The sequence below is a fragment of the Bactrocera oleae genome, chromosome 6 (assembly GCF_042242935.1).
Source record: "Bactrocera oleae isolate idBacOlea1 chromosome 6, idBacOlea1, whole genome shotgun sequence".
Lineage (NCBI taxonomy): Eukaryota > Metazoa > Arthropoda > Insecta > Diptera > Tephritidae > Bactrocera > Bactrocera oleae.
In genome coordinates this window covers 31,760,621-31,904,799 of record NC_091540.1, presented here as the reverse complement: position 1 = coordinate 31,904,799, position 144,179 = coordinate 31,760,621, and the positions used below count along the sequence as shown (strand labels likewise).

The following is a 144,179-nucleotide window of genomic DNA, read 5'->3' as shown; positions in this document are numbered from 1 at the left end:
CGTGTGATGGCTTGGTCAATGGGGCAGCTGGACAGCTAATGCATATGGATTTCCAATGTTCCTCTCCAACAATTCTGTGGATTAAATTTTTGGAACCTTCTGTAGGTTTGATAGCACGATCAAAAAAGCCTCATCCTCTAGAAAGTTCTTGGACACCAAATGAAAAAGTTCTAAAATATTTTCAATATAAAAGAAATGAACAAATTTCAATTGAAAGAAATCAGTTTCCAGTTGTTCCGGCTGAGGGAATAACTATTCGTAAAAGTCAGGGTGCCACATATAATAAAGTTGTAGTTCATACTCGACCCAGAATGCCTAGAGCTTCAATATATTCGCTTGTAGTCGAGCTACTTCTGCAGAAGGTCTATTCATCATAGGAAATTTTATTCCTCCTAACAAATTTTCTGAATCGGATCCCGTATTTAGGGAACTAAGGGAATTGCACACAAATAAAGCTTTGACAACAAGTTTCACTTTTATGATTTCCCGAACATCAGGACATCAAATTTTATTCCATAATGTTCAGAATCTTCACGCTCACATTAATGATATAAAAGGCGACTGTTTGATGCTATCTTCAGATATTTTATGTTTTGTAGAAACTTGGAGTTATCCTTGCGAAAGTTTTGATATACCAGGATTTACTCCAATTAACGAGCTGAGGATAGATAGCACGGAAACAACCAACAGAAATATACGGGGCATTATAATATATGCAAAGCATAGTATTGCTTGCTCTATAGAATCAAAGGCTGTAAAGAAATTTTATTCAGGCCGCAAAGTTTTAGAAGCGGTTTTGTTTAAATGTTTCAATATTAATATTCTAGTTCTATATAGAAATTCAGCTTTATCTGTGAGACAATTAATTGTAGAACTTCAGGAAGTCCTTACTTCTGAGTTATGCAATCAAAATGTGCTAATTGTTGGAGATTTTAACATTTGTTTAATGTCTACAGGGACTGCAATAAAGAATCTGCTCCAAGAAAAAAACTTTAGTTCCCTGCATGGTGCAGAATATTCAACTACACCTGCCGGTACACAAATTGATAAAAATATAATCGAATTAGAATGGGTTTTAAGACAATTTTAAGAAAAATATGTAAATAATCTAATTAAGAAAATTTATATTATTGTATATGTATAATTTGTTATTATATAAGACATTATTGTATAAATATATGATAGATATTATATTAAATAGTATTAGGAGAAAAAAATATAAATTTGATATATGTGGAAGTATCTCGAAAAATTTATGTTTAATATTGTAAGTATAAACAAATTAATATAGTAATATAATTTTAAAAGTTGTTAATATTTATTATTTTTTTAGCTAAACATATATAATAATATCGATAAAATAAATAAAAAATGTTATTCATTGTCAAAAAGCGATTTATTTTCATACTCCTCAATAGAGTTGTAATTCATTCTATATAAAATCAATTATAAACGTATACAACAAAACACACGTACGATTTACAAATTGTTCTGATTAATTTCACTGTGAATGTAAATAACTGAGGCAACAGTTCCTACTTCTAATTATTAAAATATATAAAGAAATCTCAAATGAGTATGCCATTTGACTATGTGGAACATAAAATATTCGGTTACAACCGAACTTGGCCCTTCCTCACTTGTTTAATTATATCAGGGAGTAAAATATGCTATTAAAAAAATTGAATTATGATATGCTTAGATTCCAATTAATAAAATAAAAAATTAAATAAAATTTCAGTTTCATGAGTTTTAGGATTCGAACGTATCGGTTCGTATTCGGATTGTGCTTAACCCCTTCCCGCTTACGACCTCAGCCACCCGCTATTGTGGCCACGCGGCCACTTAGCCACAGTTTTATTGTTAACCTTTTCGCATATAGTGTGGTGTATTTTTCTTTTTCGATGTTCCCTCAGGTGGAATTACAAATTAGTACTCAAAAAGATTTCATTTAACGTTTGCTCCTTCTCTATTCATTTACGTTCTCTGGTAACACCAGAGAATGTTGATGAGTAGAGAAGGAGCAAATGTTAGCAGTACTAAAATGTTAATTGCTAAGAAGGAACATCGAAAACGCGCAAGTTCGAAAATAAAATGTCACCACAGCTGTCAATTTACGCAACGAACTACACCACTCTATAAGCAAAATGTATATACATACATATGCACAGATGTTCTTTGATATGCGCATAAACAAAAATTTAAATAATAAAAACGAAAGAAATTGACTTCTGACAGGAAAATTTAATAATCAGGGAAATAATATTAAAATAGCATTCAAATATAAATTCATAAAAAAGGGTTATAAAAATAAAAAAGGACTATATAATATATGATTGGATTTGAACTTAGGCAAAATATTTCACGTTGCAATAAAGAAGTCTGCTATACAAGCAGCACCACAGACAATAATCAAACTCTTATGTCTAATCTGTGAACTCAAACGGCTATTGTTGTTTACTTGCTTCAATGTTCATATGTCTATATGTGAATATTCTTGAAATTGCCTTCCTTCATTCACATGTCCAAATATATTTGCATATATGTACATATGTATGTTCCTCAATATGTCTTTCGCAAAAAATCAAACATTCGCGCAAGTGACAAAAAAACGTAGACGCACCATCATCGGCCAATAATATTCAAGCGAACTCGCGGCTTATTTTCTAAGTATTTCATATTACAACGACAACAAATTCATTCATAAGGAACGTGCGTCTGCTTCAAAGCAAAGTGCGCTCGTTCATAACTCTGCGCCGCGCTATTTTTTCTGTGCGCCTGGTAAGCCACATTTGGTTTTCATATAGAATTCCTACGCAAATGCGCGATAATAAAAATGAATGAAATTAAATTTGAATGTCTTCAGTAAATTTGAAGAATCAAAAAAAAAACAGGAAGCAAAATTTCAATTTTACAATTTGTATCACTGAAAATCCTACCATCCCCCTCGCATTTGCCCACAAGCTGCTTCCTCACAACATTTGCTAAAAATCAGAAATTGAAGAATTTGTCTGATGTTCCCTTCAGAAAGGAGAATTGACAACATGACCTATTAGCGAGTTTAAATAATATTTATATTTTTGCATATTATGCACAATATATGGCATTAAATTAAAAAATTTATATAAACTTGCCATTCATAAGGATCTTTAACTACTTCTATATATTCTATGCACAATTATATGTTTACTTATTATCATTGTTTCATAGTTTTTCGATTTAGCCCATTTTATCTAAATACGACGCTATGAAAATGCAGCCCAATTGGTAATCGCAATATTTCAAAAGAGCATAAGTTAACTTTCAATAGCAAACCACTGCAAAAAGGACAAACGAGACAACATAGCCGACCGACATTGTCGCAAAATTGTCGATTCAAACAAATTTTGTCAACTCCGCGACGATTCACACAATTTGGTGTCAATATGTATGCGAGCTCATATATGTATGTATGTATGTATGTATATACATATGTATGTTTGTGGACAAAGTCGTCATTTGGTTTTTTTCAACAACACAATGTCCGCGCGAACTCGCCGTTATTTCGTTGGCTTGCCACCATGCACATAGGCGTGTCAAGTGAGGGCTCATAATATATTGATATGTTGCTTAATTTGTATTGAAAAATACTGATGCATTTATGAATTATTTCCAATAAATTCATACCTATAATCGTTTTCAAACTGAATTCGATAAATAAAATATATATCTGAAATAACTATGTGGCGGTGCGACCCAATCCCTCCTTGCCTGCGATCGTTCAACTCGCAAAAAGCAAAAAGCGTAGACAAAAGTCATTGCTTGTGCGGGGCAAGAAGAAGCAAGCATCAGCGTACGTGTATTTAAGAATGTATGTGTGATTATCACATTTGTGTAAATACGCATAATAAGGAAATATTCAATAAACCTAAACATATGAACATATTATATTTTCCTGATATATTTTAATTATCTGAGGAAGTAAAATATGCTATTAAAGAAATTGAATTATGATATGCTTAGACTCCAATTAATAAAATAAAAAAATTAAATAAAATTCGTTTTAGGATTCGAACGTATAGGCTCGTATTCGGATTGTGCTTAACCCCTTCCCGCTTACGACCTCAGCCACCACAAAAGTGGAAATGTGGCCGCTTAGCCACCGTTTTATTATTATCATTTGTTTAATAAGTATATTGCTTACGCAACGCACATACATAAGTTGGAAAAATAGCCTATTAAATGTTTATTTTATTATGAATTCTGGGGTTTTCACCGGTAATACAGATTTTTAATTCAGAAGGCTTTTCATAATTATAAATTTGTCATATCATAGAAATTGAAAACATTAATCTAAATAGGTATGCGCAACGATTTTTCATATAGGAATATTCGTTGTTCATATAGGAATATTTATAGCATTTCGCATATTGTGTGGTGTATTTTTCTTTTTCGAAGTTATACTTTTCGATGTTCCCTTTTGTGGAATTACAAATTAGTACTCAAAAAGTTTTCATTTAACATTTGCTCCTTCTCTACTCATCAACATTCTCTGGTAACACTAAGAAGGAAACATCGCAGACCATGTAAAATATCAATATATTTATAACTATAAATTATCAGTTCTAGTGTAACCGAACATTTCATACTCTTTCAATTTGCAAGGATCCAAACCTGAGAAACTAAACTAAACTAGGGAAGTATCGCCGTGTTTTCATCCATTTAAGGCAAAAGGATACAGTGTTATTAGGAAGAATTCTTTCTGAATTTCTGTAAGATTTCTTACATATTGACCGATAGATGTTTATACCGAATGAACCGGAAGTTCGAAAATATTTATTGTATGTTAGGTATATGGGGGCTAAGGCAAGTGCTGACCCGATTTTATCCATTTTTGGCACAATTTTTGCCATCCGATTTCGCCCATTTTCACAGTGTATGATAGAAATGTTTGTACAACCTTACACATCTAGTTTGGTTGAAATTACTGGAGCAGTTCCTGATTTGATGTCTTCTCGCAACTCTGGTGGTCGACCAAGGATATAGAATGACAATGATGCCCGTCATATGGAACGGTTGATTTGTAAAAAACTCTAATCCACCTAACCTAAACCACTAAGGAGGCTACTCAAGTCGTTAACAAGCCAATTAGTAAGAGGATAGTCTGAAAAAATTGTTGTGCTGCCATACAAACTAATCGATCATAATTAAGTTCTTGTAATGAATCTTTATACCCTGAACAGGGTATATTAATTTTGCCACGAAGTTTGTAACACCCAGAAGGAAACGTCGGAGACCATATAAAGTATATAATAAATGATCACCGTGACGAGCTGAGTTGATTTAGCCATGTCCGTTTGTCTGTCCGTCCGTCCGTCTGTCCGTCTGTATATACGCGAACTAGTCCCTCAGTTTTTGAGATATCGATCTGAAATTTTAAACACTTCTTTTTCTCCCCAAGAAGCTGCTCATTTGTCGGAACGGCCGATGTCGGACCACTATAGCATATAGCTGCCATACAAACTGAACAATCGGAATCAAGTGTTTGTATGGGAAACTCTTTCATTTGACGAGGTATTATCACGAAATTTGGCACGGATTATTAGTTAAGGCAACAATGTAATCTCCGAAGAAATTATTCAGATCGGATGACTATAGCATATAGCTGCCATACAAACTGAACAATCGGAATAAAGTGCTTGTATGGAAAACTCTTTCATTTGACGAGGTATCTTCACGAAATTGGCATGTATTATTATTTAAAGCATTAATCTAATCTCCAAAGAAATTGTATGGATCGGATGACTATAGCATATAGCTGCCATATAAACTGAACGATCGGAGTAAAGTGCTTGCATGGAATATTTTTTTATTTGACGAGGTATCTTCACGAAATTAGGCACGAGTTATTGCTTAAGGCAACAAATTATTCTCCACAGAAATTGGTCAGATCAGATCACTATATCATATAGTTGCCATACAAATTGAACGTTCGGAATCAAGTTCTTGTAAGGGGCCTTTGTTTTTGTGAAGGGTATTATAGCTTCGGCGCAACCAAAGTTAACGTTTTTTCTTGTTTGTATTTGCAAACGGTATTATAGTTTCGCTGCAACCGAAGTTAAAGTTTTTCTTGTTGTTTTTCTTAATTTTTCATATATTATACTATATATGGCATTAAATTATAAACCTTATATAAAATTGCAATTTATATGAAATCCTTTTTTACTTCTATGAGTTCTAAGCGCACTCCATATAGTGTTTTTCTACTCTGTTTACTTTATATCATAATTTCATAGATTTTCGCTTTATCTATATTCATTATAAAGAAAAAGCAGCCCTATCGAAAATCACAGTACTTCAATAGAGCAGAAGTAAATTTTAGGCAACAAAGCACTGCAAAAAGGACAAAAGTGACGACATAGCCGACTTTGTCGTAATATTGTCGATTCAAACAAATTTTGTCAACTCCGCGACGATGTGCACAATTCGGCATCAATATGTATAGGAACTTGTATGTATTTATATCGACAAAGTTGTCATGTTTTCAACGTTTTGTCAGAACTCAAGTTCTTCATAGAAATTGAAGACACATATCTAAAAAGGTATTTTAGTAGGTTTGCGCATTGATAATTTATATAAGAACATTCGTTGTGTCTATTTATAGCCTTTTCCCCGTTTCCCTCATTGTGTGGCGTATTTTCCTTTTCGAAGTTATATTTTTCGATGTTCCCTCATGTGAAAACTACAAATTAAACACATTGGTCAAAAAATGAACTCAAATAAAAGATCGAGGAAAACTGAAATAACGAAAATATTAAAAAAAAAGAAAACAATGATAATTTGAGCAAAACATATTTATGAAAAGAGCTTTGCATTTTGATAGAAGAAATCTTTCCTGTGAGAATGAATTTATAGTTAAGTATGTATGTATATATGTACATATGTAGTCCTTTTTTACATATTGTTTGTTGCCTTTTATAATTTCTATTTAAATGATGTTCTTAAAACTGATTTAAAAAATTTTAAGCATTTACCCTTAGTAAAGTAGTATTATACATACATCCACATATGGGTCGATAACTTCGAAAAAGAAAAATACACCACACAATATGCGAAATGCTATAAATAGACACAACGAATATTCCTAAATGAAAAATCGTTGCGCATACCTATTTAGATTTATGTTTTCAATTTCTATGATATGACAAATTTATAATTATGAAAAGCCTTCTGAATTAAAAATCTGTATTACCGGTAAAAACCCCAGAATTTATAATAAAATAAACATTTAATAGGCAATTTTTCCAACTTATGTATGTGCGTTGCGTGAGTAATTGCTTATATATAATTATAATATCTAGAACAATTGACTTATTATAGCAAAGGATAACAATAAAACGGTGGCTAAGTGGCCGCGTTTCCACTTTTGTGGTGGCTTAGGTCGTAAGCGTGAAGGAGTTAAGCTCATTCCGAATACGAGCATATAATTATAATTATATATAATTTTTTTATTTTATTAATTGGAGTCTAAGCATATCATAATTCAATTACTTTAATAGCATATTTTACTTCCTGATATAATTAAAATATATCAGGAAAATATGATCATATGTTTAGGTTTATTGAATATTTCCTTATTATGCGTATTTACACAAATGTCATAATCACACATACATTCTTAAATACACGTACGCTGATGCTTGCTTCTTCTTGACCGCACAAGCAATGACTTTTGTCCACACTTTTTGCTTTTTGCGAGAAGCAAGTTGAACGATCGCAAGTAAGAAGGGGTCAGGGGCGCACTGCCACATAATTATTTCAGATAGTTTTTATTAATCGAATTTATTTTAAAAACGATTATAGGTATGAATTTATTTGTATTTATATTTTTACGTATCTATTAATTATATTACGTCAATAAGTCATTAATGCATTAGTATTTTTCAATACAAATTAAGCAACATATTAATATATTATATTATGAGCCCTCACTTGACACGCCTCTGTGCATGGTGGCAAGACAAGGAAATAACGGCGAGTTCGCGCGGCCATTAGGTTGTTGAAGAATACCAAATGACGACTTTGTGGACAAATATATGTACATATTTACATACATACAAACGAGTTCGCATAGCAGTGGTTTGCTATTGAAAGTTGACTTATGCTCTTTTGAAATATTGCGATTACCGATTGGGCTGCATTTTCATAGCGTCATGTTTAGATAAAATGGGCTAAATTTAGAAACTATGAAACAATGATAATAAGTAAACATATAAAAGAACTATATGCAGTGTGCTTAGAATATATAGAAGTAGTTAATGATTTCATATAAATGTCAATTTTATATAAATTTTATAATTTAATGCCATATATAGTGCATCATATGAAAAAAGTAAAATATTATTTTAACTTTAATGTAGAGTTAAGAAATTAATTATATTTAGTCTTAAAATAACATCAAAATAATAAAGACCGCTAACGCGAGTCCGCTATTTTTAAAAAACAGTTTGATAAATAAAAAACTTAACTGGCGCCCGAGCAGAGACCAGCTGCAGTTTGCGTCTAAGTGCGGTGTTAGAATCGTGTTGTGATAATATCTAAATCGCCCGTGGAACGACGGCCGAAGAAAATTCAACACAAACAGTCACCCGTGGAAGGGCGGCTGAGGAAGATTCAACATTAAAATCGCCCGTGGAAGGACGGCCGAGAAATAAAGACACCAAGGCACCCGGACCAAACGAGCTGGTTCGTCAACCACGCGTTAGGATCCAGTAGGAAGAAAACGCACCATCTATACGTGCGCAACGAGGGAACCTTAGTAGTAAAGAACAAACGGGAGGACACCCCATGCGCCAGGAGGCTAGTAATAAGTAAGCACCTAATATTAAGAAATTTTCTAAGCATTTAAATAAACCAAAGTAATAGGACAACTGGAAAAGATTAAATATTTAAAGGAAAAATCTTCAGAATTTAAAAAGTACTCTGTTAAAATTTTCTAAGCAGTTAAATAAAACAAAGTAAAAAAGAAACTGAAAAGAAAAAAATATTTAAAGAAAAATTTTAAAAATTTAAAATGTATTCTGTTTTGCGAATTACTATTAACTAAATTAAAATTTTTATATTTACTAACCGTAAATAATACATATAAATAATAATAGGTTCGTACAGCCAATAAAAAAAAATAAAAATAGAAGCTGCGATGCACCACCTTCGGGGGGACCCTCCAGCTTATAAAAATAAAATTCTCAGCGATTCACCAATCAAGGGACCCTCCAGAGAATTATAAATTACAAATCAAAATAAAAAAAGGCTCGTACAGCCAATAACTTACAAGAATAAAAAAAAAGAACTGCGACTCACCACCTAACGGAGGACCCTCCGGTTCTAAATTACTAGAGTCCAACTCTGCGATTCACCACCAAAGGGACCCTCCAGAGTATATGGACACATAACCAAAATAAAATAAAATAATTGCAAATATCTAACAAAATATGTCAACCATAAGACCCATAAGACCTGGTGTGCTGAACGCACCTACTGCAGGCAATACCTAACCATCCCACCCTATTCCTAATCCTAACGAAATGAATCTAGAACAATTGACAAACATTATAAGTGGCGTAGTCACAAATATTTTAAGACAAGAGGGACGGAACCTAGTTCAGGCCGCCCTTAATCCGAATGCAAACTTTTCAAACACAACGGACGTCACCATAGACCCCACATTAACAAACAACATTAGCGAACTAGACAAAATCCCCGATGTGGTAAGATGCCTTCTCGAATTTTTCGGAAATCCAGGCGAATTCAATTCATGGAAGAAGAGCGTAGACCGAATACTAGAAATATACGAACCTCAAAGAGGATCGCCAAAATACTATTGTATTCTTAACGTTATAAGAAACAAAATCGTGGGCAACGCAGACATTGCTCTTGAATCATATAACACACCTTTGGAGTGGAAGGCTATTTCAAAACGTTTTACTCTCCATTACGCGGATAAAAGGGACATAGGTACCTTAGAGTACCAAATGACATCATTAGTTCAGGGTAGCTATACCATTCAGGAATTCTACCAAAGGGTATATTCCCACCTATCTCTTATTCTTAATAAACTTGGTTGCATGGAAGTCAGTGCTGAATCCATGCATTTACTTACACGAACATATTGTGATAAAGCCCTTGACACTTTTATTCGAGGACTTAATGGTGATTTGCCAAGAATCCTTGGCATGAGGGAACCCTTCACTTATGCCTTAAGTTGGAAAATCAGAAATTCCGTTCGCATTACGCTATCAATAATAATTTCCATATTAAGAAAGCCCAAGACTTTAAGCCACCTCTTCCACCTAGGAAAGTAACAAACGAGTTCTATCCACAATTGGCTTATATTCCTAAACCATATTTACCTAAACAGAACTTCATGCCGCAGCAACGGCCACAGCATACTTTTAACCATCGCAATTCTCCAAATTTTCGGCCAACATATCAACCTCCTGCTAGGCCACAGCACCCACGACCTTTCGGACTCCCACGTCCAGAGCCAATGGATGTAGACCGCTCTCTACATTCAAAAGTGGTTAACTACATGAATAGAAATGCACCCAATAACCAAGCATGGAAACGACCGTCAAATTTATCTCAACAAGTGCCTTTCAAACAACAGAGGAACTACTTCCAATAAGCCACATACGACCAACAATATCCATATGATCAACAACACCAACACGAGGAACAGAATTTGAATTCAACCGAACAAGAATACGAAACAATGCTAGACATTGAACACATTGAACAACTAGTCCAAGAACAATTCGAACGTAACCAACCCGACTACATAGATGTTAATTTTTTAGGATGAAAAGTTCTTCGTTTCCATATATAGAATTTAGAGCGAAGAACGGAAAATTTTAAAAATACTTTTAGATACAGGATCAAGAAAAAATTACATACAACCAGAGCTTGTAGCTAAACCCATTCCGAATGAAGAACCTTTTTTTGCAAATTCCATAGCAGGAAAAATCCAAATTACCCATCATACCATACTTAATCTAGCCCACATAGATAATTCGAATTTGAAATTTTTCATTCTACCAGGACTGAAATCTTTTGATGGTATTATCGGAAACGATAGCCTTAAATACCTCAATGCTACTATAAACATTCGTGATGACATAATTAGGTTCGGTAATGGTAAAGAAATAAAAATCAAGCAGAAACTTTCTCTTAAGGTAAATAATATTGACGTTAGAACAGAACATATGACACCTTCTCAGAAATTTCATATTCATAAACTTGCAAATAAATATTCTCAGTTATTTTCCGAACCAAATGAAAGACTGACTTATACTACCACCGTAGTAGGCGAAATCAGAACTTCTTCAAATACACCCGTTTACACTAGATATTATCCATATTCTATTGGCATGAGAGAGTTTGTCACTAAGGAAATCCAAACCTTACTCAAAGATGGGATAATAAGACCATCACGTTCTCCATACAACTCTCCTGTGTGGGTTGTCCCAAAAAAACTAGACGCTTCCGAAGAAAAAAAATTTAGACTCGTAATTGATTATACGAAATTAAATAATGTCACTATTTCCGACAAATACCCCATACCAGAAATAAATGAAATCATTGCGTAGTTAGGGAATAATAAATACTTTTCCGTATTGGATCTAAAAAGCGGATTCCACCAAATTTCTTTAAAAGAATCCGACATTGAGAAAACAGCATTTTCTGTCAATAATGGCAAATATGAGTTCACACGACTCCCATTCGGGCTGAAAAACGCGCCTAATAGTTTTCGGTGAAAACGAAGAAAGCCATCTCCAAAATATTGAACAAATAACCCTTCAAAAGTTGAAGCTATACAAAAATTCCCATGTCCAAAAACTTTAAAAGACTTAAGATCTTTCCTTGGCCTTTCCGGCTATTATCGCCGCTTCATAAGGGTTTATGCTAAGTTAGCAAAACCCCTTACTTCGCTCTTAAGAGAGGAGGATGGACGCATTTCGAAAAATGCATCCAGTAAAAAGCAGATAATACTCAATAACGCAGCACTAGAAGCCTTCAACAAAATAAAATCCTCACTTGTTTTAAAAGAAGTAATACTGGCATATCCTGACTTTAATCAAGACTTCCACCTTACCACCGATGCATCTAATTATGCTCTCGGAGCAGTTTTAAAACAATCAGACAAACCCATAGCATTCATATCTCCTTCACTAAGTAAATCCGAAAAAAATTACGCAGCAAATAAAGAGAAATGCTAGCGATAATATGGGCACTTAATAGTTTCAGAAGTTATTTGTATGGTTCACCCAAAGTAATAATTTTCACAGATCACCAACTCTTAACCTATGCATTGAGTAATAAAAACTATAACGGAAAAATGAAAAGATGGAAATGCATCCTTGAAGAGTACAACTAGTAAATGAAGTACAAATCAGGAAAGACAAACGTGGTAGCCGACGCGCAATCGAGACGTCCATGGACTGACGTTAATACTCTAACGACTACTGACGAAAGTGCAGGAATACAATTCATCAATACACTCAACAACCAAAAATAAACCTTTAGCCACATTCTTTAGAAATATAATTTTTACTGACCCTCAACAGTTAGAACAGCAAAGAAACGAAAATATTAGATTACTCAGGAAAAAACAGGAACAAGATCTTTCTTACCACAACAGTAAAAGAACAGAACCTAAAGATTACTCTCCAGGTGATATAATATACGCGAAAATAAATATTGGTTCAAAATTAACAAAAAAGTTTAGAAAAGAAATAGTATCCGAAAAAATAGAACAACAATTAAAACAATATCAGGACGTATAATACATAAATCCCTAATAAAAACTTAAACTATCTCTTTTAGGAAAAATGGAATCATTAAAACTTATAATTTTTTCCACTGCAATTACATCTTTACAAGCAGATGTAAAAATTTTGGATTACAGTAAGGCTCAACTTGTTACAATAGACAACGGAAATGCAAAAATACAGGACGGTATCCTAAGACTGATACATATCATTGACCTAGACCGTTACGAACATTTTTTAAAAGAAACTTAGGACGAAATAACGACTCAAGTCCCTAAACATCCTATCCTCAAACACGAAACCACAAAACATTCGAAATCCTTAATACCCTTAAACCCATAGAAAACAGCAAAAGAAGAAGATCAATTGACATACTAGGAACGGCATGGAAATATATAGACGGATCTCCTGATCACAATGATCTTAATATCATAAACGATAATTTGAATAATCTAAACCAAAATAATAATAATCAAATAATTATTAACAATTTATTTGAAAAACGTATAAATAATACAACAAATATTGTCAATATTATGCTAAATACTATTAAAAAAAGACGAAGACACTATAACAGAAATCATGATACATCTACAGAATAGAATCAGATTGATAAAAGAGGAATTAATTAATATAAAGTATGCCATTTAATGGGCAAAGAAGAATATAGTAAACTCAATAATTTTAAGCAATGACGAAATTAAACTTTCCATCAAGAAGCTAAAAGAAGAAAAAGTGCCTTTTAAAAATGCCGAAGAAGCATTAAGTAAAGAAATGACTATCTTGTACATGATAAAAATTCCATTAACATTATACGAAACATTTAAAAGAATAATTATAAGACCGGTTAAAAAAGAAAATAATGTTATAATTAAAACCGATTACAAAGAAATTCTAAAAGGAAGAAATAGATTTAAGATGAATATATAAGTAGAATAGTAAAGAGTTTAATTTCCACATGTACATTAACAAACAGGAATCACGTGCCAACCAAAACAGGAATAATCCGAAACCGACTGTGCTGACGCTGCATCAGCGATATTAAGTTGACGACTCAACACGCGCGTCCGGTCGACTGCAGTAACTTTAGGCAACGTAACCCGGTACGGACTTAGGTTTAATTTAGAGTTAAGAAATTAATTATATTTAGTCTTAAAATAACATCAAAATAATAAAGACCGCGGACGCGAGTCCGCTATTTTTAAAAAACAATTTAATAAATAACAAGTAAGGAAGGGCTAAGTTCGGATGTAACCGAACATTTTATACTCTCGCAAAGTCAAATGGTATACTCGATTGAGATTTCTTTGTGGATTGACTGATATTTTGGGTAGAAGGTCAACTATAGGCACTGGGGTCCACATATTTAGTACTTAGGGGCTTGAACAGTTTTGGTTCGATTTAGACAATTTTTGGTCACAAGGTGGCATACTTTAATCGCATTATTCACGCAAAGTTTTGTCATTCAGTCATTGTTGCCTGATTTGCAGTGAAAGAATCAGATGAAATTGAAAATGGTGTTATATGGAAAATAGGCGTGGTTGTAGTCCGATTTCGCCCATTTTCGCACTATGATATAGAAATATGAAAAAAACGTCAGCACCGAATTTGGTTGAAATCGGTGAAGCAGATCTCAAGATATGGGTTTTCACCTAAAAGTGGGCTGTGCCACGCCCACTGTCTAATTTTGAACACGGTTCCTAATAAGTCATCTCATACCATCCCAGAGATAAAATTTAATGGCTCTGGCGTGTTTAGTGCTTGATTTATCGCGCTTTTAGTAGTTTTTAACAGTACCGTTATATGGGGAGTGGGCGGAGTTGCCACCTGATTTAACCCATTTTCACACTGTAGGTAGAGGTTCTAAACACATTTGCTTCCAGTGAATTTTGTTATTATTGCATTAGCGGTTTAGGAGATATGCACATTAAACCTATTAGGGGCGGGACCACGCCCACTTTAAAAAAAATTTAACTGCAGATGCCCCTCCCTATTGCGATCCTGTATACCAAATAAGAGTCTTGTATCTTGTTGTGGAGCTTAGTTATGGCAATTTATTTGTTTTTGAATAATAGCGTTTTGTGGGCGTGGCAGTGGTCTGATTACGCCCATCTGCAATACCAACCGTCTCACGGTATCAAGAAACATGTCTACCAAGTTTCATACAGATATCTCAATTTTTACTCAAGTTAGAGCTTGCACGGACGGACAGACGGACAGACGGACGGACGGACAGACAGTCACCCGGATTTCAACTCGTCTCTTCATCCTGATCATTTATATATACATAACCCTATATCTAACTCGATTAGTTTTAGGTGATACAAACAACCGTTAGGTGAACAAAACTATTATACTCTGTAGCAACAGGTTGCGAGAGTATAAGAAACTTAACTTGTATGCGAGCTCACATGTATATATGTATGTTTGTCGGCGAAGTCGTCATTTGGTTTTTTTCAACAACACAATGTCCGCGCAAACTCGCCGTTATTTCGTTGGCTTGCCACCATACACAAAGCCGTTTCAACTGAGGGCTCATCGTACAATATTATTATGTTGCTTAATTTGTATTGAAAAATATTGATGCATAAATGACTTATTTTCGTAATATAATAATAACAATATACGTCAAATTTTAAATACACATAAATTCATACTTATAATCGTTTTTAAAATAAATTCGATTAATAAAAATATATCTGAAATAATTATGTGGCAGTGCGCCCCTGACCCCTCCTTGCCAGCGATCGTTCAGCTCGCTTCTCGCAAAAAGCAAAAAGTGTACCCAAAAGTCTTTGTTTGCGACCGCCTAGCCACAGTTTTATTATTATTATTTGTTCAATAAGTATATTCCTTACGCAACGCACATACAATAATTGGAAAAATTGCATATCAAAGGTTATTTTATTATGAATTCTGGGGTTTTTGCCAGTAATACTCCTTTTTAATTCAAAAGGCTTTTCACAATTACAAATTTTCGTCATATCATTGAAATTGAAAACACGAATCTAAATAGGTATGCGCACCGATTTTTCATACGTTGTGTCTATTTATAGCCTTTTCTCCGTTTCGCACACAGCGTGGTGTATTTGTCTCTTTCGAAGTTATATTTTTCGAAGTTCCCTCAGGTGGAATTACAAATTAGTACTCGAAAAGATTTCATTTAACCAGAGAACGTAAATGAATAGAGAAGGAGCAAATGTTAACTGAAAACTTTTTGAGTACTAATTTGTAGTTCCAGATGAGGGAACATCGAAAAATATAACTTCGAAAAAGAAAAATACACCACACAATATGCGAAATGCTATAAATAGACACAACGAATATTCCTATATGAAAAATCGTTGCGCATACCTATTTAGATTTATGTTTTCAATTTCTATGATATGACAAATTTATAATTATGAAAAGCCTTCTGAATTAAAAATCTGTATTACCGGTAAAAACCCCAGATTTCATAATAAAATAAACATTTAGTAGGCTATTTTTCCAACTTATGTATGTGCGTTATGTGAGCAATTGCTTATTAAACAAAAGATAACAATAAAACGGTGGCTAAGCGGCCAAATTTCCACTTTTGCGGTGGCTGAGGTCGTAAGCGGGAAGGGGTTAAGCACAATCCGAATACGAACCTATACGTTCGAATCCTAAAACTCATGGAACTGAAATTTTATTTAATTTTTATTTTATTAATTGGAATCTAAGCATATCATAATTCAATTACTTTAATAGCATATTTAACTTCCTGAGATAATTAAAATATTTCAGGAAAATATGTTCATATGTTTGGGTTTATTGCATATTCCTTTATTTATGCGTATTTACACAAATGTGATAATCACACATACATTCATGAGTACACGTACGCTGATGCTTGCTTCTTCTTGCCCCGCACAAGCAATGACTTTTGTCCACACTTTTTGCTTTTTGCGAGTTGAACGATCGCAGGCAAGGAGGGATCGGGGCGCACTGCCACATAATTATTTCAGATATATATTTTATTTATCGAATTTAGTTTAAAAACGATTATAGGTATGAATTTATGTGTATATATTACGAAAATAATTCATAAATGCATCAGTATTTTTCAATACAAAATAAGCAACATAATAATATACTAAGAGTCTTCAGTTAGAACGCCTCTGTGTATAGTGGCAAGCCAACGAAATAACGGCGAGTTCGCGCAGACATTGTGTTGTTGAAAGTAACCAAATGACGATTTAGTCGACAAACATACATATATACATATGAGCTCGCATACATATTGACGCCGAATTTTGCGCATCGTGGCGGAGTTGACAAAATTTGTTTCAATCGACAATTTTACGACAATGTCGATCGGCTATGTTGTCTCGTTTGTCCTTTTTGCAGGGCTTTGCTGTTGAAAATTGACTTATGCTCTTTTGAAATATTGCGATTACCGATTGGGCTACATTTTCATAGCGTCGTATTTAGATAAATGGGCTAAATCGACAAACTATGAAATAATGATAATAAGTAAACATATAAAAGTACTATATGGAGGGTGCTTAGAATATATAGAAGTAGTTAATGATTTCATATGAATGGCAATTTTATATAAATTTTGTAATTTAATGCCATAAATAGTGCATAATATGCAAAAATATAAATATTATTTAAACTCGCTAAGAGGTCATGTTGCCAATTCTCCTTTTTGAAGTGAACATCAGACAAATTCTTCAATTTCTGATTTTTAGCAAATGTTGTGAGGAAGCAGCTTGTGGCAACATACAAACGCGAGGGGGATGGTAGGATTTTCAGTGATACAAATTGTAAAATTTAAATTTTGCTGATTCTTCAATTTTACTGAAGACATTCAAATTCAATTTCATTCATATCGCGCATTTGCGATAGGAATTCTATATGAAAACCAAATGTGGTTTACCAGGCGCACAGAAAATATAGCGCGGCGCAGAGTTATGAACGAGCGCACTTTGCTTTGAAGCAGACGCACGTTCCTTATGAATGAATTTGTTGTCGTTGTAATATGAAATACTTAGAAAATAAGCCGCGAGTTCGCTTGAATATTATTGGCCGATGATGGTGCGTCTACGTTTTTTTGTCACTTGCGCGAAAGTTTGATTTTTTGCGAAAGACATATTAAGGGACATACATATGTACATATGTGTACATATATGCAAATATATTTGGACATGCCAATGAAGGAAGGCAATTTCAAGAATATTCACATATAGACATATGAACATTGAAGCAAGTAAACAACAATAGCCGTTTGAGTTCACAGATTAGACCTAAAAGTTTAAATATTGTCTGTGGTGCTGCTTGTATAGCACACTTCTTTATTGCAACGTGAAATATTTTGCCTAAGTTCAAATCCCATCATATATTATATAGTCCTTTTTTATTTTTATAACCCTTTTTTATGAATTGATATTTGAATTCTATTTTAATATTATTTTCCTGATTATTAAATTTTCCTGTCAGAAGTCAATTTCTTTCGTTTTTATTATTTCAATTTTTGTTTATGCGCATATCAAAGAACATCTGTGCATATGTATGTATATACATTTTGCTTATAGAGTGGTGTAGTTCGTTGCGTAAATTGACAGCTGTGGTGACATTTTATTTTCGAACTTGCGCGTTTTCGATGTTCCTTCTTAGCAATTAACATTTTAGTACTGCTAACATTTGCTCCTTCTCTGCTCATCAACATTCTCTGGTCAGAGAATGTTGATGAGTAGAGAAGGAGCAAATGTTAGCAGTACTAAAATGTTAATTACGATGGAGGAACATCGAAAACGCGCCAGTTGGAAAATAAAATTTCACCACAACTATCAGGGTACGAAACGAACTACACCACTCTATAAGCAAAATGTATACACATACATATGCACATATGTTCTTTGATATGCGCATAAACAAAACTTTAAATAATAAAAATGAAAGAAATTGACTTCTGACAGGAAAATATTAATAATCAGGGAAATAATATTAAAATAGAATTCAAATATCATTTCATAAAAAAGGGTTATAAAAATAAAAAATAGTATAATATATAAAAATATGATAGGATTTGAACTTGGGCAAAACATTTCATTGCAATAAGGAAGTGTGCTATACAAGCAGCACCACAGATCATATTAGAACATACTTGTCTAATCTGTGAACTCAAACAGCTATTGTTGTTTACTTGCTTCAATGTTTATATGTCTATATGTGAATATTCTTGAAATTGCCTTCCTTCATTCGCATGTCCATATATATTTGCATATATGTACACATATGTACATATGTATGTACCTCAATATGTCTTTCGCAAAAAATCAAACATTCGCGCAAGTGACAAAAAAACGTAGACGCACCATCATCGGCCAATAATATTCAAGCGAACTCGCGGCATATTTTCTAAGTATTTCATATTACAACGACAACAAATTCATTCATAAGGAACGTGCGCTGCTTCAAAGCAAAGTGCGTTCGTTCATAACTCTGCGCCGCGCTATTTTTTCTGTGCGCCTGGTAAACCACATTTGGTTTTCATATAGAATTCCTACCGCAAATGCGCGAAAATAAAAATGAATGAAATTGAATTTGAATGTCTTCAGTAAAATTGAAGAATCAGCAAAATTTCAATTTTACAATTTGTATCACTGAAAATCCTACCATCCCCCTCGCGTTTGTATGTTGCCCACAAGCTGCTTCCTCACAACATTTGCTAAAAATCAGAAATTGAAGAATTTGTCTGATGTTCACTTCAAAAAGGAGAATTGGCAACATGACCTCTTAGCGAATTTAAATAATATTTATATTTTTGCATATTATGCACTATTTATGGCATTAAATTACAAAATTTATATTAAATTGCCATTCATATGAAATCATTAACTACTTCTATATATTCTAAGCACAGTCCATATAGTACTTTTATATGTTTATTTATTATCATTATTTCATAGTTTGTCGATTTAGCCCATTTATCCAAATACGACGCTATGAAAATGCAGCCCAATCGGTAATCGCAATATTTCAAAAGAGCATAAGTCAATTTTCAACAGGAAAGCCCTGCAAAAAGGACAAACGAGACAACATAGCCGATCGACATTGTCGTAAAATTGTCGATTGAAACAAATTTTGTCAACTCCGCCACGATGCGCAAAATTCGGCGTCAATATGTATGCGAGCTCATATGTATATATGTATGTTTGTCGACTAAATCGTCATTTGGTTACTTTCAACAACACAATGTCTGCCGTTATTTCGTTGGCTTGCCACTATACACAGAGGCGTTCTAACTGAGGGCTCTTAGTATATTATTATGTTGCTTAATTTGTATTGAAAAATACTGATGCATTTATGAATTATTTTCGTACTATAATATATATTATATATATATATAAATACACATAAACGCATACCTATAATCGTTTTTAAACTAAATTCGATAAATAAAATATATATCTGAAATAATTATGTGGCAGTGCGCCCCAATCCCTCCTTGCCTGCGATCGTTCTACTCGCAAAAAGCAAAAAGTGTGGACAAAAGTCATTGCTTGTGCGGGGCAAGAAGAAGCAAGCATCAGCGTACGTGTACTCATGAATGTATGTGTGATTATCACATTTGTGTAAATACGCATAAATAAAGGAATATGCAATAAACCCAAACATATGAACATATTTTCCTGAAATATTTTAATTATCTCAGGAAGTTAAATATGCTATTAAAGTAATTGAATTATGATATGCTTAGATTCCAATTAATAAAATAAAAATTAAATAAAATTTCAGTTTCATGAGTTTTAGGATTCGAACGTATAGGTTCGTATTCGGATTGTGCTTAACCCCTTCCCGCTTACGACCTCAGCCACCACAAAAGTGGAAATGTGGCCGCTTAGCCACCGTTTTATTGTTATCCTTTGTTTAATAAGCAATTGCTCACATAACGCACATACATAAGTTGGAAAAATAGCCTACTAAATGTTTATTTTATTATGAATTCTGGGGTTTTTACCGGTAATACAGATTTTTAATTCAGAAGGCTTTTCATAATTATAAATTTGTCATATCATAGAAATTGAAAACATAAATCTAAATAGGTATGCGCAACGATTTTTCATATAGGAATATTCGTTGTGTCTATTTATAGCATTTCGCACATTGCGTGGTGTATTTTTCTTTTTCGAAGTTATATTTTTCGATGTTCCCTCATCTGGAACTACAAATTAGTACTCAAAAAGTTTTCAGTTAACATTTGCTCCTTCTCTACTCATCAACATTCTCTGCTCTGGTTTCGTACCCTGATAGTTGTGGTGAAATTTTATTTTCCAATTTGCGCGTTTTCGATGTTCCTCCATCGTAATTAACATTTTAGTACTGCTAACATTTGCTCCTTCTCTATTCATTTACGTTCTCTGATTTAACATTTGCTCCATCTCTATTCATTTACGCTCTCTGGAATAATAATGTGTTCTCTTCCCCATTAGTACAAAAGGGAAAGTTAGATGGCGCTGTGTATTGATTTTATGATGGTTTAAATAGAGAATATAGTTAGTGAATATAGAGGGCGCTAATGTTAGTTGTTATACTTCCTGTATTGGGTATATTAAGTTTGCACAAACACTAACACTTTTGTAACACTAAGAAGGAAACATCGCAGACCATGTAAAATATCAATATATTTATAACTATAAATTATCAGTTCGGGTGTAACCGAACATTTCTTACTCTTTCAACTTGCAAGGATCCAAACCTGAGAAACTAAACTAAACTAGGGAAGTATCGCCGTGTTTTCATCCATTTAAGGCAAAAAAGGTAAGATTTCTTACATATGGACCGATAGATGTTTATACCGAATGAACCGGAAGATCGAAAATATTTATTGTATGTTAGGTATATGGGGAATAAGTCAAGTGCTGACCCGATTTTACCCATTTTTGGCACAATGAAATGAAATACCTTGAAGCCACTATTTGTGCAAAGTTTTATTCTGATAACCTCTTTAATGTTTGATTTGTGTTCTGTAAAGTGTAAAGTGACTTTAAAAGTTTGTTATATGAGAGGTAGGCATTGTTGCCATCCGATTTCGCTCATTTTCACAGTGTATGATAGAAATGTTTGTACAACCTTACACATCTAGTTTGGTTGAAATTGCTCGAACAGTTCCTGATTTGGTGTCTTCTCGCAACTCGTCGACCAAGGATGCCCGTCATATGGAACATTTGATTGGTAAAAACTCGAATCCACCTAACCTAAACCACTAAGGAGGCTACTCAAGTCGTTAACAAGCCAAGCAGTAAGAGGATAGTCTGAAAAAATTGTTGTGCTGCCATACAAACTAATCGATCATAATTAAGTCCTTGTAATGAATCTTTTGTATTTACAAACGGTATTATAGTTTCGCTGCAACCGAAGTTAAAGTTTTTCTTGTTGTTTTTCTTAATTTTTCATATATTGTACTATATATGGCATTAAATTATAAAACTTATAAAAAATTGCTATTTATATGAAATCCTTTTTTACTTCTATGAGTTCTAAGCGCACTCCATATGGTGTTTTTCTACTCTGTTTACTTTATATCATAATTTCAAAGATTTTCGATTTAGCTCATTTTATCTATATTCATTATAAAGAAAAAGCAGCCCTATCGAAAATCACAGTACTTCAATAGAGCAGAAGTAAATTTTATGTAACAAAGCACTGCAAAAAGGACAAAAGTGACGACATAGCCAACTTTGTCGTAATATTGTCGAGTCAAACAAATTTTGTCAACTCCGCGACGATGTGCACAATTCGGCATCAATATGTATAGGAACTCGTATGTGTGTATATCGACAAAGTTGTCATGTTTTTCAACGTCAGAACTCAAGTTTTTGTCATTTCATAGAAATTGAAGACACATATCTAAAAAGGTACTTTAGTAGGTTTGCGCATTGATAATTTATATAAGAACATTCGTTGTGTCTATTTATAGCCTTTTCCCCGTTTCCCTCATTGTGTGGCGTATTTTTCTTTTCGAAGTTATATTTTTCGATGTTCCCTCATGTGAATACTACAAATCAGTACTTAAAAAGATTCAATTCTGGTGGTGCAAACTTGTTTGGCCCAAAAAATACGTCCAAAGAACACATTGGTTAAAAAATGAACTCAAATAAAAGATCGAGGAAAACTGAAATAACGAAAATATTTTAAAAAAGAAAACAATGATAATTTGAGCGAAACATATTTATGAAAAGAGCTTTGCATTTCGATAGAAGAAATCTTTCCTGTGAGAATGAATTTATAGTTAAATATATATGTATGTATGTATATACATATGTACATATGTAGTCCTTTTTTACATATTGTTTGTTGCCTTTTATAATTTCTATTTAGATAATGTTCTTAAAACTGATTTAAAAAATTGTAAGCATTTACCCTGAGTAAAGTAGTATTATACATACATCCATATATGGGTGGATACAGCCGATTAGCACACCCAGAAATTCACATCATTACGAAAACAGACGCTGTTCCGTAAACTCTACTCACTTTCCGCTATTTCATACTGCAGAAAGATTATCCTCACCCACCGTCTACAAAACAACTATAATCGAAACTACTGAAATATATGTTATTACCATAAACGTCAAACTTGATTACTCTACTGTCACAGTGATCTTTCATGTGTTGAGTGTTTAAAAAATGGAGAATTGGTGTAGTACGCATATGTCACAAACTATATTGTCCACTTGAACTTAATTTGGTGACATCAGAGAATGTTAATGAATAGAGAAGGAGCCAAATGGAGCAAATGTTAAATGAAATCTTTTTGAGTACTAATTTGTAATTCCACATGAGGGAACATCGAAAAATATAACTTCGAAAAAGAAAAATACACCACACAATATGCGAAATGCTATAAATAGACACAACGAATATTCCTAAATGAAAAATCTTTGCGCATACCTATTTAGATTTATGTTTTCAATTTCTATGATATGACAAATTTATAATTATGAAAAGCCTTCTGAATTAAAAATCTGTATTACCGGTAAAAACGCCAGAATTTATAATAAAATAAATATTTAATAGGCAATTTTTCCAACTTATGTATGTGCGTTGCGTGAGTAATTGCTTATATATAATTATAATATCTAGAACAATTGACTTATTGTAGCAAAGGATAACAATAAAACGGTGGCTAAGTGGCCGCGTTTCCACTTTTGTGGTGGCTTAGGTCGTAAGCGTGAAGGAGTTAAGCTCATTCCGAATACGAGCATATAAGTTCGAATCCTAAAACTCATGTAAATTAAATTTGATTTTATTAATTGGAGTCTAAGCATATCATAATTCAATTACTTTAATATCATATTTTACTTCCTGATATAATTAAAATATATCAGGAAAATATATTCATATGTTTAGGTTTATTGAATATTTCCTTATTATGCGTATTTACACAAATGTGATAATCACACATACATTCTTAAATACACGTACCTGATGCTTGCTTCTTCTTGCCCCGCACAAGCAATGACTTTTGTCCACACTTTTTGCTTTTTGCGAGAAGCAAGTTGAACGATCGCAAGCAAGGAGGGGTCCGGGGGTGTACTACCACATAATTATTTCAGATATATTTTTATTAATCGAGTTTATTTTAAAAACGATTAAATAAGTATGAACTAAGACCTAAGATATCAGTATTTTCCTATACAAATTAAGCAATATAATAATATGATAAAAAGTCCCCGTTGAAACGCCTCTGATCATGATGGCACGCCATGGAAGTATCGGCGAGTTCGCGGGGAGACGGGGCGGAGCAAAAAATTAAGTTCTGACAAAACGTTGAAAAAAACCAAATGACAACTTTGCCGACCACCATACATATATACATACGAGGTCGCATACATATTGACACCGAATTTTGCGCATAGTGGCAAGTTGACAAAATTTGCTTGAATCGACAATTTTACGACAATGTCGGTCGGCTATGTTGTCTCGTTTGTTCTTTTTGCAGTGGTTTGCTATTGAAAATTGACTTATGCTCTTTTGAAATACTACGGCTACCGATTGGGCTGCATTTTCATGCCATTGAATTTAGAGAAAACGGGCTAAATAGAAAATCAATAAAAATATGATATTAAGTTAACATGCATAAGCACCATACATATGAAATGTGCTTCGAACTAATATAAGTAATACGGCAATTTTATATAAATTTTATAATATAATGTCATATATAATGCATAATATGAAATAAATTAAAATAATATTTCAAATCGCTAAGAGGTCATGTTGCCAATTCTCCTTTCTGAAGGGAACATCAGACAAATTCTTCAATTTCTGATTTTGAGCAAATGTTGCCGGGAAGCAGTTGTACCCAACATAAAAATGCGAGGGGGATGGTAGGATTTTCAGTGATACAAATTGTAAAATTGAATTTTTGCTGATTCTTCAATTTTCTGTAGACATTCAAATTCAAAAAGAAACATATGGTTGCATTTGGTGCATTTGCGGTAGGAATTTCATATGAAAACCAAATTTGGTTGACCAGGCGCACAGAACAAAGAGCGCAGTGCAGAATTATAAAGGAAAGGCAATTTCGGGAATTGATATTTTTACAAAAGGCATATTGAGGGACGTACCTGCATATGTACATACATATGTGTACATATATTCAAATATATTTGGACATGCGAATGGAGGAAAGGCAATTTCAAGAATATTCAGATATAAATTGATCATTTGAAACTAGTAGACGACAATAGCTGTTTGAGTTCACAGTTTCATTGTTGTGGTGCTGCTTGTATAGCACAGCTCGTTTTTGCAAATTCACATCAAATATTTGCCTGAGTTCACTCCTAGCACAGATGTAGTTTTATTCCTTTTTTTTATTTTTATAAACGTTTTCTATTAAATTTATTTTAATTTAATTTAAATTTTTTCCTAATTTATAAATGTTCTTCAAAATCTATTATTTCTTTTTGTTATTATAATTTTCCTTAACACACATGCCAAAGAACATCTGCGCATATATATATTAGAGGTTCCTTTATAAGGTAGTGAACATTTACTTGGTTCCTGCTTAGAGTGGTGTAGTTTGTTGAGTTCGATTATTATGAGGGGAAGGTACATTTTTGACGTGGTGTAATTGAACTTTCAAATTTGCGAATTTTCGGTGTTCCCTTTTAATAGTTTACATTTTAGCACAGCTAAGATTTGCGCCTTCTCTATTTATTAACATTCTCTGCCTTCTCGTTCTTCTAAGTTCTCTGATTACACCACAGATGGCCTTTAGAATGGCTTTCTAAACTTGAATTAATGCAACATCTTTAAGAATAAAATAAATAAATAACATATTGCTAATGGCCTTAAGAGATTTTGATTTTGAGTTGCCCTCTTAGCCCTTCTGCGGCTTTTATGCGGTTGGAGAATATGATATTGTATTATATTAAAGGGTATGATATAATTTACAAATTACACGTTTTATAATCCATCGATTTTTAATTGTAAGATGAAATGTTAGATACAACAGACAATTTAAAACTAATTTCGGGTGAATATAATACAACGTTTGCAGTCAACGTTTATGGCAGAAAATCGTATTTTTTATACTTGGATATTAAGAACTCTCTAATTTTGTCCACAGTTGACAGTGACATACTATTCCCTATTATCAAGAAATCATTGTGTACTCTCATAACGCACAGCTCGCAACATGTTGCTACAGAGTAAAATAGTTTTGTATCATCTGAAACTAGTCAGGATAGATATGGATTAGAATAACGAGAAGAGTTGAGTAAAAATTAAGATAACTTAATGAATTGAATGATCATTATCGCCCCCTAATAGATTAAATGTACATATCCCATGGACAGTATGAAAATGGGTGAAATCGGATTAGAGAGGTTAGTTTTGATTCCCTCTGGAATATACTGAGCTGACATTTTGTCGTGGTAATTCATGCAATTTTTATAACAAATCTTGTACGAGTTTGTTTTGTATATAATATAAGAGTCATGTGTCAAAATTTTTACGTAGGCTTTTCAATTATACTAATTCTTGCATTCCCATCTCACGGAGCCGCGAAGGTGTCAGCGATTTCAAGCGACCAATTGCGACGAAGCTAAGCACGATGATTTGAGTTAATTGCTCAGTACGCAGTACTAAAGGAGCGCGCGGCGGGGGGATTGGGAGAGTTGTGTCGTTTAAGCTAACTGTGTTCCACCGAGAGGATACTCAAAGCGAGAGTAGTTGAAGCGCGTTCAAATTGGCGCAAATTGCAATTAGTGCTATTTTCCAATTACTTTTACCTGCTCGATCCGCTAAGTGGCGCACGTTCCGTTTTAACTGCAACGTCAAAAGAACCAAATAGCAATTAAAATAAAACAACTATTTTAGCCATTTAAGGGTTGATTTTCTCTTTGCTCCGCTAAGTTCATAATTATGATTTTTGCTTTTTTTGTCACAGCGCAAACAACACTGGTGACAGAAGGGACAAAAAAAGAGCAAATACAGAAATATGGTAAATGAGGAAACGCTTTACTTTCGCTCACTTGAGTTGGCTGGAGTGCTGTTTGAGTTGCGGTTTGCAGGGCGGCAGGTTAATAATTTTGCCAATGCCTTTGTGGCAAACATTTCACATTGGTTTGCTATTAATTTAAGTTAATTACGTCCGTATGTACATGTGTAAGAATGTTATATTTACATAAACACCCATATTTATTGTATATAAGCGGAAATTTTACCCTATGGTTGAAACTGTTGTTGCGTACTTAGAATTATATCATTTCCTCATGATTAACATAGAAAGAGCTATGCATTTGCATATTATTTTTTTTTATTGATAATAAGATTTTAATTACAATGCTCACATCGTTAAATACTATATGTGTGTGTGCATTTTTATTTTAATTTTAATTACTCTATGCATTTCTATTTATTAACATTAACTAATTCATATTTGCTTTATATGTGTAGTTTATCAACTATGCTTAATGCTATGTCTTTTTCTTCGTTCTTTATTTTTCGTTATTTCTCTATTATTATTTAAACAATTTATTCGTACTTCATTTAATAATAAATTCTTAATGGTATTGATTTCTTATTTATTAAATTCACTTTATTCACTTAAAATTTATCTCGTGTTGTATTAATAACTTTTTCGTCACATATTATAAGTTCTATACATTAATCTCAACAACTCAACATATTTTTACAGTTCTGTGTGTGACATTCTATCAAAATCTAGGAAAAAATTTCTATTTTGAAAATTTCAATTTCAGTTTTTCCTTTTATTGCCTTTTCAAAATTTTAAAATAAAGCTTAAATTAGAAAAAATTTCAAAAAATTAAATTTAGATTAATTTAAGTATAAATATAGAATTTTTTAATGGGTTTCCTAAGTGGCTGCTTAAACTTTAATGGTTTAACGGGTAAGGCCAGTTAAGGTATCAAAAAAAACCTTTGACAATTAATTCTCAGATTAAGGAAAAAGGAATCAAATTATGGTAAAATATGTATCTGAGTTTATAATTTTTATACTCTTGAAACATGTTGCTACAAAGTAAAATAGTTTGGTTCACTTATCGGTTGTTTATATTAGATCAGGATGACGAGACGAGTTGAAATCCGAGTGTCTGTCTGTCCGTCCATCTGTCTGTCTATGAAAGCGATAACTTGAGTAAATATTGAAATATCTTGAAGAAACTTGGTACATATCTTCCATGGTTTACAAAACACCATTAATCGAAAATCTATAAGGTGCTATAACTAAGATCAAATTAAGATACAAAACTGTAATTTGGTTAAGAGGGTTATAGTGGTGAGGGGTACCTGTGGTGTATCTTTAAAAAGTGGGCGTGGCCCCGCCCTCTAATAATTTTAACGTATGTACATATCTCCTAAGCCATTCAAGATATAATAACAAAATTCGCTGGATACATATCTTTTTGGCATCCCTACTAACCCTATGAAAATTGAATTCGGACTCCCCACATAACGGTTTTGTTAAAATTTAATAAAAGTGACATATATTATAGAAATTCACAAAGAATCCTTTTATGATAATAGTATGCCTGTATGTTAAAAATTGGTTGAATCGGATCAATAATTTCCTTAGCTCCCATATACCTAATAGAAAGAATTTTCGAACTGTCGGCTGACTTTATAGCGCATATATCGGCAAATATGTGAGTTATCTAAGAATCTCAGCAAAATTAACCGAACGTATAATATTGGATATACAATGGTTTAATGCCAAAAATATGTGAAATTGGTCCATAAATTACCCAAAGTCTCATTTACTACATATGATTTACTACAATATGATTTTCGGTATTCTGACAAACCTTATGCCTCTAAAAGTATTCCGCGGTCTTCGATCCTTGCCAAGAGGGCCTGTACGGACGAAGATGATTCTAGGAAAGGAAATAAAATGTTAATCTACATAACACTTGCTGTTAAAGTACGTACGTCATCAATTTTTCGTAAAATGGTGGATTTGAAAAAAAGGATAAAATTTCCGTTCGAAAATTTACCAGAAAATGATTTAAAAAAAATTTTGCAATAATAACAAACATTAATAAATAATGTTATTGCAAAGCTAAAGTTAAATGTTCAATCATCCCCGATTTGACATATATAGCGGATTGAACGGAGTCAAATTTATTTTTTTTATACCAATTGAATAACTTTAAGCTAAAAAAATTTTAGATTTTATGAAAATCCTTCGCTGGCCTAACTTCTTAATCAAAAACATCTAACAACCTTCCTTATTGGTGCGCTAATCTGATATAATAAATGTAAGGCAAATAATAACGATTTCAAAAGAAGCATTGCAAAATGATGAATGGATATAATAGACAATGTCCTGACCAATGCTAGAACATATCTGAACATTAAATATACTTTTAAACATTAGACTATATTAATTCACTTTACACTTTTATTTAATTGTTTAGTTTGACAATTGAGATGTTACATATTGGTCGACCGTAGTTTCATAGGCGTTGAGCACTCTTTAGATACTCGTTCACAAATGAACCTGCCAACTTTGTGTAAACCGATCAACTTTATAACTTTTATATCTATTTTCACTTAGAATTTTTACACACTACATTATAAAATCCACTTCAAAACAAACCTAGCCTTAAACCTTTTTGTTTCACAATAGTCCTGTAAAAAATTGGACTTTCTGCTTAAGTGCTTCCTTTTATTTTTCTACAATTACTTTTATATATTCATGTATTTGTTAGATATTCGTTTATTTTATATATGTATCATATATGCAGCTGTGAACTAAGATTCTAGAAATAAAACCGTTCTTGTGTGAAATATTCATACGATTTACAGTTATCGCTAAAACGCATACATATGTATATAATATTTGATGCTTATAACCTCACTATTTCCCAATCTAGTTCGTCATGGATAGGTTGAGTTCCTCACTCTCGACGGATGGTGGTCAAAATATGACTGTGAGCGGACGTCGGAAATCGCCGCTAGCACTAGTTGCGGGCCCGCCACCCGAGCCAATGCCACCCAAACCACCGTTGGTAACCACACCACCACCCAAACCAACGGCGGCTCCCCCAACTTGCCCGTACTGTGCATATTGTGAATAGTCGAGTTGTGCGTCTGTTGGCGAGTGTAGATGTGGTTTAGAATCCGCCACACCGCTTGAAACTCCACCACCAGCGCCACCGCTGCTGTCCAAATGCGGAGTGTTGTTGCGTTCGTCTAGATTGTTATTCGCTGTTGCATGGTTGTTATTATTGTTGCTACTGTTCTGGTGTGAACTGCCTATACCTAGGCCATTGAGCAAGTGTTGTTGTTGCTGTTGATGTGCCACTGCAGCGGCAGCCGCCGATGTGCCATGCTGTTGGGCACCGTAGATTTTCGAAATGTCAAAGGCATAGTTGGCAGCACGGTCTTGATACATTTTGGAATCGAAATATGCCTTTGTAAGGACGCTGGGGTCCAAGTAGGCGCTGTAGGCGGCACTCGCTTGGGCAGCCTTCGAGGTCTCGTACAGCGTGCCAGCTGTGGCTGCGGAGCTCAAGTATGAGCTGCGATCAAGCGCGAATTTCGGTACATCCATTTGGCCGGTCTATAGAGAAGATGAGAGAAAAAACGGGGCAAAAGCTTAAGTGAACCATTAAAATAATTGTGTGGTCTAATTTTATTAACATTTTCATCTATTCCAACCACGATAATAAGCGATTGAAAGGGAAAGCCATCCATCTGCACCCGCAATTAACCAATGTTGAGGAAACGTAAACACGCCATACAGGTTACCCGCCCTTTCTAACTCCCTTCACATGACTACGGTACTGGCGAGGCGAGAAGACTGTAATTGAATGCAGTTGTAATCGCATTTGTTTAAATGTTTGCTTTTCAATTCAAATCTATTGAGATTTTTATTATTACATTTCACGCTCGTTTTTGTTTTCCTTTTGGTTGATTGTGTTTTGATTTCTCCAATTGCAGGTTACGGAATGGAAGAACGGTAGCCAAGCAGTATACATATAAGGGTGGATTTGCAACATATGTGCTTGCACTGAATGAAAGCAAGGTAGGGGTGTTTGAATTTCTAGAACGCTTTCGGGTATAATTATGTTGTTACACTCTTTTTATTTTGTGTAAATAGATTGTGTGGAAAACTTCTGGTAAGATTTGTTAACAAATTAGCAATAGGCTACACATTTAATTTGTCAGGGATTTATTTCCTATACAATTATTGGAGTTTAAAAGTTTTGCATTTTGCAATAAATATTTTAATATGCTTAAAGCACTAATATCTATAAATGATATAATGTAGCTGTAGTACATTTTAACTTTACCCAAAAAATATCCCGTTTTGTCTAAATTATTTTCAAATGTTAGAAATAACTGATGTGAAAAAAATATTTAAAAACGCTTCTCTCCAGATTAATTTTATTTGCATCTTGAAGCACTTGCTAGTATTGAAAGAGGCAAAAGAACAGATGCCACTAGATAGTATTGATTGTTTTGTTCAAAAGTCATAAATGGACTAGTAGCATATAAATATGGGCCGGTCGTGGCCGCAGAAATGGTATTATTCACATTCTATTACTCTCATTCGTGATAGGCTTGCTTGGAGTTTAGTAGCCAGCTTGCTAATTTCTTGCCGAAAGTTATTTGTTTACAGGTTAAGATGAGTGTCTATTTCTTCTGATTTTTAGTCTCGTTAGCTTTGCTTTTCTGGGCTTGATTTGTTTTGTTGAAGAAAAAGAAGTATTGAAATTATTTCTGAGTCTTCTTAATCAAGTGAACTTAAATGTGTTGGAATTCTTTTGGCCGTAGTTTTCAGTTCATATATATTATCTGATTGTATATTCTAAATATAATTAACGCTTAAACGTATTCTACATTCTTCACCGAGTTTTTTATCCGATTTATGGTGTGCGCCATAAGTTTAACCAATGAACGGTCGAACAACCTTACGCGGACTCTAAATGGCTAATTAAATATGGTCTAGTGGCGGATTTACCTGCATGCTGAGTAGGCTAATGCCATAGGGAGCAGAATTTAAAGAAAAATTATTATATACACTTCAAATACTTTCGAAACATTTGACAAAATTGAAAAGTTTAACAAATTTTAAATATGGTATATATTAATGCTAAATGAATATCGAACCGATATTGTATAATATTGGAAATTTAATAATTTTTCCATATTTTCTCTGATAATTATAAAACTTTTTACTCGATGAACTTAAATATTATAAAATTCGCTAACAAAGTTTAATTTTCATATAATTTGATAAATCGGCAATTGTCTTATTAAAAAAACAAAATCTTCCAAGAAACTACTAATTATAATCGATTATTTTTTAACTAAATGACAACTTCTTCAACATCTCATACATATATAGTATTTTGGTTTGAATTAATTGAATCACTGATATTTCGACGATTGCGAATTGACAAAAAAATTTGTTTACAAAATATTAAGTTAGGCAATTTGTTAATTTGAAAATAGATAAATTCTTACACTTATATATTTAATTTTTTGTAAGAAATGGCATAGTCGTATTTGCGTTGTTATGCCTGAACAAACGACACCATCATTCGGTAAGTGTGTTTACTCAAATAGTTAGCACGAGTACAGCACGATCGTATTACTACGTGAGTCAAAACGGGGTCCTCATGTACAAGTATACACACGTTGCATCGAGGTATTGAGTTCGGCAGAAAGTGAGATTGATATAGAGAAACGATACAAATAAGAAATTTTCGTCTCCCATCAAGTTCAAAATAAAACAGAAACGTCACTTTTGATTATTGCACACTGAAATTTTTGATCCTTATGGATGTTAATATTCTGGGGCCCATCTTTATGGCTGTGTACTATATTTTTTCGAAGTGTTCCCTGGATTTTGTAAAAAAATTGTATATCATAACATTACTGATGGATACAATAAAAATTTATATTCAAAACATTTCTTTTGTTTATATTAGGTATATTTTCAAAATCTACAAACTGAACGAAGGTTACTCGTAATTTCGTACGTAAAAAAAACAAAACTTTCAACTCAATATTGTTTTGTTTCAGTGACAGTCAGAGTTTCAAGACAGAAATTGGCTAGTTTACTCTGAAAGTACAAAATGTGTGTATTGTGAACCCTGTTTGGGCTTTGTTTCATTGGAGTGTAGAACTCAGTTTGAGAGCGGAGGTTTCATGAAAATTTATCAAGGATCAGGAAGTTCCATTTACTTATGAAAGATCATTTGTGATGATTCTTTTAATGAGTAATAAAGTCCCGAAACAGATTTGAGACGAGATAAAAATAGCAACATATTTTTCTCCAGAATAAACTGTCGTGTACAGTACCTTAAAAAAGTACTACATGATTGGAATTTTCTTTAGATTTATCATATTACCTCAGTTCTCAAGTATAGGTATTAACCATACATGAAAAGTTGACCTAACGAGTATGATGGAGCACAAATTATATAGAAGGAATTTTAGTGATAAAAATTGTATTGATGGCTTACTAAACTATCAAAATATAGAGGCGATTAGCCTGCAGGCTGCACATATGAATCCGCTATTGATATTGTCGCAGCAGGGATTGGACATATGTACATATGTATATCCTGCGTAATGGTAGTGCACACCTTTTCCTACTACATTACTGCGGCACTAGTTTTTCGAATCCGCTTACTTTATTTCACTGTATCTCCCCGATTTTGAGCTTATTAATCACTTTACTTCTGATTGATCTGCAGTCATGTAAAACGTTTGAAACTTTATTTGAGCTTAAAAATTTTATTAATTGTATATATAGAACTCGTACATATGTATATGTGTCGATATATATATTATAACCCTTTGTGGAAGTTGTTTCGTTTGTATGCATTATTAACGACCTATTAAGTGCCATGACTTTTTTACTTATTGTATTGGATTGTGTTGTTGTTTTGAATAGTTGAGGTGTTGTAGGCTGACTTGAAAAGTTGGGGGCAGTGAAACTTGACATCAGATTGATAAATATGCGGGCGTTGCGAGTTGATGTATATACTTAAGGATGTTGTTATAAGTTGGGGGGATGCAAAGAAGTTAAATTCTCGTTAAGAAAAGGATTGCAGCTAAGAAAGTAAAGGATTGAAAAGTTGCCAAATTGGTACATATATACTCCATTACTAAGTAAAGTAACTTCTAATGAAATTGTATATTATACAATATAAAGAAGTGGAGCGGTGTATTATACTTAAAGCGCCGACTATACATTTCGAAGATATGAAAAAATATATAAGCCGAGACTTCCAGAGTAGCCTTTTACCTTTTTTAATGAGTGATAAAATACATGGTAACCGTATGTATTTAAACAAATATGTTTTTCATATATATTTTGTTTTATTTTTCCACTCATATTGCAGCAGGTGTAATTTGTCGCTCGTCACTCAACAGACCAACAAGGCCCTGCTCAATATGTTAAGTACAGAACGCCCACATGTCGTTTTTATTAAGTGATATGTGGAACCAGCCTTAAACGCGTATATACTTAATAATTAAAAGTAATTGTCACGACTAAAACCATAGCTGTCTTACCCTAATTCTCAGGAAGATAACCACCTCTAGAGACTTTTTTACATGGTTACTAAATTATATCCTTATAAAACTATTTGCAAGGCAATGTGACCTGTGAAATCAATAATTGAATAATTGCAAGTTCGTTGCGGACTGACAGCAGGGCACATGGTACAAACATATATACAATACCCTCCATCTCTCGGCTCTTGTGTTTCCCCTTACTCTCCACCTATAGCGTGTGCTGTAGCTATGAAAAATTCCTGACAACAAAGCTGACGATGACTTGACATAAATCCATGTCCGCTGTAAATTGGTGTGAAAAAGTTCAAAGGATTACGGGTATGCATTGAGTTGCAGTTGAATAGGCCTAGAGCAATTTAGGGCAGCGTGCAGTGCAGTTGAATATTTGATGGCTTTGTTATGATAAGTTTCACATTGGGCATCGTTCATCGTTTTAGTTTTCGTATAAGAACATAATAGGCAGCAGTGAAAAGTAGGCGTCAGTATGTGGAAGTTCCGTAATTATGTGATTAAATTGAATAGCAAACACACAAGGTGAATCTTCACTTGGGTCATCTCCAGTGCGTAGCGGAGGTGGTTGGTTCGCTGTAACCGTAATAACAGTGCCGTTGTTAAACAGTCGGTTAATGTCGATTATAAATTCATTTGAGTTGATTGGTTGGCGCCTTGTTCATCGCATTCCTTTACCGTTTACAATTCGGAATTTTCTACTTACCCTACCCAAACGACTATAACAGTCAATGTGGAATGGCTCTATTTGTTTTCGAGGGCATTACGGCAATAGGGGCTTGTTATCTCGAGATATAAACATAATATTTTGTTTTTATATGATTTAATATACATATAAATATATTGTATATATATACATATACATGGATGTATGTATGTAATGACTCACCTGTGATGCTGGTGAATTGGTCTGTGTCAGATGGCTGCCCAAGTGATATGCTGCTGGCCCTGGCGCAAAATACCCTGGCGTTATACCTGAAAACATAGGATAACAAAGCGTTTGAATAATTTGTAGAATGCTGGTAGCGCTATTGCTATATTGTTTAAAATAATTGCCATCCTCTTCAAAATACGAAGATAAAAATTGAAATTTGATTCATTGTTAATAATTTTTATATCAAAATTAACTCGTCAAATGAAAAAGGGTTAAATTGCTGACTTCATGTAATTGTTTTATGATTCAGCTCTTTGAAGACATTTTTTCAAGTTAGTTTTTTAATTAAAAAGAGGTGGCAAACTTCAAAGTATATAATTTTTGTATAGATAAATGAATAGTAAAAATCTTTTTTTTTTGTAAGTAATTTTTATGCATAATTACAAGCGCCATACCAATAATTTCGTTTTAAGAAGTTGAAGTGCAGTTGTTGTCTAGAAATCTTCACAGAGGTTGTTGTGTGAAAACAATGTCTAAAGTGCTATTTTTTAGCTACTACGTCTACAACACTAACTCGTGTTTGCATAGTGAATTGAACAATAATATATGTACATATGTATGATATAACGAGGGCGTTTATAAGAATATATTCGTAGAGCTCTTAAGAATTAAATTAACATACATACTTTCTGCACTTTTTGATAGTTATAGCAAGTTAAATTATAAAAATGTTTTAAAGTATACGAGGTGTGTTCAAAGTTGTATTGCTATATTTGACTCCGTGTCCGCGAAAAATTATATTAAAATTATCTTTTAATAAGATATATGATATAAACCCAACCGAAAATGAGAATTTTAATATATACTGTTAAGTCATTATTATAATTTGTTTGTTAGAATCACGGAAATTATTATATGTATGTATGTAGTACAATATAATTTCACATATTTTCGGCATTAAATTAAAGTATATCCAACGTATAAATATATAATACGTTAAGTTAATTTTTCTAAGATATCTTCCATATTGACTGATGTATACGATATAAGGCCACCAGGAAGTTTGAAAATATTTCATTAGGTATATGGTAGATAGGTGTAGTATTGACTCGATTTTATTTATTTTTGGCTTTACTACATATTATTAACAGAAGCAGATGCGCTTTTAGTTTCATTAAGGTATACAGTGAACCGGATGTTTGACAATCCTGATATAAGTTACAATATATAGGGTCTAGGGCAAGTTTTCATCCGATTTTATCTATTTTGGGCACAGAGATGTACTGTTATGGGATAACACGTTCAATCAACTTAATTAAGATAAGTCGCATATTGGTCGGGTATAAAGTCAACCGGTAGTTCAAAAATCTTTCTATTAGGTATATGGGGGCTGAGAAAAATACTGTTCCGATTCAACCCATTTTTGAAATATAGACAAACTAATATTAGGGAGACATTTTCTCCTAATTTCAATTATATATCTCTCAAATTGACCGATATTTTCGGCAAAAAATTCAGCGAGTACACATTTCTGGTATTTGGGGGCTTGAAAAGCTTTCGTCAGATTTGACAATTTTTAGTCACAAGGTGGTATTTGGAAAACTCGAAGGCGCTATTCGTGGAAAGTTTTATCCTATTGATTAGTTCTTGAGTTGTTTACTGGAAAATGAACGAATCAGATGGAATTTAAAATTGTGTTATATGCGAAGTAGGCGTTGTTTTTATCCGATTTCGTCCATTTTCGCAATTTGACATGGAAATTTCAAAATAATTTATTATACCAAATTTGGTTCAAATTGGTCTAGTAGGTCCGTGGGCGGGGCACCTCCTCCTGCTCCTATAAAGCCCTCTTGTGCCATCCTAGGTGTAAAATTTAATGTCTTTGACGCATTTACTTATTGAATTATTGCACTTTAAGTAGTTTTTAACAAAACCGTTATATGGGTAGTGGGCGTGGCTTTCATTCGATTTTACTTAATGTCACGCTACTGTAAGAGGTGGTAAAGTGATTTGTCCTGTGCAGCTGGTGATATATCCTGAATAGTTTGGGAGAAATATGCATTAAATATATTAGGGGTCACTCCCACTTTTTAAAAATTTTCAAACCACAGGTGCATCCTGTTATGGCGATTCGTTGTAACAAATTACAGTTTTGTATCTTAATTTCCGGTTTGGGTTATGGCAATGTATAGGTTTTTGATTAATGGTGTGTTCGGCAGTGGTCCGAAGTTTTTTTTCACCAAGGAACACGTGTACAAAATTTCATGACAATATCTCAATTTTTACTCAAGTTACAGCTTGAATGGGTAAGGTGATACAAAACACCGTTAGGTGAACAAAACTGTTATGTTATACTCCGTAGCAATATGTTGCAAGAGTATAATGATACTGCACCTCTCCTGGCACCATAGCGCTATGCAAAATATTGCGGGAGTATAAAAATTTATAAGGTGGCAAATAGTGTGTGCGGGCGTACCTGAAAACTACTTTAAGTAGCTATTATACGGTCGTATAATATAGCTATATTTTAAAGAGCCGTTTCAAAACAGCATATAAATACACATACCATGTAGATAGATAATGAATGAGGCTTGCACCACGACCTAAGGTCTATTGAGACCTTCCATGTAGACAGTTTGCATCACAATAGCTTATTTCCAAACTTAACGGAAAGTACGCCAGATTGATTAACGCTAATTCAAAACCTCACCGTTTAACAGATGCTCCAGCCCAATGCGTAATAAAATCGTGAACTAAGCAAATCATACACTGCAGTCCTTAGAAGGGAGAGGAACTCAATCATGGAGTGTGGTAAATAGTCTGAAGTTTTTATTGCTGATGCATCGCCATGAAGGAGGAATACTCCGTTTATGTTTGTACATAGTTAAACTTGATGACTTAACAAGTCTAAGCATATGTTTTTGTTGTAATAAAATTTATAACTACAATGCATGCACGCATATAGTTATGAGGGTGGCTCACATAATAGTTCATCTTATTATATGTATATACTTGTATGTATATGCACATACGACGCTATATATTACATGTCATCAGCACATTAATGGGATACGCGATTCTTGACATTGTTGTCAATCGTCCGTGTCATTTAGAAATTTGTCTTTTTGCAAATAATGAACTTCCGACAAACTACTTCTAAGCAGGGCGGTTCTTCGTGGGTGTATTATATTATGTAATATATGTACATACATATGTACGGATCAATATAATGCAGACCTTATATGCAAATCCATATTTGTTTGAAGGAAATTTTGATTTAGTTTACAGCACTTATCTTTGTATGTTAATGAAAATATAAAACTACTCAGTTGTGCTTCAGCAATTATCCTGTTGCGAAATGGACTAATTTGTATGTATGTTTTGGAATTTCTGAAAAATCTTTGCATTTTAATTACACATTAAAAACTGTTGAGCTAAGTTCCATATTAAAATGATCGTAAATCCTACGTACCACAATACTCCTTTTAGTGTCTACATTGAAGGATATGAGAATTCTACATTATAAGGCATGCTTACTCACCTGCACGTAACGCTTCCACGGGCACTGATGGATATGGCATTGGGTAAGGGTAGCCATCTCGTCGCAATGCTTTCGGTTTTCTTCTGGGACGATATTTGTAGTCGGGATGTTCTTTCATGTGCATTGCCCTGGAATTAATAGGATAGATAAATTTTAGACATTTTCCGCAATAACTTCAATATTTCACGAATTAGTATAAGTAGATATGTGTGTAAATTTTCCATTAACATAATTGCCAAGGCAATTTTAGAGCCTGATTTAATGTTCCTGGGACCAAAAAATTACCGTAGTCGCTTTGCTTCATCAATAAATGGGCGTTTTTCATCTTCGGTTAAAAGTTTCCATTCGGCACCTGTAATGCAAATTAAAATAGGGTAATACAGTAAAATATTGAACAATATGTGAATTAATAGTATGAAGCCGGTTAAGACTTCTATATTATAAACTTCGTCAAAAAGTCATTCGCTTTTAATGTGACCTACAATAAAACGAAACATTTGGTACAATATATACAGTATTTTAAAAACTGGTTACATTTTACATTTATTAATTGAGTAAAAGTTTATTAGCAACTAAGACTAGTTTTTATCTGTAATTGTCATGGTATTGAGAGCAGCGCAGATACGTCTTTACATCAGTCCATTACATATAGTGTAGTTAGTGTAATTCTGAAGGTACACCAGTTTGTAATATTACAATATGCTGGGTTGATTTTCGTGACAGAAATAGGGTGTACATTGACTGTCAAAACCAAGAATCCACAAATTTTATATTCTTGAACTCTGACAGAATTTTAACCTATGACGATAATTGTAGCCTTTTATCATGGACATATCTAAGAGGTGTGTTCAGAAAACAACGGAAATTTTATATTTTCACGGGTTGGACTCTTCAAATTGTCAAAGTTTTTAGCTTTATTGATTACTTTGTCTGTAGCAACCACCAAAGTTAGACATGTTTGCTTGTTCGTGAAATCTTGGCCAAAAACAATACTCTAACGATGCCCCAGCCTCCAGTCAGCCAGCCATTGCCCGGTTTAACTTTTTTTTATTTACAAAAATTAAAAAGAACCTTAAAGGGCCGTCGTGTTTATCGAGTTTAATAAGTGTTTCGACAATTGAAAAAGCTCTGCCATAAGTGCATAATATGGAATGGTGACTATTTTGAAGGCGTAGTCGAATGAATAAATATTTTTTTCAAAAAACGAAAATTCTTGTTATGAACACTCCTCGTAAATGTATACACATCTTGAAGTAATTCAAGTAGTGCGAAGATAACCAAACATTTCTCCGCCTAATTACTTACCAAAAAAGAAATAATATGTACAATATACAAAGCTATGGACACGCGACGTTTTAATGTTCCTCAGCAGACGAAATGATCAAACAAGAAACGAATGTATTCTATTGAATAAATGAATCAATGGCTGAATATACGAGTATTAAACAGTGAAGGCAAATCAGTTAAAAGTGCCACTGTGCTGTAAATAATGACTGCTCAGAATTTTGCTCACTAGCAAAACTCACAACAATTGATAATGGGTATGAGAATTTTAAAAGGGGTTCAGACTAAAGTGAAAAAGAGTGATAGGGATATGCGGTGCGCACATAAACAATTGCATAAGTGAATAGGATATACCAGAACCGGAGCCAGTGCAGGTATCCGCCCGGTAACATTTCTGTTTCCAGTACCAGATTCATACACCGAGTTATTGTGAGACGATGGAAAATAATTATCAAAATGAAAACAAAACAGCAAAGAAAGTATTCACCCTGTCATGTTAGAATTTAAGAATATATTCATTTTACAGCCAGTGTGTATGTGTGTGCACATATACCATACGTTACGACAATATTCAGGGCCTGCACTGTTTTGTCGAGTGGGCGTTGAATTGAATGATTTGGCATGGTTTACGGAGACTGGACGGGAACGGAGTGGGTTTAAAAACATATGCATAGTATATTAAGCGCTTGCAAGCTTTGGAGTGCGGAAATAAATGGGGAAATTTGTAAATAAGTGTACAAACGCTCAACAGGATACAGAATATACATATGTAGACACGAGGCGCATGTTAATACACGTGAATTTGCTTCTAAGTAAATATTTATATATATAATACATATATACTTGCCTAAATATAAGTGTATCCAGGTTATATGTGTTTACATATATGTATATTTTCACACTAGAAGTTACAGACATATGCTTTTGAAAGCAGTATGTTGCTGAAGTAGAGTTATCCAAAGGAACGACAAGTACATTGTCAGTCGAGAACAATGACACCCAAAGTACTAGATGCATACTTACAAGTATAAATGAGAGTATTTATGTAAAATAGTAGTATAATCTAGATAGATATGTGAGTAGGTACATTTTGTACTTGAATATGTTATAAAGTTACTTGATGTATTTCAACGAGGCATTATAACGGAAAACGACATATACAAGTGTGTACTAAAGGAAATGAAAGCAGATTGAAATTGGAGGAGAGCTAATGCTAATGATTTTAATGGTACACATATGTTCATAGTCATATGCAATTCCTAACAGGGTTGCATATTGTGGCTCATCATAATAGTTACGCGTTCGGAAAAAAATAAAAACATGTTAATTTTTTGTTGCAAGATCATATATATAATAGAATAGTACTCTACGGAAAACTCATTTTTTTAAACTGTCAATTCCTCCGTTTTCAAGATGTTGGATGGATGGAAATGGACACAAAGTTAATTAGTGAGTGTGCATTCCTTTTGATTAAATATAATCCGGATTAGTTATACGGAATGGAATACTTTCACAATCGGTAGAAGATCGACCGAGAGGTTCCAATTGGACGTTATTTACTTACCACACAAAAAGTTGGTTCAATTAAAATAATGATAGAGTACAAGATTGCGGCTCTCAATACTATGAGCGAAACAAATTGTCAAATTTTATATTAGTAAGGGCTAGTATTGCCGCTCTGCTGTCGGAGTGAATGCTCACCTCACTAAACGAAGCTGCACTTCGTGGCAGTACTACTACCGCCACCTTGATCTCAGCCTCTTCCGCCAGAAAAACGCTACAGTGGTCCGGTAGCCTGAAGCTAAGATTGACGGAGAGCTCTTTACCGAAAACCCCCCTCCAACTTTCCCTCCTAATTTCATCATCCGTGAAAAAGCTCACCGTGCCTCTTCTCCAGCGGCTTCTTCCCATCCACATCTCCCTCGTCGGGATATGAGCAGAGAAACAGCCGCCTCGAATGGTCGCTGTGACGCAGTGATCCAATTCCACATACTACTAACATTCCACATACTAATAAAATGCTCCCTATGTTTCATTAAGGGCCCTCACATACCATCACCAATCATATGGACTAAAGTCAGACGAATGTTCGAAAATCCTGATATTAGTTATATCTGGGCGAGGTCAAGTTTTCGCCCAATTTTATCCATTTTAGGGACAAAGATACACTGTTATTATTAAAACACGTTTTCTCAATTTCATTGAGATAACTCACATATTGGCCGATATATGCGGTATAAAGTCACTCGGAAGTTCAAAAATCATATTACAATTTTTGACACAAAAACATACTATTGTCGGGAGTTTTATTTAGCTATTTTGATGAATTTCAACTATATATCTTTTTGACATAGTCCGATATTTTTGGTAAAAAGTCAACTATAGGCACTGGGGTCCACATAATCAGTACTTAGAGGCTTGAACAGTTTTGGTTCGATTTTGACAATTTGTGGTCACATGGTGGCATACTTTAAACGCATTATTCACACAAAGTTTTACCCCCATGCATTGTTGGTTGATTTGCATAGTAGAAAGTGAAAGAATCAGATTGGGATTTAAATGGTCTTATATGGGAAATAGGCGTGGTTGTAATCTGATTTCGACTATTTTTACGCTATAACATAGAAATATGAAAAGAATGCTACGTACCGAATTTGGTTGAAATCGGTTAAGCAGACCACGCCCATTGTCTAATTTTGAACGAGGTTCCTATAAAGTCTGCTTGATTTATCACTCTTTTATTCGTTTTTAACAGTACCATTATATGGGGAGTGGGTGAGGTTGTCACTCGATTTCACCCATTTTTATACTGTCGATAGAAGTGCTAAAAGCTTTTGGTTTTAGTGAATTTTGTAATTATAGCTTTAACGCTTTAGGAGATATGCACATTTAACCTATTAGGGGGCGGACCACGCCCACTTATTAAAAAAAAATTTAACTCCCTAACGTGATCCTGTGTAACAAATAACAGTCTTGTATCTTATTCTGGAGCTTAGTTATGGCAATTTATTTGTTTTTTGGGCGTGGCAGTGGTCCATTTCGCCCATGTGCTACACTAAACGTCTTACGGTACCAAGAAACATGTGTACCAAGTTTCATAAAGTTACCTCAATTTTTACTCAAGTTACAGCTTGCACAGATGGGCGGACGAACATACAGACAGACAATCACCCGAATTTCAACTCGTCTCTTCCCATTGATCATTTATATATATATAAGTCTATATCTAACTCGATTAGTTTTAGATGATACAAACAACTTTTGGGTGAACAAAACTATTATACTCTGTAGCAACATGTTGCAAGAGTATAATAGTACTCACTAACCGACATAATCGGCACAAAACTTGTCAAAATAGCGAAAACCATTATAAGTAGTATATTGGAGTTGGGGGTAGTATCGACTAACTATTTTTGCGAATACTATATACCGTTAGTATACCAGATACTAATAAAATGCTCCCTGGGTTTTATTAAGGTACCTCACATGTCGTTACCAATCATATTGAGCCGGATGTTCGAAAATCCTGATATTATTTATATATGCTAAGTCAAGTTTTTGCCCAACTCTATCCATTTTAGGCACAAAGATTCACTGTTATGAGCAATTATCAATTTTTTTCGGATAACTCACATTTTGGCCGATATATGCGGTATAAAGTCACCCGGACTTTATATTAAGTATATGGGGAATTAATTGAAGTATTGACCCAATTCAACCCATTTTTGACATACAGTCACAGTATTATCAGGAAAGGACCCTCACTGAATTTTAATTGTATACCTCATACATTGACCGATATTTTCGGTGAAAAGTCAACTATTATCACTCGGTTCCACATATTCGCTACCTAGGGGCCAGTACAGTTTAGTTCGAATTTGACGATTTTTGGTCATAATGCGTGTCATCATAAGCGCAGGATTTATTCGTGCGAAGTTTTATCCTGGTCGATTCATTGGCGCTTGATTTGCATATTGAAAAGTTAAAGAATCAGATGGAATATAAAACTGTGTTATATGGAAAGCAGACATGGTTGTTGTCCGATTTCTTTAATTTTTTTAGATTAATGGATGATCACATATACATATATATATATATATAACCATATATATATCTCATCGATTAGTTTTAGGTGATACAAACAATCGTTAGGTGGACAAAACTATTGTACTCTGTAGTAACATGTTCCAAGAGTATAAAATCTTACATGTAAAAATAATAGCGAAACTGATGTCTGTTATTTCACATCGAAATTCAATTCAAAGACCCATCGATAAAGAATTAATTGCCCATCAGAGTACATGTGTACCTTTAACTGAAGTATATCAATAATCCAGAATTACTCTAGTAAGGACACATTGGAAGTAATCGGACAGCTTTAACACCTAGCAGTTGCTGGATTGTGTTGATAGAAACTATAAATTAGCAGTATCTAAAAGAAGGAGAATCCTTTACTCGAGTCTTTTTGGAACAAGGGTATGAACTATGTTTAAGGGAAGAAAATAACATATATACGTCTAATTAGTAAATTTGCGCAATTCATTTAGAACATTATTATTTACTGTGCTTTAGTACTTCTTCAAATAATAGTTGGCTACTTATACTCTTACGACACACACAATTCATTCGGCTATTATGTTGCAAACGCAGAAGTTATGAGCGTTCTATCGATTCAGCTTATCCACACGATAAAGCCCACAATACTAACAGAAGATGAAGCACACATAGCAAAAAATGTAAAAGTAGCTGTTAGACTCTTCTTTAACTCTAGCTGGTCATTTAAAGAAACTTACGGTCCGTGAAGCAAAATTTTGAACTCTGTGTTGACACGAATTGTAGGTATGTGAGAAAAGTTGACGTGTAACTGTGAATGCTTCAGTCACAATGGTGATATTGACATTGTGGTTAGAGTAATGAATGCTACTGTTCAAATATTATATGTCTGCAATATGTAGGTATGTTGCAAGCAGCATTCCTTGCTACTTGGGTATGGCTAATGGTATATACTAGTAAACATATACATACCATATGTAAGTACTTATGTAACTTTGCCATCTCTGCCTAAAGTGTATCTGGTGTGTAAAGTGTATTATAATCTCTGATATGGACAAAGGTGTGTACATATATCTATTCGTTGTAAAAGCTCATCTACTAGGATGGTTGTTATGCTTGGCATGTCCGTATCATTTGGTCGCTAAGCTGTGCTCAAACTAACTTTTTCGTTTTTATAAATATGTTTCTATTGCCATTGCTTCTAACTGTGTTTGAGTTTAGAGTTCTATATACAGGTTGCAATAGTTGTCAAATATTGAGGCCGGTTTTTGTCCGATACACCGATCTTGTTTGCGTGGAGAGCCCCCATTTGTCCAAACATTATGTGTGGTAAGTGCATTGTATTAAAATGGGTGCCTTGAGCTTCGACTACCAGTCGATGTCTTCTATTTGTTTTCCACATCAATTATAAGGCCAGTTATTAGTTTGAGCGCCAATCAAGAAGTTCACTACCATAATCCCAATTCAACAACATACATACGTACAAACATGTGTATGTGCTTTGTGAAGGCTTTTGTTGTGTGTTGTTTTTGGCAGCGTTATTAACGTCTTGTTCTGTTGACAGGTCTTCATATACATTATGATTGTTCTATTGTTGATAGTATTGTTATATGTGTATAATCATTTTCAAATACATATGTATGTATATGTCGATTTATGTGGGCAAATAGTGTATATGAGTATTCGTTTTCTCGGAATATGAAGGTGTCAAAACTGGAATTGCGCATTTTGCGAGATTGTCCTGCTTTCATTCTTCTCGCCCTGGTCGCCTAAAAGGGTCATTATGTTTCTTAGTGAAGTGTGCATGAGACATATGTATGTATTACTTTATATATGGGTGGAAGGGCAGCAATATAAGTGGCTTCTGAATGAAGGAAATTGTATTTGTCTTGAAATAAATTATCTTTCGTTGTTCCTTTCTAGCCTACTACATTTGGTAATATAAATGTATCTTGACAATTTCGTATAATGCAGAAGTGATTTGTCTGGCCACGTCATATACTTGCTTACATTACATAATTGGCGTTAGCCATTATTGCATGTGACAGCTACATAATCGTCATGTCATGTATATGGAATACTTGTACATACGTGGTTAACTGGAATTTATTTCATTGGAAATGCGCAAATTCATATTAAATACTTATGTAAATACCTATATACTCCCCATTATCGCCTAATTGATTGCATTGTTATTTAATATGAACACTTTTACTACAAGCTCTTAAGGTCGAATCCGCGTAAGGATTTAAGACATATTTTGTCAATGGACACAAACTAGTTGGAATTTTTATTTCCCACAGTTTTGGAATGATAATAATTGCCAAAATTGTTTTGTATTTGCCAATAACAAATATGCATTCCAGAAACTTTATGTAGGGCAGAAATAACCGTATACATATTTTAGTAATGAAATAGTAAGAAATCGAATTTCGATAGTTTAAATATTCCGTTAAAAAGGAGTTAGTTTCAAAGCTATAGCAATTTTAGTGTCGTGGCAAATCGGCCGATTAAGTCAAAACATAAAATCTTAAACGCTTCCTTTTCGAAACAACTTTTTGCTAAGCGGTTGTCAAAAAATGTTATCAAGCAATTTACATAAAATTTGACATGCATTTCTTTAAATACTCTACTATGGCGCTAACTAACAAGAAATCAAAAATTTGAATTTGTACTGTTAAAAATCGAAAAATTTAAAAATTACTAAAAAAATCGATATTTTTTTAAATAGCCGCCATATTTTTTAATAAATTTCAGTTTTTATGCTTCAGATCATAATAAAATGTTTGCTCATTGATAATATATCCTTTTTTGTTTTCAGGTAACCGAAAGAGGTGAAATCGTGTCCCGACTTTTCGCCTCTCTGCTTTAAAAATTTTGCCTTGTGAAACTAAAATTTTATCTTTGAAATTTTTCTTGAAAACTCTTGAATAGTCGTACCGTCCAGCTTAATCGATAAATTATTGAGCATAATTTTGTTGTATTAAAAGCTCAGTGTCTAGAAATTTAGACATGATAACGACAACATAGTTATCTAGTTGAATTCTATAAGATCAGTATATAATACATATATGGATCTATCTCATGGATTTGGTATAACCACTTGGATGATATAAAATCCTTAATACAAGTCAATTCGATTTAGGCAAGTATTTTTTTCGTTTCGCTATTCCCAAGATTTTAACGAATCGAAGACAACTATATCTTTATAATTTCTATAGCATAGATGTATCTCCCATTTATTAAGCTTTAGGTAAATTAAACAAAAATATTCTGCACAATTTTAAAAAAGAGTGGACATGAATTGTTTATTATTTTCGATTTAAATTTTATTTTTATAAATGAGATGAATTATCTTGAAGAATACGAGTGTGTCTTTGTAATATTTTCCAATAGATTCTATGTAAACTTCAACTTTAGTAGTAAGCACCTTCTACAAATTCTAAACAAATACAGAAAAATAGGAATCAGCACGGCAGTGTTGATTAACGAAAAACCGCATACTCCGCTCACTTAAATTTTAACAAATTCGAACAAACATTTCATTAAACTTTTGTTTCAATTTCAATAGAATTAAATAAAAAATGAAAATTTCCAGACAGTAATTAATGACAGTTGCCATTGCTTTACAATAAATGAGCAATGTGTCATGGTTTGGGGCGTGAGAGGGGCTAACTGGTGCATAATGAAAAGTAAAGAGCTCCGAAGCACACTTCATACTTTTATATATGTATTATTTGTTCTATGAACTTCGTCTCGGGGACAACGCGCGGCTTCCGGAACAAAAAGGGAAATTCGCACCGCCATTTTTTGTCGAGTATGCGTCGGTCTTTGTCAGCCACTCTTCGTTTTTCGTTCCCGTAATTGTTGTTATTGTATCTGCTTTTGAAGCTGCTTTTTTTAAATTTAATAATGAGCTGACGGCTGCCACCGCTACTTTCAGACTTATGAAAAGAAAAATTAACAAATAAAAATAAAATAAATGCTAAAAAGCAAACAAAATATGGAAGCAAATTGCAAACATGGCAGCTACAGCACACAGCAACGGCAATACAACAAAAAAAAAGCCGATTCAAAAAAGTTTTCAAGTGCAAAAGTTTGTCATTTCACTTTTGTAATATATTTTGTTTTTTGTTGCTCTTTGGGGTTTATTATGAAATGTGGCAAAATTCGATTGTTTTGGTACTTTAGTTTTGAAAAATGTCTGTTTTGTATGCGTTTGTGAGCCACCACTTCCACTTTTACGCGAGTCTCGCACGCTAGTGTTGCACTGCGTTTTTGGCTTTTTGTGTTCGTTTTTGTTGTCACATAATACTCGAGTGTTTTGTGACTTCATTCATTTGTTGTTGCGATTAATAAGCTACCATTCAAGGCGGTTGGCTTTGTTGGAAAACAGATTTTACAAAAACTGATAGCGTCAATCAGACGAGCTGGCGGACAAAGAATAATATAGAAAGGAAACCGGCTGTCAAATTGACGTAGGCAGCACTGTTCAATATACTACTTAAATACATCTGTATCTATGCAACTAAATATGTAGATACATATCGTATATATGTCACCATAACTAATACTACTTTCGGTCAGTTCTGCTTCATAAGAATACTCTATAATTTTTGTGAAATTATAACAGAAACTTTATCGAGTTTAGTGATGTTCGTTAAAAAATAAGCGATATATAATGTTAATAATGAAAAAAGTAAGGAAGGGCTTAGTTCTGGTGTAACCAAACATTTTATACTCTTGCAACTTGCTACGAACAACGGTGGATTTGCACCGGTTTTGGCAAAACTCAAACTAAGGAAAGTATCGCCGTGATTTCATTCATTTAAGGAAAGATGTTAAACTATTATTAGAAAATGATTCATTCTGAATTTCATTAAGATTTCTTACATATTGACCGATAGATGCGGTATAAAGTGAACCGAAGGTTTGAAATGAAATTATGTTAGATATATGGGGGCTAAGTGAAGTGTTGACCTGCTTTTGGCACAAGTTATAGTGCGATTTCGACAGTTTTTGGACGTAAGATGAAATACCTTAAGGGCACTATTTGTGCAAAGTCTTATTCTGTTAACTTTATTAATGTTTGATTTGTATACTGTAAAGGGTAAGAATCAGACGGATTTTACGGTTTTGTCGTCCTATTTCGGATGCAACATGTTGCTACAAGTATATATATATATTATATATAACTTGAGTAAAAATTGAGATATCTTAATGAAACTTTGTACTCATGTTCCTTGGCAAAAAGTTTAGGACGAATTCGTAGATGGGCGTGATTTAACAGTGGGCGTGGGCACGCCCTCTAACAAGTTTAATATATAGGTATATCTTCCTAATGAATAAAGCTATGTCACCCAAATTAGCACGGGGCAGATCCCACCCGCCCACTCCCCACATAATGGTTTTGTTAAAAAATGCTAAAAGTGCGATAAATCAATAACTAAATGCGTCAGAGAAATTCAATTTTACATCCATGATGGAACGAGAAGGCTTTATTGGAGCCGGTGCCGAAATTTGACGATGGGCGTGATTGAAAATTATCCAAATCGAACCAAAATTGGTAAAGTCCCTATTTACCAAATATGTGGACTTCAGTAGTTATAGTTGACTTTTTACCGAAAATATCACTCACTGTGTGAGATATATAATTGAAATTCAGAGCGGATCCTTTTCTAATAATAGTATGTCTATAAGTCAGAAATAGACTGAATCGGGTCAATACTTCCCTGACTTTACTCCATCTGATTGGTGATGGTATGTGAGGTACCTTCATAAAACACAGGGAGCATTTTATTAGTCTATAGCATATTAGCGGAATGTGGTATTGGCGAAAATAGATAAAATCGGGTCAATACTACCGCCAACTCCCCATCTTATAATGATTTTCGTTATTCTAATAAGTACTATGCCGAATATGTCGGTCAGTGAATGTTATATATATTTAAAATTGCTTTAAAATATGTTCTTGAGTTTTCCTCGAGCAATGTGAAAATTAATGCAATCAGCTCCCTATATTCCCAATATACCCCATAAAATGATTTCCGTCTTCTCACTTGTATTTTAACCGTTCAGGGTGGTCAAAATGTGTGATATTTTAATGAAATTAAAGGGCAAGTTTTCTTAAAAATTATTTGGTTATGCGCTGACTTAGAATGAAGTTGGTCTATACCTTGGTCTATACCTCATATTCCTAATTTAATGAATTCAGATCCTTCAGTTGACATTGTTTTCATTATCAACTCAATATATTAAATTTTGCCTCTTTGATCGAGTTAATATCACATACATACATATATCTCATTTGAAGGTGTTTTTATATAATTTTAGCTGAAGCGAATTAAAATATAGCAAGAAAATTAAGTCTAAGTTTATAGCCTTAAATATAAGTCAAGAAGATACAAAATGTGATCGTTATTTATTCACGATTTCTTTGAATAATGGATGTTTAATTCTTTTGGAATAATTTGTGATATGAATTTTTACTAATACCTGAACTAATTTTCCGGGCACTGATTTTTGCAAGTTACAAGAGTATAAAATGTTCGGTTACACCCGAACTTAGCCCTAGTCCTACTCGTTTTAAACTATATTTTTTAAGAACTGAGTGCAGTGCGTTCGATAATCCTGGTTTACGAAGAATATTATAAATGTAAATAACAAAGTTTTAACAAATTTTTAACATATAAGGGCATTATGTCTCCATAAATAATCGTATGTTCCTTTGAGGCAGGCACGTCCCCATGATGGACAGGTGAGCTATAATTGTGGGAGAGGTAAAAATAGGCCAAAAAGTTGATATATCGATTTTCTTCTATATATCATTAAAATATTTTTTTGAAGACAATTGGGGTTTCGTATTTCAAAGTAATTTTTATTCGAAACATTTATATAATGTCATTATAAATATTCCTCTTTTATCCATCTTTTTCGAACTACAAAATTTATAGAAGAAATTAACAATTTAGCAAGTAAATTTTTTTAAAAGTGGTGCCTCTTATACACACGATTCAATCCATTTTTGACACACAGACATAATATTTTCAGATAAGGGTTCTCTTCGATTTCCAATTACATATCTCGTACATTGAACGATAAATGTAGTCAAAAGTCAACCATGGACACTGGGGTCCATATTTTCGGTAAATGGGCCTTGAACAGTTATGGCCCGATTTTGACAATTTATATATTTATTTATAATATCTAAAAGGCACTCTTTTTCCTAAGTTTTATTTAAATGTATTCATTAGTACTTGATTTGTATACTGAAAAGTGAAAGAATCAGATGGAATTTAAATGTGTGTTATGTGGGAAGTAGGCGTGGTTATAATCCTATTTCTTTCAATTTTGCACTGTGATATACACATGTCAGGATAATGTTACTTAAAAAAATATTTCCGAATATAAAGCTTAATAGTACCATACTATATGAAAAATTCAAAGCCTTTGACTTGTTTATTTATTGAGTTATTAAGTTATCGCATATTTTGTAATTTTTAACAAGACCGTTACCGTGGGCGGGGTTATCCTCACGATTTCACACATTTGCACACTGTCGGTAGGGGTGTTTAAAAGGTTTGGCCTGAGTGAATTTGGTTATTGTAGCTTTAGAGGTTTATCAGATATGCACAATAAACCTATTAGAGGGCGGGGCCACACCCACTTTTTAAAAAAATTTAAAACTGCAGGTGCCCCTTCCTTATGTTATTCGTTGTACCAAATAATAGTATTGTATCTTATTGTGGAGGTTAGTTATGTCAATGGCGTGGCAGTGGTCCGGTTACGCCCATCTACAATACCTGATGAGTTTCGTCAAGATATCTCAATTTTTACATAAGTTACAGCTTGCACAGACGCACGGACGGCAGACAGACAATCACCCGGATTTCAACTCGTCCTTCATCCTGATCATTATTGTACTGTATATATAATCCTATATCTAACTCGATTAGTATGAGGTGATGCAAACAACCGTTAGGTGAACAAAACTATTATACTCTGTAGTGATAGCAAGAATATAAAAATAGTAACAATTAACAATATAAGAGTGCATTTGGGCTAAATAGAACTTTACGTACGAGTATTCGTTTTTATGTATTATGCTACATAATTGATATTATCGTTATTATTGGGAATTTAGCAAATCAGAAATATATTATTGCCTGAAGACGGACTACTACCAAGTACTTATGTAACACAATGGAATCGAGTTAATCAATGAGATGTAGCGCCGCAAATGAGCGGCGTCAGTTAAAAAGGATGTACATATATAAACAAAAATGTGTGTGAGATTATTTGCACGTGGGCAAAATAAAAGTACAAAACAGTTTGAAAGCTTAGCTCATTATTTCCAACTTGGTCCTGTTCGAATCACCAGAGACTTCCGAAGCAAAGACATGGGGCAACTCATCGAACAATTGATATGTTCGCAATTGGAATTGTATTTTCATTGAATACGCATTGAAATGTTTGTGCTTCTTGTATTCTATGTGTGTATAGGTGTAGACGTGTGTATCATCCCCACTTAAGGACTCGCTGTTTATATTAACTCTTCAATTGTTCCGTTTGCAGAAGTTGGAATGAGTTGCATTTGGCCTGTACATGTTCGAGGTGTTTTCTGGGTTTTGAAAAGGCGGGAATATTTCGTGTTGTGTCGCGCCTGTCATTCGCCTGCTGTGCAGTTGACAGGTGTTTTCCCTTTTACTTTTGCAATTCTTTATATCAAATTCTTTTTATTTACGTCAGTTCATGTTGCCCTGTTTATTTTGATGGTTGAATGGATTGTTAGCTATTGTTCTATATTCTAATCGCTTTCTACATTCATGCAGCCTTTAGCTCGTTATTGCAAGTGATTTTGTAAATCACCAACAGGAACTTATATATGTATATACATATACATATGTACTAGAAAACCATGGTCACGCCTTGCTATGGCTCAGATACACAAAATTAAATAACATTATAGTAAATTGTTTAATAGAGTTAACATTTTATTTATGAATGTAAATAAAACCGTTATAGGCGGTATGAAATTCACGGGATTAAAATTTTAATTTCTATTTATTAACATTTTCGATTTAATTTAATTAAGCATTATTTGGTGCATTATATTCTTGATTAATCTATCTCTAGTTACATTCAGTTTGAAAACGTATGCTTTCATTTTAGTCAACAGCAATTTCGATTGCTTAAAATGCAGCAGACTGTCTGGCTAGTGCCGAAATTGTCTAAGAGTTTAATGCATTGCATATGCTTGTGTTTAGAAACTGGACACAGTGTGCTAAATTTTACTAAAATCGGTTAAGTAGTATAGAGCCTTAGACCGGAAAAACAACATCACACGTATTTTAAACATATGGTATATAGATATGCACATTTTTATACATATGTACGAGTATATATATTTATATACATATGTGTATGAATAACAACTAGATCCTATTTCCTTAAGAGAGTAAACAAATTTGCCAAACTTTGTATTAAAAAATTCACTAGCATCGGTTTTTATGCTCGATACTTTTTCCAGATATTTTTGATACAAAAAAGTGCAGATATGCCAACTCCAATTCAATACAACTGCCAACATTTGTAACCTTTGACCTGTGCTGCAAAAGCGTTGAATGACAGCTTTGATATTTCCATTGCTGCTTTGGCAATATAATCTGACAACACCAGTCGTATTCGATCTCAGCTTTCTATACACTTTTTAATTCACAAAAAGTTTTTAGCTACAAAAAACGCTTTAGTACTGATTTCTGAAATTACAGTGTGTACATTGAGGATAAATATATTCATTGAGGTGTCCGTTATTCACCAACATAGCACGTTTTTTATTTTCCAATTAAACTGTGCCAAATTCATTTTCCTTTTCCCATATATTTAACATGAGATTTTTTTTATATTTTGCAATACATTTTTTATTTCCAAAAAATATAAATCTACAACTTTGAAAATATTATATTATATTTAATACACAATTTTTCGCTCCACAAAAATTTTATTTCATAATGAGAATATCCCTTTTTCAAAGTTTTAGATTTACATTTTTAATGCAAAATGTCAAAAAATCCCAATTTATATACATGGGAAAAGATATATAATTGAGGCAAGGTTTAAATTGAAAATAAAGATATTGCTTACGTTGGATCCTTGTTTAGAGGGCAAAAACTGCAACTTTAGGAGGTGCTTGCAAACAAAAACAAATTCAACTTGGGAAATATCGGACACCCTAATATGTGTACATATACAAATGCTTAAATTAAAATGCGCAATATCAGAATCAACAATTATTCTGCATACATTACTATTCACAAATATTTTGTAGAATCTCAATGAATTTTCTCTACAATATTGTGAACCCGAGATATCTAAAGAGTTTCAGTAAAATTTTCGAATGCCTAATGCAGTATTCACATAAGTATAGTGCGCTAGCCAATATTGTTTTCAATACGAAAAAATTACACATTTTGGTAAAATACATATTCATTTGTTACTATCTCCGTTTTCATTTTCGGCTTAGCTTAGCATCGTCCTCATTTGCTATTGCAGAGCACGCATTTAAACTAACTTTGGTTATTTTACAATTTTGACAATGGCAGACAAAAACAAGTGCAAACAACAAATGTACACAAAGGCTGCAACTGACAGAAAATATTTTGCCACTGTCAATTGACATAAAGGTTTTGCTCAAAATTACAAAAAAAGCTGGTGTGTGTATACAAAGTCGTGGCTACGTAAAGTAAACTTCTGAAAATTGGTAGAGTTATTGAAGTTTGTAGATGATAGTTTTTGAAAAAATTATTGTATGTATTATATCAATAATCTATTACTAGAACTAGTATGTATAAAAATATATGCATTCATATGAAAGACTGAGTATTTGTAACCTACTACCATGTTCGAGCATATGCGCCTAAAATTATGCCACGACAACTTTTCACAGAACAAACATTAAGCGCATTGAAATATTTTTCGTCCACTCCTTGTCTGCCGTAGACTATGTTTCAGTGTGCCGCCTTTGTTATTTTTTCATTTCTTTTCAATTTTGCAAATATCAATTCTTTCACTTACCTGCTATTTTGAATGCATACGAGCGCTCTCCTCACATATTTCGGAGGCAACCACTCACGTGCTCTAGTTGTCTCGTTCTATTGTCGACTTACACTGGGTGCCAACATAACAGAGCAACGACTGTTTCGACTGCGCTGTCTAACAATGGGCGCGATTCCCATTCTTTCGATTGTGCTTTGTCATTGTTTGTCCTTCCCCTGTTTTCACTCCACGGAAATGAAATAACGAACTCGAAATTGAATTGTGCAACTAGAGTGAAGTGGGTGAAGTGAAAGGCAGAGCAGACGGCAACTATGCTATGGGTTTGTGTGCAGAGCAGGAGAGTTAAAAATCGTACAAATAGTAGTCGAGCGGTTTGTATATATATATTTTAAATTGAAGTTGTTACTTTTTGAATGGATGTTTTTGAGAAATAAGATTCGTCAATTCTTTCAAAATATCATAATTGAAGTATTCGTTTTGTATCGCCCTGATTAGAAAATACAATATTGTGGCTTTTAAAAAAGGAATTATCGGATGGTGTGAAGTTAACATCCGGATATATTAACAGTCTATATATACATGTGGAGCAAATGACGACATATTTTTTTCACGATTTATATGTAAATGATTTTAATCACATCTACATATGTATATGTATTTTGTTTTGAAATTATTAATGTTTGTTTTATTGTTCTAGTATTTCTATTGTATTGCAGACTGACTCCTTTTTAATGGGTTAATGAGAGAGTGTTCTTAAATCACGTTTCCTTTTACTTAACTTCGCAACAATTCATTCGTAAGTAATTTGCATTGTTTTTCCAATTTTTTGTTGCTAACTTTTTCAGACAAGTTTCTAATGAAGCCGTGTTGGTTTTCATCTGTCGTGGATTTTATGGTTAATGCTCAAATGAGTGGAAAGTACTTTGGAGCAATTTTTGTATTTCAATGATTTGAGGTTAATGGTTACAACAAGGAGTGCTTGGAGGCGGTTAAAACGCAATACATGTTACCAGTGTAGAATACAGGAACGGAAATTAATTTTTTTTTATATTTCCTTCTTATTTATTATATTTATAATAGATGAAGCTACGAACCGATATCACCAGTTGCCGAAATACTGTTACATCAAATTCTCATACCACCACTAGTTTTTTAATGTGTACGACAAAAAATATTTGTTATCTACTAATCTACGTCTTTTGTTGGAGGCCCAGCTTGCACACAACCACCTAAAACTATTATTTTGTTAGTATATCTGTGCTTCTCAAGTTATAAATATGAATAATATACGATTAGACAGTTTTATTACTTTTCGAATCAGTTTTTTTTGAGATATGCGGTTTGTTGCGTCGCTTTTCACACATGTTTAAGCTTTAGGTGAATAAGCGTTATCCACAGCACACCCGATTACACACAATACAATAACGAATGTAATCAACTCTAATATCTATTAAAATTTAACACTGATTACAACAACTCGCTCACTTTGAAATTCAATAATTACCTAAACCACCAGAGACGAGTGTCATCACAAACACACCACATTATTCGCCGCCGGCGAGTTGTCAAAACTGACATTAACGCGCTGTCAAACAGTGACACAACGAATACATAAACTATTTGAAATCACTCGTCCCTCAACTGCCTGGTGGGCGGACGGATGGTGGTTTGTTTATTTGAAAGGGGTGGGTGAATTAGTTAATGGTATAGTGGCAACAAAATCAAAAGCTGCCAACTCATCAAGTATACTCCCTCATGCACATAACCAGTTATATAGTTAAATGATTACGTAAAGCTAATCTCCGGCATCGCAATCGAAATTGAGTTCAAGTTGCAGGTCTCACAGAGACTCAAAAATAAACGGCGTGTGTCAATGCCAGCCAATACACAATTTCGCACAGCTTCATCGCATACACACACACACACATACCCACGAACTTTCCAATCACCACTCCACTCCACTTGCTTGACAAAAATAATTCAATTTCAATCACACACATCAACAATATTGTGTGAGCGGCACGTGCCCTTCGCTGTTCATCCATCCTGCGCAAAGGGCCCAACGCCCAAATCACAGTCTAAACTTCCCCAGTAACAATATGCTACATCTTAGCATAACAATAGGCGCAAAGCCTTAAGCAGCTCAATGTTTAGCTTTCGCTAGTGTGTTTGCCGAGTCATCGCCTTCGACTGTTTCATTTGCACTTTATTAAATATGCAAACGAGTGTATGCGCTGAAGTGTTCGGCTTCGTCTTCGCGTTGTTTCTCGTCTGTATCAAGGCTATTGCCACCAGCTAAGCGTTGTCAAAATACAGATAGAATAAGTTTTGTGAGTTACTTGAGCTTAATTTAAATAGGCTTTTGTGGTTTTAAGTGCATACATTCATTGACAGGTGTATAAATTTGAATGAAATTTACCTTAAGCGTGAGAAAAGTAGATTAGCATAGTTATTGGAAGCTTACCTAAATCTGTCTAAACAGGGATAAGCAAATAATATCAGATCGGAAAAGCTTTGCTGAATCTTTCCATTGCTTAATATATAAAGACATATTAAAATGTGTTATCTACCAGATATTATAAATGTTAATATATGTATTCCAGAGTCATAGCAACAGCCTCATTAGCAATAGCATTTGTTTTCTTACCTATTACATATGAGTTTGTTAGTGAGGACACCCATACCCTCATTTTATCCGATTGAAAGCCAGTCGGTACTACGTTGTTTTTTTGCGTTCTAGCGCTCGACTTATTCACCTCCCGTGATTTTTGCAAGCGATGGTCAACAAAAAAACTTTTCCGGCTGCAAGATGCTTTTGGCCCAGAGTGAACCGTAAGAGGTCCTCTGAACTACTAGCTCATCAACGCACCCGGTGCGTTTAAATATTTTTACGGACGCTTTTTGCCAGTGCTACATGGAAGAAATCTAGAATTAATCTTGACCGCCTTAATAAATATATGGTGAGCTCAAAATGCTTCGTCGATCTATGACGATGGGGTGATACATTTTTACGAGTTTTCGGGTATCACAAAAGACCCTCGTATACAGCTGTCCAAGTGAGATCCATCGATAGAATCGAACTTACGGCCTAAACTAATCAAAATTAGAGGCTTAGACTTCTAAAATATCGGAAAAAATTTTCCTGACTTGTTTAAAAAGGCAGTTTGAATAATTGGACAAACTAAACTCACAATTCGCAATATGATTAGTTTGTTATCAGCAAGATTGGGTTCATTTCACTAAAACTTTTTCACTACAAACTAATAAATTAAGTTTATTTTACGAATTAACAAAAGTGTTTACGTTTTTGTTTACAATTTACATGCTGTTCTATGCTTCTTCTTCTTAACTCAAAAGAATTATCCACAACATGCCAGCATAGTGTAATTTGTTTTTGTAACAATTGTATGGTCATTCTTGAGTTGTCACCATCGAGTCTGACGGAAAAAGCCGGTTTCTTGCAAAAGACCTAATGAAAAAGACTTAGTTCAAGAATGCGTACACTTTCAAATCTAAGAATTGAAGAAAGTCAAGATCTACAATCGCCTTTAAGTCAAGAAAAGTTAAACGCTTTAGCTCTTTTATGCATAGCGTCAAAACTATCGAACAAGATTTTATGAAACACAAAAAGTTATTGTAATGCTTTTATAATTTAACTTTTCCTTTTATACTAACATATAATTAAAAAGAATATTTATTATATTATTTTTAAATTGTGAGTGTAATAAAACATATTTGTTCATATCATGTGAGTATTATATAGTTTTAAGACATACCTTAACTTTCATTAAAGGTAGTACATGATTGAAATTTTCTTTTGCTTAAAATAATGTTTCTTCATAATTCTTTGCTGTGAAATTAATCAAGGATCTAACACGGTATCTTAGGGCTAAAATCATAAAGTAGGAATTTTATAGATAGAAAATATAATTTATGTAATTGTGAACTAAGGTATTGAATTTCAAGGGTAAGTAGAGGCGGCAAAAACTGAAAAGCTTACAAGCGGCAAATCTGTAAATCCGCCACTGAGCATATCACTAATATTTAAACTTTTCCACACCCCTCCACAACCTTCAGGGTTCACAAATTAACAATATAATACAAATTTAAACGAAAATAACAATAAGATAAAGTATTGAAGCCAAAAAAAGCCCACAGCTTTTATTTTCTCGCACCCAATATATACAATGTCTGAAAAGCCTACGAATTATTTGCTTCACTCATGAACGTAATGACTCAGAACTCGTATTAACGGCGCAACATGCTTGTAATCACGTCAATCTATAGACCGCCTCATCTAAAGGTACTTGCAAAGGTCAACAGCGATTGTGAGCACCGCGGTATGCGGTCAGCTTTTGAGTTGGTAGTTGAAGTAACTCCAGTTTTAGAGACTTTCACTGCAGCCATTGTAGTCGGGATGGGCTGGTTTGAGATTAATATTCATAACCCATCTTATTTCATACACTTGCTCGTATTTATAATCACACATTTGGGTGGGAAATTCAATTGTTTCGTTCCATTCATTATGAGAACTTCATTTTAAGTGCACTGAGCCAGTGAATGTTTTTGCGCCTTATTCATTGTTTTCAAGCGCAATTGGACTTGTGCCTATGTTGCTATCACCATGGGAACCCCTTTTACCACTGTGTTTCAAAAGATTCAATTCAACGTTATTTCCATGGAGAGTTGAAATAAATCCAACTTTTGTTTTGTTTAAAGGAGTTCCAATCGGTCGGCGCATTCTTTTGAAAAAATGATTTCGATATGTTCCACCTTACACACATCGTTTCATCGAATAGTACTCTGTACTTCATGTGGCTATATTAAGGTTACACTTATGTATACATTCATCTATGTACGTATGTATATATGTATATATTAATGTCTCTGTTATGATTAGTAATTTTTATACCCTGAACAGGGTATATTAAGTTTGCCACGAAGTTTGTAACAGCAAGAACGAAACGTCGAAGAACCTATAAAATATATACATAAATGACCAGCATGATGTGCTGAGTTGATTTAGCCATGCCCGTCCGTCCGTCCGTCTGTATATATTGTATGTAAACTAGTCCCTCAGTTTTTAAGCTATCGATCTAAAATTTTACAGCTGTCTTTTTTCACAAAGAAGCTGCTCATTTTTCGGAACGGCCGATATCAGACCACTATAGCATATAGCTGCTAAACAAACTGAACAATCGGAGGTAAGTCCTTGTATGGAAAACTTTTTCATTTGACGAGGTATCTTCACGAAATTTGCCACGAGTTATTTTCTAAGGTAACAACGTAATCTCCGAAAAAATTGTTTAGATCAGATCACTATTAATATTAACTGAACGATTGGAGTAAAGTGCCTGCATGGAAAACTTTTTTATATGACGAGGCATCTTTACGAAATTAGATCGGAATCAAGTTATTGTAAGGAACATTTGTATCTGTGAAGGGTATCGGTGCAACCGATGTTAATATTTTTTCTTGTTTGTTTGCATAATCTACAACATAATATAAAATAATATATAAAGGGAAGTCATGTTGTTTACACTATTTATAACTGGCTCAATATTGGTAGAGATGAACATTGGATACCTTTTATCTCTTTATTCTTGGACAAGTTTTCACACCTTTTAAAGCACAAAGATGAAACATTATAAGGAAAATACATCCACTTAATTTTATTGAAATTGCTCACATATTAGCCGATATATGCGGTACGAAGTAAACCGGAAGTTCGAAAATATTTCGATAAGATATATGGAGGCTAAGAAAAGTACTCAACCGATTCAATCCATTTTTGGCTTACTTGCATACTATTATCCGAAACCAACTCTCTCCAAATTGCAATAATATATCTCACAGATTGACCGTTATTTCCGGTAAAAAGTTAGAACTGGAGTCCCTATATTCCGTAACTAGGGGCTTGAACAGTACGATTTTGTTAATTTTGAGATGGTATACCTCAAAAGAAATATTTTTGCAAATCTTGTCCTAATATATTCTTTGGTGCTTGATTGGTATACTGGAATGCAAAAGAATCATATGGAATTTAAAATCGTGGTTAGATAGGAAGTAGTACAACCACGCCTACCTGCTATCTATCCGATTTCGCTTATTTTCTCATTTTTAGATGGGATTGCTAAAATAATAATATGTACCAAATTTTGTTGAAATTGATCTATTACCGGAGATATATGATTTCGCCTAAATGTGAGCGGTAACAAGCCCATCGTTCAATTTTCACAACGGTTCCGTTAGAACCCACTTGTGTCATCGCGGATGTAAAATTTAATGTCTCTGACGCATTGAGTTATTGATTTATCGCACTTTTAGTCGTTTTTAACAAAACTGTTGCATAGGGAGTGGGCGGGGTTATCATCCGATTTCATCCATTTTCACACTGTTGAAGGAGGTGTCATAGTAGAAATATACATTTAACTTACTAGGAGGCGGGGGCACGCCCATATCTTTGAAACATAGATGTCCCTCCCCAATAAAATCTTCTGCACCAAATTACAGATATATACTTATCTTAATTTAGTGCTTAATTATGGCGTTTTATAAGTTTTTGATTAATGGTGTTTTGTCCGATTACGCCCATCTGTAATACCAAACTTTATATGGTGCCAAGGAAAATGTGTACCAAGTTTCAGCAAGATATCTTAATTTTTACAGTTACAGCTTGCATGGAAAGACAGTCACCCGGATTTCAACTCGTCTCTTCATCCTGATCATTTATATGTACATAATCCTATATCTAACTCGATTAGTTTTAGATGATACGCACAACAGTTAGGTGCACAAAACTATTATATCCTGTGGCAACAAGTTACAAGAGTATAAAAATTATACATAGCTACTGCAAGAGTACAGTAATTTTCGTATATGGATTATACTGATTGTTGCTACTGATCAAGGCGGTCTGTGTTAGGACGCACCATGTGGAACCGGTAAAACATTTTTTATATCACAACAAAAAATAGCATTGACAGTTGCATCGCCAAGACATTCCGACTACTTTGCTAGATTATGGGCGAATGACGCACAGTGCATAATTTTTTGTTTTTTTTTAAACACCCCTTTGGGGAATTTATTTTATAGCAATCTAGTAAATTAATACTAATAAACTTTTTGTTTTTGACTTAAATTTATACGGTTTTAAAATTACAAAATGCTTATCCTATGATATTCAGATGTGTAAATTTATACATATGTATGTATTATAGTCACTATTTTAGTGAGACCTGAACAATGACTATTTTATTTTATAGTTAATTTTTTTTTTACACAAGTTCGAAAGGTTTTACTCGATTTAATCTTCTGGTAAGGCCATCATTATTAAGGAGCTGGAGAGCCTTAATGTTGATATGTTGTTGAAGTCGTTGTTCATGACTTTGAGCATACTTTTTGATGACGTTGTCAACAGTTTCTACATTCAGATCCATATGCAAGTTGTCATTACGAATGTACCAGGGTGCATTAACAATACCACGAAGTAATTTGTTTTCAAATCTTTGGATAATTAATCTGTTGATTTGACTGGTACAGCTCCAGAGTTGAATACCATAAGTCCAGATCGGTTTAAGGACTTGTTGATACAAGAGTAGCTTGTTGTATATTGACAAGGCAGAATATCTGTCTAATAGCCAGTATATGTTTCTGTACTTAAGTTTTAATTCTTCTTGTTTTTTTTTTTTTGACATGTGATTTCCACCTAAGTTTAGTATCAAGGGTCATACCAAGATATTTTGCTGTATTCTCATACGGAACTATTTTTTGGTTCATAAATATTGGTTTGTGCTGCATACGTTTATTGGTGAAATCGATATGCACTGATTTGGTTTCATTCAGCTTAATGCGCCAAGTAGTTGATCAGCGTTGTACTTCTGCAATGGCTTTTTGTAATTTTATACACTAATTTGCGGAACTAGCGCTTGGATTTTTTTTAGAGCAGAAAAAGCGTCCTGCATGCTAAACTTTATCGAAAGCTTGTGCTACATCAAGGAATATTGCTGAGCACACTTTTTTTCTTCTAATGTTTTTTCAATTGTATCAGATATTCGATGAACCTGATCAATCGTAGAGTGTTGATTCCGAAAATGATGATTTGGAATAAGATTTTTCTCATCAATTATTGGTTTTAATCTTTTCACTAAAAGTTTTTCAAACAATTTGGACATAACCGGTAGCAGAGAAATTGGTCGGTATGATGTGGTTTCATAACACAGTGCATAATGGCTCACAAATATTCTCGAAGCATTGCACAGAACAATGCAATATTTAAACGGCAATAATGAAGCTTTCGGTGGTGCTGTCTTACCACTGTCTGGTGATTGCTGACAGCCCAACCATTCTTTGCTTTTCTTAAGCCAATGAGAATAACAGATTAAGCAATCGTTGTTATGGTAAAGTGTTTAAACACTTCAATTGACCATAAATATGTGCGAACAATTGCAAACTGATGCACTCTCAGAAATACAACAGTTGTTAGATATTGGCAATGGTAGAATAGAACTGAAAACAAATGCGTAGTTCATTATACTGTCAAACAATTTCTGCATTTGTGTTCACGACAAAAAATTGATTAATTGAGAGTATATTCCTGAAACTAAAAATTAATTGTTTGAATCATAACCGGATCAGTAATTAGGCTATATTAGCCGCCAATAATTTAGATGTTGATAAAATTAATTTGCAGATATAACAGTTGTTGCCAGGCTATCAGGTGTATTTTAAACCATTCGCAATAGTTGTTGATGAAAATGAGAACGTAAATTATGTACGTATATATGTAGATATACCCGGATCGCATAATCTTCGGTTGAAAATTGGTTCATCTATCAGCGTAATTTCAATCCGCAATTATGCAACGGTAGACGTATAAATATTATTGTTAAAAATTAAGAATGGTCTACTCTCTTTCATTATCTCAAGTGGTATCAACTAACAACTTTGAAAACTACTCATTTGTTACTTGAATATAAAATTAATAACATAAAAAATCCAACATCTTATATTTTATGTTTATTTGTGCTTAATAACAAATCTTAGAATTTTTCAATCAATCATTTTCAAATTTGAAAGTAATGTTCAAATTTTAACTCGTGGATTCTTACACCGGAAATTCCGTTTTCGTTTTTATTCATAAATACAATTAACTGTATTGAATAGCTTAATTAATGTATACCTTATCCATAGCAACGCGTGGACGGGGCTCTCTAGTTTTTCTATAAATATTATTTGTTAATTATCATAATTGTGCTTACCTAAACGCTTCGATATTTCGGAGTTATGCATTTTCGGATTATCCTGTGCAATTTTTCGTCGTTGTAGTCGAGACCAAACCATGAATGCGTTCATTGGTCTTTTGATGTGTTCCTCGTTTTGACGTTTCGTTGTATTTTGTATCATTAGACTAAAGAAGACGTCGCTGTAATAAGAGAGGTTATAAAATACCGTAGATTGAGGAATAAAGATCGGGAGAGTTGTTTTTTTATTATTGATAGCTGCCAAATTGTTGTGGGTAGAAATGCTTTGCAAAAGGACACTGAACTTGGAAGTGTACTCGGTTTTATCTTAGTTTTCAACTAACAGCATATTTATTTTTTTTCAACAACTGTCGTCCCTTTGCAGATGGCGGTCAGCGTATTACACATGTACTTGTATAATGTTTAACAATGCTGAACCCTCCATTTACCGGAAGACATCAAGTGAAGAAGGTGAAGGTGACATCAAGGTTGAAATTTCACCAAATTTTTATAGAGGGCGTAATCGACATGTGTATATTAATTAGAAATAAAGCCAACCCCATTTATCCATTCTACCGAGACTAAAATTATAAATTTCAACAATAAAGAAAACTTCTATGAATTCAAGATCATACAGAGAGAAATAACCTTAATATCACCTCTGCTTGCTCTAGGTATTCACTGTAAAATTTATTTCTTCTTCTCATTTGATTTTATGTACTTGCTACTAGAAAATACAACCCGTCTTACCAGAGAATTACAAATATTAGCATAATAGTGTCCAAGCATATGATTTATTTTAATCTTAAAACCGCCTTCTATATTACTCCTATGTTTTTGAGAAAAAAACTTTAAATAATAGTAATTATATCAACATTTGCTCCTAAATTAGGTAACCCTGACAATTTATTCTGGAAGTAAAGAAAAAGAACTCGAATTTTTTTCTTTTTTGCTAGACTGGCCTTCCAAAATAGGCCCTTCTTAAATTTAATGGATGTGTCAACCAACCAGTGGTGGGAGTTTTAACTAGACCCCTTCTAACATAGCTAACTCAACTTTCTTCAGTTCATATAACAATGCGCACGTCCTTAATTTCAGAGTGGTGCGGAAATTCTAATTAAAACACCACGTCAAACTACAACGGAAATTGCATTCTGTGTATATGTCTGATCTGTGTATATGTGAATAGACAGAAATTTTTAGATTTACATATGTAGGTGTGTGGATGGTGTAATTACCTGGCGCTACTACCACTATTCATCAGGCCACCCATGTTTTGATGTAGATTTGTCATCGGCGATGTGGCCTGCGCATTGTGGTGCAGGTGAGCAGCAGCGGCGGCCATTACAGATGCGGTACTGGCTGAATTCGTTGCGTTAGCGGGTGACGAAACGGCGGCTACGTGCGCGTTTATGTGACTGTGCGTGTGATGATGGGTGGTATGGTGCAACGAATGCTGGTGCTGGCTATGCAACGTTGCTGAGCTGTGGTGTTGTAGCTGATGTGCGGACGAACTTGAAACTCCTACAGAACCACCACCTGAGCTCACTGAGCTACCTGATCCAGCTGAGCCAGCCGACGATGAAGCTGAGGCTGACTGATGCAGTGAAAGCGATGTGGATGACGATGCGGAGTGGTTGTTGCTACTGCTGTGTGGATGGTGTGACAACGCAGTTGGGGATGCGTGAATGCCTGAGTGTGACGTCAATAGAGAGGTGGGATGATGATGCAGCGATGCAGACGCTGAGTTGCTAGATGTTGGTGAATGGCTTGTCGAGGACGCCGAATGCAATGATAGCTGATGATGGCTCAAATGATGATTGTTGTGATGTGCTTGCAGATGAGCTTGTTGATGATGATGCTGTTGTTGTTGCTGATGTTGCTGTTGCAACTGTTGTTGCTGTTGTTGATGAACAACAGCGGCTAATTGACCTAAATGGTGATGATGATGATGATGCTGGTGATGGTGTCCACCTGTACTTGTTGACGATGTGACCGCTGATGCAGAATTGAGATGGTTTTGTAGTTGTTGTCCTGTTGTGGATAACGAGAGTGGATGCGCGAGCGATATGCCTGATAGCGATAATGATGGGATGCGATCCATCATTTTGTGGAGATCCGCTGGGAGTATTTGTTTGCTGCCGTGGTTATGGTTGTGGGAGTGGTAGTGTGTGGAAAAAGAGGTCTTGGATGGAGTGACGGAGTGATGGTGTTGAATTTGGTGACAAGAGCTAAAGGCAAATAGAGTCTGCAAAGACAAAATTAATTTACAGCTCCGTGAGCATATTTTATATGTAATATAATTTTGATGTATATAATGTGTATAATTCTTTAAAAGTCTTAATTTCGCATCAAACTCTGTGTGTATTATTGATTAAGGTTAACGGATCATACTTTTATATTTCTAGTTCGATAACAGTTATATAAAACTATTAACGTATTTATTCTATTTATAATATTATATATAATATTGGGATAATTACTTAAAATAACCCCTATTGAGTGTATTCGTTTTATAAATAACGACGTCATAGTCAAGGAATAATATGAAACTGTAGTTTAAAGGAATGAGTTAGGTTCTTAGAAGAATTATGGAACCATCGTCCCGTTAATTCCTTCGGTGGATGCCTTGAGTCTCTCTGAATACAGCGTGTAGAGAAGTGGCGGCTCGAAATCACCTCAGTTGTTATAATGAAGAACGCAAAGGCTTTTCTGTTTTTTGTTCTTTTAGAACAACGTAACCTACATACTTGTACATAAATGTTTAAGTATATATTTGTTTGTTTTGTTTTAAATATGTTGATATCGTCTGTGAATAAACTGGTACAAATATAGTTTCAAATAAATTAAATTCACTTAAGCAAATATATACATACTTACACTCCATTGTGTAGTGAAAGCACCGTTGGGACCCTCAAAAAGTAGTCGAAGGGAATTTTCAACAAAAAAATAAACATGTCGATTGTAAAATGATTTGTTTGCACAGGCAAGTGAAAGGGGAAAACTCAATATATGTATATACATCTTACAACATACAGTACATATATATTTGTGTGTACATATTTCGTGGTCCTTCTAATGATCGTATGACTTTTGGTACACTCTTGCCCTACAAGAACAGTGACAGTCATCTGACCGGCAATATGACAGCCATAGTTGAAAAAATTTTGTCAGCGCGCAGAACAAAGTTTCTATCATTAGTGTGTGAGTTTGCATCTTTCTTTAACACATTGGTATTCGCAATTGATTCACATTATATATATATACTGCTCACTCTCATTTCTTTTTCTGACTCATTGCTGACCATAAATTAATCATAGTTAAAAATTGTCAGTTATGAGTGAAATTTCTGAATTTAAAAATGCCTAAAGAAAAATTAAAATCAACTAAAAATATATTGAATTTTATTTGCAACTTAATACACGGCAGTCATTTTACTGTTCAATAGTCTTGTACTGTCAGTGGTGACAGTACTAAAGCATTCAGCAATTTCATTCTTACACATGTAAGCAATATGATTGGGAATATATGTCTCTGTTTAACAATAACAGTGTCGGTCAGTTGACAAGTAAACTGTTCGTCAGTACTGAAATAATAAATGTGAGTGTATTGGTGAACCCATCAGCAGTTTCTTGTAGGGTATCCACTTATGTACATACATACTTATAGTATATATCGCATAGAAGCTTAATTCTTGATTAATAATTCCATCAGTAAATGCGAATGCAATAGACAGTGCTAACCCAAATTTTGTTTAAAAAAGGTACATACATATGTCGCAGCCACATATCCGGCAGCCGCATTTTCATATAAATTTACAAACACACATTCTCAAATGGAAGAGTACATGAGTAATGTGCTAAGTACCACTTGTATGGGGGTGTTATGTGTCGGGGGATGTTTTGAGTGATGACGAATTAAATGTTTATAAACTTGTACTTAACCACAAAGTGAAAATGGTAACGAAAAAAAGCAATAAGAAAAAAGTAAATACCATAAGGGACAGTTTGACAAAATCAAAGGATTGGGTTATAAAATTCGCCGGCATAAGTTGTGGTCTCTCCCGGCTTAGTGTATCAAGTGCCTTAACGCCTAATGAATTTTCCATTATTCACAAAGAAATACTTCACTCCAACGCAGTCAACGAGCGTCTGCCGAGGACTGGCGGACTTCATCATATATCATCATCATATAGCACAGTGATTACAGAAGGGTTTATAATAATAATAAAGATCAAATATTTTCCACATATAGCTGTTAATATAAGCAATAATCTTTTTTAAAATAAAGGTAAAGATTTTGGTAATTATCTTGCTCTGTTGTAGGACATGTTTAAAATCGGAAATTTTCTGCTGTGTTATATATATATATAAACAAAATTTGTTTGTTGAAATAATAACTTTGTCAATATGGTTTGAAGAATGCAGTGTTCATATATGACGGTTACTTACAAATGGCTTTTACATGCAAATTCAATTGCGACCTTAGTAAAATATTAATTGCATGTACAAAACTCTATATAATACGGGTATACACTATACAGTAATTATCTATTTTTATACAACTTGACCACAGTGCAGTGGCGATGGGGCTGAAGTTCTAGTGGCAGATCCATTCGATGAAAAGTTTAATTTTAAAAAGCTGTCAGTATGTCTATAAGTAAGCGCGTCGCTTTGAATATTTTGCTCGTTCCATTCAGATTTGAACCGTTTATGTTACTTAAGCGGAAGCGGAAGTGCGTTTGCCCGCAAGCCAAAGAGTTGGCCACAGGCAAACGACGGCTCCACACAAAGAACTTTTATTATATTTTATGAAAATTTAAAACAAAGCGAAGTTTTATAGAACACGAAATCAGCAAAGCTTATTTACGGTTGCAGTTCGCTTTCCATTGTTTTACATACTTCAGGCAGTCAACTGAGAGACCAACGTGTTGAAGGCGTAGCATTAGCTAGGGGGTTAGCGGTCAAAAGCATTAATAGCTGAAATCAATTACTTAATTGAACAAAAACGGAAAACAAATAATGAGCTGACGCGCACACGAACTTTAAGTATTTAAACTTGTACCCAAATAGAGGTCAGAAAACTCTTAACTTTATCCTTTCGTAAAGCAGATTGTTCCCTAGTGGCGAATGAGTAAACATTTTAAATGGGTGCGTGCCGTCGAGTGCCCCAAAGTGTTGCTTTGCAAACGGAATTGGGATAATATGTATGCCTCATCCTTCCCTTTGCACTGCATTTGTCCCTGACCGCTTGTGTGAGAATTATTTTTGTCACCCTCGACATTATTCTTTCGTCTATTATTCTTTCCACAACGCATCCAGTAATTTGAGCTTTTGGCAAATTCTTATTTTATCTTCGTTTTGTTATGTTTGGCATTGTTTCGAAAGCATAACGGAGTGAAAAGCTGTAAAATAATCATAATCAGGCTATTTATTTAATTTCCATGAGGCTAAACTAAAACGCTTTATGACCAGCTTAAGTATCGGTTTATGACACCGACAGTTGTTGGTACAGTTCTCTGCTTTCCTCTCAAGTGCTTTACAGCTTTATGTTTTAATTATTTTCTTAATGGGAGGGTTGTACAACTTTTCCCTGTTTACTATATGGGCGCTCTGTTTGACTATTTCTCTTAAGGGCATTGATAGCGATCTCAAACGCTGTAATTGAATAATTCTGAAATAGTACTATGGTCCAAAATGACATTGCGGTGGTTCCCATATATATTTTACCGCTTATAGTCAGAATTACGAAACAAAATGAACGGATAATTTAAAAACTTTTTATATCTGCCGAACTAAAGTCCATATACTAAAATAAATATTCCTTTTTGTTTATACTCTCCAAACAATTTGCACAAGAGTATAATAGTGTCATTCCTAGTTCCATAAATAACGATTGCAACAACTAAGATACCTATATTAGGATGCCTAAAAAACAGCCATACTCAGTCGTCAATTTCTTTTTAAGTCTTGGATTTTCAAAAAATCCAGCCTTTTTAGGCTTAAAGTACCTTAGGGTTCTAAAGGCATTATTCAATAAAAAGAGTGTCGAATTACATTTGTGTCAATTAGCTTCAGCATGTATTAATTACAATCTTTTTAAAACAGTTTGGAATTTTGCGCCTTACAAACTTGCCAAGATCTCATAGGACGACATTTTGAATTAATAAAGAATATCGAAAGAAATACTTAGCACTAACCTTGAAATTTGGAAACTCTCACCTAAATATGGCCGGTATATTTTCTAACTGACAAATACATTTTTTAAGAATATGCCTACGTCCGGTTGATTTTATAAATAATATACATAATACGATTTGGAGTAAAAAGTAAAGAAGTTACATTAAAAGTTTCCCCCTGTCCCTTACATCAATAGAATGATTTATGCATTTTTGCTTTACTTTATGCCGTACATATTGGTTAGTGAAAGAGAGGGCATACTAGGGGTGTGCTTCAGTTATGGCCAACACTGTACCTAATATAAATATTTTAGTTGTTATGGTTACCTTTGTAGGGTAGATATTGTTCATAGTGTAAGATACCTCAGTAAAAGAGTAGGATAACGTATTTCTCACAGCAGTGTTTATAATAAAATTATACAGATCTAAAATTTTTCACTCAAATTTTTTTAACAATTGTGAAGACTTCTTCCTACCCCTTCCTTACCTGTCTTTTATTAGAAATAAAGAGGAACATTTAAATTGTTACACATATACATGATGAAAAATTGCTTACAGATCCTTCCGTCCTCACTACTTGATTAAATTGTAAAATATACGCACGAGCCGCGAAAATTGCAGAAGCTTACCGCCAACAGTTTGTAGTCAAAAGCATTTGTTTCTTGCATTTTGTCAACAATAACTATACCAATTTTACGCAAACAGTAGAGAGGAAAAGACAACAATTACATGATATAAAAATCATAATTGCCTTAACAGTAGGTTGCCACGGAATTTATGGCTCAAAACGGACGCTACGTTAACACATGCTATCTTATCCAACTACTTATTGCCATTGGTAAGCCTGAAATACTAAACATATGTATATTTCAGGCTTTGCTAAATCCAACCGTGTTTACCTCGTATTAAAAGTTATGATACTGTAAATATTATATAATACTTCAGTATAAACTAAAATTCGTTTAACCTCTTTATCTTCTGGAACAGGATTAAATTTTCCGGAACTCCATATTCCTCGGTAATTGTATATGGTACATACATAAAATATATCTATATTATAGATTTTTATTTTTTGCTTGGTCAATAGTCAAACTTTTGACAGTGTCGAATCGAGCAAACAACTATCATAAGGATGATAAACTCGCATAATCAAATAGAGATTATGCACTAAGCAGCCACATACTTTAATGACGTATCCATCCCGCATTTATTTAACTCAGTGACAAGATAGCAGGGCTCAAACATGGGGATCCCTGAAGTAACGAAGTAAAGAGGGCTAATTGATACATACTTATATTTTTTTCAGAAACCTTTAGACAGTGCTATTTACTGCTGGGTAATTGCATACATAATATATTATATATGTACGAGTGTTCAGTAATAAAATAGCTCTGATTTTTATACGTTTCTCCTGCTGTTGTCATCCGGCATGTGCATGCTTGCCACAGTGGCAGTGGCACTTTTGCCTCACTTGTGTGACATTATGCTCACGTTTTGCATTCAGGCTTACATATTTATGTATGTACAAGTACATGCACAAATGAAGAGAAAAAATTACAAGTGTGTGGTAATAATGGTTGTGGCCGCAAATGTTCGCATGTTAATCTGCAAATTTTGAAATTCGCTAAAGTCAACTTCAAAATCTGTCCGGCTACCTAGCTGGCGAAATTGTCCGACGGATTAAGCTGCAAATTTATGGTAACAGCTGGAGATCGAAGTAGCCCGCAATGATCTGTTAAAGTTGGAGCCCGTTCCGAGTGAGTGGATGCAAATATCCTGCATGACTCTGTCTAATCTAGAGTTATTGTCGGACGATGATATTTGCTTAACATAATAGTTGGTATTTGCTTTCTTGGTTTCACCTTTGATTTTGTTGTGGTACTTTTATTTCCATGGTACAGAAGTGTCAAACAGCATGTTGGACAGAAGTGACATGCCAGACCACATTCGAGTTGCACCATAGTGACCGTGAGATCTTAATGTTTGGTTAATTACCTACATATATACTTATGTACTATGTATTTTATTCATTTACTCTCGCAACGTATAGCACAGCGTATAATATTTGTATTCACTTAAAGGTTGTTTGTACATTTTCAGAATTAAGCTGTAGTAGATCTTCTTACTGACAAAATATACATATACGCTATAATTCAACCGGATTTTATAAATTCATATGTTAGGTATATGGTATATTTTAATCACAAGGCTACACGTTCTTTCCATTTATTAAAGATATTTCACATGTTGACCAGTACATACGGTATAAAGTCAACAGGAAGTTCGAAAATCTTTCTATTAGGTAAAGGCTAGGGCAGTGTTGAAAATATGCTCTCTGACTTTTATTAAGGTTCCTCATTGACCGATATTTTCGGTTAAAAGTCTGCCATAGGCACTGGGGCACTGAAGAAAGTTATGTACAAAGTTTGCTTGAAATTGGTAAATCGGTTAAGTAGCTAGAATATAGAATTTTCCCTAAAGGAGGTGGAAAATTTAATGTCTCTACACGTTTACTATTACTTATTGAGTTATGGCTCTTTTAAAATGTTTTCACAGAGTTTGAAGAAGTGGAAGAAAGAATTTGGTTAAATAGCATCAATAGTGGTTTGTGAGCTATGTTCTTTAAACTTATCAGGGAAAGAGGCCATGCCTACTTTTTAAAAAATTAAAAAAAGAGACGCCCATTCACATTCCGTTTCCCTGTATGTTACTAAATTACAGTTTTGTATGTTACAATAATTTGTAGCTTGATTATGTCATTTTACGGGTTTTCGATTAGCGGAATTTAATAGGCGGGGTACTAGTATGATACAGGCCGTATGCAGTACCAACCTCGCTTGGACGCCAAGGAACATGTGTACCATATTTAATTAGGATATCTCAGTTTTTACTCAAGTTATTGCATGGACAGATGGACAGAATTTAACTTGTCTTGTCATTCTAATCATTGTATATACTCGTATGTACATATACATATATACTCGTATGCAATGCAGAGCGATTTCTTAACATTTTAATCGATAATTTTATTTTTCTTAACATTTTAATCGATTTTGGATGCAGAATATCGAAGGTTTTGTATCGCACTTTGCCCGCCGGTATGTTTGTACTTTTTTTATTACTCTTTGATTGAAAGGAAGTAATTTTCCAACAATTCGACTGATTTCAGGGTATGTTTTTCCTTCTTCGAAAAGTTTAATCATTATTTCCCATTCAGTAGGGCTTACTTCTTTTCTTGTAGGCGAGATTCGATATCCTAAATTTAATAACAAAATGAATAGAACAAAAATCTTTTAAAATTGCTACTTTGAGGAAAAGAAGTAAAACTTTAACTTTCCGAGACTTTAAGCTGTTACAAACAACTGTTGGGTGGACAAAACTTTGTAGTAACATGTTCCGAGAATATAAAAACGGCCAATAGTTGCATCTAACGGACAAAGTTTTGCTAGTCCTTTCCAGCTACTTTATCTGATATACATAAAAAGCCTTCAAATCGAATTAACTTTAGTTAATAAGGAAAAACGATCGTGATTTCGTATATTTATCTTATCAAACCATAAATTTTTCATACAAGAAATTGATTTTAATCGGTCAGTTTGTGGGGCAGCTATATGCAATAGTAGTCCCATCTGAAACAATATGTTTGGAGATTATAGCTTTGCTTTAATCAAAAAATTTTGTGAAGATATATTAGGGGTATTCAGACCGAACATGTTAATTTGGTAATTCGTTAGTTGATACTTAGTTAACACACTTAACCGTGAACATACTTTTTGCTCTATCTCAGTAGTATGGTACATTTTGTTTCAAAACAGCTGATTCCATTTACTTTAAAAAAAATTTGTCTAAAAGTATTTGTAGCGGGCAGAAAATGTATTTTTTCGCAATGAACGAAATGAACTTTTTAGGCAACGATGTTTTACAGCTGATTGGTGTTACCAAGTAACGAAAATTTAAGCTTCCCATGCTGGTACTTCGTTACTCGGTAGAACGATAGTCCGTTAATTTTACAGGAACAAAATGCACATAATAAAAGGGATTGCCTTACAAGTACTTGATATTGATCGGTTAGATTGTATGGCAGCTACATATACGCAAATGACAAATGAGCAGCTTCTTGGGGGAGGAGGTGTACACACTATCAGATCGACATCTTAAAACCTGAAGAAATAGTTTATGTATATACAGACAGGCGGATATGGCTAAAACGGCTCAGCTCGTCACGCATATCATTTATATATAAGTATATACTTTACAAACTTTGTGGTATACTTTATATACCCTAAAAATAATACAACAGGACTGCATGCAAGTCGATATAACATTGAGTGCGGTCCCTCTTTTAGGTAAAATCTCTTATCTCCAATTTGAAACATAATCGTTACTGAGTAGAACAGATTTGTTTACGTAAAAGTTGTTTCTGATTCCTAAAACTAATCGAGGAAGATATATGTACATATGTAAAGATTAAGTTTGATTGTTATAACTCCAATGCTCATTAGGTTATGTACAATAAACATATAGAGGGCGGGGCAATTTTCAATTTTTAAGTTTATTACGAGAGTATAAAAGCCATTTATACAGAACAACTAAATTTCAAAGAACTATGTTCCTAACTTATTCATTAATATGGCTGTAGAATTTTTCCTTTGGTGTGCTTTTCTAAGAACATAAGACAAAAAACAACAACGTATAATTAAGGAGTTTTCTTCACTAATTTCTTCCAAAAATCCATGAAAATGATTTTTGCAATTACAAAATTAAGAACACGTATGGAAATGTTTGTTTTCTTTCTTACATTTGAGTGAATTTCATCATTTGCACGTAAATTAGCGCAGCTGAGTCAATAACTGACAAACAATTGAATGGAATTGAGTTTATTAAAAAACAGAGTATTACTCGTTATAGCAAATTACTACAACATTTAACATAGCAACCCTTCTTTAAAGTTGCATTTGCTGTTCAAATATTTAAACAAATTAGTGATTATTAAGTAATTTATTAGGTTTCGCTAATACAAATGAGTAATTAGTTAAGCTAATATATTGGAATCTACATTTACTTTATACCAGTTCTATAAATATGTAGAATTTGCTTAACCCTTCGTTAGATGAGCTACTTTCTTTATCTAAGGTTTTTAGTGGCAATGTGATGGATTTGATGAGAATATTTTCCAAGCCAGAATTACTCTAAGTAGTAAGTTCGATACGAAACTTCAATCATTAAAGTAAAATGGTGCGATAGCTGCTTTCTGGATGTGAAATCATAGTTGCAGCTTAGATCCAACTTCGCCAAAAATGACATATCTGTAAGCATATTTATGCTATTTTGTTAAATACATCATCGATTGATTGATGCGATGTGTGGGAAGTGGCATTGTCTTGTTGAAACTAAATGTCCCCGGGATCACGAGCTTCAATTTTAGGCATCAAATAGTCGGTTCTCATGACGCGATAATGGTCACCGGCATAACTTTTGAAGAAATATGTACCGATGATTCCACCGGCCTACAAACCACATCAAATCTCTGGAATCTCTTCAGGTTGGTCTTCGTCCCAAATGCGGCAATTTTGCTTGTTTACATACCCATTGAGGGCCTCATCGCTGAACAAAATTTGGTTCGAAAACGTCGGATCATCTTGGAACTTTTCAAGAGCCCATAGGTCGAACGATGTCGCTTGGGAAGGTTGAGCGGCTTCAGTTCTTGCACAAACTATATTTTGTACGTTCCGTACGCCATTTCGAGTTGCTGCGAACGGCGCGGAATCAACTCTCCACGGTCTTCTTGTACATTCTCAGCTACGGCTGCTATATTTTCTTCACTGCGTGCTGGACGTGGTCTATTCGGTCGAATATTATCCAATAATGAATGCTGGATCTCAAGATGGGTGATGGTGTTGCGAATTGTACGCTCAGTAAGCCGATTATGTAGACCATTCTTTACAGAACGTGAATTTTTATAATAAAGTTAAACGATATATAAACGATATATTACGATATATTACGAAATGCCGAAAAATACTGAAATAAAATAACATGATAGCTTGACACGAATCATGCGTGAATTATGAAGAAAGGGCTATTGAAAAAAGTACTTCTACTTGGATCACTCGTTATATAACAATGCTAATTTTTGTTTTTTTGTTGACGTCATTTAATTTTCTTTTCAGCTACAATACCGTGGCGCAGGTGTGGAAATACTCTTTCTATTAAAGAGCCTGTTCAAAGAAATTTCTTAGGAAGCATGTGACAGTATTGGCTACATAGTGACGAAATGACGGATATGAAATTTTAGGAAGTAAGCGATGTGGCAAGTTGTTTTCAAATATGGCCGACCACTGGATTTATACCATATCTCTAAACTTATAATTAGAACTTGTATTGCAGGTTTTTTGCGGATCTGAGACACTTCAATTGAAAAGTGCTTCCGTGTTAATAATATCACCATAAATAACTTTTTTCACTTTTTAAACATTCCATGATGTTTGTGAGGTCAATCGATGCTGGATTCGTACTTTGTATATTTCGATAATATTATAGAAGCAATAGTGGAAGATAAACATTTGGACCATTTCCCCTAGTTTATGTCAAAATTGAAATTATCTATTATTGGTATAATGGAATGACTGTTATAGAAACTTCTTTGTTTTTCCTTGAAGTGATTGTGTCCATCTCCCATAACTGCACTATGGCGGCGTTCATAGGAATATGTGCATGAAAAATTCGGTTAACAGTCAAAATTATAAAGAACACCAAATCTCATCAAGTAACTCATTTTCTCCACGCTAAATAATTGTTTATTAATTAGAATACATAAGCTCAAGTTCCTCCAGCACTCAGCGCCTAAGCACGGTTCGCCGGCACTTAATCACTTTTTAAGCCATATTTTTTTTTGTGGTGATTTTTTCTTCTCACCATATTGTTGATAACTATGTTTTGTGTAGTGAATGTATATTTTAATAGCATTTTTATACCTTAAATAGGGTATATTAAGTTTGCCACGAAGTTTGTAACACTCAGAATATATACGTAACGAGCTGAGTTGATTTATCCCGGTCCGTCTGTTTGTATATACGCGAATTAGACCCTCAGTTGTTGAGATATCGCCCTGAAAGTTTGTACAAATCCTTTTCTTCCCAAGAAGCTGCTCATTTAAAGCATATAGCTGACATTCATACTGAATGAACAACATTAAGTTCTTGTATGGAAAATTTTTTATTTGACGAGATATATTTACTAAATTGAGTATAGGTTATGCCACTATATCAGATAGCTGTCATATAAACTGAACGATAAAAATTAAGTTCTTGTATGAAAACTTCGTTATTTGAAAAGGGTATTCGTTGCAACCGAAGTTAGCGATATTTCTTTTTATACTCTTGCAACATGTTACTACAGAGTATAATAGTTTTCATCACTTAACGGATATTTGTATCAACTAAAAATAATCGATTTAGATATAGGGTTATATATATATAAATGATCAGAATATGAGACAAGTTGAAATCCGTGTGACTGTCTGTCTGTCCGTTCGTCCATCTGTGCAAGCGATAGCTTGGGACTCGTACCCCTTGGCAAAATGTTGAGAAGGAATTCGTAGATGGGCGTAATCGGACCACTGCCGCGCCCACAAAACGCTATTAATCTAAAACTTATAAAAAAATTTAGCTACGCACTAAATTAAGATATAAACCTGTAATTTGGTACAGGGAATCGCAGTAGCAAGGAACAAGGAGGCCTGGCCTTCTAATAAGTTAAATATACATATTTTCTAAACCACTAAAACTACAATAACTAAATTGGCTTACGACAATTCCTATAAAAACTCCTACCGACAGTGTAAAAATGGATGAAATTGGGTGATCAATCCGCCTAGTCCCCATATAACTGTTCTATTAAAAGATACTAAAAGCGCGATAAATCAATAAATAAATACGCCAGAGACATTAAATTTTACACGTAGGATGATACAAGAAAACTTTTTAGGATACGCGGTCAAAATTGAACGAAAGGCGTGGCACCGTTCACATATCGGTGAAAACCCAAATCTCAGGACATACCCGACCGATATCGACCAAAGTTAGTATTTAATATTATCTTACTATTTATAAATTTCAGTGCAAAAATAGGCGAAATCTGAAGACAACTACGACTACTTTCTATATAACACCATTTTTAATTTCATCCCTTGCCAGTATGCAAATCAAGAACCAATGAATGTATCGGGATAAAAGTTTGCGCGAATAACGCATCTGAAGTGCGCCATCTTATTACCAAAATTGTCCAAATCGGACTAGAACTATTCATGGCCCCAGACCGACTATGTGGACCCCAGTTTCTAATGGGAACTTTTTATGTAGATGTTATATTTATACATAAGTATATTATAGAAATTCGGAGATAATTTATTTCTGTGCCAAAAATGGGTTGAATCGGATCAATAATTCCCACAGCGTAATGATTTTCCCTATTCTAACAAACCTTATGCCGATTATGTCGGCCGGCTTGAAAATGTGTTCTTGAGAAATGATAATGAGCAATGTCAAAGGCTAATGCAACAAGACTTGACCTTTCTCTGCCCGCAATATATCCTATATAGTGATTTCCGACTTTTCAGCTGACTTTAACCCATTTTGGTTGGTAGAAATATGTAATATTTTCAAGAAATTAAGCGGACAATTTATGTAGTTTATATCCCATTTGAAGATGATTTTAATATAATTTTATCTAAAGCGAAGTTAAATGTAGTAACAAAACTAACTAACTACTCAATATAAGTTAATGAGAAACCGAATTTAATTGTAATCTTTTCACGACTTCGTCGATTAATGAATGTTGAATTCTTTCTCAACATTTATTAATATACATAAACCTAGCCTTCCTTACTTGTTTCCTTTTAATAATATATAGTAATGCCAAAAATAGTTAGAATCGGGTCAATACTACCACTATCTACCATATACCGTATATAAGCTTTTCAAACTTCGGGTTGGTTTTATTTTGTATATATGGGCCAATATGTAAGATATGTATTTAGCAAAATTAACTGAACGTATAATATTGGATATGCTATGGTCAGAGCGACGCCAACTTTTCAGCCCACAGGTGGCCCTGCCATGCTCTGCACCAATTTGAAGCATAAAAATGGCACTTTCTAGGTTTTGTTTAATGGAATTTAGTGTACGAGACAATAGTCCGATTACGCCCATTTGCTATACCGACCTACCCATTGTCAATTTTTACTCAAGTCATCGCTTGCACAGATGTACGGACTGAACTCCATAATGAACTAAACTACGAGCATGTCACTGTTCTTATTTCAGTCAAATCGGAGCTAATTAAAATTAACCTGAGCTCACAAAAATCAAAGTAATAAATTAAGTAAAAAGTATTTAATATAAAAATACAAATTTTTTTAGATTTTTGCATCCACTGGACGAATGTTCAAATGGAATTTTAATTAAAACAATAAACATATGCAAAACTGAAACCAGGTCACCAGGGGTTTACTGCCTGTGGCTCTTTCATGCAGCGTTGTCTTGAATCATGTGAGCAATGGGGGCAGAGAATCGGCGGGCAGCAAGTGTTGCGCGTAAGCGTGCTTGATTATATTCGAGTGTGAAAGTAGTTAATTATAAACATTAGGGGGTTGCCAAAGAACAAAACGCACCTAAAAAGGTGCACAAATGGAAAGGAAGGCACACACACACAAAAATATGTGGTACTTTTGACATTTTGGGGTACTACTGTTTCTGTTTCGCCATTTAAGAACAGAGAATGAACTAACAAAAGCAACATGTAAAATAGCGACCAGCTGGTAGCCACAATGGCGCGGAAAAGGACAGTAAAAGTAATAAAAAAAGTCAACAAAGGTTACAAAAAAGTATGTTATTTTCCCTGGTGAAGAAGTTGCAGCTAACCACTTCGAAGTGGCAAGAATCGCTTCGGCGCGGCGTTGACTCGGAAGCCAAGACGGCTTCGCCAGTCTGGTGGCTGAATGGGTGAGTTAAGTAGTGGCTCAGCATGTGGCTAAGCCGATCATAATTCTTGTTTGCCAGACAGACAAACAGACAAATAGTGAAGCTACAAACGATCCTAAAGCCACTTCCAAATCATATTCCAAATCGTTGCATACATCTCATGCATTTGTGTGGAACCTAATTGTTTTTTCCTCTTTTTTGGTGGGCTCATTTCTTTACCGATCATTTTTCTACCCACTTTTACTGCCCTGTCTTTGAGTGTCCAATACATGACTATTGTTATTCTTATTGTTGCTTTTGTTTTCTAGAAAATATTTGCTCATGTGTCAAAAGGCAGCAGACAATTTGCTCCCACTGCGTTCCTATAAGTTAGTTAGTAGTTGCCGTCGGTCAAAACCTGCTGACTGTTCGTTTTTTATCCGTCTGCGACTGCTGCATTTGCGCGTCATATTTACATGTTAATGTAATTTAGCTGTGCGCTATACATTTCATACATTGATATCTATTACTGTTCAACTCGTGTTACCGGATTAATAAAACTATGGACGCAAAAAAGAGTTTTACATACATAGATGAGCAACGGGGCGCAGACGCGTCTGAACGCGTGAGCTCTCTGCGTGAGTGGAGAAAACCGCCATGGCGTATTTGAATGGAGATTGCGGGTAGACGTCTTGGAACCAAACCAAATCTATTATATCCGATTAAATTGATCGATTTTTTTCAACTTTTTAATTCTGTTAATGCTATGAAAGAGAGTATGAATGAATAGGAGAGTTTTGTGCGGTGGCATTGTTTGCATAAGTGGAATAGGATTTCTGTTAGTAAGGTTATTTGTTAATAAAGTAACATTTACCGTTTACAATATCGGATTTCGAATTTAACCCCGTTAGATTGCCCCTTTCCAACTGGCTGCTAAATTAATTGCATTCATAGTGTTTTGTAGAGAGTGCGCGTGAGCGAATGAGAGTGTTCAAAAACGGAAGTTGTAAGTGTAGCCAATTGACTATCCATTGTCAGTGTTAATCAGTGTTCTGTAATGCATTTATAATACTTTGTATTAGATTGGGATGTATACATACATATGTATTTAAATGTAACTGATTGTACAAGTATAGCATCAAAACTTGTTTTTTTGTGAATAAAGTTGGAGATTATCTGAAAGAAAATAGTAATAATGAGAATATAAATGAGTGGTAATCAAGAGTTCGGGTTTACCACCCGTTGTTTAAAAGGCCTTCCGACGTTTGTTGACTTAACAATAGTGATAAATGTAAGTATGAATATCTAATCTAAAATATATTCAGAAACCGAACATCTTCCAAATTTTTTTCATATTTTTTTAGTACTTTATACCATATACATACGTATCTATCTACTTCGTCAGTATATTCGTTGCACATACAATGAGAAGAGCGTTTGGTTTGCAATGCACACAACAGACAAAATGTCACCGAAGTTTAAAAAAAAGTGTTTTAATCTCTCTTAACAAGTGAGCTTGTGAATGAATATTTTTGTTTTATAAATATTACATTAAAACGGAGCAAATTGAATTGATTTTTCATTTATTAAATATATGGAGGCTAAAGGAAATATTGATCCGATTCAACTCATTTTTGACATATTGTTATCAGATAAGGATTCTCTTCGAATGTCTATAACACTCACAGCTTGACGGATATTTTCGGTAAAATCTTCGGTGTAGACACTGGGGTTCACAAATTCGGTATCTGGGGCTTTTACAGTTTTCGTCCGATTTGGACAATTTTGATAATGAGGTGGCGCACTTCAAAGGCATTATTCGTGCAAAGTCTTATCCCGATACAGTAATTGGTACCCCCTGTGCCAAATAACAGTTTTATATCTTAATTTAGTGTTTAATTTGGCACTTTATAGATTTTTGTTTAATTGCGTTTTGTGGGCGTGACAGTGTTTCGATTACGCTTGTCTACGAACTCGTCCTTACTTTTTCGGCACGCATACCAAGTTTCATTAGGATATTTAATTTTTACTCAAGTTACAGCGTGTTATATATAACTCCATATCTATCTACAGGGTGGCTTACGAATCGTGCTACAAGTACACAAAAAAAACCGTAATAACTTTTCTTCTGTGGGAGTAATCGATTTACGCTTTTTTTATTTGGCAGGTTATTATTTAAGTTGTTTAAAAATGAATGCTTGGGATACCGAAAAGAGTGTTTGGATAGTGCAGCGGTACTATTTTTTGCAGTCCGTCATTTCCGTCCAAAGGGAATTCAGCCGGTATTTTGGCGGCACTCCCCCGAGTAGATGGACCAATTTAAGGTTGGTAAACATGTTTGGCAAGAAGACCGGATCATCGAGATCCGTATGTTCGTATGTTCGAGAAACAATCGCGGCTGTCGCCTCGTCAATTCAGGTAAATTCAAGAGTTTCGACTCGAAACTTATCGGCGCGATTTGGAGTTAGCAGACGGTCATTGCAACGGATAATTTATGATGACTTAAATCTGTTTCCGTACAAAGTTCAAAAAACAAGCCGGTTAAACCCTCTAGATTTGCCTATTCGCCGGAATTTCACCAAAAAAAAACATTGAAATGGCCGAAGACGACAATAATTTGATAGATTGCCTATTTATGTCTGATGAGGCCCATTTTGATCCAAACGGAAATGTAAACAAACAAAATTGCCGTATATGGAGTGAATCAAATCCATAAATAATCCACGAGATGGAACTTCCCCCAGAACGAGTCGCTGTGTGGTGCGCAGTTTCACCAAGATGTATTGTCGGGCCATACTTCTTTGAAGAAAACGATGTAACAGTAACTGTCAATTTTAATATGTTGAAAAAAAACTATATAAAAATGTAGGAAAATTATTGAGGAAACGCTATTATAACCCTATTTTCCCCTTAAATGTTTTCGGGATCGTTAAGATCTCCAAATATAACTCGAATACAATAAATTAGTTGGAGTATTTATACCATAAGAGCCGTATGTGATAACTTAATCAAGTACTGAAACGAATCTTTTTTTAAATATTTATTGTCAATAAAGTGCGGGAACTAGAAAATATATAATATACATTTGTGATGAATAACGTATTATCAAATCCATCGAGGCTTATAAAGTTAGCGCTGCTGTAATTTTGTAAGTGTAGATATTTAGTCATTATTTTACTGAATAAACAACAATTATTACAGACAAAGAAAGCGTATTTTTTTAAACTTCAGAATATTTGTAAAAGGAGAATTTCAATTTATGAGACTGTAGTTGCATTCTTAGGTACGTGGAGTGGAATGAGCATTACAAGATAACTCTCGAAAAATTACATTATTTATGCATATACAAGAATATGTTTGTTCGAAAATTTCGAATAAGTACTTACCTTAATATTTTAGTCATTTCCAGTTAATCTTTTGTTATCTCCGTAGTGAAACTCAAATCAGTTTTTGTTGCAGCTAAATGCCGTTTCAATATGTTTATAGAGACCGCCTTTTGTTGTGACTCTGGTGCTCTATGAATATTTATGAATCCATATACACTTGCACAGATATATAGATCAAGCATAGAATATTTTTACAAGCGCAATACGTGTCACTTTAGTGAGGCATTCGAAATTTTTGTTTTTTGTACATACATGTGTTATGAATATGAATTTGTATGCTGTTTGTTTGACCATTACACGGGTTAAAAGTAATAAACTTACTGAGAATTTGTATGTGATTTCGTATCGGCTTTGACATAAATTGTATGTATATCAGAGGTTTTATGGTTTCAACAGCAGCTGTCAATCTACAAAATCAGTGGTTTCTACGTCATTGTTGTTGTTGCACTTGATGGCCCAATTTGACACACTCACCTTAACCGAATCGAGGCTCACAGACACAGTCGCATGTATAACTCAGATGCGGCTACTTTGATTAGATTTTGGACTTTGTGTTTGCAGCGCATTCCTTCACTAGCATCACATACATATGTGTATATATAAGCAAAAAGCCAATACAACAAGTAACAAATTAACGGTGTAAAATAAACGGTTTTGACGGATGTTATGTTGTATTTAATATTTAGTTTTTGACTTTGTATTGGGGTTTTTATTGTTTTAACCGCCCGTTCACAATTTATTGGTACGATTGGCTTCAGCCTTTTTACGGAATTACTTTTTATGATTAATTTTTTTATTACCACTTATTTTCTTCGATGCAAGTCGAACTATTCATATATGCACATAGATACTAATATTTGTATGTACACAAGTCTCGTATATTTTATTGACTTCGACTCGTTTCACTGACTTTTCGGGACCCTAGCTCCATTGTTTCATTTTATCACTTCAATTTTATGTTTTAATGTTCTTGTGTGTTCTTCTAATAACATGTATTGTCTATGAAATAAATTTATTAATTTTTTTCTTTAATTTATTTTTTAGTCCTGCATTCGAGCATTAGAGCTCTTATCCACACACTCGTCTTCAACCATTTTATTAGGCTGCTATAAAGCATCGGAGTTATAATAAAAAATATATAATATATATTTATAATGATCAGCAGAGTACGCCTCTGTGGTCTCGTCACCTTTAATAGTCTGGCATATATGTAATTTTATTATAACTGACGAATAGCTATGGCTTAGTTGATTGTCTGCCGGTTTAACTTCTTTACCCTGCAAATAACTTTCGAAACTCTTTATAAAAATGCGATAATCATTTATAAATTTGCTCAAACAATAATGTTAATTTTGATATACAAGGTTTTCTAATAAGAGTGTTATGATTTAAAAAAAAAAAACAAAAGATACGAATTGTTAAGCATATTCAAATGCTTTTTTTTATTTAATATGAAATATTGTACATTCGATACAATTATGTACCGATGATTTCCCCAGAACAAAAATCACACAAAACTGTAAATTTAGGCGAATGTAATGGTTGTTCGTGAATAATTTTGTGGATTTTTTTTTGCACCAGAGTCGACAGCTTTGTTTATTTTCCGCACCACTCAGATGACCATAAATTGGCAAAACCGCACGAAAAGTTGCAATTGGAGAGCGATTACGGTGTTTTTGAGAACATCTTTTTACGATGAAATTGTGAACATTACTCAATACGTATATTTGCTTAAAGAAAAAAATTGCACCTTATTCGAATTACGCAGTAAAAAGGAAACTATTTAAAATAAGTCTAATAAGGGACCCAATTGGAATAAGCTTTTGAACCACCACTATTCAAATAAAACTGGAAAACTCTTAACTAGGTAGCTTTGCTTGAAGCGCATATCTCTTAGTTATTTTTAATAACTCGAACTGAGAAAAGTATTAGTGTTCATTAGGCATTATGTACTGTTCTTTGAATGGTGGGATTTTCTATCAAAAAGTTCAATTTTTAACGGCTAACTAAAAATAGTTAAATACCCTCACGAAGCACTAAAAGCCTCTGGTGAAAGGAAGTTGCTTAATAACAACAAGGGAAACAGGAAATTATGAAATAAATTCTTCACGAAATAATAACTAAAATAAACACACATTTAAATACCTTGTCTGAGGTCTGTATATATATGAAGTAGGTATATGATCATTGGCGTTCCGAAATGACTTTGTGAGTTTTGTGATGCTTTCGGCTCAATATTGTTTCCAATTAGCTGTCATGCTGAAATCAAGCCACTGAACTTTAAAAAATATCTACTCAGTGCACGCTGTTAGAAAATGGATTTTGAAAAATAAATTTCCAAAGAAATAACGGAAGAAAGCATAGATAATGAAAATGTGCCGTTATCTCATCTGTGATCGCGAAAATGCAAAGACAGAACTTGTTTTTGTTTGTTTTTATAGTATAAAATACTATACTACTCAAAGTTCTTTTTATTTAAAATAATATAATTAAGCTAAATTAAAATTAAAGTTATTTTAAGTTTATGCATAAATAATCATTTCTCTCCCATAATTTTGGATGGAATTCCTATTTGCGTTTTAGAGTTGCCGACAACATAGTATATGCTTAATAAGTTGCCGATAACATAGTATATACTTATATATTGAAAATATATATTTACCATAGAGAAATTTTAGACGTGTGTTGTTTAAGCTCAAGCGGTATGGGAAACTGTCATTTCAATAGAGGAAATAGTACTTTTCTTCAAAGGAAACTGTTACATTCTTAATCGTGGAAGTCGAAAATAAAATTATGCTATGCTCAGTATTTTCAATTCAAGTTAGGACTCAGATGATCATAGTCGCTTTAAAAATTTCTTAGTTTGCGCTTACAAAAACTTTAAGAACGATTTCGAGTAAAAGGCTACAAGTAATTCTTTTAAAAATCTTTTGTCCATCAATAACATTTATATTAGACAGATCTAATAAATAAATAATGGTTAAAATACCTATCAAATGCTTCATTGTGGTATTTTATAACATTGCTTCATATTTTTATAGCATTTTTACATAATGCTCCCTTAAAAATGAAATAAGAAATCACCGACGGCAAATCTGACTTCGGTTGAAAACTGTTAATACCATCATTGTTAAACCATTGTCTGTGATGAGATTTTTGGGGTTGCAATTGTTAGCGTTGTACATACGTGGATATTGAAGAAACTCTAATTTCTTATTGGACAATTGATATGTTTTCTAATAAGTATTTTGTTTTCTTATCTGCTTCACTGGCGATATTATTTATTTGTATTTGATTATTTGCGGATGGCTTTTAGTTAATTTTGCCATTGCAATAATTAAATACAATTCTTAAAGCGTTTTCGATCAAGTATGTGTACTTATGTATTATACAAGCTTACGAATACACGAGGACATATACATATGTATCTATTCCGGATTAAACACAAGGAAATCACTTTAAATAATTTTCCGAAATTTATATATTGTGTCATCCGGTGTAGTGCAGAATTTTATCGTTTTATTCGAATTATTAAACTTATAAAAAACGTTATATATCACACTAGAAACGAACAACGGAACGCGCCAAATTTTGAAATTCGCATCGGCCACGTTTTTAAAACCGCCGCGTGAAACTGGAGCCAATTGAAAAAGTCCCACAACTGAGTTGAACTTTTGTGGAAATTTGGCTAAAGCGTGAAGAGCGCCAAATAACCAAATGAGGCATACAAAAACAACAGCAACAATAATGAAAGCAAACACTCTTAATAAAATCGAAGAAAAAATCGAAAGAGAACAAACGACACGGGCCAAAACAATTGCACAGATACGCAAAAAAGTCCGAATCCAATCCGATCTAGTTCAACACTCCAATACGAGTGCGAGTTAGTAGAATGCCACAACGCCAACAATAATATACAGCAGAAGAAAAAAGCACACAGACACAACGAATACAGCAATGTTTGGGGATATGTAAATGGCGTTGGAGTTATGCGCTGTTTGTTGTGTCTGACGGCAGTGGGGATGGCATTGAGCGAGCAACGACGACGACTACATCACTGGCAACGAAGGCGAAGTTGGATTTACGAATCGCAAATGCGAGTGTAAACCTCATCCCCACAGTAAATATATACTTCATACATACACATATATTTGTACAATCATATGCAGTGCATGTATGGTTGTATGTTGGTGGAGTCTGTTCAAAGTCGCCCCAACTAAAGCTGATTGGAAAACTGTATAAGCACCTAAACAGAAATTCATATTGGTTTGTTGTTAGGAATTGTTTTAAAGGTGAATGGGTAGCCTATGGCATATTTACTTACATATGTGTGTATGTTAATGTTATTTGTACATAAGTAAAAAATAAAATATGATAATTTACATGCGATCTATTTATGTAATATATGTATATTGAATTGCTGACATATACACATACATATGTTCATATGTATGGAATATCGCATACAGCGGTAAAAACGTTTTAATTCGTCTACTTGTATTAACTTCGAACTTATTTACATACATACATATAAACATATATGTACGTGTGTATCAAGTATTTGATCTATTGAAAAAATATGTGTTTAGTTTAACATTTTTGGACAATTATAAAGTATATGGTTAATTAATTCTTTATGACAAGAATATGTTTTAATCGTCATATACACCAAAACCCATCTCATTCATATAAAAATGGCCAGTATGCTTTCATAGCTCCATTTAGACAACAAATGTTGACTAGAAAAGCAAAGCGATAATATAGAATACTAGCTGTGTGTAAATACCGAAATGTTTATATAAAGAGGTGGTAAGAGTTTCTTCCCTACTGACATTGGTGGTGTTTTGTTATTGTTGCAAAGGTGTGTACACTAGACGTTGTTAGCCATATTGCTGGTTGCTGTGCTGCCACAAGGCATCGAAATGCCGCCCCAAAAATGCAGTAATATATATACATAACGACCACACATACATGCACTTAGAACAATTTTGGATTTTTGTTTCATATTTTCTGATATCAAATGTGAAGTAAGAAGTTTAAGTGGAAGTTTTCTGTAACATTTGTATACATACAGAATTTTCATATACAGTATGTGCATTTATATAGCCACATGCGAAGAATTTGAAAATAACCCGCAATTTTGGTTTTACCACACTTATTATCTATTTCCCAAGAAATAAATTTTTGCACCGAAACTAGTTTTGCAGTATTCTTCTATAAATAGTGTACTTGGACATAATTTGACTAGTCTTTTGCCGTTGTAATATAATTTTAAGGGAAAGTATAATTTGTAGAGAACTCATCCCCTCGAGCTTTTGTTTAAATATATTCTTTAATATGATAAAACGGAATACTGTAGCCGTTGAGATATTTTTTTTTAATAATGTGGAAGTTCTTGATTTACTAATTACTTTATATACCGTTTTTTAAATCTTGGAAAAATTAAAGAAATTGTGGCATGTCTCATTTTTAAATCACATCCATTTGTGTATTTTAAATATATTTGAAAATTCAAATTCAAACAAAGTTCGCAATATGATACATATAAGAATGTAGTAAAATTTGTCGAGCTTACATATAAACTTTCAAATTTAGCTTTATGTGCCTCGAAATATTAATACACTAAGCATCTTCTCGCTGTAATTTTAAACTTTTCTTAACCTTTATAAGGAATACTTTTTTCAAATGAATGATAAATGAGTTTTTACACTGTCACCGCTGCCTTGCCTTAATTCATCTATTAATTAAGTACATATATGTATTTACTTATAATTCATCAACAATATGCGAAACCAATTTATGTATGGTGTTGGCCCACGCGAAAAATAGTTTAGTACCATAACATTCATGATTTTACAGCGACATAAGCTAAAATTATTGCTGTTAAATTGCTTTAGAAATATTATATTAAAATCAATTACTAAGCCTAGAATTGATTTTTTTGTAACAAAAATTGGATCTGTATCTCAATATTTTGTTTGCTTTTATTTTTTGGAAAATTTTAATATGTTCGAAAATTGTTGAGTTTTTGAAAAACCAAAAAAAAAAAAAGAATTTAAAGTATTATTTTGTTGAAGAAAATACATTGGCTAGCGTTTTGGAGTATATAGGCAACCACAAACCGGCAAATACACATATTTTACTTACGACTTAACATAAATTGAGCTATTGACACGTCCTGATGCGAGCTATTGACACGTCCCTAAACGACTTACAAATCCTAAGCACAGTTGAGAAGAATGAGTAATAAAAGCATTCTTATCATATTATTTAGATTTTGTGATATTGGACATTGGAAAGACCTTTGAATCGAAAAAAGTGAATGCGAAAGCGCTGTGTTGATTATTAAAAATTTTATGATTGCATGCGATTTAAATAGAATAAAGAAAGTGTAGCGGTTTTTTTAAGGATATAAAAAATGGCGAATATTATTTTTAATTAAGTTCGGTGGTTAATTTCATGAAGGCATTAATATTCATATTGGCAATTGAATGCGTCCATATTTGTCACTTGAAATCAACTTTTGTTAAATACGCAATACTTATTTTTAGCTGGTAGATTATGTTTGTTTTCATTCATTGAAATACAAAAACTTTCCAACATATTCCTATATACAAATATAATGCAAATATTTCACATTACTTTTTAACGGCCCTTTTTAATTTTTAAATAGGTGCACAACTGAGGAATACAGAGAAGTTTAAAATCAAGTTCTAAGAAATCCTCCAACTACAATAAAATTCAGTATATAAAGTATTAATTTGGAGGTATACTTTTATATGTACATAGGTTAACTCGACTTAGGTATTTAGGTATATTAAATTTTAAAGTTAAAAAGTTTACTTGAACTTATTTAAATCTTGCATCTAAGACAACACTGTAGATGATTCTGCTACAAAATATGCGTTTGTAAAACTTTTGTAATTATTTGATAAAAATCAATTAACTTCCTTTTTGAATCGGCAAAATTTTCGAGAGTTTAAGTAAATATTGACTTAATTCGAACGACTAAAAGTGAATTCGCGTCCAGACGCGCGCGTCAACAAATCAAACTGAAGGGGAGATTAGAGAAAATATGCAACCATTCATACGAATATGTATGCTATTTAACTCATATGTACACCTCTATGTAAATGAATACCATTGCATTTGAGACGATTGAGAATGTGAACAAGCAAATAATGCCATGTTAAGGTGTGAACATGTTGGCAAGTTCGCCCAGGAGGATGGAAAAGCCAGCGTTGGAGCTTGAATTGAAGCAGAGGTTGAAGTTAGATGAAACTGCCTACTGCAATGAGGGATACAATCGTCGGGTAGCGAAACTGGCACAGAAGTATTGACGTCTGCCGACCAAAAGTGTAATTGACGCTGCGGCGCAGGCAATGAGAAAACTATAACACTCGAATCAAATTGAGAAATTCAGAAAAAGGAATTAAGAAATTGGAATATTTTCGTTAAATGTGCAAACAGCACGTGTGCCCCTACGGTATTCTCATACATGCAATATCTAAAGCAACACAAAGTCTCAATCCAAATACATCTTTCAAAGAAACTGAGAAAATATAGTAACATAAACTGTCAGTAATTGCTCTTCTAGACTGTGTATATGTGATCAATGAGTAAGACAGCCGATTTATACCCAAGCATTCAAGAGAGCGAAACTTGGGAGCTCCAAGCAGGCTTAAACTGTTCATTTGGTTAAAAAATAGTCAGAAGTTACACAAACTACATAATGGCACGCATTTCACTTAAATACCTATTTGTAAGTACTTTCATCAAAATCTGGTCCGACATACACCAGAAGTGGGGCTCACCAATACCAATACACAACCGCCAACATAAGTGCAACCTCGCACATATATTAAAGTGAGCGAATGCAACCAATGTATAACCATGTCCAATGCAAAAAACGCCAATGGTGAACAGCAACAAATATAAAAATATACACACCCCTATTATACACATATATATGTATGTATATAAAACTACTATGATATATTCAGGGGGCAGCGTCGGCATCGTATATAATCTAGTGATGGCAACCGCCAACTGTGGCGCAGCAGGTGGCTATACTCAAGAGAAAGAGATAACACTATGACACAAGCATGCCAACAACTGGTATTCGTTGCATTGCGAAGCACTTGTTGCCATCATACCTTCATACACTGAGGCGAAAATTTCGCTGCCGCTCTCAGCCAAATGGGCGTTGCCTTTTGGGGTAAAGTTGGTAAGCAGTTATAATATGTAAAATTTTAGAGGTTTGGTATATTCCGGTTTCGCAGTTAGTATACATTGTACACATAAATATTTATAGAGCTTGCAACTTGTGTTGTGTTTAAAAACTGCTAACAGCCCTGTGAAACATCGGGTATGGAATTCATTGCTTCTGTTGAATTGAAAAAAGTTCTGAATTTTTAAGGGTTGCTTATTCATTTCCATTTGAGAATACTCTCCAAGAATTGACTTTATCACGCGCATGTAATGTTATTAGGTAAGAGAATTCTTCCTATAAATTGAGTTTTTAATAACAGAGATTTAACATTTAACTTGGCTAACAGTTTAATTTTTAATACTGTGAACATGTTTACGACTTTTGAAATTCATTCTAAGACGTTTCCAAAATTGAGTACAACACAGAAGATTTAACATCTTTTCCAGGGATCTAGGATCTCTCAATTGCTAAAGAAAAAGAGTGTGTTTTGATAGTAATTAAAATTTTGTTTTTCTTCTCTGGTTGAGAGTTTTCCGTTGAAACTAAATAATATCAATTTTGAATACATTTTAAATTTTACTGATGTTTCACTTTCGATACTTTGGAATAAAAAAACTAATTGATTTATAAAATATATACATTGTAATTGGAAATCTATAAATTGCAGATGAATTTTAAACTGGAAACATATGATTTTCCAGTAAGATCGTACCAATTGATAAAAAACAAGGAAAACCTTGCATGCACCCTTCATAGGTTTCTTATAGTAACTACATATATAACTGTATATCTATATATACCTACATAATGTATGTAATACATATCTTGCAACTACATATATGTATGTATATACATGTATAACTAAATCTAAAAACGTAAGCGGCCAACAGCTTGCATCTAAGGGAAAACGTTTTGAGAGTTCTTTCTAGCCACGTTTTAATATAAACAAACTTCAACCCGAATTAAGGTTACTCATTAAAGAAAAAATATCTTTTATGATGTATCTTTTATAAAAAAAGATTACAAAGAATGTAAAGAATTCAAAACATTTGGTGTGACAAAATTAATTCATTGAATTATACATAGTCATTTTTAATAAAAATTTTCATGAGAAAGATTTATTATTTATAATCTTTTTTTAGTATATACCCTTTTTACATAATTTTTGGTTAAACTTTACGTAATGGGCCCAAATAGGAATTTTAAATTGATGCGATTATCTTTGAGATATACATAGATACATACATAGTATGTACATATGAAAAAATTGTGGAGTCAATGCCACATAAGTTGTCTATCGATAATAGAATCCAATAATTTGCGAACTATTTTAGCTATACCAAAAGTAAATAGTTACTCGATTTTTTATACCCTTTAAGTATACCACGAAGTTTTAGCACCCAGAACGTCGGATACCCTATTCTGAGTGGATTTACCCATGCCCATCCGTATATACGAGAACTCCGTCAGTATTTGAGATATGGACCTGAAATTTTGCACACATCTTTTTATCCCCAAGAAGCTGATTTTTTGTCAATGTGTGTGGAATTCCTCTTTATTTGACATGATACTTTTACGAAATTTAACATATGGTAGATTATTGTGCAAGTCAACACTACAATCTCCGTACAAATTATTCAGATCAGATCACTATAGCATCTAACTGCCATACAAACTGACCGATCATAGTCAAGATAAAGACCTTCATAAAAGATCTGTTTTCCTTATAAAATAACTTAGAACTAGTTATACAAATAGTTGCTATAAAAAACGTACCTAAATTAACCTTTTTCTTCTTTTGACTTCAAAGAGTTAAGAATCCTAAATGTAGTGGAACCGATCTCAACAAACATATTTTTTAATAAATGTATGTATGTAAATTTTTTTTATTTACCATACATGTAAACCAAACATATACCACATGTAGATGCATTTTAATGAACAAACCAACCTCTTTAACGTTCATAAGAGTATTAGAAATAATGGCGGTTTGCCACGCCTCCAACTGCAGCTGCGCGAAACGCTTTTCCTCAAACATTTGCAGTTATTTTTCTAGAATAACAATTGAAATTTTCAACAATGCAGTGGTTTGTCTTCAGTCGCTCATCTCATTTCCGCCTCTTTTCCACCTACTGCCATACACTTATAAGTAATTACATACCAATCCATGTTTATACGAAATACTTGTATATGTATATGAATGTACACCCTCCACCAACACAAGCATTCATGTCTTTCAATCCACTGTAAAAATATGTATTTACTTTTTATATGGTTTTCATCATTATTATATTGCTTTTCTTTGCACGTAACAATGTTTTTGTATAAATTCTTTAGTTTCTTTCTTAATCAGACTATTCATTAGCATTCCATTTTGTTTGAGTTGCTGTTTTTGGCAAAGATTTGCATAAATATAATGAGTAAAAGGAAAAAGAGATAACAGAACAGAAAGAAGTGGATATAATGAATATAAGAAGTGAAACATTAAAGCTGGTATGAATAATGAATAAACTGTAACTATACATATGTATATTAGGGCATTTAAATTGACATCTTAAAGAAATGTTATTGCCAAGACCTCTAAGGTAAAATTCGCTTTTAATTACACTAATATATTTATTTTCTGGCAATCGAAATTTTAATTATATTCAGATCTTTAAAAATGTCAAGTTAAAAGCCACTCAGAGTAGGCTTATAAACGGCAACTTGCGTACCTATGTACATACACACACTTAATTTATGTCTATATCTAGGTCTTACCTATGCCGTTTGAAAGACACCTCGTTTTAATTATGAGTCCTTTGGAATAATGGAAACATGTACGCACATTGTGCCACTCTTCCGCTCACCTACATCTTCAACTGCTGTTCCTCCGTACTAATTTTGAGCTACCTATCGTTAAAGGAGCAGAGACAGTGAGAGGGGAAGGAGCAGCGACAGTACGGTCGTAATTCTCTGTGTTGCCCGGAGCGACTCCATTTGTCGCCATTGTATCAGCGACCGCCTTTGTTTGAGCACTCATACGGTTTCAAAATCATTTTCGTGCATATACATATGTATGTATGTATGTGTATATGCATACAAAGGTGTATAGATTGGCGTGTGCAGTTACGTCCTTGCGAGTCAACTCATTTGGGTGCCTCCTGGGGAAAGTTCAGTATGCGTAGGTATGTACAAGTATGCGTGGGTATTTTTGCGTTTGTATGTGTGGTATATATGTATGTAGAAACTCGCTTTTAATTCATTCATTATTTGACGCGGCAAGGTGTTGAACGAAAAAGGACTTCCACTTTGCTCTCCATTTTTCTATTCATTCCTTTCAAATGATCGTTCTGTTATTCATGACGGCATAATGAAAAAACGTTGCTACCAAACACTGAATAAAATGCCAGAAAAGAGTAGAAAAAGCCCGAACAATAACGTAATTAAATGAAAACTGAAACGTCTACATAGAAAAATAGAATAGAGAAAAATAACGAAAATAAAGTTTGCTTTCCTGTTTTTGTTCATTTCATTTTCTTTTATGTAATATTTAAGTTAAAAGCGTTAGAGAAAGAGTATTTTAATAATTAAATATGCACCTAGATCGAAGTAGGTGACGGTAAAAGGTGGTATGGCTCTTACGATATTATAAAACATTTGTAGATTTATGAATATATTACCAAAACTTTTGAAAAAATAATACTTTTCCGTTAATAAGTAGCTAAGTTTTGTAATTCATATAACATAAATTTGAATAAAATTAGTTCCAAATTGTGTTTAAAAAATATCGATTTGAGATTGTGAAATATAATATGTATGTACAAAACTTAATATTTCTGCTAAACATTTCGAACCCGATAATAATACTAACTTAAAACTTGGAAATTCATAAAGTTTGAAATTTTTAAACAAAGAAGTTTCGAATGTTTATTTGCAGTTTAACACCTACGATATAAAGTGACCTTAAATAAATTTAAAGCATTTAATAAATGCTTACTGTATACGCCAGGTAACAGCGAACTGATACTTAAATGAAAACCCAATAGTTACGTTTATTTTTATACTCTCGCAACCTGTTGCTACAGAGTATATTAGGTAGTTTGCTCACCTAACGGTTGTTTGTATCACCTAAAACTAATCGAGTTAGATATAGGGTTATATATATATAAATGATCAGGATGAAGAGACGAGTTGAAATCCAGGTGACTGTCTGTCCGTCCGTCCGTGCGAGCTGTAACTTGAGTAAAAATTGAGGTATCTTTATGGAACTTGGAAGACATGTTTCTTGGTACCGTGAGACGGTTGGTATTGCAGATGGGCGTAATCGGACCACTGCCACGCCCACAAAACGCCATTAATCAAAAACAAATAAATTGCCATAACTAAGCTCCGCAATAAGATACAAGACTGTTATTTGGTACACAGGATCACATTAGGGAGGGCATCTGCAGTTAAAATTTTTTTTTTAAGTGGGCGTGGTCCCGCCTCTAATAGGTTTAATGTGCATATCTCCTATACCGGTAATGCTATAATAACAAAATTCACTGGAAGAAAATGTTTTTAGAACCTCTACCTAGAGTGGGAAAACAGTTCAAATCGGGTGACAACTCCGCCCACTCCCCATATAATGGTACTGTTAAAAACTACTAAAAGCGCGATAAATCAAGCACTAAACATGCCAGAGACATTAAATTTTATCTCTGGGATGGTATGAGATGACTTTATAGAAACCGCGTTCAAAATTAGACAATGGGCGTGGCACAGCCCACTTTTAGGTGAAAACCCATATCTTGGGATCTGCTTAACCGATTTCAACCAAATTCGGTGCATAACGTTCTTTTCATATTTCTATGCGTATATATATTTTCATATATATATTGCGAAAATGGGCTAAATCGGACTACAACCACGCCTATTTCCCATATAACACCATTTTAAATTCCATCTGATTCTTTCACTTTCCACTATGCATAATACGTTTAATGTATGCCACCTTGTGACCAATAATTGTCTAAATCGAACCAAAACTGTTCAAGCCCCTAAGTACTAAATATGTGGACCCCAGTGCCTATAGTTGACCTTCTACCGAAAATATCAGTCAATCCACAAAGAAATCTCAAACGAGTATACCGTTTGACTTTGCGAGAGTATAAAATGTTCGGTTACATCCGAACTTAGCCCTTCCTAACTTCTTCCTCATTCAGTCTGTTTACATTTTTCATTGAAAGCAAAGAACACATTTTATTTAACATTTATATTATAATTTTAACTGGAAGGATCGATGAAAAGCTCTGAAAAGGCTCGCAAATAAAATATTTTCATATTTTTATATTATATATTATATTGTCGTATATTATATTGTGGCTCATCCCACATTTTTCATATGAATTCGAATATACTTAAGTATGTTTTAGCGATGATGTCGTTGATTTATGTTGTTGGTACAAAATTACCAGATGGTTATTTTCATACATCTTGCTAACTACGTAGAAATCCAAAAACTTCTAATTTATTCTAACTGATGCAGTTCACATATCGGCACTATATATGAATACCGGCTAAAAAGAGACCAAGTAATTTTTAATGGTTTGTGCAACAATTATTATATAGAATTCAAATAACTTAAAATCCAAATAAAAATTTTATTCAGGGGTTTTATTGTACACTTAAAACTATGTTTTGAATGAATAAGATTTTTAAAATGCTAATATTTTAAAATAAATATATTTGGAAATATATGTAATACTAAAAAACAGTTTGGAAATGTTGCACTATACTTTTGAATTTCATACTTATTAAATGAAACTAAATTTACTAAATTAAGTTTCATCAATAATACAAGAACATATAACGAATTGTATATTTCATATAATTCAATTTATAATTAACTTATCTTGAGATCAAAAGTAATTTGAAATATTTTAATTTGAGGCTGAAAAGTATTACAAGCTTTCCAACAATGTAAAAATGTAATTTTCAACTACATTTAAATATGTATACCATATACGAGTATATATATTACCTGACTGCATCTTGTCTTTATGTATCAATTAGTATTTTAATAGTACTAAATAAAATTATATTAACTAAAATGAGTTAACAAAATATCTATGTATAATTTTTTACCAGAAAACCTTCGTTTCTCAATTTAAAATTACAATTTAACCGATTTTTAGAAAAGATGTGCAGAAAAGAGAAAAAAATTAAATATCGTTGGGTGAACATATTCATATGTAAATCTTAACTTGTGTTTTTGGGAGTGGATTATTCGGAATATCTCAACTCAAGTGAACAAACAAACTATGTAATTAAATATCTATTACATTTTCAACGGCTATGACAACAAAGTGCTTTTGATCGTCAAATGTCAACACAGATCAAATACATTTGCAATATGTAGAGAGTGTATTTCTGACCCCGAATTCGATGTCTAGTTTTTGCCCCTTGTGAATCAATACTTAACCTTTTAATTATTTCACATTGACAAATCAACATGTATGGTACATTTGTATGTATAATCATGTTTGAATGCATGAATTGAGCGCGGAAATATTCGCATTAGTTTCCTAACAAAACAATCGCAAATAACATAGATTGTGTCTTTTTTCGCAACATCAATAAAGGGGGTAAGAAAGCGTTACACTGCTTCTTCATGCAAGGGAGAAAATTTTGTACGATAAGAAGAAAATAATGAGGGGAGAAAACTGTTGATGAAGATAATTTGCATGCTCCTTTGTCTGCTATGCTCCAGATCTACCCTCTCTGGAACAAAGAAAAAAAATCAAGCACAAAAATTAATAGGAAATACACAAAAGACATACATTTTTGGATGTAATCGCTGCGCAATTCGCAGCAGTCTTACATTTTCCTTCCTTACAGCCGTGAACAACCTGATTATGTTCCACGCGACAGTGTTGTTTTTTTGCAAGCCCACCTTTATTTAGGCCCTCTGGGATGATGTGAAAGCAGCCGGCATACCGACCTATTTTAGATCGATTCTGTGCGTTCCTATGCAGAGGCATGGTCTTTTCTTGCTTTTCATACATTTTCATTATTTTGCAAATGCCTCGATTCTTTGTGGCTGGTTGGTCGATCTGGTTCAATTCATTATTTATGACTTCTCAATATTGTTTCGCCTCCGCTGCTACCATTCCATATCCGATCTAATGAATACAATTGCAATTTTCCCGCAAATGAGCAACGAACAGGATAAAGGAAAAAGTAAGGACTCGGCTGGCGAAGGGTTAGTACGCCATTGATTGATAGCGTAGAGAAGTAAACTTTGCTAAGAAAAGGATGGGAGGTTTGGATTGAGGTTTAATGCCATTGAGAATGAGGGGACAGCTGGTAGAATAATTTACATTTGAATTAACAACAATAACACTATCTTTCTTAACGTTTTTCAAACCATCGTTTAATTACGAATGTTCACCGGATATAGGCTCATCAATATACTTCAAATACATGCCTGAGTAGGTATGTGTTAGTAAATAAAGTTAACTGTGCTTGATATACATTTGCTTTTCGGTTATTTACTGAGTTGCTTATTATGAGAAGATAATATTAAAAATATTAGTGGCTCTAAATTATTTAATAATCTGTCTTAGAAAAAATTACTAGTATAATACTCATAAATACTTAGTAGCGAATCCGTAGTTGAACCAATATTCAAATTAAACTTTATTATTAAAGTATGATATATGTACATACATTTACAAATATATGCATATAATATACTTGTCGATAATTAATGTCTATGCATTTAAGGATGAAATTCATGAGAAGCTCTTGAAGAGTTGCCATTTACCGCTGAATGATAACCACTATTAGAAAATATTTCTTTGTATTCGTCCGACGTTCGGTCTCTTCAAAATTGAGCATGTAAATAGGTCAATACTTCTGAAGCTAACTTCTAATATTATATAATATACTAATATATGTAATACCTATATAACTAACCTGTTCTGATATTTGAATATTGCATCTTCTCTAACCCTTAATTTTCTAATCAACGATATACGGACATCATATACGTGTACACGTGATATTTTCAGTTACGAAATTAATTAATTATATGGGCTAGGTGAATATTTGAAACCATTTAGCCAGTTTTCACTATTGTTTGAGTGGGGTCAAAATGATAGAATTTAAATTTAAAAGTTTAAAATTGATAGAGTAGCTGCAAAAGTGGGCGGTGTTCTATGTCCCTTTGAACCTATTCGTGCGTTAGCGTTTTAAACAATTAATGTTTCGACAACGTATTTTTTAAATAACTTATTTTTCAATTCAGTGAACAGTGCTTTTCTAAAATTAGCAAAAATCTATTTTAGATCGATTCTGTGCGTTCCTATGCAGAGGCATGGTCTTTTCTTGCTTTTCATACATTTTCATTATTTTGCAAATGCCTCGATTCTTTGTGGCTGGTTGGTCGATCTGGTTCAATTCATTATTTATGACTTCTCAATATTGTTTCGCCTCCGCTGCTACCATTCCATATCCGATCTAATGAATACAATTGCAATTTTCCCGCAAATGAGCAACGAACAGGATAAAGGAAAAAGTAAGGACTCGGCTGGCGAAGGGTTAGTACGCCATTGATTGTGTACACGTGATATTTTCAGTTACGAAATTAATTAATTATATGGGCTAGGTGAATATTTGAAACCATTTAGCCAGTTTTCACTATTGTTTGAGTGGGGTCAAAATGATAGAATTTAAATTTAAAAGTTTAAAATTGATAGAGTAGCTGCAAAAGTGGGCGGTGTTCTATGTCCCTTTGAACCTATTCGTGCGTTAGCGTTTTAAACAATTAATGTTTCGACAACGTATTTTTTAAATAACTTATTTTTCAATTCAGTGAACAGTGCTTTTCTAAAATTAGCAAAAATCCCAACACTATTTTTTATCCGTTTTAACTTAGCAACGTAATTCGAAATCAAATATTTACAAGTCCGAATGAAAATTTAATTTATATTTGTGGTTTTCAATACAAATTACAATAATTATGTAGGTTCATTTTTAATCGTTTTATACCCCCCTTCAGTTTTTTCTTTTGATGATCTCTGTCTTATTTTCGGACATCTCCCTCTAAATAAATTTTCTTTATATAAAATCATTTTCACCCAAAAATTTTTAGACACTTTGGTAGAAGTAATTGAAGATTATATACATATGTATGTATGTATGTAATTGACTTATTTGGACACTGTGAAGAAGAATAAATAGAAAATATATTGAATATATTAACGTTGGTTTAGAATTATTTTTCAAAATCGCACATAACTATTGCATGATTATACCCTGAACAGGGTATATTAATTTTGCCACGAAGTTTGTAACACCCAAAAGGAAACGTCGGAGACCATATAAAGTATATATATAAATGATCACAGTGACGAGCTGAGTTGATTTAGCCATGTCCGTCTGTCTGTCCGTCCGTCCGTCTGTCCGTCTGTATATACGCGAACTAGTCCCTCAGTTTTTGAGATATCGATTTGAAATTTTGAACACTTCTTTTTCTCCCCAAGCTGCTCATTTGTCGGAACGGCCGATATCGGACCACTATAGCATATAGCTGCCATACAAACTGAACAATCGGAATCAAGTGTTAGTATGGGAAACTCTTTCATTTGACGAGGTATCTTCACAAAATTTTGCATGTAGTATTATTTAAAGCACTAATCTAATCTCCGAAGAAATTTTTTGGATCGGATGACTATAGCATATAGCTGCCATATTAACTGAACGATCGGAGTAAAGTGCTTGCATGGAACATATTTTTATTTGACGAGGTATCTTCACGAAATTAGGCACGAGTTATTGCTTAAGGCAACAAATTATTCTCCACAGAAATTGGTCAGATCAGATCACTATATCATATAGCTGCCATACAAATTGAACGTTCGGAATCAAGTTCTTGTAAGGGGCCTTTGTTTTTGTGAAGGGTATTATAACTTCGGCGCAACCGAAGTTAACGTTTTTTCTTGTTTTCTTCTAGTATTGCACAACGTCTTACATTTTAAATATTTATCTATTAATTTCACTGGTACTTTTTCACTATAAGCTAATAAAATAAGTATATTTCACTAATTAACAAAAGTGTTTACGTTTTTGCTTACAACTTACATGTTGTCTTCTTTTTCTCAACTCAAAAGAGATATGTCACCAGATGGCGGTTGGCGTAACCTTGTTTTATCATTCTTGCTTACAGCCATAAGATTTGTACTTAAGCATTTTTTAGCAAACTATGGACATCAACGTTTTGCAGATTGTCATTACAAGTTTACTGGCGATTGTTTGTGTGATAAAAAGAAGAAGTAGAACAATTTGAGGGAGATTGTCGACAGACAATTGAGTGCGTTTAATCCTAAGAAAAACCAACAAAAATCTCTAAAGGAAACAAATCAAAGAGATTGCAAATATGATTGAGCCCATATAAGCATACATGCATACGTATGTATAGACATAATTTATATGTGTACATATGTTTATATATGTTTCACATCAATTTGATGAAAAGATGAAGCCTTTTACCGTGAAACGATTGTCCTGTCAACTGTTCAATTGAGAAACCTCAGCGTCAGACCAAAATCATAGATAACCTCATACCACTTGCGAGAACATATTGATGTGAATGTGACTGTCATTGTTTGTCAGTCGATGTTGAAGTTCCTTACAATAAAAGTTGACATACAAACAAATACAATTAAGTCTCAAAAATAGTGTGCATACGTTATAGACAAAAGGTAAGACTCACTTCTTATGCTCTGGCTACATGTTCCTACAGAGTATAATATTTTTGATCACCTAACGGTTGCTTGTATCACCTAAAACGAATTCCTATAGATATGAGTTTATATATAAAATGTGCAAAGCGTAACTTGAGAAAAAATTTATATACGAATTTTTATAAAGTGCCATAACTAAGTACTTAATTAAGATATAAAACTGTAATTTGGCACAGAGGATCGTAGTAGCAAGAAGCACTTGTGGGATAAAAATTTTCAAAAGCTTGCGTGACCTACCTTTAAGCGACTTAATATGCATATCTCCTAAACCAGTTAAGATACAATAACCAAATTCGCTCAGGACAAATCCCTTAAGGCCCCCTCCCCGTATAACGGTCCTGTTAAAAACTACTAAAAGCTCGATAAATCCGTGAATAAATACAAGTAAGTCAGAGGCATTAAATTTTAAACCCGAGATGGCTTTATAGGACAACAACAACGCCTACTTCCCATATAACACAATTTCAAATTCCATCTAGTTCTTTCACTTTCTAGTATGCAAATTAAGCACCAATGATTGTATCGCAAAAAAACTTTGCCGCAATAGTGCGCTTGAATTGGGTCACCTTATGATTAAAACTGTTAAAATTGAACTACAAATGTTCAAGCCCCAGATGCCGAATATGTGGACTCCAGTTCCTACAGCGAACATTTTATCTAAAATTTCGGGGCCAATCTTTCCTGATAACAGTATGCCTGTATGTCAAAAATGGGTTGAATCGGATGAAGACTTCTTTTAGCCGCCATATACCTAATAAAAACATTTTCGAACTTCTGGTTTACTTCATATCGTATATATCGGCGAATATGTGAGTTATCTTAGTGAAGACGCGAGAGAAGAGCGTGTTTCACTCGTAACAATGTATCTTTGTGCCTAAATTGAATAGAATCTTCATTGATGACTTTACTCCATATAGATATATTGGTTGCCTTAATGAAACTCAGGGAGGATATTATCATGTGGCATGTTAATAGTATGTGGTATTGTCAAAAATAGGTAAAATCGGGTCAATACATCCCTTAGACGTAGACGAATATGTCGTTGAGTGTGTGAGTTATATATTTATAAAATTGCTTGAAAATATGTGCTCAAGTATACTTGAGCAATGCTTAAATTAATGCATTCATTCCGTCCCTTTCTCTGTCCCCAATATAGCATATATAATGATTTTCGACTTTTCCTTTTCACTTGACTTTAAACTGTTTAGGTATTTTTTTATTGATGTTTTAATGAAATTAAATAGACAAGTTTCCTTGAAAGTTATGTCGTTTAGCACTAAATAATAATGGAATTGGCCTAAATACTTTATATAAGGATTTTCGATCCTCTGGTTGACGTTTTCCATATCAACTCAATATTATAATTTAACCTCTTCGGGTGAGTTCTCATTTATATAATGATGATTTTAATATTATTTTCGTTGATGCAACGAAAATATGTTAATTGAACTAAGTGAGAACCTGACCTTCAATATAAATTAATAATATATCAAACTTGTATGCTATGCTTTTACGATTTCGTCGAGTCATCGAGTCGTCGTTGAATTCTTTCGCAACATTTTTTAATATAAAGTTTTGTCAACACCTGAAGGTATTTCCGACGGCTCAGCAAAATAGGGTTTGCAATTGAATTAAAGTTATGAATTGATTTTGCGCAATCTGCTGACTTAATTTCTATAGAAAATTTGTAAAAGGTGTCAAGAAGCACATGAAAATTAAAATGCAATGCTAAAATATGAGAAAAAGTTAAGCATACAATTTACTCGATCCTGGTTATTGTAAAAAATATTATTAAAAAAGAATTTTCACAATTAAAATCTCTTTTGGTTTTGACCTTATTTTTATGCAATTTAACATTTTTTCACATTTGCATTTAAGACCAAGATGAAATATATGATTAGAATTTATTGATTTTGATAGTTGTTCTTTATTGGCCTTGCTGAACGGGAGAACCTTTTGTTTTGTCCGTAACTATATATACAAATACACAATATGTTTTTAATTGACTATACAACTTTAAATTTGATATATATACTATTTATTAAACTCCGAGCATAATTACTTTTGAAGTTTTATTTTAAAACGGGGATAAAGTAAAATTTTATGTTGCAAGCGATTAGAAAAGTGGACGACGACAGAGATTATGGAAGTCGTTAAAGTCTTGATTAGAAAAAATTGTATTCAATCAAGAAGTTGCGTCGTCTTACTAACTATATATAAAAAAAAGTGATTTGATGCATTTCTAAATAGTACGATTCTATTTAGGAAGTTCTAGTTCTACACTGATATTTTTTTCTAACTAGTTCGATCTTTCTTTGCAGGGTATTTTGGGCATGTACTTTAACATGTTAATATGAATTACTGTAATTGTATCTTTTAAATCCGCATCATACTGTGGCATTGTCTCAATGCACATTCTGTCATTATTTTTTCTCTAAAAGGATCCCCCATTCAAAGTTTTTTTAATAATATTTTTCTTCAGCGCACCTTTTGTGTTCAATCGAAACAAATGCGTCTGTATACGATTGTATGTATGTAACAACAACATGCGTTTGAACGAACAATGGGAATCCTCTAAATTAAAAATTCATTCAATTCATTCGAAACTGTCATATGGCAGCTGAGGTGAACGTAAGAGACAAGGTGCTGCACCTACTTACACACGCACACATTTTAAAACTGAATATTTTATGTATAGCTAAGTACGGCTGCACACTTACATATGTATATATACATACGTATATACGACTGTCGTGAGTCCTCCCTCACTTCTCTTGGCTAAGCAGCATTGTTACCGTCGTTGTTTCAATTTTAGACGTTGTTCTACAACACCTTAAAGCGGATTATGGCATTTTGACACTTTACTGCTCTTCTTCTTCTTTCCGACACTTTTTGAGGATGTGCACCGTTGGTGTTCCAGTTCCATTGAGAAATTCGTTAAGCCATATATCCAGCAATATAGTACATAAGCACATACACACATACCATATGGAAAAGAATGAATGTCGGTTCGCCCCAGTCGAAGTATCGATCGTCGCCAGACTGTCTGGCTCGTCTTGTGCTCGTCCGCTTTGGTGTCCAACTTTCTGTCGGTGTTTTGGTAGTAGGACACCTGAATCCTGGAATGTCCTGCGCACGTACATGTGTCCTGCTGTTCGATAAAGTCGGTTGACCCGTTGACTGTCTTCTTGTTTGCTTGGATGGTTACTTTGTTTCTCAATGAAATTGCACAAAAGTCAATTATTTGCGTTTTCTTTCGTTATTCTTCTTTTTCTTTTTATTGTACGATCTATAGGGCTGTGTATTGTTTTTGATGTTTTATGAAGCTACTCTCCAACTGGGCTTTGTTATACGTTTTCTGAGAAATTTTAAAATTTTCAGTAGAACCGACGCATAAAACGTGTCTCACATTTGAAACGTGCGAGAGAACAGGTTTTGAAATGCTTATGTTGGATGCATTTTTTCAGTACTCAATGAGCTGCAGAATCGTTTTTGACAATATTAAATGTTTTTATGAGTATCAAATTGAAGGATTTATAAAATTTTTTGAGAAATACACACTATTTAGAAACTATTTAATCTCATTAGACATTCACTGAAATTCTGAATGCATTAAATTGAAGTTTAGAAATTCTTAACATTGTTATTTGCAAATAAAAGTAATAACAAACAAGTAAGGAAGGTGTAAGCGAACATTTTATATTCTCGCACTTTTAAAAGATCAAAGGCGGGGAACTACTTTCAGGTGTTGGGCAAACTTTATATTAAGCAAGTAAGGAAAGACCAAGTTCGAGTGTAACCAAAAATTTCATACTCTTGCAACTTGCCAGGATCAAAGCCGATAAAATATTTTCAGGTGTTGGCAAAACTTTATGTCAAAAAATGTTTCGAAAGAATTTAGATTGTTCGACGAAATCGTGAATGGACTACAATCAAATTTAATATTTTATTAAGTTATATTATAGGTCATAGACTCACTTAGTTTTATTGCTATATTTTTCATATTCAGCGCTAAACCAATAATATAATTTTGAACAATACTCTACTCTTACTCCAGTTAATTAAACTACATATACTTGTGGTATGCCCAATATTATCGTTAAGTTAATTTTCCTAAGATATCTTAAATATTGACCAATATACCGTATATTTAAAGCCAACCGGAAGTTTGAAAATCTTATATTAGGTATATGGGAGATAGGGATATTATTGAGCCGATGTTATCTATTACTATTACTATTAATTTTAAGTTAATATTACTATTACTGCATATTATTAACAGAAAAAGACGCTCTTTTAGTTTCATTAAGCTATCTTACATACCATCACCAATATATAAAGAGCAAAGTCAACTAATAATTTTAAATCTTTCATTAAAAAGATTCGCTCTCTAAATTTCAAAAAGACAACTCTCATATGGTCTGATATATGTATAGGTATGTAGTCAACAGGAAGTTTGAAAATCTTTATATAAGATACATGGGGACTTGGAGATGTATTGACCTGATTTTTGACACAAAGGCGCATTATTATCGATTGACCATCATAGGCACTAGGGTCGAAATATTCAGTACCTCCGAAATCATCAAGTTTTAGACTTGAAATGATATACTTTATACACACTATCTCGGAAAAGGCTTATCCCGATATACTTCGTGGGTTTTGATTTGTATACTGTAAAGTCAAAGAATCAGATGGAACTAAAATTGTGTAATATGAAATGTAAGGTGTTTGCAGTCTGATTTTATCTATTCGCCATAATATAGAAATATCAGTATAATGTTATGAATCTAATTTAGTTAAAATCGATGAAGCCCTTCTTGAGATATGAGATTCCACTTAAAGTTGAGCCAGACCCGTTATCCGATTTCGACACATATTGGTTGGTTAATATAATGATGATTTGATATGGTTGATGAAAATCTGTTGCTTAGGATAACCTTCAACTAATTGTAAATTATTAATACAATTTTTCTACTTCTCCTTGCCAATAATTTTTTTTACGATTGTCAGAATACAAACATCTCGATAAACCTGGTCTGTTGGAGAAATATTTGCAACTAATTTTATTTGTTTAATTTTTATAAACTACCTTTCCTACTTTTTGTTATCTTACCTTTAAATCTTGATTAATACTTGTTTGTCATTTTTAATATATTTGGAATACGAAAAATGTGAGACATGAGCTATCATCATTTTTTGAAAAACTGCGTTTAATGACAATAAATGGCCCAACAAGTTTTGAGTATTCAATTTTTGACAAGTGGCACAAATTTGGGCGAAACTTTTAAAATCAGAAGAAAACAACAATAACTATTTTGTTTTATCAGTGAATATATAATATAACCTAATTGTTTTGAGTACTTTTTTATATCAAAGGAGGAGGATGTTTAAAACTTTGTAATTGATTCATATGAGTCTATGATGTGAAAATATTTGGTTCAGTATGACATATTATGAAGATATAACGTGTTAAAGCATCAACAAATGGGTATGTTCCGACTCATTTTCAAAACCATGAGTAATATAATATCAATATATTTCTCTTGGCTATAAGTTACTAAAGGAATTACAATAAGGAGATTCTAATAAAACTCCATTCAATCGAAGGTTTTATAGCTTTGTAGGGATAACATACCACAAGTTCTACCAGAAAGTGGACCATAACAAATAGTACAAGTATGTGCCGCTCTGACTCCACATCTCTTGTTGCATTCCATAGCAACGTGGCAATGGTACACCTTTGCTTGATAGACTTTGGTATTGTGAATTGCTCATTTGCATATTGGCAATAATTTCTTCCCCGTAGTGCTTTCCTTTGTGTGCTTTTCAGAAGCCGCGTAGCAAATTTTCTTCTACACTTATGTTCATATACATGTGAAATTCTCGGGAAATCTTTTGTTGTGTAAATTCATGGAGGGTGGTCGCACGACAGGCGCAACATTTGATCACTTACTTTCCTATTAAGAATTGAAATGAAAAAAAATATTCTCTCAGTGTATGAAAACGAGTGCGTAGAAAAAATAATAATGTAGAAAGGCAGTCGAAATCCGTCTTAAGAAGCTGGCAAAGCGCCTTCAAAGAAAAGCTTGCAAAAGTAAACAAAACAGTGCAAACAATACTGGGACAACGTGACAACAGCAAACGGAAAGCAGAAGGAAGGAGTGTGTATGTGCAACAGAGAGGTCCTCATAGGTCTTGCATTTTGCAATAAATATACAAAACGATTTAAATAAAAAATTATTGCTCGTAATCCCCAAAGCCTCTACTACAATAATTCAGCAGGAGTGGGAGTGATTCCATTTCTAACAAACCTTGGACAGTTTTTTATCCCTTTGTAGGCAAATGCAAATTGATGAGTTGTCGCCTTTATAGTATTTAGGTAACAACAAGGAATCTACCATACTGTATATGCAAATAGTCGGGGAAATTTGGTTTTTGCGAATCAGTTTGATCGAGCTTATGGATTGTGGAGCCTTTTCGAACAAATAATTTACCAGAAAAGGGTGCAGGATTTTAATTTAGTAACTTATATGAAGTCCTGTGTAATTTTATAAGTATGTATATAAGTTTGAACTGATTTGCAATAAGCCACACAACGTATAAAAGTTTCATTTAGGGGTATGGCCACTGTAGAATTTTCAAGAAAAATTTTTTTTCTCGCATAAACTATGCTTTATAGTCACAAAAATAAGTTTCAAGTTAATTAGCGAGGTAAATGTTTTTAACCGACTTTAAGCGTATATAGTAAGCCCACCTCTTCTCCCTCTTATTCCAACTCTGAAACTTTAAATGCGTTTTTCTCAAAACTACTTTTTCCCGATTGGCGAGACATATAACTTTGCTAATTTTTATCCGATTGACTTCAAATCTTAAGATTATGTTACGGATTGAATTTTGCACAGAAGTAGGGTAATTTTGATTGATTAAAAACTTTTGTTTTTATAGACAGTTTTTTACGAAATTATTGACTAAAAATTTAGTTTTTCTGTTTAAATGCCTATAATTTTTGGAAGAAATCAATATTTTAAATTTTTTCTACGTACTTCTATGAGTATTCTAATACAGATTAATGACATGAGTTTTATTTTGTTCTAGGACGATAATTGTGGATGCTAAATCGAAAATAAAAATTAATGAATCTGCGCATGATTTTATAGCCGCTACAGTGGCCATACCCCTTAAGTTCAAAATACCACGATATTTCCATAAGTCTGGTCCTCAATTCTCCATAATAACGTCTTAGTATCTTCAAACCCCTGTAGTAGAAGCTTTATAGCTTTTGGTGAAATGTATTGTCATTATTGAGTTTACAGTTAGCAAAATGTCTCATAATGAATCATAGACGCTACAAGAGTTTCCTCAACTTAAAGCATGGATCTCGGGCTACATGCTATATAATGTGGCACAATTATGCGATAAGTAACTATAAATGTACATATGTACTACAATATTTGTCTACATTTATGCCTACACATATGAACATAAAAATATTTTAAATATACGCTCATAAAACGTGTGTTTCATTCTTAGTTTCCACGCGGATTAGAAGTTTAATTGACCATCAAGTGTCCAGTTTTCCAACTCATTGCTCCAATGCGTAGATTTATTAATATGACATATGAGAAATCTGCCAAAGCGATAACATCTACGCTGCCACTACTTTAACTGATATAATGAGACCAACGAATCTGATAGCCAAGTGGCATGGGCAAATTGCCCAGTTTAGCTGACCAAAGCAACGACAAAAAGGTAGAGCGTGTGCTGCATTGATTCTCATGCCAGTTGGATATGAGGCGGTCAAGGCGTCAGGAGAATTATTTGTTATACAGGTAGATAATGTTGGTAAGGTGTTCTTTTCCCGCTTGTTGTGTCCATTAAAAGTACCAAAAGTCGAGCGTTCATACATTGGCCGAGCATGTCGAATGGACACAGAAATGCACCAAGTGCTAATTTATGATTGCTCTCCATTTATATACAAAAGCATGTTTGCATGTTTGTCTGCACTTTTGTATGTATGTTATGAATATGTGAGTGCACACATTTTTAATGCGTATGATGAGTTGCAACTTTTTTGAAAGACTCTTAGTCATGTTCATTTTGTAGGGGTTTTCTTTTTATATGGTAAATTTGGTATTTCATTAATTTTGGTAATAGGTATACACACACAATCCAATAACAGAATAATGTGCAAATACATATATACGTACATATGTGTTCTGTTTTTTAGAAAATTTATGAAGATCCTTTTTATACGTTTAATCTCCACATAAATATATGTATATATTTTTTTTGGTAATACCTGGACCTACAAATTTCCTGGACACCAGGTGTTGAGGTTTTGCAGCAGCAGACCAAACCAAGTTATTTATATACTTTGTACAATATTATTATTAAGTCAACAATCAATTGAATCTACTTTGGAATACATTTTTTAAAAATCAACATTCGTCGTAGTTAAATATAGGCCATATACGACGCCCGCAGTTTTTTGTTAATCTTCCTTTATTATGCCTTTTGGCTATTATTGTATAAAAACTTCTTGATCTTGAATTTTGTTAAAGTTTATATATGTTATTGATGCTTTATTTACTTTGTTCTCACGTGAATGTGTTTAATTATATAACTTTGCTTTTATATCGATTGGTTGGAGGTTTCACAAGCAAACATGATTTGTATAAAACTGTTATATATACTTGTATGTACATACACATGAATGTATGTCGCGAGAGAATGAAAATCAGGAAACACCAGGACACCCCTGAGGAGAACTTTGGAAATACTTTAACCAGTATCACAGTACATAAGTTACCTTATCAATAGAAGAAACTATAATTACTTATATTATATTGATATTCAGTCAGAAAGGCTCTTATAGGATAACCGAAAATCCTAATTTACCTAGTGAACCAGATTGTGAAAAAAATATTAAGCTTTTAACAAAAAAAAAAATTGTTTTTCTAAGATCCCTAATATTGTTGCTGCTTTTATATGCAATATTTTTGACAATATGCAATGACCAGCGGGCAAAGATAGCGAGCAGTGAAATTGAGAATCGTAGAGAGCTTTAAATAATGCGTCTTTCATTTTGTGACTTATAAACCTTAATACTACTCATGATATTTTGAGAAGGGCAACTGACTGGCGTTTCAAGTCTTCATTGAAAGTATGTTAGTCGTAACTGTAAACTTATTCTATTTAATTAATTAATATAATCGATCTTCAAATATCATTTAATCTAAAATTATTTGCAAATAAAAAAGACAACACAGTTGTCCAGTTCAATTCAAGAGAACATCTTATTTGGGTGGTATAACAACTGGATATTGCTTTGTCGTTTAATTGGAATTACGCTATATCGATATGGCACTCTCTCAGGTTTCGCGAACATGTAAATTTGTACGAAGATTGAACTATCAACATCTTCAGACCTATCAAATCAATCAAGCAGGTCCAAGAGTTAAGGGTGGAATCTTGAAATTGCTATACAATTTCTTATTGGTGAATAATTTAAATAAATATCAACCCATTGTAAAAACTTAGTTAAATTTTTTTAAACCCTATAAATCTATTTGAACAAAAAGTTAAGCATTGCAGTTGACTGTCATCCAAATCAAACAGCGCAAAATAAATAATGTGTCAATTCTTAACTAAGGCAAGTACATAGTATATATGTAAGAAAGCCTCCTCAAGTGTGAGCTCTTAATTGTAACGGGAAGGTCCTCCGCCTTACAGTTTTCTATTTTTTATTATCAGATAGATAAATTTATATCTCGCTTCCAACTACTTGATAAAGTATTTCGTTTTATCGGTTTTGAGGAAATGGAATGCTCTTCAAAAAAAAGTTTATTAGGATTTTTTCTAAACCTAACCGTTTAAAAGATATTAACGGTTGAAATTTGACTATTTAAAAAAAAATCTGTTTTTTTTATACTCTCGCAACCTGTTGCTACAAAGTATAATAGTTTTGTTCACTTAACGGTTGTTTGTATCACCTAAAACTAATCGATGAAGAGACGAGTTGAAATCCGGGTGACTGTACTTGTAACTTGAGTAAAAATTGAGATATCTTTATGAAACTTGGTACACATGTTTCTTGGTACCGTAAGACGGTCGATATTGCAGATGGGCGTAATCGGACCACTGCCACGACCACAAAACGCCATTAATCAAAAGATGCAAGACTATTATTTGGTAAACAGGATCACTTTAGAGAGGGTCATATGCATAATTGAAATTTACATAATATATTAAATAAATGTAATTCTCGATAATAGTATGTTTTCGTGTCAAAAATAGGTTGAATCGGATCGATACTTCCTTTAATATCAAATTTTGCCAACACCTGATGTAATTTCCCGGGCTTTGATCTTTGCAAGATGCGAGAATATAAAATGTTCGGTTACACCTGAACTTAGAACTTCCTTACTCGTTTCTTTTGAATTTTATAACTCCATGAAAAATAATAATTTTAAATTGCAAAGCTCTGCTCTACAAAAATGGTCTATATAATTATTCGATTAAATAAAGCTATTACTAGATGTTCATCGTCAAAAAACAATGCCTATCACAGGAAAACCTTAAAAAAATACACAATTTTGAACATAAGCCACCCTAATGTACATGGATTCAAGTATGGGTATAAGTTTATTTGCATAACTATATCTGCTTCAACATTTATCACGGTATTGATGATTTTTTATATTTTTTGTGAAAGGTAAACACGAATTGCACAAAAGCCAACAGAGGAAATATTTTATGCGCAATGAGTATCAGAGTGTTTGCGAAAAGGATTAAACCTCAAACACATACATGTGTAAATACATATTTACATTTATCCCTATGAAAATACCTGCTTTTACATGTAAATGTTCAGTAGTTTGCCAATTGTCAATAGAAAGTAAAGCGAAGTAACAGTGAAAAGGATGCCAAACAAAGGCGCAGTGGGTGTTTGTCAATTATTCAGAAATGGGCTCGGTCGCCTACAGACGGAATTGTAGATGGCCAAACACTCGAATTCAGTCGCCAAAAAAGAAAGGTAGTTTTTGTTGCTATGCAACTGTGTTTGAAGTACTTGCAGTTTACTTTATTTGGGGGTGTTGTCATCGATTGTTGATAAACATCTTTCTTTTAAATTTTCGTTTTCATAAGCATAGCATACTATTCTGTTCTATTAACTTGATATAAAAGTTGACAAACTGATCTCATTTTTGCTGTCATGGCCATATTTTAGTTTTAAGTTCGGGTATAACCTAACATTTTATACTATCGAAAGCATCAAAGCTGAGGAAATATTTTCAGGTGTTGGCAAAACTTTATTTTAAACATGTAAGGAAATGCTAAGTTCGGGTCTAACCGAATATTTTATACTCTCGCAATTTGAGAAGTTCAAAGAAACCGAATAGTCTACACTAATTCGATTAAAATTCAACACAAAACTACATTGTTTTTATCCAAAATATTACATACACATTTTTAAAATTAATCTGTAGTATATAACCAATATTCACTTAATTTTGCTAAGACATTTACGATTTTGACCGACACAAAATTACAAAGCTATTCGAGATAGAAGCTCTCTTAATTTCCTTAAGGGGGCGTAGGGTTTTTACTTTCGAAAAATCAATTTTTTTTTTGTTTCTCTTATCTCATTCTTAAAGATATTGCCTTATTAATCTCCAGGCCTTCAACGCTCCAACCAATAGTTCATAAATTTTAGACGCGTTTTTCTCAAAACTACTTGTGTCCGTGTTCACTGTCATTTCAAAACTACTTGACCGATTCATTTCTAACTTTATACACATTTTTGACATATAAAGTACCGCCCCCCTACGTTTAGTAAAAAATTTTTTTTTTACATTAAAAAAATGGCGAAATTTTTAGTGAAAAATAACAGTTTACACTTTAAATAGCCGCCAAAAATGTTTAAATGAAAAAAAAAATTATCAGAGAATGTAGGGGGGAAGATTTAATCATAAATTAACTAATTTTTCTTGGTTTTTTTCTTTTGGATAGTTTCCAGCCGAGTTATGGTGAACACCGCAAATTGTTTTTTAATCAAGACGTTCTGGGGGAAGCTCCGTTACCGGCTTATGCTTCAATATTCCTGCATGAAAAAATTACCCTATATTGTCGAAAGTATGCTCAATAATGTACAAAAATGTTTTTTTTTTACCTTGAAACCAAAAACACCTTCCATATGCTACATAAACTGATTTTTATTAGTCCAGAATAAAATTAGGATCCCATCTTTTGGTTGATGTTTTCCTTATATACCCCATATATTAAATTTAGCTGTGATTGAGTGTATATCACATATATTTCATTTGTGTTGACATGCCAAATGTAGTAATGAAACTAAGTGAGTCTGCGACTTATAATATACATAAGTTAATAAAATATCAAATTTATTGTAGTTCTTGTACGATTTCTTCGATCAGTGAATGTTGAATTCGTTCGATTTTATAATGCTTTGGAGTTTGTTGATGAAACTTTGCACCCAAGAGACGTCGGTATTGCAGATGGGAGCAATCGGACCACTGCCACGCCCACAAAACTTCATTAAAATAAAACCTATAAAATGTCGTAACTAAGCACTTAATTAAGATACCAAACGATAATTTGGTGCAGGGGACCGCCATAACAAGGAGTTTTCCTTACTAGCCGAAATTTTTTTTAAAGTGAGCGTAGCCCCGCCCCTTAAATGGTTTAATTTACATATATTTCAAATCGCTGAAGCTAACTCCACCAAATTTGCTGACAGGAAGTCTTTTGATCACTTTTCCATACGCTGTGAAAATTGGTAAAATCAGATAATAGGAGGAGGTGTAAAAATTGAACAATGGGAGTGGTACCACCAACTTTTAGGTGAAATTCTATATCTCAGGAACTATCCGACCAATTTCAACCAAATTTGGTAAGTAAGGCCCAGCCATTCCTATCAAAATGGGCGAAATCATACAACGACATGCATGAACTATCCATCATGCAAAAAAGAGCCCTAAAATTATACAGCTAAAAGCATCAACACCCATGATGTCATTTGAATTATAAATTAACTTAAACACTTCTTTAAAGAAAGTAAAAACACCACGTGTGGCTAAATAATAAGTTCGGTTTACTATAAAAAACTAAAAGACACGCTTTTAAAGCACTTCAACCTAAAAAGTGAAAAATAATTCCTTATAGGTATTAATTGACAGTAATATTGACCGAAAAATACTTATTTTATTGTGAGAAAAGCGTGGGATGGTTTGGGCCATACTTTTTGTATATCGAGCATACTTATCGAGAGGACTTTATTGGAGCCAGTCAAAATTGGACCATGGGCCTGGTATCACCCACTCTTAGGTGAAATCACATATCTCGGGAACTGCTAAACAGATTTTAACCAAATTCGTTGTATTACATTCATCTGACATTTCTATATCACGGTGCGAAAACGGGTGAAATCGGCACGTTTCCCATAATTTTTAAATTTATCTGATTCTTTCGCTTTCCATTATGCAAATCAAGCACCAATATAGATAAAACTTTGCACAAATTTGATCAAAATTGGTAAAATCAGACACAAACTGTTCAAGCCCCTAAGTACCGTATATGTAGATGCCAGTACATATAGTTGATTTTTTACATAAAATATCGGTCAATATGCGGGATATATTACTGAACCATATACCTAAGATAAAGATTTTCGAACTTGCAGTTAACTAAGTACCTCATATTTCGGACAATATGTAAGTTATCTCAACAAAATTTGGCGAAAACATGACCTAGTCCCAATATAACTAATATTAGGATTTTCGAACATCCTCACTTTACTCCATATGATTGGTGATGGTGGCTGAGAAAGCTTAAAGAAACCCTGGGAACATTTTATTAGTTTGTGGTATGTTAGTAGTACGTGGTAATGGTAAAAATTTATAAAACTAGGTCAATGCTACCCCTAACTCCCATATACTACTTATAATGATTTTCGTTATTCTAACATGTTTTATGCCAAATATGTCGGTCAGTGAGTATTATTTATATACAAAATTGCTTCAAAATATGTGCTCGAGTATACCTGAGCAATGTCAAAATTAATGCAATCTCTTTCTCTATCCCCAATATACCCCATATAATTATTAAGATTATGTGGTTTAGCACAGAATAAGAATGGAATTGTTCTATACCTTGGTCTGAACCACATATACCTAATATAATATAATGAATTCCGATTCTCTGGGTGAAGTTTTCCACACTAACTCAAAACTATTAAATTTAGCTTCTTCGATCGAGTTAATATCAGTACATATGTATATATCATTTGAAGGTGTTTTTAATATAATTTTAGCTCACACATATTAACCGACATAAATAGTTTAAAATCAAGTTTTCAAATCAGGCATCGCGGCATACTATATGTATTATTACCAGAAAGGGATTGTCTCTGAGCTCCATTAAGATACCTCACAGATTACTCTTAGCTCTCGAAAAATCGTATTGCTCTTAGTGCAACAAAAAAATCTATCTTGTGTCAACAAAAAGATTTCAAGAAAAGTCAGACCGCGTAAAACCGATGTTAGTGTTGCCTAAATCATAGGTCGTAAGAGCCAGTCGGAGAAATTATTATCGAGGTTAATGAAGAATATGATATGGATGTGTATAGAAAGCTGGTAGGAATGCGACTCAACGAAGCTTAACCTTCTGAATGAATTAGCAGGACTAAACCACTCATGTCAAAATGCCGCATCAATACTCGGCTGGCATTTGCAAAGGCCCGCAGAGACAAACCAGTACAATTTTGGAAGAATGTGCTTTGGATCGACGGAGCCAAGATAAATAGGATAAGTCAAAATAGAAAAACAATTGTACGTCATCCACAAGATCAAGCGCCTGACCTTAGGTATACCAAAAATTGCATTAGGCACGGTGATGGAAGTACCATGGTCTGAGCCCCGATTGCTTGGTATGGCGTCGGCCCAATTGTTCGCATAAGTAGTAAATTGGTCCGGTATCTGTATGAGGATATACTTAGAAATAAAATGGAGTCATTTGTATTTGAATCCATTTCGAAACATACCTCAAAGATAGTAAGGCATTGGCTCTAGAAGGAAAAAATTAGAGTATTGGGTTGGCTTGCGCAAAGACCGGAGCTGAATCCAATAGAAAATGTATGGAATGATGTCAAGACAAAAGTAGCAAGAAAAAAATTCAAACCTTCTTGGTATTCAATCCCTAAGGAATGATACCAAAAACTGGTGATAAGCACGCAGCTAAGATGTGAAGGGGTGAATAAAAATGTTGGATAAAGCACAAAATTCTAACCAAATGAGCAATATTATGCCATTTAATAATTTGAGTAATTTGTTGTACCTTTTTGTAAACTCTTTTCAGATTGTGCTATTTATGTGTCCTAGTTGCCAAGTAGGATATTGATCTTTTCGTCTGTTTATTATTGATTTAGTAATGTGAAAGTACAAAATTTTAAAAATAAACCGAATGCCTCTTTAAATTCATAATTGATAATCTTAAGCAATAAATAACCTCACATATTGACCAATTTAAATATATATATAAAGTCAAGTGGATGTTTAAAAATCTGTATATTAGGTATATGGAGACTAAAATATTATATGTTTCATATTGACCGATAGAAGCGTCAACCGGAAGATCGAAAAAGTTATATTAGGTATGTGTGGGTTAAGGGAAGTATTGCTCCAATTTTACTCATATTTGACTCTATGAGTTGTAAAATTTAATTCTTGTGGGACATTTATTCAGTGAGTTATCGCACTTTTAGTAGTTTTCACCATTATCGTTATATGGGGTTTATTTGGCTTCAATGGTTGGGAAGATACGTACATTAATGCATTAGGCGCCAGGGCCTTGTCCATTTTTTTTAATTTTAAGTTCACAAGTGCCCTTTGCTAATACAACCCTCTTCACCTAACTACAGTTTTATAGTTTAACTAGCTGATACCCGCGACTTCGTCTGCGTTGTTGCAAATCCTTGAATAATCTCTCCAAAATTCGTGACATTCATATTTAGTCCGTGTCAATTTCAATACAAATGATGCATAATCGTTCGTAAAACTATTACCTATAGCTGAAACCCGCGACTTTGTCCGAGTTAGAACTATCCAATTTTTTTGAATAAATTATGATTTAATAGTTTAAATGAACAATTAACGATATGTACTACCTTGTAATAATAAAGAAAAATTCTATGTGTATTCATCAATGGTACGCATTTTGTTTTTTATTATGAATAAATTAAACAATTAAGTATAAGTTAAAACGTGTTTTTTAGAGATACGTATTGTTTTTAAAAAAGTTAAAAAAATGGTTTTTTTATAGCTCATATAATTTTTTTAATTACACAACGTAAATAATCTATACAATTTACAAAATAAAATATAAATTTTTTCACTTTCAATTAAATCTATATGCTATTTAAATAAAAACATAAAAACAATAAAAATAAAAACAAATAGATAGGATATATATATTTATAAACTTATAAAAACTTCAAAAATGATTATAATAAACTTATTATAATGCCTCCTTATAAACAATATTAGGTGTACAGTTATCATTTGTTAACATAACAATATTTGAGGCTTCACTTACACGTGAACATGCAACATATAATTGTCCATGACTAAAGCATCCTTGACTCAAATCAATACCAGTTTTCTTTAAAGTTTGACCTTGCGATTTATTAATTGTCATTGCAAAGCTAACATTAATTGGAAATTGTAATCTTTTGAATTGAAATGGATAATTTGATGGAATGATAGATATTCTAGGTATAAATACTGTTTCGCCTTTACCATAACCAGTCATAACTACTGCTTCGATGATATTTTTTTGTAGAGAAATTACTCGTAATCTCGTTCCATTGCAGAGTTTTGGTGGATTTAAATTTCGCAGTAGCATAATAGGAATACCAATTTTCAAATCTATTTGATGTTGTGGAAGACCAGGTGCGTTTATGCTATTTAAAAATTCTACCGGGTAATGCACGGCTTGTTCTGATTGACATATTGTGTTTATAGATAAATATGTTGTTGAATTGCCAGGAATCTTTTCCATTATAAGCGTATTAAGTAACGATACTCGATCATTTCTTGGTGCTAATATAGATCTCTCGCACAACCACGAATCTTCTTTGGAGATTAGATTGTGAATATCGTCATAAATATCTGATATTAAAGTTTGAGTATCGGCAACGACATGACAGAGAGCAGATGGGATTTCAATGTCGTGGTTAGAATTTATTTCTGGATATTTTCCTTCGCCAATATCTAGGAGAATTTTACAAAATTCTGCGCCACTGGATTGTGCTCTCATATTTTCTTTTAGATGAAGCTTCTCGATATTATTCCATAGTACTGAACGTTTCAAACATGCATTAACCTCATCTGCTCGTGTGCCTTTAGCTATAACAGGTAATGTTTGTCTAAAATCTCCTGCAAATAAAAATACTACTCCACCAAATAATTGATTATTATTTCTTAAGTCTTTCATTGTTCTATTCACTGCTTCAATAGATACTTTGTTGGCCATAGTGCATTCATCCCACACAACAAAAACACAATCTTGTAAAACTTTGGCTTTATAACTATTTTTTGATATACCACAGACTGGATTTTCCATATGGATAACTTGTATAGGAATCTTGAACATAGAATTGGCTGTTTTCCCTCCGGGAAGAAGAGTTGCAGCTATTCCTGATGATGCTACCGCTATAGCAATTTTCTTCTCTGAGCGTATTTTTGCTAATATAAGGTTAATCAAAAATGTTTTACCAGTACCACCTGGAGCATCTAAAAAATATACACCTCCATCATTTGTATTTACTTTTTCGATAATAAGTTGATAGATTTGATTTTGTTCATTATTTAATTTTGGTTCATTATTATTTATCGTATGTTGAAGTTCAATTGGATTGAAATTAGTTTGCTCAATATATTCTCTATTTAATGTATTAATAGATTCGTCAACTAAATATGGAGATGGTAAACCATAATGATCAATGGTGTTTCCACCTATTGACAGTACTACGTTTTGTAATGCAAGAAGTGCACGATTAGTTATATCATCAATATAAGAATTTATATCAGCATCTGGGTATTGACGTTCAAGATTTCTTCTAAAATCATCTATAGAGTGACTTTTGAACTTATTCCATAATTCTAGTGGATAAGAAGTATTGCAAAATACCAATATGATAGCGAATAATTCGCGTAGCTTAGACGCACTGCTGCTTATCGTGGCATCTGCTAATCTATCGTGCCAGTGATTATCATTTTCTAATAAACCAAGAGCTAAACATGCTGCTTGATATGTTGGATATACGATACCGTTTACTGTTCTTAATTTTTCAAATGAAGTTGGACCTCTGACAATATACAATAACATTCGTAGATAATAGCATTCTTGATTGTTTGGGTGTACTGTATAAACTCTTCCAAGAGTATGCTCATGAAAAATACCAGGATAATTATTGACAGGAGTACCACGGCGTCGCCGTTGAAACGTTTTATTGTTCTTGTTAAATGTATAGTAAGCTGGTACCTCTTCATAAAGTAAGGTAGTTGCGAATTCGTCGCTCTGACATAACTTGAAAAATGCCATCAATGTTGTATTTTTTGGATTGTCCATTGCTTCTTGGATATTACTTAGATCAAAGTAAACTCTTTGACCATTTTCCAAATGTACATCTAAGTGTGTAACTGGTGGAAAGCGTTCATGAATAGAAAACGATAGCATACGCCATACTGGTTCAGAAGTACTAATGTATCTTCCATTTTGATATGAAGTTATTTCATCTTTATCATTTTGTACACTGAATATAGCTAAGTCTGAACCTTTATTGACGTATTTGCATATATACTTTATAAACTTGACACTATTGCAAAGTTCGACATTGATATGTGCCTTAAATGCTCGTAATAATACTGGTGAAAAAGGAACAATCCACCGATTGTCGATATTAAAAGTCTTCGTCCGTGACTGAATTGATGCTTGTCTGCCGCCATTTTTAGGTGATCGACGTCTATAAAATGGGTATCCATCTTCACCTGTGACAGTTTCTGTTGTAAACGTCTTTGGAAACTTCTTACTACAGATACCATTTTTCATACATGGACACTGTGGATTATGAGCGCCACATGGACCATGCACCATATGCGTTTTTACAATTTCAAATAATTCGGGATCATCTTCTTTATCTGGCAATTCTGCAGAAACAACATCATCAATTTGTTTTGCTGCAATTTTTATTTCTAACCATATTAAAATATAAGCATGTGGTAATCCACGTTTTTGCCATTCAACTCTGTACATATAACAGCGGACAGAACCAAAAATTTTTCCTTTAACTAAAAGATCCATCATTCGTTTAATTTTTGTTTAAAAACTCTCGACACTATGTCATGACGATCGGAAGCTAATTGTCCCGTGAATAATTCACGGGTGATTTCATCCCATTTAGGATTTGTTGTAAAAGTTATAAATAGATCAGGCCGTCCATACTTTCTAACATAACAGAATGCATCTTGTGTACGTTCATGCATGTACCGAGGTCCTCCCGTGAAAGATGAGGGCAAAATAACCAACCGTCCTAAGTTATCCGCATCTTCATATTGATTCAAAGCATCTTGTAGATGAATATAATTTTCGACTCTGAGTTTTTTCTGATTACATCGAACATACAATAGTCTTTCTGTTTCAATTTTTGCATATACATCTACTATGTATTGATTAAATAATGGTTTGTACTGATGTAAATGATTGTATTCGTTTTTTCGAATCATTAATCGGTAGCAAAAATATTGTAGTGCGGAAACTTTTTTATTGAAAACTGTTCTACCTGTATTGGGATTAACTTGATTAATTGTGATATGGTATCCGTCCTCACCACGAACAAACATGAGCGGATATTGTAATGCATCATATGATCTATGTGTTTCTGCAATTCTTTGCAAACTGTCATTTTTTCTATGAAGTATAATATCTCGTTTATCACATTGTTGATCTACCAAGAGTATAGACACTTCGTTTGTTGCTGGTTCATTATGGCGACCTCTATGCTCTGTTGATGGACGGTGATCCGCATTTATAACAATTTTGTAATTACATTCATTTGAGTCAGTTGGGAATAACTGAAGCGCCGTTTTGAAATCACGGACGTAAGGATTCGTTTCATCAAGCATTGACTGTAAGCACTCTAGCAACGAAGCATTCAGAACTGGAAAATGATGTAATCTCGTATCCCTTTGCTGCTTAGGTATAATCACTCAGAAAATATATTTGTAAGAATGATTCTCGCTGATTATTCTTTGGGAGAAGGGAACCGATTAAGTGATACACTTGTCCTTGCACTTTAAACGTTGGCATAAAATTGCCTTCATTTACTTCTTTTGCCCAAATGATGTCATTTGGAAGGCAGAATTATAACGTCGAATGTTGTTAAGAAAATGCTGCGAATATATGTGATCACCGCACAATAATGATTGAAGTGGTTCAGATGGCTGCTCAATTGGATCTAGACGTACTTTTCCTCCAGAACAACAAATACCAGTTGATTCTTCTTTCCATTTCAAAGCTTTACAATACTTGCACACGTCAGTCATTAAACCAATTTCTGCTTCAGGGGAATAACTTACATTGGGATCATATTCAAATCCGCTATTATATTTACCTTGCCATAGACTATTACGTCCAGTAGTTTTTCTTATTTGATCATTTCTAAGGCGTCGTGATCTAGATTGATTTGACTCTTGATTTCGTGTATTTGCATGTCGTATACGATCATCTTGTAATCGCTGTTTTTTAAATTCATGTGATTCTTGCATTCGAGTTATTGCATGTCGTTTGCGATCTTCTTCTAATCGTTGACATTTGACCGCTTCAGACTCAGTAGCTCTGTGAACAGACAGACAAAGAATTTTATAGGTATAGATTATAACAATATAGTTTCTTAGAAAGAATTGAATATCGACTCTATTGAATGAATTTGGTTTTTTTTTACGGAAAATGTTTTCGGTGACTACAAAAGCGTTACTTACATTTGAACTTAACCTGAGGAAAATACTATTTGTCCATATCAATATATTTCGTTATTAAACAATAATATATGTTTTAGTTCATGTCTCATCGTTTGGTAACTCGACTAAAAAAGCAAACTGCGTTGAAAAAACTTAAATCCGTTGAATAGATCCCGTTATCAAATGTTCTCTTGATTCATCTGACTCTTGATTTCGTGTATTTGCACGTCGTATACGATCATCTTGTAGTCGATGTTCTCTTGATTCATCTGACTCTTGATTTCGTGTATTGGCATGTCGTATACGATCATCTTGTAGTCGATGTTCTCTTGATTCATCTGACTCTTGATTTCGTGTATTTGCATGTCGTATACGATCATCTTGTAATTGCTGTAACTCAACTAAAAAAGCAAACTGCGTTTATTTACATAAAATATATCCTATGTTACTCCCAAAAACTTCCTTTACATGTCTGCAAAATTTCATTAAAATCGGTTCAGCCGTTTCAGAGATTACCCGGAACAGACAGACAGACAGACAGACAAAGAATTTTATACGTATAGATTTAATTCTTAGTTATGGACTTTATAGGTTTTCGTTTATTGGCGTTTTGTGGACGCGGCACTGGTCCGATTATGCTCATCTACAATACCGACCTCTCCGTTTTTTAAGGAGCACGTGCGCAGAGGTTCATCGCGATATTTTTATTTTTACTCAAGTTACAACTCGCACAGACAGACGGACAGTCACTCGGATTTTAACTCTTCGAATCATTTAACTTATATACACAATTATACTAGTATATCTATCTGGAATAGTTTGAGGTGTTACAAACAACCGTTAGGTGAACAGAACTATTATACTCCTTAGCGACGTGTACAAAAATTATGAGAACACGAGATAAATTGTTTCTGGATGACTCCTCTTGGTTTGTACTTGCAACCGATAACTTCTGTAAATACTGGATTATCTTGATGAAAATTGGGATATATGCTCTTTCGTCCTCTAAGGTCATATTATAAATATAAAGTGTTATAAATTTTATTTTATATATTCTTTGAAATTTAGCTTAGAGGGCAATAACCGGACGTTCGGTGAAATTCGAATTTGCTTAAAGTGCGATAATAGCCATACCTATATAATAACTATATAAATGTTTTATTTAACAACAAAGACGATATAGCAAGGTTTCTGTGGCTCAATTCAAAATTTAAATTGAAATTTCAGTTTAAAATTGAGATTAATCGGATTCCTGTCCTTTCGGTTGACTTTCTACTATATATACTATATATGTATCAGTCAATATATTTATTATATCAGTGAACATGTGTTCAGAAGTCTACCAAACATAATGGCTTTTATCCATCAAGTCGATTAGTGATAGCGAATCTCAATAAATTAAGACAGGAATGCTGTACTTAGCACAATGACGTTTACTGTCAAAAATTTTTATACTATTTCGTACAAAATAAATTAAGACTATCATTCTTGCGATTGATTTTATACAGCTTATCTCGGTCAATATGTAACATATCTGAAATAAAATAAGTACACTCCGCTAACTTCGATGTAAACATTTTTTTTTACTTTCCATTAGCTTTTATTCTTGGGAATACGAGAATATCGGGTCTTCGGCAGCATCCGAACTTACTTTTTTATAATTGTTCGAAATACAAAAATTGGTGGGATATGAAAAAGTGAGATAAAATGGTTTTGTATTTTATAAGGTAAAGTTTTAAATAGGATCATCTGTGCATATGTGATCCTTGATAATTTAGAATCAATTGAAAATTTTCAATTCACTGGCGTTTCATGCAAAGGTGATACTTTCTTTAAGATTCTCCTATACCAACCTTACTTGAAATCGGGCGCCACTAAGCCCTATGAAGTCACTAAGGTAATACAGGTACGTAAATTACTTGAAAGTATTTTAACAAAGCTGCCGTTTGGTCATATTAAAGAGTACAATAAATGCATCGTCCAAAACTAATGGCAGACCATTTTGTTAGTTATTAACTTGTGGCAGACGTAATTAAAAATCAAAAATTTTCTAAAGTATTTAACAAAACAGATTTTGATATATATTATTTTTAGTACTTTTATGATCTAATTCTTAAAACCGCAGACGTTTTCTCTGGTTGCAACAGTCCGGCAGACGGTAATACAATATATTACTTACGGGGTAAGTACAGTATAACTACTGCAACTAATAGGTTTAATGTACATAACTCCCAAACCACTTAGCTAAATTAAGCAAACTTCTTCAGAACAAATATGTTTAGCATTCCTTTCGAAATTGTAAAATAAGCTGAAATCGGATTATAATCCCTCTCACTCCCCAAATGACGGTTATGTTGAAAATTACTAAAAGTGCGATAACTCAAGAAATGAAAGCGTCAGACACACTAAATTTTGCACTCAAGATGATATAAAAAAAGCTTTATAGGAGCCGATATCAAAATGGCAAAGTGGCAATGCCCATATTTAGGTGAAAACCCATATCTCGGAACCTGCTCTACCAATTGCAACCAAATTCAGTATGTAACATTATCCTAACATTCCTATGTTGCAGTGTGAAAATGGACGAAATGTGAAATGATTTTGTACCTAAACTACTAGAGCTGCAAAACTTGATTACGAGCATGAAAAATATGGAAGTAGTAAAGAAGTATGGTAGTATTAACGACAAATTTGTATTAGCAAAGGTCAAAGGGTTTGATGCTTCATTCTACAGCGATGTAGAAAGGAAGTTACATTAATGGTTTATATAAAAAATGAATTTGAAATATTAATAGTTGAACTTGCAGAGTTCCAAATTATAAATTGAAAACGGTCAATTTAAAGAATATAAAACGTAATAAAAATGTTTGTTATTCGAATACAATAAACGGGAACGCATAAAATTATTCTGCTGGCTGTTAGAAATTCAACCCTTTCAAAGCAACGTGCACGTGCTCAGGCATCCGTTTCGGAAATCTACTTTTAAAAGCATTAAATAATGGCTGTATTTAAATTTTGATGTCTTCCGCATTTCAAAAATCTCGGCTCAGAATATAACACTATTATCCCAATTGAATGATCCTTCCAATATTAATGATAAATCAATAGCCCATTAAACGCATTGGGATCGCAAAATGGGCGTGAACCATAAAATACACAGTTGTGCGAACCTTTAAACTATAATTTGCCAATTTTTAAATTCGATCCATGGTACTGAAATATTACAAGAAACCAAAGCGCAACGCCCATTTTTGATTTTTTTGCCACTCGTTTTGCAATTGCACATGTTCGCAATAAACGAATGAAAGGAGGGTGATAGTGTTCCACCGCAAAATCAATATTAGATGTCAGTATATGTGATCAAGGTGCTTTAACATGTGTTAATGACTTCATTTCAAGGAAAAATTTATTGACAGCGTCATTGTGGAATGACTATATTAATGAAGGGGTAAATATACAGTTTTTGATTTCTTTTTAACTGAATTCAGTTTAAACTAGATATAGAGCATATATGAGAGCTTGTATATTCTCCAAAACTGTGTTTTGTTTAGGCGCTTCCAAAGTCCGTAATTCGTAACATTTAATTTATGTTTTTCCATCTTTCACCCATTTGCATTTCATTTATATTCAGTTGTTATGGTGAAAATTTTCAACGGTTACCAAAAATCGATTAAGTTCGCAATCTATGCGAATTGTGTCAGTACATAAGCGTTGCGAATGTGCAAATGGCACAACAGCCTTTGACATTTTGCACATGTCTAAAGTTTGTACTGAACAAAGTGCACAAATTTGTTATATATTGTTATTATGTAAGTGTGAATTTTGCATACGTTGGGATTGTGCGATTTAACCACCCCACATGTTCAAAAATTGTATTAAAATTTAAAAACTGTGTTACCATAATACGCACAATATCCACTCGAATCCAAAACTTAAAAGAATATGTATATATGTATGTACATAGTATATGTGTTTATAAAGTAGTTAAAAATCAAAAGAGAAAGTTAGAGAATGGAAACTTAGGATCGAAATATTTATATGTATTTTATTCAAACATATTGTACAATACAAACTAAATAAAATTTCAAAACTTTTACAAATAATTGCACACAAATATTTAACTAAGTAATTAGGCGATATCAATTTTCATAAAACATTTTAAATTGACCATCACGTTTATTATTTATTATTACAATATTTATATTTATACAGATTGGAACAGGGGGTAGAGATAATATTACGACCTAGAATTGGAAAAACGCCAACGCCTATGCCCGTATTGAATTGTATTATTTAATAAGCACGTGTTCTATTAAGGCTTGCGTTTGCAATTGCTTAACCAAATACTATTGTCAATATCTTGTGGCATCAAGTTCAAGTAAGAATTTGTATTGGCATTTGTGTGATTGTAAAATTTTTAATTCAAATAAATAAGGAAGCGCTAAGTCCGGGTGTACCCGAACATTTTATATACTCGCAACTTCAAGGCGCAAAGCCGGGGAAATACCTTCAGGTGTTGGCAAAACTTTACTTTAAAAATGTTACGAAAGAGTTTAACATTTATTGTTCGACCAAATCGTGAATGGATTCCAATCATATTTGGTATCTAATTATTTTCAAATGATATCTAAAGTAATATGTGATATAGACTCAACCAAAGGGGCTAAATTCAATATGCTGAGTATATAAGGAAAGATCTGGACTGATGGTATTAACATTTGAAATTACGCACGTATACTCGAGAAAATATTTAAATTTATAAAGGTAACTCACACACTTACCGACATATTCGGCACAAAGCTCGAATAACGAAAATTATGATAAGTAGCATATGGGACCGATTTCACATATTTTCCTAAAATATATTTTATGTCTAGTATTATACTTCCACTTAATTTTGCAAAGATAGATATCGTGCATGTCTAGCGAGCGCTTTATCAAACTGGTAAATTCCTCCAATTAGCAAAGGAAATTGAACGACTAAAAGTAGATTTGGTTAGATGAATCTAGAACAAGCTGAGGCGGAAGTTTCAATTTTGTAGGTGAAAACCATTTTCATTCTAGCATGTTTAGCGATCATGACTCTCATATTAGGGGTATGGGAATTTATCTTAACAATATGAGTTCCACAATTCTATTATTAGATAATGAAATTTTTGAAAGAGACATGTATAAACAAAAATAATAAGCTCAAGATATTTATTGCCAGAGTGAAATTCTCCCTATTGTATTATTGTGAAACTTGGCTATCTACTGGAGTTAATATAAGTAAAATTCAAGCATTTGTTAATGGTTGCCTAAATATAATAATGAATATCTCGTGGCCAAGGCGAATACCCAACAATCACTTATAGAAAATTACAGGCCAGGGCAGCATTAAAAAGGATATTATAAGGCGCAAGTATCGATGGTCAGGCTACATGTTGGTGAAGAACATCGGCGATATTACTAACTCCGCACAAGAATGGACGCCGCGTGGCAGTATAAATCGCGAGAAGCCTAAAACAACTTATTCCTAGAAGAACGATCTTGAAAGAAACCGGCATATCATGATGAACTGAAGACGTCACGTAACAGACGAAATTGCAAATTTTTCTGAATATATTTACATTTCAGTTTTAATAACTTGTGTTAATAATAATATTTTTACTACTCTGACTGCAATGAAAATTTCACAAATTTAGTTTCAATATCTGTGGAAAATACATTGCTAACATTTTGATAGTATACGGTAGCCCGTTGTACTTATATTGTTTTAATATTATTAAATGTGGATTTTTAAAATTTTGTGGATATTTAACAAGTAAGTAACTTAATAGTGAAAATCAAGATTTATTCATAATTTTTATAAAATAATGATTGGAAGTAAACTAAAACTCAAAAATTTACATAATTGGTAAATAAACTGTTAAGGCATATGCAGACGACATTGTCAGCCTTATAATGCGTAGCTGTGTACACACCATGAACAGTATTATGATCAACAATCTCAATACCGTCCAGAGTTGGGCATCGGCAGCGAGTTTGGAGTTAAATCCGAAAAAATACGGATCTGCTTGTTTTCACTAGGCAATACAAAATACCTCAAGAAAATCTTGGACAGAAAACTGCTGTGCCCAATGTGGAAGAAAGAGTATGAAAGTCCAGCAGTGCTTTATATGCATGTAGGCAGATGTTCGGCACAACGTGAGGGATTTCTCTCTCTCTCTCTTGCCCTGGTGCTACACTGCGATTGTATGACGAATTCTGCTCTTCGGTGCAGTAAGGTAGTGGACAGGCTAACGCAAATCTACCTATTGGAATCCAATAGAAAGGGTTCAACGCCTTGCTGCGCTGTGCATAGCGGGATCTTTAAGAACCACTCCAACGGCAGCTCTTGAACTAGTGCTAGACCTGCTACCTATAGACCTCTTCGCTAAAAACTGTGCGGCAAAATCGGCGAAACATTTAATGGTTGCAGGAGAATTTACATATAGAACCTATGGGTATCGCTCTGTGGGTAATGGAGTTTGGAAAGCACCAACTCGTGATTCCACATTTGAATTTTAAAAGAAAGTTCAGAGTAAACATAGAAAGATATGGTTGGCGTGAAGGTATGTTAGCTGCAGGCAACACATTAAACATTAATACAGAAAGCTCGAAAATGGAGGACGGAGTTGATGCGGGGATATACTGTCTAGAGTAAGGCATAAGGCAGCCTTTAAGCTGCGCGACCACTGCAGTATATTTCAAGCATCAGCATCATACGTGCGGAATTAGCCGAGTCAGAAAAGGCAAGAGAGTTTGACATATACGGCGGAATGGTTCGTTTAGTTCGAAATTTGATTTACAGGATTTTAACCGTAAAGATCTAAACTGCCTCGAAAAGCGAACCGGGATATTCAATTTAATTTCAGACAGGAGAAAAGAACTGCAAACTGTTCCATTCAAGATTTTCACTAAGAATATTACGCCAAGCATTTCCCTACGACTAGAAAGTGTAGGTAGACTTATAAGTTTTAAACGACTAGTGTATGGAGGTAGACAATATCGATTAGAAGTGTCTTGGAAAGCATGGCAGAAGAGGTATCGTTAGTGATGCGAAAGAGTCTCTTCAAATTCGCGTCAAGCGCAGATTTACTACTCATGGACTTCGTAACGGCACTCCATCTGGTATCATAAAGAACCAAAACTGGGCTATGCGTGACTAATTAACCTACTAGACTAACCTAAATTTATCAATAATACACATGTGTGGAAAATGATCAATTCATACCAAGTCTTTTAATCTTATTGTTTTTATAAATGCATTAATAAGAAAATTTTGTTATTTGAAATTTATAACAAACATTAATTTATAACAAGTAAGGAAGGGCTAAGTTCGGATGTAACCGAACATTTTATACTCTCGCAGAGTCAAATGGTATACTCGTTTTAGATTTCTTTGTGGATCTTGCCGCCTTGTTCTATGTTGACCGATATTTTCGGTAAAAAGTCAGCTATAGGCACTGGAGTCCACATATTCATTACCTAGGGGCTTGAACAGTTTTGACTCGATTTAGACAATTTTTGGTCACAAGGTGGCATATTTCAAACATATTATTCACGCAAAGTTTTACCCTGATACAATCATTTTTGCTTGATATGCATAGTGGAAAGTGACAGAATCAGATGGAATTGAAAATGATGTTATATGAGAAATAGGCGTGATTGTAGTCCGATTTCGCTCATTTTCGTACTATGACATAGAAACATTAAAAGAACATTACGCACCGAATTTGGTTGAAATCGGTTAAGCAGATCTCAAGATATGGGTTTTCACCTAAAAGTGGGCTGTGCCATGCCCACTGTCTAATTTTGAACGCGGCTCCTATAAAGTCATTTCATATCATCCCAGAGATAAAATTTAATGTCTCTGGCGTGTTAAGTGCTTCATTTATCGCGCTTTTAGTAGTTTTTAACAGTACCGTTATATGTGGAGCGGGCGGGGTTGTCATTCGATTTCACCCATTTTCATACCGTCGATAGAGATGCTAATTCCAGGAGAAGCATTTGTTCCCAGTGAATTTTGTTACTATAGCTTCGGTGGTATAGGAGATATGCATATTAAACTTATTAGGGGGCGGAACCACTCCCACTTAAAAAACAATTTTAACTGCAGATACCCCTCCTTATTGTGATCCTGTATACCAAATAAGAGTCTTGTATCTTGTTGTGGAGCTTAGTTATGGCAATTTATTTGTTTTTGATTAATGGCGTTTTGTGGGCGTGGCAGTGGTCCGATTACGCCCATCTGTAATACCAACCGTCTCACGGTACCAAGAAACATGTCTACCAAGTTTCATAAAGATATCTCAATTTTTACTCAAGTTAGAGCTTGCACGGACGGACGGACGGACAGACAGTCACCCGGATTTCAACTCGTATCTTCATCCAGATCATTTATATATATATAACCCAATATCTAACTCGATTAGTTTTAGGTGATACAAACAACCGTTAGGTGAACAAAACTATTCTACTCTGTAGCAACAGGTTGCGAGAGTATAAAAACGGTTAACCTGAGTGAACATCTTCTGTCGGAATCGAATGAAGTAATCACATAAACTGAAAGTTGAAATGAGCAAGTGGGAAATATCGAAACATTTTAACGGTTGTGTTCTTCTAATAAAAAAACAAGGGTTATGTATTTCACTGAGCATTATTAAAGAACAATGCTAACCTTTAATTATATCTCAGTTTTACTTATATCAAAATGAACAACCGTTACTAGTAGCAGTGTTTTTGTAAATACAATGCAAACAAATGTGTGTTCACAAACACTTTTAAATTCTGTACGCCTAGAAAACAAATGCAAATGTCACTGGTTAAAGAATGCACGTGGATCGCTTTCATGAGAAAATCTTCACACACATTTGCTACATATGATAAGACATACAAACATATATTTAACAATTAGAATTCAATCAAAAGATTCTTCAAAGCATGACCATATGTCCAAACTAATGTCCTCTTTTTCGCATTCTATAAATAATCATAAAAATAAAATAACCTGAAGAGCGCGGTTGCAGACGCGTCAACTAAACAATCGACCTCATCAGCGAGAATGCGTAAAGAACCACCTTTAAGCAACCGTTCTAAGCATACAATAACCAATTCCAAAAAGTAAAACAACAATTTAAAATCTGGATCAGAAATTGAAATGAATGACAAACTGCGAGATTTACCGGCGATGATGAGGCACTTATTAAAAACATCTTTAAGGATATTTCTCTGATTGACCCTTTTTCAGCGGCGCGTCCCTATGAACATAAAAACGTGAAACTCGCCAGCAGCTGTGAGATCACAATTTCACTTACATGCATACCATCCTTATAGGTATTGATATGCGTGCTTGTTTGCTAGCTTGATGCGCATGCGTAACTCCACAACAAACGAAAAAAGTTTTTTTTCTTTTAACGCTTTCCCTTTAGATGCTGTCAAAAACAATCAAAGATAGCCACATCAAAATCACGCATATTAACACTGAAGTGGCTGAAGGTAGACAAACCCGCACACATCTCTTATCTTCCTTCTTCATACGAATGCAGTATACATATGACATATATGACCGTTCGCATAAAATGACACTTTTTCCATTACATAGACATATACCAATCAGTACACATATTGAATATCTCAAAATTTATAAAATGTAAAAATGGTGTTATACCTACGAGGCCGGTTCGCTGACAACTAGCCTCACCCGCTGATACCGCCACCGCAAGAGAAATCTACTATCAGATTCTTGTAGACGATAACTGTCAAAATTTCCAACAAATAGGATTCGTAGCTTTGTTTTGACTGCGGTGGAAGAGGTGGCGTCCACGAGTTTAAAAAATTAGAAAATTTCAGTCGGTGATTCGATTTTTGATTTTTGTTTGATCCACATCGCCCGTTGTTGTTAAATTGGTCGCATAACCCTCGAACTACTGTCCCGTGTAATTGAACTTCTTCCCACTGCTTATATTTATATATTATTTTAAATGTGTCAAACGTCTAAGCAGTAATTTCCTTTAATTTACTTGGGCAATCACTTTGTGGTCAATTGTTGGGCAATGCAGACTTATAGCATCTTGCTTTTTTACTTGATGAGTGCCCGACGCAATCTCGGGCAACTCTTAAATGTAGATTATCAGACATTCGGCTTACAGTAGCCCATATGGTGACCTTTAATTGTCTCATGCGGCCTGCAAACCAGTTCGTCAGTTAATTCTTTAGAATCCTTGAACGCTTCCTTTTCCCTTGTCATACCTGCAAGAGATCACTCCCCATTATTTCATGAACTTGCTTGTCATGTGCCTTATCAGCCGAGAAAAAAACATATTGGGCTGAGTGCACCGGTGCTGTATTTGACTAAATTCAATGAATTGTAATTTTTGCTTTAACCCCTTTATTTCATTTTTGCCGTCTTCACCTTTTCTTTGCGCGCTCAATAAAAGTGACCCTTGTTTTCTGTCGTTTGTTGAAAACGACTAGATGATCCGTCTAACCTAACCTGTTCCAGTTTCCGCAGCAATCCTTTTTCTATAATTTTTTGATGAACTATAGTAGGTACAAATGGCTCTCCTCGCTCTACATTTCCTTCTGGTTATACAGTTTCGAAAGTGTATGTAATAACTAGTGGTTTTCAAATGTCATTTAAAAAATAGTGTCTTCGTTAAAAGTAAATTTTTTCGAATGTAGTAATAAACAATGTTAGGGTGTGTTAAATGCGTGACTACCAATCGGTAGGTTCTCCCATAAAGATTTCTCCCTATAAATCTGAAAGTTGACATTAGCTTAATGTAATTCTGTAAAAATTAGAAGACTCGTCAGGAAGAGAACAAGCAAATGCGATTTAGAATACGCTTCTAGACTGGAACTAAGAAGATAAGGATCTTAAAAATTATTTGTTCTGATTCTACAGTATGAAACACAGTTGACAAAATCGAAAATGGAAAATTAGACCTCCAGTTACAATACACCAGGTGGATGGCGATTTATGCACAGAAAATGACGAGCAAGGATTAAGCAGCACTTTTTGATATTTGGTTGTTCATCGTGATATTTTACTTTAAGCCATGGCTCCAATGTATTTCGGCTGAAAAATGACCTTAGTAGAATTTGTGCTTTTTGACATCATGAAGGCCTCGAAAGCTACTTTATAGAAATGAAGCTACCGTATTAAGCTTATGGTTTATAATACAAAATTTTGGCAACACCTGAAAATATGTCTCGGCTTTGATATTAAAAAAATTGTGAAAGTGAAAATGTTCGGTTATACCCCAACTTGGCTTCTCTTCACTTGTTTAACCGTACAAAGATAATCTTATTTTTTAGCACATTTAAGATAATCATGCGTCTGATAGACTTATGAAAAATCGATAGTGTCCATTTATATTATCCGATTTTTATCAGAACAGCATTAAATAGTATAATTTTCTTTAATTTTTGCAAGGAAAAACTTTATATAGTGTAAGTAAAAATAAATTTTTTTTTATAAACAAAACAATGCGTTGATTAGCGCCCCAAATAATACTTGCTTTTTGCAAGTATAAATTTGGTTACCAGTGCCCAGTGTGTAGGGCCACACTGTCCATCTTGGTAAGATTCGAGGCCGACCTAAAACCTCTTCCGTTTTCGGGTACGGAACCCAGTTGCTTGTGCAACTTCTTTTTACGAACTGAAATTCAGTTCTTCCATCATTTAGGTTTAAATCACAGCCACCACGATACTCCCCAAAGGGCCGAACCCAATGAGCAGATTGAACCGAAGTCCAAGGTTATTTTGCTCCCCGTGGTACCAGAGTTGAGTCTCCGGTAAGACTGTGTAGCCGAAGCTACTGCCATTTGAGCCCCGCCTTACTCAATGACTGGTGACATTTGTCGCTTGAACTTCAAATGTCTTTTTATTTGGAATCTCATTTAAAGTCTATAATATCAGTTCAAGCTGAGTATTATAGCACTATTTCTGACATCATTTACTATGCTGATGTTTCTGGGCAAAATAAAATAACAGTCATAGTTCATTTGGCTTTTAGTCGCCTTTTACGACAGGGATGCCTTACCGCGGGTAAATTCTTACCTCTACCCGCAGATGGAATTTTAGATGGACAGTAGGTACAATATTTTTTTTTCAAGCTTTGGTTAATTTTACTAGAATTCGCTGAAACACTCGAAAGTTTATCATTTGTATTCTCGCCTTGTTTAATTTCGCTAGAGTTCGGTGAAACACTCGGAAGTATATTATTTATATGCTTGAAACTTCTCCTTCATCAATTTCGTCCAAAAGGGACTCAACTTTTCGATCCACTAAAGGCTTTTGTTTTGACATTGTGAAGTTAAAAATTGTCTCAACAATTATCCGAAATTAATCACCTACAGGACTGGATGCTCATTTTCCACTAAATCACTCTGCTGAAGAAGTATCACTGGGGGAGCTGCAGGAGGGCTGTACAGCCTTCTTGGACCTTCTGGATGATCGTCACCTTACTTGGGCGCTGAAATCCTTCAAGCCCTTTAAGTCCCCGGGGCCCGATGGCATTATTCCTGCGCAATTGCAGCGCACGATCAAGATGTCATTGAGCTGGCTGGCCCCTATCTACGCGAACTGCGTCAGATTAGGCCATGTCCCAAAGGTCTGGAGACAGGTCAAGGTTGCTTTCATTCCGAAGGCCGGCAAAAGCTCTCACGTCTGTGCGAAAGATTTCAGACCCATCAGCCTATCCTCGTTTTTGTTGAAAACACTGGAGAGGCTTATGGATCTGTACATTAGGAGCAGAATACCGAGGGGTAAACTGTTACGGGCGCAGCATGCATATATCAAAGGCAAGTCAGTCGACACTGCTTTGCATGATGTAGTGTCATGGCTGGAGATAGCTCTCAAGCACAAGGAATTTGCTGTGGGCACCTTCCTCGACATCGAGGGGGCCTTCAACAATGTGCGACCAGAGGCAGTGGTTAAAGTTTGAGGTGGAATCTAACCTCAAGCACCTTATTTTAAGTCTTCTTTGCGACAGAACTGTCGCAGCGGAGTGGGATTACTCTCCCCACTGCTCTGGATAATGGTGGTTAACGACCTACTTATAGAACTCGAGACGCAAGGCTGCCGGGTGGCAGCATACGCTGACGATGTGGTTCTTATGGTTAAGGGAAAGTTCCTGAATACCGTTTACGAGCTCACCGAAGGGTACCTGAACGTGGTATCTAGGTGGGCGAATAGAAGCGGCCTAGCCGTCAACCCAAGTAAAACCGAATTGGTTTTATTTACCAGGAGGTATAAGATACCAAATGTGCCTCTCCCTTCCTTCGGGGGTTCACTTCTTCAGCCTGCTGAGAAAGTGAAATACCTAGGGCTCATCCTCGATAGCAAACTTTCCTGGAGGCCAAATATAGAGGAGAGAGTTAAGAAGGCTTCGGTCGCCTTATACTGCTGCAAAGGGGCTATTGGGAAAAGGTGCGGACTCTCACCTAAGGTGGTGTTCTGGCTCTACGAAACCGTAGTTAAGCCAATAATGTTTTATGGTGTGTTCGTCTGGTTGAGGGCGCTCGAGAGGACCACACTGGCTAAAAAGCTTGAAAGGGTCCAAAAAGCGGCGCTCATCGGAATCTCCGGTGTACTGCGGACCACACCAACACTAGCTCTTAATGCTATTTTAAACATAGCACCTGTGGACATTGCCGGTAGGTGCATTGCCGCGAAGTGTGCTCTAAGGCTCAGGGAAGCTGGGCTTTTGAAGAGGTCCGAACAAGGGCACTCCGAAATTCTTTCCTCCTTCAGCGGCATCCCGGAAAATATAGATCACTGCGTCACTGTAGCCACTCGAGGCGGTTCCTTCTCCGCTCATATCCCAACGAGGGACATGTGGGTGGGAAGAAGCCGTTGGAGAAGAGGCGCGGTGAGCTTTTTCACGGATGGATCGAGGCTAGGAGGGAAGGTTGGAGGGGGGGTTTTCTGTAAGAAGCTCTCCGTCAGTCTTAGCTTCAGGCTACCGGATCACTGTAGTGTTTTTCAGGCGGAAGTGGCTGCTATTAAGGCGGCGGTAGAAGTACTGTTGCGTAGTGCAGCCTCGTTTGTAGAAGTGAGCATTCACTCTGATAGTAGGGCAGCAATACTAGCTTTGAGCGCGCGTACCGTGCAATCAAAGCTAGTCAAGGAGTGTCTGTCCTCTTTAGAGGTAGCGTCTGGCTATTTCAACATCAGGCTCGTTTGGGTGCCTGGTCACAGCGGAATCGCTGGAAACTGCAAAGCCGATGAGCTAGCCAGGGGGGGCACCTTTGCCCCGCTCACATCGGAATGGGATCGGGTTGGATCTCCGTTAGCGTCCTGCGCTCTAACTTTGGATCAATGGACCTCGCGTGCACTCAGCAGACGTTGGTCGACGACTAGGTCCTGTGCGACCGCGAGATCCTTCTGGCCAAGAGTGGATCGCAGGAGGTCGGGGGAACTTCTCGCCCTGAGCAAAGTGCATCTAGCCGCTATTGTAGGAGTTCTCACTGGACACTGTCCAATGGGCACTCATGCGGTATGGCTTGGTGTACTACCCGATGCCAGTTGCCAAAGTTGTATGGAGGAGGGCGAGGTGGAATCATCCCAGCACTTTCTCCTCCAATGTCCGGCATTCGCTAGGCTGCGATTGAAATATCTCGGCAATCACACGTTTGGCGGTCCTGAATACCTATCCGTAATGGATATTGGCCGTCTTAAAAAGTTTGTAGTCAGCACAAGACGTCTTGTCGACTTGTAAGGGTCTTTTGATCCGGACTATAGGAGTCGTAGGTATCACAACGGACTGGCGTCTTAAGCTGTCCAAGTGGGATCCCTTCTGGGATCGACCTCCTAACCTAACCTAACCTAACCTAACCTACAGGGGATAAAATAAAAATAATAATTAACGTTTGAAAATTACGTTGATGATAATGGTACGTCTCTTAGACGTACTGCTTTTAAATATATCCACCCTTAATGCACTTACTCAAACTCCACAACCCACATATCAAAGCACTGTTTGACCACTGAGTGACTGAGAAAATCAATCGAGCAAGTTCTCAGTCTGTTGTTAAGTGAGAGAGCTAAAATTTAAGTGCTGAACACATAGGCGACGACAAGCGATAAGCAGAATCTGTCTAAAATTAAAATACACATGTTCTTATGAGCACAGTTATTTACAGAGCAGTGGGGCTTCACGGCAGCAGACTTGCAGTTGTCGCTGTCGCTAAATTAAAATCAGTTCTAATTTTGCTGATGACAATGGGCAGCTGTAATGTTGCCACTAATATGTGAAATATATATAATATATAATAAAATTATTCAAAGCTCTAGCAAATGTTATGTTATTTTACTAACGGAAGCATAAAATTGCACTGATATATCATTTGCAATAACAATTGATAATTTAAAACAATGTATCGACTTATTGACTTATTTTTTTGGACAAAAATTTCACTTTGAACAAAACATTTAAATTTCATTAAAGTAAAAGGTTTTAGTACGGCAACAACGAAATTGTGTACATCAGCTGTTTGATATGTCGCTGCCATCTTCAAAATGTTCAAGAAGCTTCCAGACGACATTTTCCGACTCGAAAATTTAGCTGTCGTCTTTGTGGTTAGAGTTTATGTGTTATGCGTTATGTGACGCGTACATCTCTGAGACGATCTCTGGTGAATGTTTAGACTGTTTTCACACTAAAATTCATTATATATAAGAATATATAATTATAACATAGGATAGGATCACGCTACGTTGTAACCAACCCTAATAACCGAAGTGGTCAAACCTTTGGAAAAGATATAACCACATAAACATTGCTTTGTCATAGGGCATTACCACCTTTGGTCCAACGCTGCATTACATAGGATCACCCACCACACTGATTTGTTTAGTCCAATATCAACTCTACTCACACTAGACTATCAATTATTGTGCTATTATTGAACTACGGTTTTGACTAGTAACTGAATACCGCGTTGCCTTCCTTGTCTTGGTCCAAAAAAACAATTGTTTTTGTTGTCATTGATTTAACTTTTACTGTTATAATATTTTTAATATAAATTATTTAAATTAATTAATTGAAATAGATCTTCAAAATAAACAGTTATTTTAAGGCATAAATCAAAGGACTCTTAGATAACATTCCGGATTGTTGTCATTTAACTCCGCCTCAAGTTTCGAAATGTTATCATCTGGTGTAAAGGGAAATTTTGAAATATTGTATATAACTGCAGCAAGTATTCTTGTTTGGAGACAGATTCTCCAATAACACAGTAATTTCTAATAAAACACCAACAACTACATCCGAAAATAATTGCATTATTGCTGCATTTGGTACAGCCATATTTAATATTATTATCTGAACTAACAAAATAAATTTGAAAATCAGTAATTAACTTATCTACAAATGATTAGGGGATTCTCGCAGTCTTCCGCTGAAGTTTGCAAACTTTTCCACTTCTGACATCTTGGTTAATTTTTCAACTAGAAGCCTATGAAAATATAGTAAAAACATAAAATTTTACAAATTATATCTTTTTTAAATAATCAATTTTGATTTGCTGTACTCTACTCCGCATTGGCAGTTTTATTTGGTGACATTATTACCATGAAAACAAGTAAAGAAGGACTAAGTTCGGGTGTACTCAAAAATTGTATACCCTTGCAACTTGCAAAGATCAAAGAGAACAAATACTTTCAGGTGTTGGCAAAACTTTAGACACTATATTTTTTAGACGTTTTTGATTTAACACGGTTTGAAAATTATTTTTTTTTTAAATTTATTACTCGATTTTATTCCATTTAGCACGATTCAAAATTTTCTGAGCTCAAATTTAATTTGTCAAATTTAATTTTTGCGAAATACGTTCATATCACAAAGTAAGAGGAATTCCCTTTTTGTGGGAAAAAGCCAGTTTGTGGGTATCTTTAGCAATTGTAAATAGCGCAAATTTAGGGGAATTCCCTTTGTTGGCAAACGCAGTTGGTGGGATGGTAAAACTACTATAAATTTAATTCAAGAGGGCTTCAACATGCAAATAAATTAGAATATTATTTCCACGAACGATCTCAATATCGAAAAGGTGCACAATTCCAACGTGAGCTGAAATCTTGTATGGCTCGTTACAAAGAATTACCCAAAAAAGTAGCAATAATTGGCATACAACGGCTCATAACAGAGTTCACTGTTAAGAATGTAGATGCATAACGAGCAAGAGAGAGTTCAATTCAAAATTATTTTAGCGATGTTAGCGATTTTAGACGCATTCGAAGCAAGCGATTGCGAGTAACTGATGATGATAGCAAGATAATTTATGTCCCTGTATATGTATATGAATATCATTTTATTTTAGTTGTTAACAACATAGATGATTTACATAATCGTTTTTAGTTAATAAATTGTTAAATAGTTTTAGTTAGTAATTTACATTGTTCTTAAGCTTAAAGTAAATATCTTTATTTTCTTTAATAACTATGATTGTGTGAATACACATTATATACATATGTGGTTTAATTAAATAAATATTAATACTTGTTTTTAAAAAATCCTTGTTTTTCAGTAATTTTAATAGATTATAAAGATAAAGAACCAATAACCAATTTCGCATTTCGTTCAGTGCCTATTTTATTTATTTTACACGTTTTTTTTTTAATCAATTAAAAAATTATCATCAAAGAATTTTCCCCGAATTTCTATAACATATCTCAAAGATTTACAGATATTATCGATGAAAAGTTCGCAATAGGAACTGTGCCCCACATATTCGGTATCCGGGGGCTTGAATAGTTTTAGCCCGATTTGGACAATGTTTGTTCATAAGGTGGCACACCTCAAAGGTACTATTTGTGCAACGTTTTATCCGTATACATTGATGGATTCTTGATTTGTATACTGGAAAGTGAAAAAATCACTTTCATTGTAATATAGGACTGTCAGGATAATATTACCTACCGAACTTGATTAAAATTGAGATATGGGATTTCCCCTAAATGTGGGCGGTGCAACGCCCATCATTAAAATTTAACATTGGGTCCTATTAAATCCTCTAATACCATCTCATGTGTAAAATTTTATGTCTCTGGCGCATTTATTTATAGATTTATAATAGAGTGGCCGGGGTTATAATACGAATTCACTAATTTTCACAGGGTGAGTAGGGATGCCAAGAAGATATGCTCTTTGCGAATTTGGTTATTATAGCTTGAATGGGTTAGGTGATATGTATTGTAAATTTAGTAGGGGCGAGGTCATGGCCACTTTTTAAATATTTTCAAGCCACAATTTCCTCGCCTCTGTAACCCTCTAAATTACACTTTTGTATCTTAATTTGGAGCATAGTTAAGGCACTTTATAGATTTTCGTTTAATGGCGTTTTATGGACGCGGCAATGATCTGTTTCCGCGTATCAGCAATACTAACCTTTCTCGGGCGCCAAGGAATATACATAAGTACCATCTCAATTTTTATTCAAGTTTTCGCTTGCATGATCAGGCGAACAGACATTCACTCGGACTTGAACTCGTGATCCATATCACTTATTTATACATATATAACTATATCTATTTCGATTAGTTTTAGGTGATACAAACAACCGTTAGGTGAACAAAACTATTTCTCTCTGTAGCAATATGCTGCAAGAACATAAAAATCACAATGCGCAGCAGACGCTAAAGCGGCGTCGTTTTTACGAATTTGTAATAATACCTCATTTGCAACTGAAAATAGCTTTTTTTGCATAAGAGAAGCGTTTCAAGCGGCTTTTTGACCTTTGAATTTTTAATGCTCACTAATCATTTAATAAATATTAAAATTATACTATTTTTCATAACAATATACATACACTTAACCAAATCCACATAATAAAAATGTGTGTAATTTTTGTAATTATCTTTTTTACACTATAGCAATTTATATACATTATATACATTAAATAGAGATTACTACATTTATCTACTAGAAACTTAAGTTTTTATTATGATGTGTTTGTGTTTAAAAGCAAAAGTGTCCTAAGTATGCAAAATATTACAATATTTGAGTGCATACATACATACATGTATAATATATAACTTGAAGGCAATTCATAGTATTGAAATTTTTTTATTGTAAAATGAATTCAACCCTCAGTTATGATTTGAACGAATTATGATGGAAATGTCTATTGCTGTTCTTAAGGTGCCTGCAGAGTGGACGCTGAAAGCCGAGCCTGCCGCAAAGCTGATTTCGATCAGTGGTGATCGATTTTAGGTACCGCAGAGTGGATGCGAGATTCAGCGCTGAATTCCACGCGTACTTTGCTATTATACATACACATGTACATGTTTGCTTTGTAACCTGGTAATTTTATTTGTGCTTATACAAGTGAATATAGAAGACATGGACCCCTCAGATGACGAATATTTTGCTTCCAGCTCTTTGCTAAATATTTTTTAAAGAAAAAAAAGATTTGAAAGCATCCCATAAATACAAATCGGGATGAATTTGGTGAATTTACCATTTGTATAAAGATTTATGACGTTAGACGTACATTCTTGACAATGTTGAATTTTATCCATAGATTTTCAAGTATTTTTTTATTATTCTATAATATTATGATAATTTTTATTTTTTTGATTCCCCAGGGCGAGAAAAAAATTCATCTATTAATATGTTAATATCCATATTTTCAAAATTACATTAAAATCAATCAATCAAAAATCAACTGAATATAATACGCAATTTAAACTGTTTTCTCGCATTGATC

At 33.9% G+C, this 144,179-nt stretch overlaps 2 protein-coding genes across 6 annotated transcripts; both read right to left on the bottom strand.

The window, feature by feature from the left end:
* Positions 1-27,603: 27,603 nt before the first annotated feature.
* Positions 27,604-91,458, bottom strand: Sox21b (SRY-box transcription factor sox21b). Of its 5 annotated transcripts, none has more exons than XM_036374091.2 (8): positions 91,271-91,458; positions 84,428-85,533; positions 66,143-67,152; positions 64,923-65,086; positions 39,556-39,622; positions 39,271-39,398; positions 35,745-35,830; positions 27,604-30,872 (listed from the first exon to the last, which is right to left on the bottom strand). In XM_036374091.2, exons 3-8 carry the CDS (start codon positions 67,009-67,011, stop codon positions 30,228-30,230), a joined length of 1,959 nt encoding a protein of 652 aa, XP_036229984.1. In that variant the 5' UTR covers positions 67,012-67,152; positions 84,428-85,533; positions 91,271-91,458; the 3' UTR covers positions 27,604-30,227. The 5 variants fall into 5 exon arrangements, with proteins under 5 accessions (XP_036229984.1, XP_036229985.1, XP_036229986.1 ...); XM_036374092.2 differs by having other exon boundaries at positions 84,428-85,530; XM_036374093.2 differs by lacking the exon at positions 91,271-91,458 and adding an exon at positions 87,885-88,756.
* Positions 91,459-119,944: 28,486 nt separating this feature from the next.
* LOC138857892 (uncharacterized) lies at positions 119,945-129,233 on the bottom strand. Its single transcript, XM_070111956.1, has 5 exons — positions 129,228-129,233; positions 124,652-124,860; positions 124,066-124,324; positions 123,270-123,678; positions 119,945-122,682 (listed from the first exon to the last, which is right to left on the bottom strand). Exons 1-5 carry the CDS (start codon positions 129,231-129,233, stop codon positions 119,945-119,947), a joined length of 3,621 nt encoding a protein of 1,206 aa, XP_069968057.1.
* Between the last annotated feature and the right edge of the window lie 14,946 nt (positions 129,234-144,179).

Excerpts from the sequence above, each read along its gene's own strand:
- Sox21b (XM_036374091.2), bottom strand. The coding sequence starts at position 67,011 with ATGATGGATCGCATCCCATCATTATCGCTATCAGGCATATCGCTCGCG. Across the intron at positions 39,623-64,922 it reads CGAAATATCGAAGCGTTTAG|GTGCCGAATGGAAACTTTTA; the intron begins GTAAGCACAATT and ends TTTGCATTACAG. Across the intron at positions 35,831-39,270 it reads CGTGGAAGCGTTACGTGCAG|GTATAACGCCAGGGTATTTT; the intron begins GTGAGTAAGCAT and ends CTATGTTTTCAG.
- LOC138857892 (XM_070111956.1), bottom strand. Across the intron at positions 124,325-124,651 it reads GCAAATACACGAAATCAAGA|AGCTACTGAGTCTGAAGCGG; the intron begins GTCAGATGAATC and ends GTCTGTTCACAG. Across the intron at positions 122,683-123,269 it reads TCAAGTTAATCCCAATACAG|AAATAAAAATTGCAGCAAAA; the intron begins GTAGAACAGTTT and ends TAATATGGTTAG.